Source organism: Bos mutus, chromosome 15, assembly GCF_027580195.1.
Source record: "Bos mutus isolate GX-2022 chromosome 15, NWIPB_WYAK_1.1, whole genome shotgun sequence".
NCBI lineage: Eukaryota > Metazoa > Chordata > Mammalia > Artiodactyla > Bovidae > Bos > Bos mutus.
In genome coordinates this window covers 874,194-1,015,630 of record NC_091631.1, presented here as the reverse complement: position 1 = coordinate 1,015,630, position 141,437 = coordinate 874,194, and the positions used below count along the sequence as shown (strand labels likewise).

General features: G+C 48.6%; 5 protein-coding genes across 8 annotated transcripts; 2 read left to right on the top strand and 3 right to left on the bottom strand.

The window, feature by feature from the left end:
* The first annotated feature begins 8,821 nt into the window (after window positions 1-8,821).
* Window positions 8,822-9,763, top strand: LOC102271851 (olfactory receptor 10V1). The gene has a single exon (XM_005906437.2). It carries the CDS (start codon window positions 8,822-8,824, stop codon window positions 9,761-9,763), a length of 942 nt encoding a protein of 313 aa, XP_005906499.2.
* A 16,358-nt stretch (window positions 9,764-26,121) lies between these two features.
* On the top strand, window positions 26,122-121,753 carry STX3 (syntaxin 3). Of its 4 annotated transcripts, none has more exons than XM_070383263.1 (11): window positions 26,122-26,279; window positions 44,425-44,508; window positions 60,491-60,590; window positions 61,331-61,405; window positions 62,427-62,494; window positions 65,299-65,407; window positions 66,467-66,540; window positions 66,645-66,779; window positions 68,456-68,566; window positions 119,930-119,992; window positions 121,404-121,753. In XM_070383263.1, exons 1-11 carry the CDS (start codon window positions 26,250-26,252, stop codon window positions 121,416-121,418), a joined length of 864 nt encoding a protein of 287 aa, XP_070239364.1. In that variant the 5' UTR covers window positions 26,122-26,249; the 3' UTR covers window positions 121,419-121,753. The 4 variants fall into 4 exon arrangements, with proteins under 4 accessions (XP_070239364.1, XP_070239363.1, XP_070239361.1 ...); XM_070383262.1 differs by lacking the exons at window positions 119,930-119,992; window positions 121,404-121,753 and adding exons at window positions 75,057-75,148; window positions 75,731-76,549; XM_070383260.1 differs by lacking the exons at window positions 119,930-119,992; window positions 121,404-121,753 and adding exons at window positions 70,045-70,146; window positions 72,720-74,544.
* Window positions 77,607-82,028, bottom strand: MRPL16 (mitochondrial ribosomal protein L16). The gene is made up of 4 exons (XM_005906425.3): window positions 81,743-82,028; window positions 81,352-81,417; window positions 79,452-79,600; window positions 77,607-78,272 (listed from the first exon to the last, which is right to left on the bottom strand). The coding sequence occupies exons 1-4, from the start codon at window positions 81,795-81,797 to the stop codon at window positions 77,787-77,789; spliced, it is 756 nt and encodes a 251-aa protein (XP_005906487.2). The 5' UTR covers window positions 81,798-82,028; the 3' UTR covers window positions 77,607-77,786.
* CBLIF (cobalamin binding intrinsic factor) lies at window positions 92,085-111,061 on the bottom strand. Its single transcript, XM_005906424.3, has 9 exons — window positions 110,787-111,061; window positions 109,720-109,896; window positions 108,743-108,856; window positions 108,173-108,313; window positions 105,781-105,962; window positions 99,182-99,359; window positions 97,456-97,657; window positions 94,963-95,081; window positions 92,085-92,146 (listed from the first exon to the last, which is right to left on the bottom strand). Exons 1-9 carry the CDS (start codon window positions 110,983-110,985, stop codon window positions 92,085-92,087), a joined length of 1,374 nt encoding a protein of 457 aa, XP_005906486.2. The 5' UTR covers window positions 110,986-111,061.
* Window positions 120,063-134,920, bottom strand: TCN1 (transcobalamin 1). The gene is made up of 9 exons (XM_005906423.3): window positions 134,771-134,920; window positions 132,149-132,328; window positions 131,035-131,175; window positions 128,966-129,121; window positions 127,574-127,752; window positions 124,415-124,598; window positions 122,339-122,522; window positions 120,616-120,734; window positions 120,063-120,311 (listed from the first exon to the last, which is right to left on the bottom strand). The coding sequence occupies exons 1-9, from the start codon at window positions 134,847-134,849 to the stop codon at window positions 120,250-120,252; spliced, it is 1,284 nt and encodes a 427-aa protein (XP_005906485.2). The 5' UTR covers window positions 134,850-134,920; the 3' UTR covers window positions 120,063-120,249.
* Between the last annotated feature and the right edge of the window lie 6,517 nt (window positions 134,921-141,437).

The following is a 141,437-nucleotide window of genomic DNA, read 5'->3' as shown; positions in this document are numbered from 1 at the left end:
CCAATCCCAAAGAAAGGCAATGCCAAAGAATGCTCAAACTACCACACAATTGCACTCATCTCACACGCTAGTAAAGTAATGCTCAAAATTCTCCAAGCCAGGCTTCAGCAATATGTGAACCATGAACTTCCAGATGTTCAAGCTGGTTTTAGAAAAGGCAGAGGAACCAGTGATTAAATTGCCAACATCTGCTGGATCATCAAAAAAGCAAGAGAGTTCCAGAAAAACATCTATTTCTGCTTTATTGACTATACCAAAGCCTTTGACTGTGTGGATCACAACAAAATGTGGAAAATTCTGGAAGAGATGGGAATACCAGACCACCTGACCTGCCCACCTTGAGAAATTTGCATGCAGGTCAGGAAGCAACAGGTAGAACTGGACATGGAACAACAGACTGGTTCCAAATAGGAAAAGGAGTACGTCAAGGCTGTATATTGTCACCTTGCTTATTTAACTTATATGCAGAGTACATCATCTGAAATGCTGGGCTGGAAGAAGCATAAGCTGGAATCAAGATTGCTGGGAGAAATATCGATAACCTCAGATATGCAGATGACACCACCCTTATGGCAGAAAGTGAAGAGGAACTAAAAAGCCTCTTGATGAAAGTTAAAGTGGAGAGTGAAAAAGTTGGCTTAAAGCTCAACATTTAGAAAATGAAGATCATGGCATCTGGTCCCATCACTTCATGGCAAATAGATGGGGAAACAATGGAAACAGTGTCAGACTTTATTTTGGGGGGCTGCAAAATCACTGCAGATGGTGACTGCAGCCATGAAATTAAAAGACGCTTACTCCTTGGAAGAAAAGCTATGACCAACCTAGACAGCATATTAAAAGCAGAGATATTACTTTGCCAACAAAGGTCCATCTACTCAAGGATATGGTTTTTCCAGTGGTCACGTATGGATGTGAGAGTTGGATTGTGAAGAAAGGTGAGTGCCAAAGAATTGATGCTTTTGAACTGTGGTGTTGGAGAAGACTCTTGAGAGTCCCTTGGACTGCAAGGAGATACATTCTGTCCATTCTGAAGGAGATCAGCCCTGGGATTTCTTTGGAAGGAATGATGCTGAAGCTGAAACTCCAGTACTTTGGCCACCTCATGAGAAGAGTTGACTCATTGGAAAAGACTGATGCTGGGAAAGATTGAGGGCAGGAGGAGAAGGGGACGACAGAGGATGAGATGGCTGGATGGCATCACTGGCTCGATGGACGTGAGTCTGAATGAACTCTGGGAGTTGGTGATGGACAGGGAGGCCTGGCGTGTTTCGACTCATGGGGTCGAAAAGAGTCGGACATGACTGAGCGACTGAAATGAACTGAACTGAACTGGATATGTTAAAACTGTATGTCTGCCTAAACTACCTCGACATGGGAGAATAAAAATCTAGGCAATAATTAAAATAGAGCTAAGTCTAGCAGCAATTAAACCAATTTAGAATATCATGTCCCTAAACAATTCCTGTTTGTGTTCAAACATTGACCTACAGGGGATGGTCAAGTTAAAAGGTGGGTTAGCCTCTTGGGGCTTGGTTGAACCAAAATTGGCAGGAAGATCTCCAGAAATGAGATGAGAAGGAGTGAGAGTAGAGAAGGAACCCAGGGTTCTGTTCCCACAGGTCCTGAAGTCCCACGTGATTACCCTGAGGAGAAGCAGCGGGAAGGATTGATGGTGTCTAGATGGGAGCTTCCCTCGCTCCGGACGGTTTCTCAGAGAGGCAGTCTTGGTGGCTTCCAAGGCATTAGGAGCAGGATTCTAGCTTGTGCTTCACCCAGCCTCAGGGAAGGCCGTGGCTGCCAGCTCTCGAGCAAGAAGGTAAAGAGGGTGGGGAAGGCCAGGCTGACTGAGTTGCTGCGTGGTCTAGACCATGCGGATGGGCCAACCAACCCTACTGACCTCGGGCTTTTCTCATCCTGTGCGGGGCCTCCCGTGTGGAGTTGCAAATGAACTGGAACGCTAGTTGACCCTCCCGGAGCTAATGCAGCGACACTATTGATGTCAAATATGCAACAGGGCTCCCCACTCCAGTGTTCCTGCCTGGAGAATCCCATGGCGGGCTGATACAGTCCCTGGGGTCACAAAGAGTCGGACACGACTGAGCGACTAACACTTTCACTTTACCTACTAAGCACAGGCAAGTCTTCAAAAGACACTCCACTGCTGAGCATGCAAGAAGGAAAGTCTGTTCCTCCCTAGAAATGTGACCCGTTTCCTAGGCTGTCTGAGAGGGTTGGGAGAGAGTTGTCTGCTCTCCCTTGTAGGAGGTCTACATGCTTTGTTGGGACACCCAGAAAACAGAGTGTGATCTACTCAGGTTTTCAAGTTACATTCGCAAAGCCTACAAGCCTCAATACATCCTTGTCAGATGACTGAATGCATGAACAGTCGTATGAGTTACAGTCTGTGAGGCGAGGAGGTAGAGGATGCGCCCGTGTGTTCACGGAGAAGGAAGATCTCTGCATGTGAAGAGCACCAAGTCTTGGGAGGCAGCGCTGGCGTCACAAAGTGAAGTGAACTCGCTCAGACGTGTCCGACTCTTTGCAACCCCGTGGACTTTAGCCGGCCAGACTCCTCTGTCCATGGGATTCTCCAGGCAAGAATACTGGAGTGGGTTGCCATTTCCTTCTCAAAAGAACTCATCAAAGAGGGTGCAACGTCACTGAGGGTTTATAGCTCCTGAGTGTGATGAGACCTGATCCAGGCGTTTCCTGATCCAGCCTTCAAGTAGCAAGGAATTGTGCAGAAGCAAGGGCAGAATAAAGCAGACAGCGGACAAGAACATCTAGCTACAACCGAAGCTTATAGTACTACTGTTTCTGTCTCACTGAGCAGACCCCAGAGGACAAGTAAATTTGAAAGTGGAGAGAAGAGGGATTTCTCGTTCGCTCCTCAGTGCCGTGGATGATGACACAAAAGGCAAGGATAATTCTTATTTGTATAAAATATTTATCCCCTAAAAACCCAGTGTCTTACAATAAAGCCCTTGACTGTAGCCTGCCAGGCCCCTCTGTCCATGGATTCTCCAGGCAGGAATACTGGAGTGGGTTAGCCATTCCCTTCTCCAGGGGATTGTCCCAATCCAGGAATCAAACATAGGTCTCCTGCCTGGTAGGTAGATTCTTTACCATCTGAGCCACCAGGGAAGCCCCATAAGAGAAGCCTAGCTTCAATAAGATGAAAATCAATCTGCACAGCATAAAAGGTAGAAGTTAGATATACATGAAGATATTGGGGCTGAGAAATGCTGAGCAACTGAGTATAAAATTTAGTTGCGGGCTTCCTAGCAGCTAAGGCAAACAGGGAAACATGAATTATGTAGCCCTGTGGACGAGTAGGATGGCATACATGTGTTCAGTAAGAGATAGGTGTGCGTGTCTGGGTGAGCATGTGCAGACTGCATTGAGAACTCAGGTGAGTCTTTATTCCCGGCAAGCTGAACATCTATTGTAAAGGCTATGCAATTGTTTATCACAATGTTCACTGCAGTTTTTAAGAGCTCCAAAGACATTCTACACAGTGAGCCTTGTATTTTTAAACTGATTTGAAAACTGACTGATATTCTGAAGTAAATTTTGAGGGATATTAAGGGCTATATGACTGAGGGTTGTAGCTTCCTTAAACTATGGTCCAATACCCAGTTATAACTTTAGGGAGCATGTTCATTCAATTTCTAGCTGACAATGGGGAGAAGTTGATTATTTACTGGAATAAAGAATTGTAATTCTCCACAAGATCTCGATAGGCCAGCATGATGAGCTCAATCTAAAGGGTTAACTTTAGAAAGAGATAAGAGTAGGGTCGGGATGGGAGGGGCTGGGAGGGAGGTTCAGGTGGGAGGGATCTATGTCACCCACGGCAGATTCTTGCTGAGGTGTGACGGAAAACAACACAATTCTGTAATGTAATTATCCTTCAATAAAAAAATTTTTAAAAAGTCCTTCACGTGGTCAGTCTGAGTAGCATTATTCTAAGGACAGGGCTGAAAGGAAATTAAAAAAGAGAGAGAGATGAGAGGAAAGAAAGAAAGAAGAGGGAAAGAAAGTAGGAAGAGAGGGAAGGGAAGGAAAAGAAAGGGAAGAAGGAAGGAAGGGAACCCACCTAACAACAAACTCAGCCCAGGTCAAGAGTGTGGTGTGTCTGGAAATGAAGGAGCACATAAGTAAACGCTAGCTAGATTTAGCACAGTCCTGGGCAACAGCATTGAGAAGCGTGCAGACTTAGCGGCCACACTTAGGTGTTAATCTCGGCTCTGACAATTATCGGTCGTATGACTAGGGGTGTGTTAAGTAATTTCAGTTGCCTTTCTCCCAAATGGGAATTTTAAAAATCAATAACATTTTTATACTTTAAAAATAAATGCAAATTCTTCACAGAAAGTTTGAAAAATGAAGAAAAGCGTGAAGAAAATAGTCATCTTCTGTTTTTCTCTTAAGACTCCACTGAGGATTCATGGTTTCCTGTTGAGACTGGTGGCATACGGGTGTTACGCTCCGAAGGCAATGTCGCCTCTTCATTTCCTTCATCTGCATGCGTGCGTGCTCACTCAGCCATGTCCGGCTCCCTGTGACCCCATGGACTGTAGCCCGCCAGGCTCCTCCGTCCATGGGATTCTCCAGGCAAGGATGCTGGAGTAGGTTGCCATGCCTCCTCCAGGGGATCTTCCCGACCCTGGGATCGAACCCTTCTCTCATGTCTCCTGCATCGGCAGGCAGGTTCTTTATCACTAATGCCGCGCGGAAGCCCTTTTCCTCAATTTAACATAATATGCACTTTCTCACTTTATTAAACCTTATAATTACAACAACTTTAATGTCAATAATACCACAGTCCATGGCATGAATATACCTCAAACGACCAGAATGTCACCTTTGGGTGAGTATTTGCTGTTTCCTTATAAGCATTATTGTCCAAGCACACTGCACGTATCTTTCTGTATTTGGCTCCATATTCCAGACTGTGCCTCAGGACAGATCCTTCAGTATGAGAGCAGTGATTCAATGCATAGATTTTATTGAAAATTGCTGACTTTCTTTCTAGAAAGGAGAGCTCTTTCAGCATCAGAGTTCTAAATTGAAGATTGTTATCTCTACTTCCAGAGTCCTGGGTAGCAGTCGCTGGCACTGATAGAAGCGTGGTAACTCTGCAGTATTCATGTCAGTACAGAGGTACATGGTTGCCTGACAGTGGGCTGGGTCCTGGGCCTCAGTGAAGAATGGAACCCAGCCAGTCCCTGGCCTCATGGAGCTTGAGGTCCATGGAGGGTTCAGAGACACACAAGCAAACACAGAGGCAAGCGCATCATGAAGGGAGTGGTGAGATCCCTGGTTACAGCTAACAGCTCTCGTTCTGGTGCTTGATGGCTCTGCTTGGTGTCTAATTCACAAAGATTAAACATTTGGGGTAGAGAGTGTTGTGGGTGTGTTTACTTGCTGTGCATAGAGACAGAGGCAGGCTGGTGTGTGCTCCAAAGCTACTTCCAGAAAAGGAATTAAAATTCTCAAGGAGCAAGAGCCTTAGGAACTTCCAGGTGAAAAATTCCTGACCACAATTCCACCCATCTTCCAACCCTCTTTGGTCAAAGGACCTCCGCCTGAGCTGAGAGTTGGAGACTGATCACCTCCTCTTGGCAGAGAACTTGAATCCTGGGCCTCCCTGATAGCTCAGTTGGTAAAGAATCCGCCTGTAATGCAGGATACCTTGGTTCCATTCCTGGGTCAGGAAGATCCCCTGGAGAAGGGATAGGCGACCAACTCCAGTGTTCTTGGGCTTCCCTGGTGGCTCAGCTGGTGAAGAATCTGCCTGCAATGCGGGCGACCTGGGTTCGATCCCTGGGTCAGGAAGATCCCCTGGAGAAGGGAAAGACTACCCACTCCAGTATTCTGGCCTGGAGAATTCCATGGACTGTACAGTCCATGGGGTCAAAAAGAGTCGGACACGACTGAGTGACTTTCACTTTCCAACCTTTTTACCCCACATAGGGCTGTGCCCAACAGATGACAGCACAGAGCAGAAGCCTTTAGAAAAGGGAAGAAAAACTTGCAAAGCAAGCAGGGAGCCAGACTTTAAAAGGGCTGGCCTACCAGAATAAAAAACACAACATATATTCAAAAGAAAAAAATCGCAAGTCAACAAGAATATTAAGGTTGCATTATTCTGTTTAGGGAAAACAGCAATGTCCTTACCTCATTTTCGTATTCTTAAAAGTTGTGATGTATCTGCAGGCATCTGCACAGCAGAAACAAGCAAAGATACATTCCTGGTGGGGGAGAGCAAGGCCAGTCAGGTGACTCTGCTAGTTTTGGTGTAAGTCAGGGTACCAAGTGTGCCCGCACCCCCATTCTGGGGCACGTGAGGTGGTCAGTCGCTGGAAGCAGGCCGAGCTCTGCTTCTACAGCAGGTATGACATGGGGGGTGTATAGTTGGCCTGTGTTGTTTTGGATACCGTGTAAACTTGCCCTGAAATTCTTTCCAGCTGATCAACAGCAGCAGAAAGAAAACTGGGTGAAGAGATTCTAAAATAAAATAATAAGGCTCTTTCCTTTTATACATTCAACAATCGTCTATTTAAATGTTCTCTGTGCTACTCATACGGACAGAACTTGGTGTTTAATTTGGCGACCATTTATAGACGCGAGGGCAGGATTAAGGGCACTTATTGTTACTCAGTCCAAGCTCAAACTATTCACTGAAAAGTCAAGTGACGAGCTGTTTGGGCATGGATGGAGACTTTATTCAGAAAACCAGCTGAGCAAGAAGATGGTGGACTAGTGTCCCAGAGAACAACCCAGTTGAACTGCTCTTGGATCGAGCAGTTTGGAAGCCACTGGAGGCCTTTGTTGGAGGGTCTCTGGGTGTAAGATGAAAAGCATCTGTGCTACAGGACGAATGGGAGATGGCTGATGTGGAAAGGAGACCGGGAGGCCTGAGAGGATGATGTAAGATTAAGGGGCTTCTTTTCCTTTTGACCATGGGAGGTAACGTTGCTGTAGAGGGGATCAAAGGGAGACATCAGAGACAGAGGGAATGACTTGTGCAAGATCCCAGAGGGAGCACAGGGGCTAAGATGGCCGCTTTTGCAGAGGAGAGGGGACACGTCTGGAAAGGCATGTGGAAACCTGCTGTGGCTCTAGGGCTGGGCAGAGAGTGTTCTGGGTCTGGAGCTGGTGAGGATGCTGAAAAGTTGCCTCCAAGTAGCTTCTGTTATTTATTTACTTTTTTTTCAGTGAAGTTGGAGGCTGGGTCATTACTGTGATGAGAGAGGAGAGAGCAGAAGAGAGGTCTTAAGGAGACCAGGGAAACTTGCTCTAGTCATCATGGGGACCAGAGGGAACAGCTGACTCAGAAGCCTGGGGACAGTACTAGGGTTCATAATGCCTTTTTACCTCTGCTGTGGCACCAGTCAGCAGAATTTTGTGATTTCCTGTAGTCATGGTCAGCTTGGAATGAAGATGCTGGGTATTACAGAAGGTAACAGGATTGGCAGAAGGTCAAGAAGTGAAAGCATCGGCAAAAGACCGATGGACGAGCTGGGCCAGCGGTCTTGGTCGGCTGGAGCAGGGAGGGAAGCTGAAAGGAGACGTCTCTGGGAGAGCCGGGGGCATCGAGGCGGGCTTACAAGGGGGAAGGACAGTCGTGTTAACGGCGTTTGCTCACAGTTACGGAGAATTTCCTAGGGATCAGACACACTTCCTTTTCAGAACAATCCTAAGTGCTGTGTCCTATTGCTATCTTCATAGATGAAGAAATTTTGAAGCAGAAACTTCAGCACTTTGCTCCAGATCATTCCACTGGTCATTGACAGATGAGCTTGTGCTCTTGACAACCAGGCAAGGGATTGAGAGAGTAGAGAGGTTTGTGCTCTGGGAATGGTATACTGTGCTTCCCTGGTGGCTCAGGGGTAAAAAATCCACCCGCCAATGCAGGAGACGCGGGTTCGATCCCTGGGTGGGAAATATCCCCCGGAGAAGGGAATGGCAACCCACTCCAGTATTCTTGCCTGGGAAATCCCATGGACAGAGGAGCCTGGCGGCGTACAGTCCACTGGGGCGCCAAACGTGACTTAGGGACTAAACGGTAGCAACATTGGTGTGCTGTGGTTAATATCCCACTGCTGACCTGAACAGCTGTTGCTCCACCAATGTTCATCACAGAGTTATTCACAATAGCGAGAAGGTGAAACAATCCAAGTGTCTGTGAACAGAGGAGTCGATACACACAACGGGCATACACACACACAGAGGAGTATTATTCAACCTTGAAGAGGAGCGTGATTTTCGCATAAGCTGCTACATGGATGGACCTTGAAAGCATTATGCTTAGTGGGGTTAGCCAGACACAGAAGGACAAATGGTGTATGAGACACCAAGAATGGGGAAGTCATACAGACAAAGTAGGACTGAGGTTGCTGGGAGCTGGGAGGAGATTGTGGGGAGTTTTAGTTTATGAAGTAGAACTTTTGCTGGGGATGATGAAAAGTTCTGGGTAGAGATAGAGGCGATGGTTATACAACATCGTGAGTGTATTCAGTGTCACTGAATTGTACACTGACACAGGCTTAAAATGATAAATATTACATAACATATATTTTACCACGACTTAAAAAAAAGGTTTCAGTGGGGAGCTACTTCTGGGTGATTACAACTAAAGCACTGTTGAAGAAGGGAGACGCTGAGTTTGGAGGGAACGACGGCTGGAGCTGAGGAAGGAAGGGAGAGAGGCAGAGCTGAACGGGTCGGCCAGCAGGACTCCTGCGTCCTGACGTTTGGCTATCCTCAGGGGCAGCGCCTGGACCGTTAGCAGGCCCGATGCGTGGACCACATGGAGGACGCGAACGGGACCGGGACGATGATTCACTTCCACTTCCGCCCCTTCTCCAAACTCCCTGAGGTTCAGACGCTGATTTTCGTGGCCTTCCTGATTATGTACCTGGTCAGCGTCAGCGGCAACATCTCCATTTTGCTCATTGTCTGGACCCACCGCTCTCTGCACACCCCCATGTACTTCTTCCTGGCCAACTTGGCGGCTCTGGAGACCTGCTACTCCTCCGCCATTGCCCCTCTGACACTGGCCAGCACCCTGTCCGCGGGGAGAACCCTCGTCTCCCTGGCTGGCTGCGGTGCCCAGATGTTCTTCTTCATCTTCCTGGGCAGCGCTGACTGCATCCTGCTGGCCGTCATGGCCTACGACAGGTTCGTGGCCATCTGCCACCCTCTGCGTTACAGCCTCATGATGAGCTGGCGGCTGTGTGCCCGACTGGCCCTGGGCTCCCTGGTGTTGGGGTTCATCTTGGCCATGCAGCTGACCGTGCTCATCTTCCGGCTCCCCTTCTGCAGCAGCAAGGAGATTGGCATGTTCTACTGTGACGTCCTGCCCGTCATGAGACTGGCCTGTGCGGACACCCGGGTCCACGAGGCCACGCTGTTCGTGGTTAGCGTCACTGTCCTTACCCTCCCCTTCCTGCTGATCACCTTGTCCTATGTCTTCATCGTGGCCGCCATCCTGAAGATCCACTCTGCAGAAGGGAGGCACAAGGCCTTCTCCACCTGCTCCTCCCACATGACTGTGGTTCTGCTCCAGTATGGAGGCACCAGCCTCATCTACCTGTGCCCCAGCTCCAGCTACTCTCCAGAGAGGGCCCAAGTAGTGTCTGTGGTCTACACCTTCATCACCCCCATGCTGAACCCCTTGATCTACAGTATGAGGAATCGAGAGCTCAAGCATGCTTTGAAGAGAGCAGTGATGCGGTTCCTCTCATCCTAAACACAACACCTGGATGCTCCTCTGTAGCACTGTGGGGTGGAGACAGAGGGGTGTCCTCTCTGAGACGGGAGACGGGGGTAAGCGGTCATAGGTTTGGTACTGCTACTTCTTCTTGTTATATTATTTTCAAGAAGTCATTTTTCCTTTGTCAGGAAGAGATGGAAACAGTGGAAACAGTGGCAGACTTTATTTTTCTGGGCTCCAAAATCACTGCAGATGGTGATTGCAGCCATGAAATTAAAAGACACTTATTCCTTGGAAGGAAAGCTATGACCAACCTAGACAGCATATTAAAAAGCAGAGACATTACTTTGCCAACATAAATCAGTTTAGTCAAAGCTGTGGTTTTTCCAGTAGTCATGTAGAGATGTGAGAGTTGGACTACAAAGAAAGCTGAGCACTGAAGAATTGATGCTTTTGAACTGTGGTGTTGGAGAAGACTCTTCAGAGTCCCTTGGACTGCAAGGAGATCCAACCAGTCCATTCTGAAGGAGATCAGTCCTGAATGTTCATTGGAAGGACTGATGCTGAAGCTGAAACTCCAATCCTTTGCCCACCTGATGCAAAGAACTGATTCATTTGAAAAGACCCTGATGCTGGGAAAGATTGAGGGCAGGACGAGAAAGCGACAACAGAGGATGAGATGGTTGGATGGCATCACCGACTCAATGGACATGAGTTTGAGTAAACTCCAGAAGTTGGTGAAGGACAGGGAGGCCTGGTGTGCTGCAGTCCATGGAGTTGCAGAGTCGGACATGACTGAGCGACTGAACTGAACTGAAGGAAGAGATGTTTTTAAGAGAACATCTTATCTGTTTGTTTTCTTTCCCATTATCTGTCCGTTTCTTCCTTCATACTCTCTCTATTGCTTGTACACACACACACACACACACACACACACGTTCACTTATCTCATATCATCCCTTTGTGCCTATCCATGTTGATATGGCCGGAATATTTGCATTTTTTTCCAAATTCACAGGTTCAAATACTAGTGCCCAGTGTGACGGCATTAAAGGATGGGACTTAGATGAGAGGTGCTTAAGTCACGAGGCCAGAGCCCTGGTGAGTGGAATCACTGCTTTTATGAAAGAGACTCCTCAGAGCTCCCTAGCACCTTCTGCTGTGTGAGGGTACAATGAGAAGTCTGTGACCTGGAAGAAGGCCTTTACCCAAACTCATTCTTAGATTCCTCATCCATAAAAAGGGGATTGAACTACCCACAAGACCTAAATTCTGGGGTAGTTATAAGATCAACAGATATAAGTGGATGTACTTTGTGACTTTTTTTTAACTGTTGTTGTTATTTTGCCATGCAGCACGTGAGATCTTAGTTCCCCAACCAGGGTCAAACCTGGGCCGCCTGCGGTGGAAGCACAGTCTCAGCCAGTGGACCCCCTGGGAAGTCCCTCCGCTGTGACTTTCAGAGGGAGACAGAGCGGCGGACATCAGGACCGCTGTCCTCAGCGCCACGCGCCGCGTTCCGTCTGTGTTCTTCCCTTTGAACTTCTCTCCAGATGTAGTTCTCCAGTTCTTAGCAGACTCAAACATCGCACATATGGGCAGGGGCAGAGCCAGGAATAAAACACACATCAAGCTAGGGCCGTCCCATATTATGATTCCCACAATGTAGATGCGGAGTTTGTGCATTTTTGAATGATTTGTCTTTAATTCTACATTGTCTTCTAGGGAAAAGTCATGGGGAAAGCCTTAGAATTTTAAAGTTTTGTTGGTTTCTCTTTAACTTTGTACCTGGAGCTAAACCACCTCCATCTCAGTCTCTGACTCTGTATTAGTCTGCTTCCCAATCACCCTTCGTTTGGACTTCCCTCGTGGTTAAGACTCCATGCTTTCACTACAGGAGCCGAGGTTTGATCCCCGGTTGGGGAAGTTCTGAATGCCACTTTCTGTCATCTCATCTGTTCGTTTTCTTCCCCATTCTCTGTGCATTTCTCCTCTCATTCTCTCTCTCTCTTGCTGTCTCTCACACACACATTCACTTATCTCATATTCTCTCTTGTCTAACCCTAGTTGATATGCGCTCTCTGATGGCTCAGACAATGAAGAGTCTGCCTGCAATGCAGGATACCTGGGATTGATCCCTGGGTTGGGAAGGTCCCCTGGAGAAGGGAAAGGCTACCCCACTCCAGTATTCTGGCCTGGAGAATTCCATGGACTGTATAGTCCATGGGGTTGCAAAGAGTTGGAGACGACTGAGCGACTTTCACTCACTCACTCACTGTGTACTATGCTCCCACCTGTGGTAGGTAGAGCAGGAAATAGAAAGGTAAGCAAGAGGAAGCTCCAACCTGGAAGGAAGCTAAGTCTAGCCATAGCTAGACTGGTGGTCCAGTGGCTAAGACTGTGAGCTCCCAACGCAGGGAGCATGGGTTCGATCCCTGGGGGATAAACTAGATCCCACTGCTCCAACTAAAGATCTCCGAGCAGCAGTGAAGGGCGAGGATGCCCCGTGCCACAGCTAAGACCTGGAGTAACAAACGAACAGAAGAACATAAACCGCAATTGCACCAAAGGCCAGGTGCTGCCAGCACAATGCTCTGAGCCACCGAGGTGGGGCCCGTGACGGGCGTCCGGGCTAGCTGGGAGGGGGAGGGCACCTGAGCTGCAGCGAGACAGGCTCGGTCCGCGTGTGCACAGAGGAGCGGGGAGGGCTCCTGGAGGGAACGGGCGCGCGGCACAGGGCGGCTCCGCGCCTCTGCTGCCCGTCTGCCGAAGCACGCAAGGGGCGCCGCATCAGCTTTCTCTGGTTTTTTCTGATGCGTATCACAGGCCTCAGGGGCAGAAACCATGACCAGAACTCACGAGACAGGAAACTGAAGGGCCATTTTATTCTTCTGAAAGACAAGAACCCGGAAGGGTCCTCTTTGGTTCACTTGCAGCCCCTCGTTCGTTGTCCTGCAATGCTCTACGAGGTCAGTGTCTGCAGGACCCAGTCTTGTCCAACACTAGGTGTTTGGGGGAGATAAACAAGATACGGTCAAACGAACGTGAAGAATACCGTACTGATCAAAATAAAACGAATTGTTTGCTGCGGGTTTGTCCGGCGCCTGCCATGTGCAAACTTGCAGCCGTGACTCTTCAAGGCGGGGATGCTGTGTTGCCGTATTTCTAAATTCTGTCACCACCAAACTCTTTTATTCCTTGGAATCTCTTAGGAAATGTTTTATCCTGCCGAACCCACTTGGGAAAATGCTGCCGTAGCTGATCCTGACTGAACACCGAAAGGGTGATTTCCCTACTGATTGAAATACTCCAGGCACTTTTCAGTTCCCCAGCCTCTGAGCAAATGGTGTGGTTGCGAGTGAGCAGCCTTTTCTAGTGACTGAATAAGGAGTTAATGATTGCCATATAGCAACGCATTCATTATCACAAGAACGCATGAGATGCGTGTTATTGTGATCTCTGTTTACACACCAGGAGACTCAGACAGGAGGGTAAGTATCTTGTTCAGGGTTACACAGCCAGTAAACGTGGAACTGAGCTTTGACCTAGGCCATGTGGTTTCAAACCCTGGGCACAAAAGCGCTGTCTCTCCCAGCATCTGTGACTCCCTGTAAGAGCTTGGAAAACTGCTTCATTTTCCTGCCATTCAGCTCATTTCAGTCTGGCAGTCGTGTCTGACTCCTTGCGACCTCATGGACTGCAGCGTGCCAGGCTGCCCTTTCCACCACCATCTCCCGGAGCCTGCTTGAACTCATGTCCATCGACTTGGTGATGCCATCCAATTCAATTGCCTAATAAAATGGGGACGACAATATTTACCCTGTCTCCCTAAGTTACTGTGAGGTCTCCAAGGAAAGAACTCCGAAACATAACAGGACGATAAAAGACGCAGCGCGGTCACGCAGACGTCCGCGCGGGGTAATATACTAGATGGCGTACTGTTTTGATTACAAAATGTTTAAAGACATAAGTGTTCAGTTGCGTCTCACCTGAGGTTTCCCTGTGCTTATCCTGTTAACTCTTGTCAGCTGTTTCCCAGAAAAGCAAGCCTGTCTTCTCTAGCTCAGGAGTAACAGGGCACTTCTCTGCAAGACGCTTCCTTACTAGTCTCACACAGGCTCTTCAGAGGAGAGCTGTGTGTCTAGGGGCTCCAGGGATTGAGGCATTCATATAAACATAAAAACCAATGAATATGGTACAAATTATTTATATTGCCAGATCATAGGCATAGTCTTGTGGTATAAGGAGATTGGTGGGTAGAAAAAACATCTGAACAACATGATGTAAAACACCCTATAAACAAGACACATTCTTTTTAAACAATTTATTTTATTGAAGTATAGTTGATTTACAATGTTGTGTTAATTTCTACGGTACAGTAAACTGATTCATTTATACATATATATGCATTCTTTTCCATATTCTTTTCCATTATGGCTAATTAGAGCATGTTGAATATGTTTCCTGTGCTATACGGTAGGACCTTGCTGCGTATCCATTCTATGTATAATAGTTTGCCTCTGCTAATTCCAAACTCCTAGTCCATTCCCCCTCATCTGACAAGTCTGTTCTCTATGTTTTTAAAATACATTGTCTTAGACGCAGTTCAGTGACACATAGTTCATCCTTCAGTGGAGCGTGGAGCAACAACTGCGTTTAATTTTAAGGTGCAGGAAAGTCCTTTAATTGTTTTTAGGGAGAGGAGAGGACAATCTGCAGGGAGTGTGTGTGTGTGTGTGTGTGCAGCCAATTATGCTTTGATTTAGCCTGCAAATAATTGCAGTGTGCCTACCTTGTGGTAGCCCTGGAAGATGAATAATACAAGACAGATTTTATTTTCTTGGGCTCTAAAATCATTGCGGACAGCGACTGCAACCATGAAATTAAAAAAATGATTGCTTCTTGGAAGGAAAGCTATGACCAACCTAGACAGCATATTAAAAAGCAGAGACATCACTTTGCCAACAAAGGTCCATCTAGTGAAAGCTATGGTTTTTCCAGTAGTCATGTATGGATGTGAGAGTTGGGCCATAATGAAGGCTGAGTGCTGAAGAATTGATGCTTTTGAACTGTGGTGTTGGAGAAGACTCTTGAGAGTCCCTTGGACAGCAAGGATATCAAACCAGTCAATCCTAAAGGAAATCAGTCCTGAATATTCATTGGAATATTGCTGAAGCTGAAGACCCAATACTTTGGCCACCTGATGTGAAGAGTCAACTCATTGGGAAAGACCCTGATGCTGGGAAAGATTGAAGGCAGGAGGAGAAGATGGATGAGATGGTTGGATGGCATCACCGACTCAATGGACATGAACCTGAGCAAATTCCGGGACATGGAGGAGAATGGAGGAGTCTAGTGTGCTGCAGTCCATGAGGTCACCAACAGCTGGACACGACTGAGTGGCTGAACAATAGCAACACTGCCATCAGCATAAATGTAAGCAACTGGGTACAAGACAACCCAGGATTTGCTTTTAAGAGATCTGAACAAGTACTCTCGAGGGCGGGAGGGCAGAGGATCATGGAGACCATCCAAGTGAGCTGGAGAAGGCCTCAGTCTTGAGGAGGAGTAGGGGCTTGCCGGACATGAAATGCAGAAAGGGCAGAGATAGGTGGGAATCACGGGCACAGTGGGTGCAGAGAAGAGGTGAGACTTTGGTGAGGCTGCTGGTGGGTGTGTGTGTGTGTGTATGTGTGTGTGTGTCTGTGTGTGTGTGTGAGGTAGTAACAGAGCATGGGGCTTGGAGCCAGACTGAGTAAAGGCTTGAACACTATTTGAAGAAGACTCTGGACCCTCTACTCTTATAATGAGAAGCCACTGATGAATTTCAATCAGAAGACAGACATGCTGCTGCTGCTGCTGCTGCTGCTAAGTTGCTTCAGTCGTGTCCGACTCTGTTCGACCCCAGAGACGGCAGCCCACCCGTCCCTGTGATTCTCCAGGCAAGAACACTGGAGGGGGTTGCCATTTCCTTCTCCAGTGCATGAAAGTGAAAAGTGAAAGTGAAGTCGCGCAGTCGTGTCTGACTCTTAGCGACCCCATGGACTGCAGCCTACCAGGCTCCTCCGTCCATGGGATTTTCCAGGCAGGAGTACTGGAGTGGGGTGCCATTGCCTTCTCCGAAGACAGACATAATGGAATCATATTACCAGAAGATTCATTTAGTAAATTTGGTATACAATGGCTGAGTGCCTGGGCTTCCCTGGTAGCTCAGATGGTAAAGAATCTGCCTGCAATGCAGGAGATCCGCATTCCATCCCTGCGTCAGGATCTCTGGGTTGGGAAGATCCCCTGGAGAAAGAAATGGCAACCCACTGCAGTATTCCTGCCTGGAGAACCCCATGGACAGAGGAGCCTGGAGGGCTGTGGCCCACAGGGTCGCAAAGAGTCAGACACGACTGGAGCGACTAGGCAAGCGTGCAGGCTGAGGGCCCCGCATGTCTCTGGCCTGACGGTCGGGGCTGGGCTCACATCCATGACGAGGAGGCGCAAGGCGGCCGGCCTCTCGAAGCTCATGGAAGGTGTGGGAGGCTGACCGGGTAACTGCACAGTGGCAGAGCTGTGATGAAGCCCAGTGTGTCACTGAAGCACGTTTGAGGGACACGGTCCTAGAATGGGCGGCATTGTCCAGTTCAGATACAGAGACGAGAGCTCTAAGGCAGTGAAATAGCACAGTGCTGGCATTCCTTTGGGATTTGAACTGTGTTCCTGGCAGCTACCAAGATGGTTCCTGGTCTTCATTCCCGTGTGTATCCCCTCACCTGGAGTGGGGGCTGAACTGAGTGATTCACTGTTTTTTTGTTTAGTTTTTTGAATGTTGAGTTTTTCTTTAATTAATTAATTTTTAAATTGAAGGATAATTGCTTTACAGAGTTTTGCTGTTTCTGTCAAACCTCAACATGAATCAGCCATCAGTTCAGTTCAGTTCAGTCGCTCAGTCGTGTCCGACTCTTTGCGACCCCATGAATCACAGCATGCCAGGCCTCCCTGTGAATCAGCCATAGATACACACATATCCCCCTCCCTTTTGAACCTCTCTCCCATCTCCCTCCCCATTCCACCCCTCTAGGTTGATACAGAGCCCTGTTTGAGTTTCCTGAGCCATATAGCAAATGCCCATTGGCTATCTATTTTACACACGCTAATGTAAGTTTCCAGGTTGCTCTTTCCATGCCTCCCCCTCTCCTCCCCCTCCCTCTTCCGTAAGTCTGCTCTCTTTGTCTGTTTCTCCATTGCTTCCCTGCAACTCAATTCTTTGGTACGATCCTTCTAGATTCCGTATACATGCATTAGTATACAATGTTTACCTTTCTCTTTCTGACTCACTTCACTCTGTATAATAGGTTCTAGATTGGTCCACTTCATCAGAACTGACTCAAATGCATTCCTTGTGATGGCTGAGTAATATTCCACTGTGTATATGTATCACAGCTTCTTTATCCATTCATCTGTGATGGGCATCTAGGTTGCTTCCAAGTTCTAGCTGTTGTAAATAGTGCTGCAATGAACAATGGGATACACGTGTCTTTTTCAATTTGGTTTCCTCAGGATAATCCCATGCCTCGGAATGGGACTGCTGGGTCATACGGTGGTTTTATTCCTGATTTTTTAAGGAATCTCCACACTGTCTTCCATACTGGCTGTATCAGTTTCCATTCCCACCAACAGTGAAGAGCGTTCCCTTTTCTCCACACCCTCTCCAGCATTTATTGTTTCTGAGCTTTTTGATGATGGCCATTCTGACCGGTGTGAGGTGATATCTCATTGTAGTTTCGATTTTTATTTCTCTAGTAATGAGCGATGTTGAGCATCTTTGCATGTGTTTGTTAGCCATCTGTATGTCTTCTTTGGGAAAATGTCTGTTTAGGTTTTTCCCCACCTTTTGATTGGGTTGTTGGTTTTTCTGGTATTGACTTATATGAGCTGCTTGTATATTTTGGAAATGTCTGTTTAGGTTTTTCCCCACCTTTTGATTGGGTTGTTTGTTTTTCTGGCATTGACTTATATGAGCTGCTTGTATATTTTGGAAATCAATCCTTTGTCAGTTGTTTCACTTGCTATTATTTTCTCCCATTCTGAGGGTTGTGTTTTTAACCCGTTATAGTTTCCTTTGCTGTGCAAAATCTTCTAAGTTTAATCAGGTCCCGCTTGTTTACTCTTGTCTTTATTTCCACCACTCTGGGAGGTGGGATGCACTTTTAATCAATAGAATACGGCTAAACTGATGTCACAGTGAGGTTAGGTTCTAAACACGTTTTGGCTTCTCTCTCTCCCTCTCACCTGCTTGGTCTGATGGACTTGAGCTGCCCTAGGAAGGGGCCCATGGGGTTAGGAACAGCCCTGATGAACTGAATCCTGCCGGCAACCATGTGAGTGACTTCAGAAGCAGGTTCTTTCCCAGACAAGCCCTGAGGCAAGGCATAGCCCCCAGGCAACACCCTAACTACAGTCTTGAGGCAGAGGCACCCCGCTAAACTGCACCCGGATTCCTGAATCACAGAAACCGTAAAGATAATGCTGTTTCATTCTGTTTTAGGGCAATTTGTTACGCGGCAATAGATAATTAATGCAAAGGGTAAGGGGGTGAAAAGCACGACTCAGGAAGTGTGTTCTCCGCCCTCCCTGCTGTGGGGAAGAGTTGCCATGGAGGAGCAGAGAGGATCTTCCCCTTCAGTTCTCTGGTTCCCATGTCTCCTCTGACCAAACGACACAGCCTGGCCGGGCTGCCTCCAGTACAAGAGTCATAGCAGCCCTGAGGGCCAGCACGGGCTAAGCCTCAGGTCTTTCCTCCTGTGGGGAAGAGACGGGCTTAGAGGGAAGAGAGAGGGAAGCAGAGGCCCAGACCCCAGGGTCCTCTTTTTGGTTTGTTTGCAAAAATGAAATTAACTATTGGTCATCTATAGCCAAAATGCAAACACTTCAATTAATCTTACTACAGTCGTTTGTGACCCGAGTCACAAACTGGACTGTAGCCCGCCAGGCTTCTCAGTTCATGGGATTTCCCAAGCAAGAACACTGGAGTGCTCACCACTTCCTCCTCCGTCCCTGACCCAGGGACCCAGCCTGCATCTCCTGCGTACCCCTGCACCGCCTGGGAAGGCCTCACAGTTGGAGTGAGTGAGTGAGCGTCAGTCGCTCAGGCGTGTCCGACTCTTTGAGGCCCCAGAGAGTAGAGAGCCTCATGACGACAGTGAAAGAGGAGAGTGGAAAGTTGGCTTAAAGCCCAGCATTCAGAAAACTAAGACCATGGCGTCCGGTCCCATCACTTCATGGCAAACAGATGAGGAAACAGTGGAAACTGTGGCTGACTTTATTTTTCTAGGCTCCAAAATCACTGCAGATGGTGATTGCAGCCACGAAATTAAAAGACGCTTACTCCTTGCAAGGAAAGTTATGACCAACTTAGACAGTATATTACAAAGCAGAGACATTACTTTGCCAACAAAGGTCCATCTAGTCAAGGCTATGGTTTTTCCAGTGGTCATGTATGGATGTGAGAGTTGGGCTATAATGAAAGCTGAGCACTGAAGAATTGATGCTTTTGAACTGTGGTGTTGGAGAAGACTCTTGAGAGTCCCTTGGACTTCAAGGAGATCCAACCAGTCCATCCTAAAGGAGATCAGGCCTGGGTGTTCACTGGAAGGACTGATGTTGAAACTGAAACTCCAATACTTTGGCCACCTGATGCAGAGAGTTGACTCACTGGAAAAGACCCTGATGCTTGGAAAGATTGAGGGCAGGAGGAGAAGGGGATGACAGAGGATGAGATGGTTGGATGACATCACCAACTCATTGGACATGGGTTTGGGTAAACTCCGGGAGTTGGTGATGGACAGGGAGGCCTGGCATGCTACTCTCCATGGGGTCACAAAGAGTTGGACATGACTGAGCAACTGAACTGAACTAGCCTGCGGGGCTCCTCTGTCCATGGGATTCTCCAGGCTAGAATATTGGAGTGGATTGCCATTCCTTTTTCCAGGCCATCTTCTCGGCCCACGGATTGAACCCGGGCCTCCCGCATTGCAGGTGGATTCTTTACCGCCTAAGCCACCAGGGAAACCAGACAGTAAATGAACCACACGCAGTGTTTTGAGGAAGGCACGGCAACCCACTCCAGTATTCTTGATGGGAAGATCCCACGGACAGAGGAGCCTAGTGGGCTATGGACCGTGGGGTCTCAAAGAGTCGGACACACTGAGTGAAACTGAGTAGTGCACTGCTTCTTTAGTGGGGAAGCAGCTACCCACCAGACACGGCGGGAAACCCAGCGCCAGGGCAGAGCAGGAAAATTAAGTACATCAGCGAGAAGGAGCGCCGGCAAAGTCTCAAGCCAAGGCTCTCTGCATCTACCTGGAGACGCTGCAGTCCACGTGGGCTGTGTTAGAGTCTTCCTCACCAGCCTTTGCACTCCCCTTGCCCGGGTCCCTTGTCCCTCCGTAACTTGCCTTTCTTCAGCTTATTTTACACAACTAGCTTCTGGAATCCAGACTTCCGCCTGTCATGGAAGAGCAAATATTAATAGAAGATGAACAAAATTGGGTTCACACCTCATAGGAGTTTTAAAAAAGGCTTGAAGTCTGTCATAACGACCTTTCAATAGAATGTCATAAGCTCTCTGATGATGCTTCCCTTCATGGCTTCCTGGGCTCCCAAGTGCAGTTAATAAGGTTTTAAAAAAAATTGTAATAAAAATTTTTAATAATTTTTTTTTGTTTTGGCCATGCTGTGCAGCGCATAGTTCCCAAACCAGGGATTGATTCTGTGCCCTGAATTGGGAGTGTGGAGTATTAACCACCAGGCCACCAGGGAAGTCTTAAGAGGGCACTTTATTCTGGTTTTCATGTGTTAAAAGTTTAAAGAAAATCAAATAGTCATTTCTGTTATGGCCTTATAGGATAACCAAAGGTCATTTTATTTTTCTTCACAGAAATATCCTTTCATAGGAAACCAGATTTCTTTCTGTTTCCTGGTTTTATTGAGATATAATTGACATATGACATTGCATGAGTTTAAGGGGCACCACGTGAGTTTAAAAAAAATTATTGGCGTAGAGTTCATTTACAATGTTGTGTTAATTTCAGGTGCAAAGGATTCAGTCATCCGAATACTCATTCTTTTTCGGATTCTTTTCCCATGTAGGTTACTACATAAATCTGAGTAGAGTTCCATACGCTATTCTTGTTGGTTACCTATTTTATATACAGTAGGGTGTGTATGTTAATCCCAAATTCCTAATTTATCTGTCCCTGCCATGTTTCCCCTTTGGTAACCATAAATTTGTTTTCAAAACCTGTTAGTGTTTCTTTTTTGGAAATAAGTTCATTTACATCAAACAACTGGATAAATTCATATTCTGCAAAATGATTGCCACAATATATCCATCACCTCACACAGTTACAATTTGATTTTTATTATGATGAGAACTTGTAAGATCTATTCTCTTAGCAACTCTAAATACATATACAGTATTCTTAACTACATGCAATGCTGTACATTGTGTCCCCGGGACTCACGCATTTTATAATGACCCACCTCACCCATCTTGCTCCCCAGCACCCACTCTGGCAATCATCTGTTCTCTGTATCTATCAGTTTGCAGAAATCAAATGTCTGATTATCTAGTAAATGTATTTTCTAAGTGTTATAGAATCATTCAAGCACAATATCCACAAATAAAAATAAAGAATGTGTGATGTTCTGGATCTTTGACTTAGTAAGAGTAGAATGCTAGATTTCTAATTAAAAAAAAAAAAGATATGCAACAAACAGCAAAGGTTTACTGTATAGCACAGGAAACTATAGTCAATATCTTATAATAACCCGTAATGGAAAATAATCTGAAAAAATAATATATGTTCAACCAAATCACGCCGCTGTGCACCTGAACCATTGTAAGTCAACTATACCTAAATAAAGTATATACATTAAGGAAAAAAGTAAAAAAAGAGAAAAGGTTGAGAAGCACCAGTTTTAATCAACTCCTTATCTCACAGATAAGAACACAGGTTGTGCGATGTCAGGTGGCAGCTGCTTTGTGGTGGAAACTGTCCAGAATGCAGTCCTCTTGGCCCTGTGTCAGCAATTGCTCCATGGCCCCAGAGCTGCGCTCCCTATGTGGAAAACCCATCTGGTGACAGGAAAATTCCTTAAGTATTCAGACAAAGGTAAGGAGCAAGAAAGAATGGTGGAAGTTATAGGGAGGGAAATTTTTTGTTCTGCATAACAAAAAACTTTTAAACAATAGGTGGAACTGTTCAACCAGAGAAAGTGTTTGGGACTGTTTAGAATAATCGTAAAAAAAAAAAAAAGAAAAATTACAGTACGTTGAGGCAGAGGCTGATGGCTACCCTTGATCATCTCCTAGGTCCTTTTCAGACTTCTAATGTAGAGGGCTGTTGACGTGTCTGTGTCCTCAGAAGACTGTTCTAGAGCGCTGAGCTTCGCCATCCTCATTAACAAACGTGTGTCAAGGAGAGAAGGTGGAACGCGATTTCTGACCTGTTCGCCTTTCCCACTGCTGACCACCTGGGGGCGCACGAGCCTTCCTCGGACCCGAGACAGGACTGCGACCCCGGATCGCCGGCTGCAGGGACGCGGACCGAGGCGAAGACCGGGTCGGGGCGAGGCGAGGCGAGGGTGCAAACCGTCCTCCCGCCGCAGACCGCCTCCACTGGAGGCCAGCACGCCAGCACGGAAGGCGCATCGAGATCGCACTGGAGGCAGAATTCTGCTAGGATTATGGAGAAAACCAATTTTTAAAATATGGATAATTTTAAAAGCCTTTACTGAACTTGTTATAATACTGTTCCTGTTTCATGTTTTGGTCGCTAGGTTCCTGAGCAGGGATGCACGCCTCAACCCCCATGGAAAGGGGAAGTCTTAACCACGGAAGGGAAACCACAGAGCCAGGAAAATATTCACAGCATTTAATCTGGGTATAGCGCAGATTCTTTCCCTGAATTGAGACTTGACCCTCACCACCGCCGGTCCCATTTTTTGAGCTCCACTCCTTATCTGCGGGACATTGAGTTGTTCCCGACCGGGAAGACTGACAGGGAAGAGGAAAGAAAGTGGAGGTGCGGGGGCGCGGGGCGGGGGCGTGGGGGGAGACGGAGGGCCAGGGGGAAAATACGCCCAGCTCTCGGAAGGGAACACCGGCTGGGCAAGACTGATGGCAGGAGGAGCCGGGAGCGACAGAGGACGAGACGGCTGGATGGCATCACCGACGCGATGTCAGGAGTTTGAGCAAGCTCTGGGAGTTGGTGATGGACAGGGAAGCCTGGCGTGCTGCAGTCCATGGGGTCGCAAAGAGTCGGACAGGACTGAGTGACTGAACTGAACTGACCCACCTGGGGAAATCAGATAGGAAATAACAGCTTAAGGTTTCCAGTACAAACATCTTCCTCTTATACCTCTGCCCCACAGGAGAGGAGTCAGCCGTTCCTCCTCTGGCAACAGGCCTCACAGCAAACTGGGAAGCTGTAATATCTCTGATTCACCCCCTAGTGAAGCAGTAGCTTTGCAAAGACGTCCACACGGTGAGTGGCAGGTGTTATGACTGCATCACTGAACTGCGTACATTTCTCTGACGGATCCCCATGGCCGACATCATAAAATCCAAATTCTTCGTCCCAGCCCACCCCACCCTGCCTCACCTCCAGTAATTTTCACGAAGAAGAGTCTTTCAGCTCCAACCCGCAGTTCCCGGACCTTACACATTCCTTTACTTGGAATGCCCTTCCTCCAGGCAGAATTAGTAGCTCTCTCTCCCATCTATTGGGAGGCTTCCCAGTTGGCGCTAGTGGTAAAGAACCCGCTTGCCGATGCAGAAAACACAAGAGACGCAGGTTCAATCTCTGTGTCAGGAAGATCTCCCAGAGGAGGGCATGGCAACCCACACCAGTATTCTTGCCTGGAGAATGCCAAGGACAGAGGAGCCTGGTGGGCTACAGTCCATGGGGCCGCAAAGAGTTGGACACGACTGAAGTGACTGGTTGGAAGAGGGGTGTTTGCTATGACCAGTGGGTTCTCTTGGCAAAACTCTATTAGCCTTTGCCCTACTTCATTCTGTACTCCAAGGGCAAATTTGCCTGTTACTGCAGATATTTCTTGATTTCCTATTTTTGCATTCCAGTCCCCTATAATGAAAAGGACATCTTTTTTGGGTGTTAGCTCTAGAAGGTCTTGTAGGTCTTCGTAGAACCGTTCAACTTCAGCTTCTTCAGCGTTACTGGTTGGGGCATAGGCTTGGATTACCGTGATATTGAATAGTTTGCCTTGGAAACGAACAGAGATCATTCTGTCATTTTTCAGATTGCATCCAAGTACTGCATTTTGGACTCTTTTGTGGACTATGATGGCCACTCCATTTCTTCTAAGGGATTCTTGCCCACTGTGGTAGATATAATGGTCGTCTGAGTTAAATTCACCCATTCCAGTCCATTTTAGTTCTCTGATTCCTAAAATGTCAATGTTCACTCCTGCCATCACCTGTCTGACCACTTCCAGTTTACCTTGATTCATGGACCTAACATTCCAGGTTCCTATGCAATATAGGTCTTTACAGCATCGGAATTTACTTCCTTCATCGGTCACATTCACAACTGGGTGTTGTTTTTGCTTTGGCTCCGTCTTTTCATTCTTTCTGGAGTTATTTCTCTGCTGATACGAACAAAGCTAGTGGATGTGATGGAATTCCAGTTAAGCTATTTCAAATCCTAAAAGATGATGCTGTGAAAGTGCTGCACTCAATATGCCAGCAAACTTGGAAAACCCAGCAGTGGCCACAGGACTGGAAAACATCAGTTTTCATTCCAATCCCAAAGAAAGGCAATGCCAAAGAATGCTCAAACTACCACACAATTGCACTTCCCTGGTGGCTCAGACGGTAAAGCGACTGCCTACAATGCGGGAGACCCGGGTTTGATCCCCGGGTTGGGAAGATCTCCTGGAGAAGGAAATGGCAACCCACTCCAGTATTCTCACCTGGAAAATCCCATGGACAGAGGAGCCTCTTAGGCTGCAATCCATGGGGTCGCAAAGAGTCAGACACGACTGAGCGACTTCACTTTCCTTTCAGTTTCACACGCGAGCAAAGTAATGCTCAAAATTCTCTGAGCCAGGCTTCAACAGTACGTGAACGGTGAACTTCCAGATGTTCAAGCTGGATTTAGAAAAGGCAGAGGAACCAGAGATCAAATTGCCAACATCCGTTGGATCATTGAGAAAGCAAGAGAGTTCCAGAAAAACACCTACTTCTGCTTTATTGACGACGCCAAAGACTTTCACTGTGTAGATCACAACAAAATGTGGAAAATTCTGAAAGAGATGGGAATACCAGACCACCTGACCTGTCTCTTGAGAAATCTGTGTGCAGGTCAGGAAGCAACAGTTAGAACTGGACATGAAAAAAATTGGGAAAGGAGTACGTCAAGGCTGTATATTGTCACCCTGCTTATTTAACTTCTATGCAGAGTACATTATGAGAAACGCCAGGCTGGATGAAGCACAAGCTGGAATCAAGGTTGCCAGGAGAAATATCAATCACCTCAGATATGCAGATGACATCACCCTATGGCAGAAAGTGAAGAATTAAAAAGCCTGTTGATGAAAGTGAAAGAGGAGAATGAAAAAGTTGGCTTAAAACTCAACATTCAGAAAACTAAGATCATGGCATCTGGTCCCATCACTTTATGGCAAATAGATGGGGAAACAGTGGAAATAGTGTCAGACTTTATTTTTGGGGCTCCAAAATCACTGCAGATGGTGACTGCAGCCATGAAATTAAAAGACGCTTACTCCTTGGAAGGAAAGTTATGACCAACCTAGACAGTATATCACAAAGCAGAGACATTACTTTGCCAACAAAGGTCCATCTAGTCAAGGCTATGGTTTTTCCAGTGGTCATGCATGGATGTGAGAGTTGGACTATAAAGAAAGCTGAGCACTGAAGGACTGATGCTTTTGAACTGTGGTGTTGGAGAAGGATCTTGAGAGTCCCTTGGGCTGCAAGGAGATCCAACCAGTCCATCCTAAAGGAAATCAGTCTTGAATATTCATTGGAAGGACTGATGTTGAAGCTGAAATTCCAGTACTTTGGCCACCTGACGCGAAGAGCTGACTCATTGGAAAAGACCCTGATGCTGTGAAGGATTGAAGCCGGGAGGCGAAGGGGCCAACAGAGGTTGAGATGGCTGGATGGCATCACCGACTTAATGGACATGAGTTTGAACAAGCTCTGGGAGTTGGTGATGGACAGGGAGGCCTGGCGTGCTGCAGTCCATGGGGTCGCAGAGAGTCGGATGCGACTGAGCGCCTGCACGCAGGCGGGACCGCCCCTCGGCCCCGGCGCGGTCCCTTTAAGGGCGGGGCGCGGCCCAGGTGAGGGCGGGCCGCCGGTCGGAGCCGCGCCCCCGGAGCCGCGTCGGGAGCGCGGGCGGGCCTCGCGGGGCCGCGGACGCTCCTTCTCGCCGGGCCGCCGCCTCTTCCGGCCGCTCACCTGGGCCCCGGCCCCGGCGCCAGGATGAAGGACCGGCTGGAGCAGCTGAAGGCCGTGAGTCCGGGGACGGACGGGCGGGCGAGCGGGCGGCTTCCTCCGATCCCGGGTCCAGGCCTGCTCTCCCTGAGCCGGACGCACGCAGCCCCCTCCCGGGTCGCCTGCCGCCGATGCGTCGCCGGGCTGCGCTCTCCCTGGACGCCCCCTGCCCCGCCCGGCTGGACGGCGTCTGTCCAGAGCTGGGGTCCGCGGGGGCGTCCAGAGGGGCTCCCCGTGAAGGTCGGGGCGCGCACCGCCTGCTCGCCGCTGCCGGGCGCTGCGCCCGGCCCCGCCTCCTCCGGGAGCCCCCTAGTCTCTCTCCCCTTGCGGGGCGCTGAGCCCGCTGCCCTCGCCCCCGAGAGAGCAGCTCCCGTGGGCGACCGCCTGACCGTGAGCTGATCTGGTCTAGCGGATGTTCAGCGCCTCGGCACCCCCAGCTGTCTGTAATTATTAATCCCCCCCGCCCGCGACCCCCATCCGTGGGACGGCTGTGATCAGGGCCAAGGATCTGAAGGGAGTCGGCTTCCAGCCCTGCTGCGTAAAAGCGGTGAAACCTTAGGCAACCTACTCTTTTGAACTTGTTTCCTTATCTGTCGAAGGAAGGTTAATGGTACCCTAGAGATTTGTGTTGAGATCGGATGATGTAATCGGGCTTAGTACAGAGAAGGGGTAAAGCATAGGTTTTTACGTGCAATATTCATTGACTCGTTGAATAATTACTGAGTGTTCTCTATGGGGCAAACCCAGTGTTAAGCCCTGGGGATTGGGTGACTCAGGCTCTATCTTAGGGGAATTTAAAATCTAGCCCTTGATGCAACGTCGTCCCATCTACTTGGGAGCTTGTGGGAGGCGCAGCCGCTTAGGCCTGCCTCCAGAGCGAGGGAATCAGAATCTGATTATCCATAAATCTCTCCAGGTGATCATGCGCACACTGAATCAAGTCTGAGCAACAGGGGTCTGGATAGAGGGTCTGCCTCCCCGCTCCACTGCCTACCAGCTCTGCCCATGACCTTGGAGCCTAAGTTTTGTCATCTGTGAAATGGGTATTCCTGAGGACTAAAACCGAAAGAGCTCGCACAGCCCTTTGTATGGTGCATGGCGCACCCAGGACTAAGCACTGGTGAATCTCACGCTAGTCACTGTAAAATCTCTTCGGAAAAATGAAGCCCTGGGCAAGCGTGAGGGAGTGCTGGGCTGATGTCACAGTTGTTTTCTTTCCCCGCCCTCGCCTGAGCTGAGACCTTCCTGACCCTTTCACCACTCCTAGTAGGACTGCGTTGGAGGCAGGGGAGGGGACGGTCACTGGTGGTGGGTGTCAGCCGCCTCGCCGCTTCCTTGCCCGTTGTCATCTGAGCCTCACAACATCCCTGAAATGACAGAGCAGAAGTGGCTGCCTCTGTTTGTAAAGAGCGGGAGACTAGAGCTCAGCCTGGGGAGGACGGATGCCCCGGGTTACGCAGCCCGATCCAGGGAGGAGCCAGGCTCTTGGCCTCTCCCTGAGCCTTTGCCCCGGAGGCAGAGAGCAAAGCAGAGCGTGGTGTTGAAGACCTGCCGGTCCAGCACAATCCTCAGTCATGGGGCAGTGCAGAGCTGGTCGGCAGGGAGGGGCAGTGCCCTTCCTTAAGTGAGGAAGTCCATTTCCAGGGCAAGATGCCCTTTCAACAGACAGTAGAGAGCCTCAGTTGAGCTCTGAGTCCCAAGTATAAATTCAGCTTGTTGGGAGGAACCCAAGCAAGTCCCTTTTCCTCTCCGAGCCTCAGTGTTATCATCTGTAAAATGGCGCCAATGCTGCGTCGTTCCCTTTTCCTCCCGGGAGCGTGGCGGGAGTGAGACTGTAGACGGAGCTGTGAGGCTGGGGGTGCGGCCTCGTGGAGCAGGGAGATGGATGACGGCGCCGTGCAAAGAGGACAGGCTCGGATTCAGGAGATTCCGACTGTGGCTTCGCCGCCGAGCGCCTGCTCCTCGGTGCCACTGCGCCTCACTGCTCCTCTCACGCCAGTATGTACCACAGGGAGTTCGGTGCATCTCCGAGTCCCTTCCAGCAACGTTAACGTTTTCCTTGAAGGCTAGTGTTAAGGTTTAGGTGGGTTTTGGCTTCTAGCTCACCTCCCCTAGCCAGCCCCTCCTTACTCCCGGAGAGAGCGCGCGCGCCCCTTCACGGCAACACTGTTACCATCTTCGCTCTCTGATTCCTTTTGTCAGGGTTTGCTAACCTGCCCAAAGCCGGTTTAACCCTGAGCGGCAGTGCCATCTCTGTCGGCGGGGATCTTTCTAAACCCTGGGGCCAGCGGAGCGTGACCTGCCCCCAGACAGCTGAAGAGCCGCCCTGTGCGGGGCGTTAGTGCTGCTCCATGTAGATAGGAGGAGAACAGTGAAGCCGGGAGGCTGCTGGGCAGACGTGATGACTCTAGAAAGGCTTTTTTTTTTAATTTAGTTGCTTCCTTACTGACTGTGCTGGGCCTTTGTTGCTGCCCAAGCTCTCTGGGAGCTGCCGTGAGCGGGGCCCCTCCTGCTGTGGTACGCGGGCTTCTGTCTTGCAGACCGTGGGCTCCAGTATCTGAAGCGTGTGGGTTCAGTATCGCGACTTCCCGGCTTCTAGAGCACAGGCTCAGTAATGCGGTGCACGGGCTTCATTGCTCTGAGGCCTGTGGGATCTTCCTGGGTCAGGGATCGAACCTGTGTCTCCTGCATTGGCAGGTGGATTCTTTACCCTGGAGCCACTCAGGGAAGCCCTGTGGAAGGCATTTGTGATACTCAGAGCTGCCCAAGGCGGGGCCAGGCTGGTGGGACCTGGGAGGGAGGCTTGGTGGCATGTTGACTGTTGTAGGAATTTGAGCCTTCTTGGAAAGGGGGGCAGCCCATGAGGAGGTTCAAAGTCTCCATCAACCCTGAGGGTGTGTGTTTCTAGAAGGGCTTCACTGGGAGCCTGTCTCAAGCACTCAGAGGCCACCAGAAAGTGGATCACCGCACCCTCCCCTCAGGGTCACCGAGGGTGAAATGAGATAATCCCTGATAATCACCCACTGCAGTCAACTCAAGTTCCCCAAACAGACGGGCTGGGAGCAGCACCTTCCCTGAAGGGCGCCCCTTCCTGCTGCTGCGGTCACCGGTCACCGGCTGAGACTCATCCGTCTCTTGCCCTTCCCCTGGCGGGGCCGGCCCAGAACCCTGCCTTTGGTGACGTCAGGCTGGCAGGGAGCTGTGGTGCCCACGCCCAGCCTGCCTCACCAGGCGGTTCCTGCCGAGGTCTCAGGCGCTGAACTTTGGATCCGCTGAGTCCAGACCCTTCCCGTCCCGGAGCTGGAGCCTCTTGCCTGGCTCTGGTTTCATTCAGCCAGTGTTCAGCCAGCATCTTCTATGTCCCCACCCTCCCAGAGGCGCCGGGGCGGGGTGGGAATTGATGCAGAGGGACACGAGTTGCTGGGCCTTGGGGATCACAGTCAGCGAGGGAGGCACACGAGGAACAGACCGATGATCCCGTCCTTGAGACGGAAACAACTCCTTGAAGACCCCGTGGACCAGTCCCTGGTGCTGGGGCTTTAGGGCCCGGGGGCTGTTCCCAGAAGTGATGCTTCCGCTTGAGTCCCTGTTGAGACTGAAATCTACTCTGTTCAGAGGCTGGAGAGGCTCCTTAGAAGAAGCGCAAAGATCCTGAAACTCCACCCATTCTCCCTTTGGGCTTCAGGGAGACACCGTTCTTGGTGCTTTTTAACCTCTGCCTGCCGCTGCTGGGCATCCTGATATGCAGAGTTTTTTTTTTATTTTTGGCCATTCTACAAGGTGTGTGGGATCTTATTAATAATTGTTCCCCAACCAGGGATTGAACCCAGGTCACAGCAGTGAAAGCCCTGGGTCTTAACCCCTGGACTGCCAGGGAATTCTAGGCAGAGTTCTTATACAAAGCCCTGGTCTGAAAGAACACGTGGTCGTATAGGGAAAACAAAGGGATGTGGTCCCTGAAAAGCAGACCCCCCATCAAATGGAAACAGTGACAGACTTTATTTTCTTGGGCTCCGAAATCACCACGGACAGTGACTGCAGCCATGAACTTTGAAGACGCTCACTCCTTGGGAGAAAAGTTATGACCAAACTAGACAGCATATTAAAAAGCAGACATCACTTTGCCGACAAAGGTTCTTCTAGTCAAAGCTATGGTTTTTCCAGTAGTCATGTATGGATGTGAGAGCTGGACCATAAAGAAAGCTGAGGGCCGAAGAATTGATGCTTTTGAACCGTGGTGTTGGAGAAGACTCTTGAGAGTCCCTAGGACTGCAAGGAGATCAAACCTGTCAATGCTAAAGGAAATCAACCCTGAATATTCATTGGAAGGACTGATGCTGAAGCTGAAACTCCAGTACTCTGTCCACCTGCCGCGAGGAGCCGACTCATTGGAAAAGACCCTGATGCTGGGAAAGATTGAAGGCAGGAGGAGAAGGGGATGACAGAGGATGAGATGGTTGGGTGGCATCACCGACTGGATGGGCAGGACTTCGGGTAAACTGCGGGAGTTGGTGATGGACAGGGAGGCCTGGCGTGCTGCAGTCCATGGGGTCACAAAGAGCTGGACACGACTGAGCGACTGAACAACAGCAACATCAAAGTTGATCATGCTCACAGAGAGGCAGCAATGTGTCAAATGGAGGTCACGGACTTTGGATGTGTGTCCAGAGAGCTGGAAACATCTTGGGGTTTACTGGCTCCTCCACAGAGAGCCAATAAGGATGCGCTAATCGACAGAGAAGGCAATGGCACCCCACTGCAGTACTCTTGCCTAGAAAATCCCATGGATGGAGGAGCCTGGTGGGCTGCAGTCCATGGGGTCGCTAAGAGTTGGACACGACTGAGCGACTTCACTTTCACTTTTCACTTTCATGCACTGGAGAAGGAAATGGCAACCCACTCCAGTGTTCTTGCCTGGAGAGTCCCAGGGACGGGATGCCGGGTTGGCTGCCGTCTATGGGGTCGCGCAGAGTCGGACACGACGGACGAGACGCAGCAGCAGCAGCAGCAGTGAAATCGACACCTGAGGCGCTGAAGGCCAGACCGACTTATTCACTCTTTGTCCCGTCTTGTGTCCTGCAGGGCTCGTCCCTGGCCTCCTTCCGCATTTTGAAGTTCCCCATGTGAGTGCCCCAGGAGCACAGTCACATTGGTTGTACAACCACCAGAACAGGGGGCCGTGCTTCCCCTTTGAAGGTTTCTAATCGTCGTGGTTCCTTCCTCCCTCCCCTGTCTCCCTGGGGGAGCTGCCCCGGGTGAGCAGACGTCAGTGGAGCTGAGACGGGAGTGACAGGGATTGCGAGGGATTACAGGCCCAGCAGCCAGAGGTCAGAGAGAGAATGCAGGGCTGGGGGAAGGCGATTAGTTCTATTTTTACTCCCGTGGTGGTTGGGGGGGACATGCTCGAGCGTGCTGTCTTCCCTCCCTTCAGGGTCCCTTCCCCGTTTGGCAGAATTCCTGCCTGTCTTCCCAGGCTTGCTCCTTACAGGTAACGCTCCTGAAACACAGCCTGGGAGCTGCCCCCCAGCCTGCCAGCAGCCCTGGTGGGCTGCACGTTGCTTCAGAGCGAAATACTTCTCTTCTATTGTCAGTGGGTTTTTTCTTTTCTTTTTTTTTTTCTTACCGTGGCGTGGGCTTGAAAGCACCTTCCATCTGTCTTTTATGAGTTGGACTCTTCAGTCTCCTAAGTCCTGTTGTCTCTCAGCTCCACGGGTCTGTGACTTGCTGGCGTCAGTGGTAACAGTGGTCACTGACTGAGCTGCCGATTCCTGTTGGAAAGGGCGCGTGTGTGTCTAATCCTCTCCACCCTGCAAGGCAAGGCGGTGTTATAGCATTCCCATCTTACAGGTGAGGGAACTGAGGCTCAGATGGGCCTGAGGTTCGAGTGGGGAGACCAGGAGCTGAGTGAGCCCGTCTTGCTCATCTGTCACCGTCGCTGGTGGCCTCCCCAGCTGCCCTCTGTGCCCCTTGTCACGGTGGCAGACGGGACCCTCACCCTTCCGCATGGTAAACTCTTGTCTGTCGACTGATCACTAACATCTTGGCCCTTACACACGTTATTCTTCACTGCAACTTATCCTTCTGGCTCCATCCCCTCTGGGTTAGTGAAACTTGACCTGCTTGAAGTGCAGCATTTACTCTGGGACCCGTAGATTTGCTAATGGAGCCAGAGGTCAATGGTTCCACCTTTAAGGATGAGGATGGGTGAGTTCCAAGGCTCCTACCTGTACCTGAAACTTCCACCTCTACTCCTCATGGAGGGTTGTCCCCTTGCAGGAAGACCACAGAGGAGAACGTATGGGTATCACAGTGAGAATCCTGCTACCTCGTTGCTCCCCTGGAAAATCTCATGCATCCCTGAAGGCTCACTTCCAGTGTCATCGCTGCAGGGAAGGTTCCAGATCTGAGCTGACAGCATTCAGCAGGCCTTCCTGGAGCCTCCACAAACTCTTTATTTTTATCGATATGTAAAAGCAGCCATGTAATGTTACGGTTTTAGAAGCTGCCTGCCAGTGAAGTCCTGTGTGAGAGTCCAGACCACACTCCCACAGCTCAGGAAGCTGTAAACCTATGGTTTTTCCAGTGGTCATGTACGAATATGAGAGTTAGACCATAAGGAAGGCTGAGCATCGAAGAATTGATGCTTTCAAACTGTTCTGCTGGATGAGACTCTTGAGAGTCACTTGGACAGCAAGAAGATCCAACCAGTCCATCCTAAAGGAAATCAACCCTGAATATTCACTGGAAGGACTGATGCTGAAGCTGAAACTCTAATACTTTGGCCACCTGATGCGAAGAACTGACTTATTGGAAAAGACCCTGATGCTGGGAAAGATTGAAGGTGGGAGGAGAAGGGGACGACAGAGGATGAGATGGTTGGATGGCATCACTGACTCGATGGACATGAGTTTGAGTAAACTCCGGGAGTCGGTGGTGGACAGGAGGCCTGGCGTGCTGCAGTCCATGGGGTCACAAAGAGTCGGACACGACTGAGCAACTGAGCTGCAACAACGGATGAACTTGCTGGGCGGTTCGGCAGTCCCGAGGGGGCCTTATCTCCAGCGTTTTATATCAGGCCACTTTGCAACTTCCTCCCCTCTCTGCTGTTGGGTCAGCCTGTTTCCTGGCTGGGCCATTTCCATGGCAACGTTCCCCTGTCTGCATGTGGAAACTTGAGTGAGGCTCACCCCCCACCTAGAGAGATCAGTGGAGCGTATGCTGTCTGGGTTTGTTTGGCTGCCTGGGTCAGGGAACCCGCAGGACGGCAGCGGGATTGCTTTTTGTAGAAATATGTGTTTGTGGTGGACTAATTTTAGACCGACAGAGGGTCACAAAGATAGTAGAGGGAGTCCCGTCTAAAGTTTCCTCCACTGTTAACGTCTTATGTGCGACGGGACACGTGTCTAAACTGAGAAACCGACCTTGGTACATCACGCGTCACTGAACTCCAGACTTTTTGTGGATTCCACTCGTTTTCCCACGGGTGGTCCTCCCTCTGGTCTAGGATCCCACCCAGGGTAACACACTGAGTTGAGTTCCCGCAGCGTCCTCTGAGCTGTGACAGTTTCTCAGCTTTCTATTCATCACGACCTCTTTGGTACAGCCTCTGTGTGTTAGCTCTTTGCATGTGTATTTCTTGGGGACCAGGGCTGTGGTTGGGCGGCGGCAGGTGCTGTTAAGACACGTCTCTCCAGGGTGATGGACCTCAGGGATCCATCCAGTGACCCGCTCTCCTCCTGGCTCTGGCACTCAGTTTTCAGGGTCTGGGGAAGTTGCTTGGCGCCTTTATGCTTTGGTTTTCTCAACTGTAAGGCGGGGAGGGTCCCCAGAAGATTCTTGCAGAGATTAAACGCCTTGGTAAATTTAAAACCCATGTCTTAGGCTCTGGTCTTATTTTTAGTTATTTTTTGACCACACATTGGCATGCGGGATCTTACTTCCCTGACCAGGGATCAGACCTGAAGCCCCTGCGCTGGAAAAGCGGAGTCTTGTCTACTGGACCGCCAGGGAAGTTCCAGGCCCGAGTCTTAGAGTCCTCCTCTCAGGTGGGCTGCTCGGTAATTGCCAGCATTCCTGGGCTTCCCTGGTGGCTCAGCCTGCAATGCGGGAGACCTGGGTTTGACCCCTGGGTAGGGAGACCCCCTGGAGAAGAGATAGGCTAGGCACTCCAGCATTCTGGCCTGGAGAATTCCATGGACTGTATGGTCCATGGGGTCTCAAAGAGTCAGCTGTAACTGAGGGACTTTCACTTTCACAACCATTAGTGTGCCGTCCTCTAGGAGCATCCAGGGAGGGGGGTGCTTGGGGGACAGAGGCTGAAAGCAAGTTGGGGAGGAGGCTGAGGATGAGGGAGGCAGACAGTGTAAGTTCCTTCCTCTCTCCTGTATCCTTGGCAGCTGGATGCTGAGGGGTGTAGGGTGTTGATGGGGTTGGGGGAGGGGAGGAAGCCTGGGAAGTGTGGAGAAGCCTAGGGTAGGGGAGAGGAAGCAGAGGGTTCATCTTTGAGTCTCCCTGAATGCTCCTGGGGTGAGAGGGACAGCAGGAAGAGGGTGTGGCCTTCCCACCCAGATGCCTTCCTGCAGGCATCCTTTGCCGTTTCCCCAGGAGTCACCTAGCCATCCGTTCTCTAATGCCCTGTCCTCGCCTGGGCGTCGGTCCCTTGGACTGAGAGCTGTCATCTCCCCCCATGTGGTGACAGAATGGCCTGGGTCCCTCCCATCTGAGACCGCGAGGCTCCAGGGAGAGCAGGGTGCCCAGTCTGGTCTGTGCTATTGGAGATGAGAGATGTTCAATCAGTGCCACTGGCTGAGTGAGTGGACAGATGGATCTGTGACTCCAGATGGGACCTTGTGTTGAATGAGAAGAACGTTGTGGGCGAGGCCCTTGGTTTTGAGACCCCAGATCTGTGTCTGAAATAATCCACTGTGACCCAGGGGTTGGACCACGCAGGGGTCCATTTATTCCTTATTGGCCGTGTGGTTCTGGGTGAATGAACTTCCCTGGTCACAGATTTCTCGTCAATGTAGATGACGTCTACCCGCACGGTGCTTTTGCTTTTTCCTCCTTCCTCTCTTTAGATGAACTTCCATCTCTCTTCACTACTCCTGCTCTGTATCTTGCTTAGGGCCTGCCCAACAAAAGCAGAGGCGTGAACGTGGCATGAAGCTTCGATGAGTCTTGTGTCCAGCAAATGGAGTGCAGGATCTTTTCAAGCTTCACAGACGATTAAAAAATGCTGACCATGTGCTAACACACAAATAAAATGCTAAATTCCACAAAATATTAAGTCATATAGGACTTGTTCCCTGATGACGATAATAATAAAGTTAGAAATTAACTATGCAGTAATAGCTCTCCTTAGGTTTACCCACTTTGAAGGTTTAAATTCTTAATGTATTTAGAAAGAACTGACTCATTGGAAAAGACCCTGATGCTGGGAAAGATTGAAGGCGGGAGGAGAAGGGGACGACAGAGGGTGAGATGGTAGGATGGCATCACCGACTCTAGGGACGTGAGTTTGGGTGAACTCCAGGAGTCGGTGATGGACAGGGAGGCCTGGTGTGCTGCAGTCCACGGGGCCGCAGAGAGTCAGACACGACTGAGCGACTGAACTGCACTGAACTGAGCTGATTTAGAAAGTTTGCCTACTTTTCTAAATAACTCGTGGGCTCAGAAGAAGCCAAAATGGAAATGACAAACTGTTTAGAAATGAACGATGAGTAGTAAAGGTCAACATTTTTGAGAATTAGCAGAAGCAAAATTTACAGAGAGCTCTATTTCTTTAAATGCATATGTAGAGAGATGAATAAGTGAACCACATGTCAGTCCAGTCTAAGGGACCCGCTGTCACCTTCTGAGAATTGGCATTAGAGTTGCGTCTTTAGCAGAAACTCAGTTTAGTGAAACCTGATAGCATGGCATGGCCTTGGGAGTTTACTCTGTACCCGCGTCGCTCTAAACTCTTCATACACATTCACTAATTTAATCCTCACAGCAGCTCCAGGGGCAGATTACTCCTGCTGCACTCAGGGAGCTGAGTCTCAGAGAGGTCAAGTCACTCGCTTAAGGTCACACAGCTGCTCAGGTGGCAGAGCTGGGTCTTCGGCGCAGGCAGTCATGGGTATCTCTACAAACCTACACATCTGTGGGCTTATGTACACTGGTATTTTCTTTAAAAAATTAAAAATACTACTTGTTTGGCTGCCCCAGGCCTTGGTTGCGGCAGGTGGGATCTTTTAACGTGGCCTGCGAATTCTCAGTTGCAGCTCGTGGAGACTGGCTCCCTGACCGGGAATCGAACCCGAGCCCCCCGCGTTGGGAGCTGAAACTCTTAGCCGGTGGACCACCGGGGAAGTCCCTACACTGGTATCTTTTTCATTCCTGCACGTAGACGAGTCCAGTTCAGTTTCCCCGACGTTGCAGCGTCCCTGAAATATGTGCGGACGTGGTTCTGAGCTGGCCTGGGGAGGGCGTCTTCAGGCAGAGTGTGGAGGGTAAGAGCCGGGAGACCCGGCTTCCACAGCCCTGCCTTCGGGCCCTGATGCTGCTCCTGTTAGCGGGGTCACCCGGGATGAGCCATTTAACCAAGTGAAGTAGTCGTCTCAGCTGCCAGTGGGGTGTCATGCGTGTCCCTCCTGGGGTTGCCGTGAGAAGCAAATATTGCGTTTGGAACCACAAAGTGCCTGCAACAAAATACCCTTATTATCGTCGTGATGGTGGAACGCCTGGGGCTCGGTCAGCTGGGACTTTGGCTCTTGTCCAGTTGTCCAGGGACTCAGTGGCCTTGGGCTAATCTGGTAATGAGTTTATTCCTCAGCGTCTTCATCTTCAAACGGGGCCAGTTCTTGGCTCAGACTGTTCAGCCAGAACCACATCTTGAAGGCGAGCGCATGAGGCTCACCCAGGAAGCCACTCTCCCGTGGTTTCCTCTTGGTTCAGCGGAGGGGGGGTGTCAGGAAGAGGCAGAAAGGGGAACATCTCGTCCGGGAGGGTTTCGGTTTAGGAGGGCGAAGGGGCGTTAACGGAGGTCTCGCAGACCCTGAGGTGGGGAACAGAGAGCCCTGAGTGCCTGCTGAGAGCTGACACTTACTCAGACTTTCTGGCTCTCTTCATTGGAGGAGAGAGACTGGAAAAACCAGACGCTGGGCTCAGGCAGGGGTGTGTGTGTGTGTTTGGAGTCCTTGGATGTGCTGGTGTTTGTCCTTGGGAATCCACAACCCCTCATCCTGGAAAGGAGGCTCGGGGGGTGGGGGAGGTAGGCAGTAAGGACGAGGAGAATCACACGTCCTTGTCTCTTTGAACCAGATTTAATGGGTGAAGATCTGGGTCTGTAAACAGGAGTCTCCCAAGCACAGAGCTCTTTCCATGTGGAGAGGAGGAAGCAACTGGAGGGCCCGACCCGCCGACCACGGTCCTTCCCCAGCGGGGACATCGGGACCAGACGCGCCTCCCCAGGCCGGACTGCTGGTTCCCCGTTCTGTTATCATCTCCTTCACCCCGAAACTTTCCCGAGCACTCCTGAGTCTCCCTCGGTCTGACACCCACTGCGGGAGGGTCATCGGAGGGCCTGTAAACAGAGACCTCTGCATTTAGGGTGGCCTTCTCCCGTCCTTTTCTTTGTCCCTTCCACCTTGACGCTCTGATTTGTAAAGGTCCTTCAGGAGTTGCTGATGATTTGGATGAACACTGAGCCATGCTTTACCTTGGAAAGGAGGGAGGGACTCCGTCTTCTTCCCTTTTCTTTAGAAAGCTCCGTTCATGTGCTCTGGTGCAGTTCCTGCTGGCTAAGCGTGCCTCTCTTTCTTTCTCTTGTTCTCTCTCTCTCTCCTTCCTTTTTCTCTCTTGGCAAGAGGCCTGATTCTGAAAGTGAAGTCGTGTATTCGACCTCAGTGTGAGAAGCAGATGAAGGTGGAGCTCTGCAGGTGGAAGAGGGGATGCAGGCTTGACTGCCACCCAAATTCCCTGGAGGGTTTCTGAGGTGTCCCTGAAGTCTCCTGGGGGTGCGCAGAGTCGCATTGGAAAGCTAGCCCCGTACTTGGTCAGAAGACCGAGGCTTAGTGGGGACCAGCGCCGGCCTGAGGCCCCCGCAGCCCCTGTCCAGCCCGCTTTCAGCCGGAGGGTGGTGGCCCCCTAGCACCTCCCAGGGGCTCCTCAGGCGGGCGAGCAGGAGACGATCCCTGGGTCGGGAAGAGGGGCAGGCGTGGGTTCCAGTATCCCTGAGAACCCCATGGACGAGGAGCCCGGCGGGCTACGGTCCAGTCCACAGGGTGGCAGGCGGACATGAGAACCCCTCTCCAGAGCCCCTTGCCTACGGTCCAGTCCACAGGGTGGCAGAGAGTCGGACATGAGAATCCCATGGACGAGGAGCCCGGCGGGCTACGGTCCAGTCCACAGGGTGGCAGAGAGTCGGACATGAACGACTGAAATGACAGAGGCTCTGCGGGTGGGAAATGTTCTATGAGAGGAGCCCACGAAGGGGCCCACAGGCTGAGGCCGACAGAGAAGGGGCTGGGGCGCGGTCAGGCTGGGCGGCGGGATCGCGGGTGGCGCCGAGTCCTGGGTCTGCGCCCTCCTCCCACTGTTGCCAGAGAGGGTGGCACGGGCCCGCCGTCCTCAGGGCCCGGGGCCCGGGCGGGGGCCGCAGGGGTCGGGGACAGAGGTGAGCTCAGTGCGGCTGAGTCACGGCCGTGTCTCCTGGCAGGCGAGGAGCAGGAGTCAGGGGAGAGGAAGCGGGTGGCGGGCGCGTGGTGCTGGCCGGCGGTGTCAGCTGCGGCCGCTGCTGCAACGTTCCTGTTGCCACACGCCTTGATAAAGATGCCCCAGTGCCCTCCAGGCAGTGGGCAGTCCCGCTGCCCGAGATAAGGCGCGTCACCTGCTTTGCTGGCCCTGGGGCTCCCGAGGCCCCGTGGCCCCCGTGAGAGCATGGGTGTGTCCAAAGGGAAGGACCCCCGCCCAGGGTCCGGCGGGTCTGTTCTCAGGGAAGCCCTGACCCAGTCTCACGTGGTTCAGATGACCTGGGCTTCGGCCGCTTCCGGGAATTGTCTCATCTGGACTGAAGTTTGTTGCTATTGTTGTTGATCGTGGGGGCAGCTCACTGCAGTGGGAAAAACTGTAGGAGAAACTTCCCATCCTGGGAAGATGGGAGTCAAGGAACCTGGGTTCTATTCCTGGCTCTTCCGATAACTCATGATTTGGTCTTGGGCTTTGGTTTGCCCATCTCTTAAGTGAGAGAATCTGATGATAGAATCTGTAGGGTTACTTTCAGCTCTAACGTTCTGTATCTTTTTTTTTTTTTTTTGGTTCTTTCCTGTTTAAGAGTACTTAGATCCAGATAAAAGCAGTGGAGATGACTTTCTAGATCTTGTTATAGTTGTTTTATTGAGATGTTACCTGTGCCAGTATTTTGGTCATCTGATGCACAGCTGACTCATTGGAAAAGAACCTGATGCTGGGAAAGATTGAGGACAGAAGGAGAAGAGGGCATCAGGTTGAGATGGCTGGATGGCATCACCGATGCAAGGGACATGAACTTGGGCAAACTTCGGGAGATGGTGAGGGACGGGAGGCCTGGCGTGCTGCAGTCCATGGGGTCGCAAAGAGCCGGACACGACTGAGTGATGATCAACAGCAGCAACCATGTGCTGTTCATCGTGTAAGGAACGCAAAGCGATTATCTTATTCAGTCCTCACAAAAGCCCTGGTGGACACTGTCGCTCCTGTTTTGTAGGTAAGGAAATTGAGGCTCAGAGATGCTGAGCCACGTGAGTGAACAGTCATTGAGCCTCAGTGACCAGCATGGGGGGCGGTGGTTTCCCAGGTGGCTCAGTGGCTAAGATGCCAAGCCGGCCAGTGCAGGAGAGGCAGGTGGACCCCTGGGTCGGGAGGTCGCTTGGAGGAGAGCACTGCAACCCACTCCAGTCTTCTTGCCTGGGAAATCCTGTGGACACAGGAGCCTGGAGGGCTGCAGTCCATGGGGTCGCAGAGTCAGACACGACTGAGCACGCATGCACGACGAACACGAGATGGAGTCACTTACAAAGCCCAGGTGGTCCTGCTGCTGCAGAGCTGATCTTGACTGAGCCTTTACGTGAGCGCTTCCGTACGTTTAGGCTGCACACCCTTACAATTACGTGGTGGGGAAGCAGACACTTATTAGGCACTGCTGTTGCTGTGTGAAGCTTCCCACAGGTGAGCCTGTTAAGAGTCACAGGGTCTGTGGTGTTGTGACCACTTAGCAGTAGAAAAACTCAGAGCAGTCAGAGAACTTGTTGCAGGCCTCACAGCAGGTCAGTGATAACGAAAGGCCTTGAACCCCAGCTCTGGGTGACCCAAGGCTGCTTTTTTCCCCAAATTCGGGCATCCTCTCATTGGAGGTGCCTGCTCAAAGCCGGCAGGTGGGGAGTCCCTGTCCGAAGGGCATGGCTCTCGTGCGTATCATGACAGAGGGCTCAGGCTGCCTCCAGTGCTCCGGGACGAAGTCATTCCCAGCTTCCAGAAACTTCTCTGAGTCCATCCCATGATGCAGCCTCACCTCACTTCCTTAGCACATTTGCCTGTTTGAATGAAACTGAGTGGGCACACCCGTGTGTCTTGTGTGTGAGTTACGTGTGTATTCACAGACCTGAGCTGTTTCCCCCCAGTGGGGGTCTCTATCAGACTCTCAACAGGGGTGTGCTGAGTCACGTTCCTGCGGGAAGGTCGGGTTCCTGTTTTTCTAGCGAGGGTCTTGGCGATCCTTCTTGGGAGACAGAGCCCTCTGGAGTCCGCTGAGATCCCCGGGTATTGATGATAGTTGGTAAAAGCAGCATTTTATCTCAAGCTTTAGAAACTGCTGGGTGGATCCAGGCCACTGGCCTCAGTGGGAGTTAGTTATTAAACTAAGTTGATTTTAGTTTTCATTACATCTACAGCATATGGTGTGCGCTCAGTATACATTCGAATAGGTTAATTAATGACAAGCGCAAGTAGTTTCAGGGCTTCCCTGGTGGCTCAGCGGTCAAGAATCTGCCTGCAACGCAGGAGCCAAGGGGTTGATCCCTGGGTTGGGCAGATCCCCTGGAGGAGGCAATGGCAACGGGCTCCAGTATACTTGCCTGGAGAACCCCATGGACAGAGGAGCCTGGTGGGCCCCAGTCCATGGGGTTGCAAGAGTTGGACACGACTTAGCATTAAGCCACTACCACCGCAGGTAATTTCATTTCATTTCATACTTTTTTTCTCTTTGGCCTTGCCATGTGGTCTGCAAGATCTTCTCTGACCAGGGACTGAACTCGTGCCCGCTGTGTTGGGAGCACAGAGTCTTAACCACTGGACACCAGAAGTCCAAGAGATTTTAATTGCGAGTGACAGAAGCTTCTGGCTAAACAAGTAAAAAGCAGTATTACAAGAATACTGTTGGAAGAAGACCGCGGAAGATCTGTAGAGCTTGCTCTGAGCCGAGGAGTGGGTTTGGGAAGGTGGAGATGAGGGTAGTGTCTCTGTTGCGTGTTGCTAGAGGGCGATTTGGTTCTGTTCATTTCATGATTCAGAATCCTCAGGGAGCCTAGGTGGGCACCGATAACTTTCCCATCATATGGGGAAGGTGGAGGAGGTTAGGTACCTTCCTGAAGGAAGGTGTTCTGGGCAGGCACATACTCCAAGTCTCCAGGTGAAGCCCAAGGCAGCCCTGACCCTCCGGGAGTTCAGGTCAGTGGGGAAGGATCGGTAGGTGAAGGGGTGATTAATATGGGCGGGGTGGGACTGAAGAGGGTTTGCACAGAATGGATTGGGAGCTCAGGGAGGTTTTAAATGTTGCAGGGGGTTGGGGTCGGGGAGTGTCAGATCAGGCAGACAGAGAAGTTTGTTCGAGATTGAATTTTAAAGGCTCAATGAAATTTTGCCAGCTGGACAAATGCATTTCAGGAAGAAGTTCTTGGATGACAGTTCGGCAAAGTGAAAGCATGGTGTGTCCAGAAACATGTTAGGGGTTCCAAGCGCCTGGCCCAGACGCATCATAGAGAAGATAGACATGTGCGCCTGTGGCTGGCTGATGCAGAGGGTTCACAGAAAACAAGAAAATTCTGTAAAACAATTGTCCTTCAATTAAACAAACAAAAAAAAGAGTTGTGAGTGGGAGCCAGATCTTAGGGGCCCGTGTGCTCTCTTAGGCTTCGGGACGTTTTTTTTCCCCGTAGACCATTTTGGGGGCTTTTCCCCCTCTTTTATTTTCCTTTTCTTGAACACAAAATCTTAAAGAATACTGAGGAGGTGACAGTACCTGATCAAACAATATCTAAGTACCTAACAGTACTTAACTGAGTTCTTAAGGAATGAATTTGGTTTCAGGAAAGGGCCTGGGATTTCTAGGTAGGAAACATCCTTCCTGGGCACAGGGCCACTAGGCTTTGGGACTTTTAATCCTGGGAAATGTTAGGAAGGTGCTCGCGGGGCCGGAGTGGCGTCCTCGACGTCCAAGTCCTTGCACGAGGCTGTGACCCTTGGGTTGCTGAGGGCTGCAGCCACGCCAGAGAACGAGGTGGGGGGCGCTCAGTCCTCACCTGTGTCTGCCTCTCTGCGACCCCAGGGACTGCAGCCCACCAGGCTCCTCTGTCCACAGGGTTTTTCAGCCAGGAATACTGGACTGGGTTGCTGTTTCCTCCTCCAGGGGATCTTCCCCACCCAGGGATAGAACCCAGGTCTCTTTCATTGCAGGCGGATTCTTTACCCACCGAGCTCTCGGGGAAGCCTGAGATGATGGGGGCGGTAGTCAAAGGCGGCTCCCCAGAGGACTGGAGAGCCCCACATTTCAGGGGCAGTTCCAGGAACTCCATCAGGACTAGACCATTCCCGGGATGGTAGCTGGGGAGGGAACGGGGGCCCTGGTGGCCTTGCTTGCTCCTGGAGTCCTGTGTTGAGTGGCATGTCTTGGCTTAGGAGGCCACGGGCCCCTGAAGTGCGTGGAGAGCCGGTATCGAGGTTCATCCCCCTCGCCGCCTCCACCCCCTGCAACCCCTTCTCCCCCGTGCCTAGGGATGGGGTGCTGTGTGGACTGCAGCAGTCGGGGGACGTCTGGGAAGAACGCAGAAGCAGCTCGGGCCCTTTGGTGGGTGGGAATGGGGGCACTTCCTCTCGCTGCCGCTTCGTGGTCCTGCAGCGGTGGTTGAATGAGATTCAGAAAGCCGGCGTCGCGGGGGTGCTGGAGCCTGCGGGAGGGCTTCCTGTTTGCTATGAACACGAGCTCTGACCCGGAGCTCTCGCGGTGCCGTTCCCTTTACAACGGGTGGTTGCTGAAAACGGGAAAAGGTTTGCTCCCACCGTGAGGATTTGAAGCTGGTGCTTTGGAGGAATCGGGACTGTCCTAATACATATATCCCTGGTGGGGTAGGTCATAAGCCTGAACATTGTTAGAAACACGGGATCCAGACCCGAAGGACGACGGGCTGGAATCTCGTCTCCAGCACTAGCTGTGTGGTCTTGGCCTCTCTGTTCTCGGGTCTCCAACTGGAATAAGTTACAATAACAGCACCAATACCATCATCACCACCCCCGAACACGATGCTCACTGCGCACTTGCAGCCTGCCGGGCCCTGTGCAAGTGTTTCCTAGCCATCATGTCACTCATTTTGTAAACAAACCTGTGATTCAAGTGGTGTTATGATTAGCACTTTATGGATGAGGAAAGCTGGGGTCGGTCGATTGATTGGTGTTTTTCTTTTTTTCTCTCTCTGTGTTTAACTGGAAGTCGCTCAGGCATGTCTGACTTTCTGTGATACAGTCCATGGAATTCTCCAGGCCGCAACATTGGAGTGGGTAGCCTTTCCCTTCTCCAGCGGATCGTCCCGACCCCGGAATCGAACCAGGGTCTCCTGCAGTGCAGGTGGATTCTTCACCAGCTGAGCTCCCTGTAGTTGATTTACAATGTTGCATTAATGTCTGGTGTGATTGAGCCATGTATACATTCTTTGGGGAGCTAGGACTTGAACTCAGAGTGTATGAGAGGTTGCTGCGGCTCCCGGTGCTTGATGCGTGTTCAGTGCTCTCGGGTTGCTGCATCGCGAGCCGTTCCGAGACCTGCAGGTCTCGTGTGAGACGCGCACGGGTGCGGCTCCCGCTGCTTGGTGCGTGCTCAGCGCTCTCGGGTTTCCTGGGGCTTTTGGTCTCACCTCGTCCTTTTCGTCCCTCACAGAAGCAGCTGACGCAGGATGACGACACCGACGAGGTCGAGATCGCTGTTGACAACACAGCTTTCATGGACGAGTTCTTCTCCGAGGTGGGTGCCTTCCGTGTGTTTCTTCTGAATGGACGTAAGGAACCATAGCTTCCTTAGGCAACGGTAAAGCCCGTAGGTCTTTTGGGGGCAGCAGAGGAAAGCCAGTCTTCTGCTGGGGGGGAGCCAGGCCGAGAGGCTGCGAGGAGAGTCCCCGTTACTGGGGAGGACGTGGGCTTCTACTCTCACTGAGAAACCCAGCAGGAGGTAAACCATGCACATCAAAGAGACGCTGTTAAAGTCTTACGCTGGTGATGACGTTTTCATGGTATCCTTTCTTGCCTACAAGAGAATTTAAATAGGGAACCACGCCAGGGGACCCAGCCATGAACGTAAGGGAAGAAAAAGCGTTTCATGGCATTTTTAGGCCTGTAATTGGGATAGATCTGAATTGTTGTTACCAAAAATTCAATCTCTTTGACTTAATTCTGGTAACAACTCACAAACCAAGAAACCGCCAGTTTATGTTTTTTTTTTTTTTTTAATTTGTAAACTTTACAATATTGTATTAGTTTTGCCAAATATCGAAATGAATCCGCCACAAGTATACATGTGTTCCCCATCCTGTGCCCTCCTCCCTCCTCCCTCCCCATACCCTCCCTCTGGGTCGTTCCAGTGCACCAGCCCCAAGCATCCAGTACCGTGCATTGAACCTGGACTGGCGACTCGTTTCATACATGATATTATACATGTCTCAATGCCATTCTCCCAAATCTCCCCATCCTCTCCCTCTCCCACAGAGTCCATAAGATTGATCTATACATCACTGTCTCTTTTGCTGTCTTGTACACAGGGTTATTGTTACCATCTTTCTAAATTCCATATATATGTGTTAGTATACTGTATTGGTGTTTTTCTTTCTGGCTTACTTCACTCTGTATAATAGGTTCCAGTTTCATCCATCTCATTACAACTGATTCAAATGTATTCTTTTTAATGGCTGAGTAATACTCCATTGTGTATATGTACCACTGCTTTCTTATCCATTCATCTGCTGATGGGCATCTAGGTTGCTTCCATGTCCTGGCTATTATAAACAGTGCTGCGATGAACATCGGGGTACACGTGTCTCTTTCCTTTCTGGTTTCCTCAGTGTGTATGCCCAGCAGTGGGATTGCTGGATCATAAGGCAAAGCTTCTGCACAACAAAGGAAACTATTAGCAAGGTGAAAAGGCAGCCTTCAGAATGGGAGAAAATAATAGCAAATGAAGCAACGGACAAACAACTAATCTCAAAAATATACAAGCAACTCCTACAGTTCAACTCCAGAAAAATAAATGACCCAATCAAAAAATGGGCCAAAGAACTAAATAGACATTTCTCCAAAGAAGACACACAGACAAACAGTTAATGTCTTTTGAAGTTCAGCAGAGGCAGAAATGGGTGGCCCGTGTGAACAGATTCGCATGGCCTTTGAGGTGGAGGGTCCTGCTGGGAGGTGCTGTGGGAGACGTGAGTGATGGAGAGCTTGGGGAAGGGGCGCGTGTGTCACGGACAGAAACGCAGGCGCTGGAGCCAGGGGAGCTCGGGTTCGCCTCTCAGCCCGGGGCCTTCCCTGGCGGTGGTGCTTAAGACTTTACCTTCCGGCGCAGTGGAGATGGGTTCGCTCCCCAGTCGGGGGGGACCTAAGATCCCACATGCCCCATGACTAAAAACCCAAAACATGAAACAGAAGCAATATTGGAACAAATTCAATAAAGGCTTTAAAAATGAATGACCCATATAAAAAAAAATCTCAGCCCTGCTTCTGACAGCTGCCATTCTTATGAACATTCCTTCACAGTCTTGTTTTCTTTATCTGTACGTTGGGACCGATAATATTATTCCCCAAAGGACTATTAGGAGGATTAAGCGGCTCCTGTTTCTGAAACGTTCATGTAGCGCCTGCCATATAAGCACGTGTTTATACGTGTTGCACCCAGACCAAACCAAAGCGCTCCAGCTCCAGCTCCAGCTGCACCGCCGCCATCCCGTGGCTTCCTTATTTAGGCTTTTAATTGCTGTATCTAAAGAGGTGTCCTGCTCTCTCTGCACGCAGGTGTGGGTTCCTCTCGGCCTCCAGGCTGTGGGTGTGGGGAAGCACCCTCTGGCTCCTCTCTCAGTGGAGCGGGGCGCGATGGCCCGGCCACCCATCTGTGAGGGTCAGAGCGGGTTCAGGGTGAGCGTGAGCGTGTGCAAAACCTGACTGGGAAGTTGGCCCGGACTGCGCCCCACCCTTCCCGTGGGTGGGCCCGTCCCTTTGCTGCAGGAGTCGTAATGAGATCAGACGATGCTCGAGTTATTTACGAGTCCAGTGTTCTCTGTGTGGACCCTGGAAGGAAGAGCTCTTCCAGTTCAGCGCTGGGCGTGGGCGTGAGGAGCTGGGTGACGTCACTGCAGCTCATCGCCCTGGTCTTGCCTCAGAGAACCAGTTACACTGACTTCTTTCCTAAGATCAGGACTTTCTACAATAACGGTGTCCTCCCTTTTCTCTGAACCCAGTAAGAGGGGACCTGAGAGGCAGTGTTCCTTGGGAGGTGGGCAGATGGTTGGGCCTTGGTTTCCACGACCAGGTCTGAGTGTACCCTCAAGCCTTTAAATAGCAGTTAACCTTGGGCCGGTTCCTGAACCCAGCTGGGCTTTAATTCCTGCTCTGGAAATCAGGAACAGCAGAACTTACCTTTCAAGCCTGGCCCGAGGATCCCTTGAGATCACGTGAGGATCGTACATCTGGAAAGCATTATCTGAGCCGGAAAGTGCCAGATGGAGGGTAGTTATTTTTGGAGACTTAACAAGGTCTCTGGGGCTGCTGCTTTTCTTCTTGCTTTCTTTTTGTTGAATGCTTTTCTATCATTAAAAAAAAAAAAGGCCCCATCATATTTAAGGTAGAGAAGAGGACAGCGTGCTTGGCTGGGAAGAGCATGATTCTTTTGGACTTAATTCCTTATCTGCCACTGTGTGATCTTGGGCATGTGTCTTTTTTTCAACATTTTGTTTTGTATTGGGGTATAGCTAATTAATGGGCTTCCCTGGTGGCTCAGAGGGTGAAGAATCTGCCTGCAGTGTGGGAGACTTGGGTTCGATCCCTGGGTTGGGAAGATTCCCTGGAGAAGGGAATGGGTACCCACTCCAGTATTCTGGCCTGCAAATTCTGTGGACAGAGGCTGCAGTCCATGGGGTCACAAAGAGTTGGGCACGACTAACTTTCACTTCACTTTCATAGCTGATTAACAATGTTGTGATGGTTTTGGGGGAATAACGAAGGGACTCAACCACGCATATACGTGTAACCATTCTCCCCCAAACTGCCCTCCGATCCAGGCCTCCACGTAACATTGAGCGGAGTTTTATGTGCTGCGCAGTAGGTCCTTGTTGGTTATCGTTTTAAATCTGTACACCAGGGTATACACGGCCATCCCAAACTCCCTAAGTACCCCTTCCCCCCATTCTCCCGACAACCATAAGCTGGGTCCAAAGTCTGTGAATCTCTTTCTGTTTTGTGAGTCAATTCATTTGTATCATTTCCTTTTAGATTCCACATATAAGGGATGTCATACGATATTTCTCCTCCTCTGTATGACTTTCTTCACTCAGTGTGACACTCTCCAGGTCCATCCATGTGGCTGCAGAGTCTTTCATTCTTTTTCATGGCTGAGTAATATTCCGTCATGTACACGTACCACGTCTTTTTTATCCATTCCTCTGGTGATGGACGTCTAGGTTGCTTCTGCGTCTTGCCTGCTGTAAACAGTGCTGCTGTGGACACTGGGGTACATGTATCCTTTCGAATCGTCTTCTCCACATGTATGTCCAGCAGTGGGATTGCAGGGTCATACGTTAGCTCTATTTTTAGTTTTTTAAGGAACTTCCATACTGTCCTCCATAGCGGCTTTACCAATTTGTATTCCCACCAGCAGTGTAGGAGGCTTCCCTTCCCTCCACATCCTTACCAGCATTTATTTGTGGGCTTTTGGTGACAGCCGTTCTGGCTGCTATGAGATGATATTTCGTTGTGGTTTTGATTGCACGTCTCTGGTCACTAGCGATGGTGCAGATCTCTGCATCTGCCTCGTTGGCCATCTGTCTGTCTTCTTTGGAGAAACGTCTGTTTAGATGCTCTGCTATCGGCACGTGTCTTAACCTCTCTAAGTTTCTGTGGGTTTAGCTGTGAAGTGGGGAGAAAAATATTCATCTCCTGATAAGTTGGGGGTGAAAGGAGCCAAGACTCAGGAAGTGCTCACAAGGGAGCTCGGTAAAGGTTAATTCCATCCCTTCACATCTAATAGGGCGCAGAGAGGGTCCGTGTTGGAGGCTGTGTCTCTGGGCAGAGACAGGAGGGAGCCGGTGCACAGGTCTTGGTCTGCATCTCAGCTCTGCTCATGACAGTGGTGTAGCTTTGGAAAAGTTGTGTGACTGCTCTCAATCCCGCTTTCCTCTGGAACAGGCCTAGCAGTGTTGCTCTTGGGTCACTAAGTGCTATCTGACCCTGTGACCCCAAGGACCGCAGCACGCCAGCTCTTCTGTCCTCCACTGCTCTCTGAGTTTGCTCAGACTCATGTCCGCTGAGTTGGTGATGCCATCCAACCATCTCATCCTCTATTGTCCCCTTTTCCTCCCGCCTTCAATCTTTCCCAGCATCAGGTCTTTTCCAGTGAGTCAGTTCTTCGCATCAGATGGCCAAAGTTTTGGAGCTTCAGCTTCAGCATCAGTCCTTCCAATGAATATTCAGGACTGATTTCCATTAGGATGGACCGGTTGGATCTCCTTGCAGTCCAAGGGACTCTGAAGAGTCTTCTCCAACACCACAATGCAAATGCATCAATTCTTCAGCGCTTAGCTTTCTTTGTAGTCCAACTCTCACATCTGTACATGACTACTGGAAAAACCATAGCTTCGACTAAACTGATCTATGTTGGCAAAGTAACGTCTCTGCTTTTTAATATGCTGTCTAGGTTGGTCATAGCTTTCCTTCCAAGGAGCAAGCATCTTCATGGCTGCAGTCACCATCCACAGTGATTTTGATTTTTATAGTAACTTTGATTTTGACTGTATAATAATCAAAGGTTTTTGATTATTATATTCATAATAACCAGCAGTATTTCCTGCTGGTTGTTATAAAATGAGAAAGTAATGGATATTCCTGCACAGTTTGTGACCTACGGTAAGTTTGTCTTCAGTAAATTTAAGTTTTCTCACCATTCTGTTCCCCAGTATATTTGTTAATGTGTATATATATACACACGTTATATATGTAGGAAGGAAATGGCCACCCACTCCAGTATTCTTGCCTAGAGAATCCTGTGGACAGAGGAGCCTGGTGGGCTGCTGTCCATAGGGTCGCACAGAGTTGGACAAGACTGAAGCGACTTAGCATGCATGCATATATATATATCACAAAGTCTACTTTAGAGAACGTGGTCTGGAAATATCCTCGAAGGTGGATTAAAGTGCATTCCAGATAATGGGGGTTTGGGGAAATGAAAAGGTTTCCCTCTTCGCGTGTCTGAGGAACACACCCAGTGCCTTCTGCAGGATGGAGCAGAGTAGCTTGCTTGTGAGTGTGCTCTTGTGATAAAAAGTACACAAGACTTTTATCTTTTGGACTTTTGGACTGCTTCCAGCAAATAAGTCACCCGTGGTTATTTGCAAGGCCTGACGGTGTGAATCACAGATGGTCAGGGAGGCACTTGCAAGGTACAGATGCTGTCACAAGACCAGGAGGTTTTCAAAATGTACTTTGCCCTGTGAAACTCAAATGATTTCTCTCGCCTCCCAGTTACTACAGAAAAGAATTGACCCCTGGGTGTTGAGGCCTCACAGGCTGATTAAGCCAGGGTCTAGCAAATGATAAACCTCAGATTTTTGTCTAATTTGCAGTTGTCTGCATATTTGCCTTCGTCTTTTTGTTCAGCTGGCAGAGAGTACAAAGTTTTAGAGAAAACAGGACCTACCTGAGAGATGGTGTCTGTTCTGATTGTATCTGCTTATATAATAAATAACTCTAGCAGTTAGTGGGGTAGAGTAACCTTTCTGTAATACTGATGGATTCTGTGGATTAGGGATTTAGGGTTCAGACAAGGGCCCACTGGAGGTTTTTGTTTTTTTTTTCTCTTTGGCCCTGCTGTGTGGCTTATGGATCTCGGTTCCCTGACCAGGGATTGAACCTGGGCCCCGGCAGTGAAAGCACTGAGCCTCAACCACTAGACCACCGGGAACTCCCAGAGGTGGCGTATTTCTGCTGCACAGTTTCTGGGGTCTTGACTAGCCAGAGTCTGGAATCTCAGAGGCTTTTAACTCAGGCGTCTGGTGCCTGAAGGAGACACCAGGGTGTCTCAGAGGAGACCTGTATTTCACCTCTTTCTGTGGCTTGGGCTTCTCAGCACGATGGACTCAGGGTCATTGGTTTGGGGGGCGGCTCAGGGCTCCAAGGCAGGCCTGGCAGCTGTGGAAGTCACACCGCCCATCATTTGTACTGTGCGCTGATGCTGAAGCAGTCATAAGCCTGCCTGACTCAAGAGAGGACTACACAGATAGCCCTCTCAATGAGGAGATGGAAGGGTTTGTGCCATGACCATGTGGTCCACCACTTATTATTCTCTTTATTTGGCTGCACTGTGTCTTCGCTGCTGCGCACAGAGCCCTTCACTGCAGTGTGTGGGCTCTTCATTATTATTCTCTTTATTTGGCTGCACTGGGTCTTCGCTGCCGCACGCAGAGCCCTTCACTGCAGCGCGTGGGCTCTTCGTCATGATGTGCAGACTTCTCAGTAGTTGTAGCACAATAGGCTGAGTTTCCTTGTGGCATGTGGGATCTTAGTTCCCCGACCAGGGATCAAACCCATGTCCTCAGCGTTAGAAGGCAGATCCTTAACCACCATGTTTCAAAACCACCAGAGTCACAGCTCCATGTGGCATCACCCTACACCAGCATCTCTTCACAGGAGGCTGGGATTGATCGCTGGGTCGGGAAGATGCCCTGGAGGAGGACATGGCGACCCCCTCCAGCACTGTTGCCTGGGGACCCCCACGAACGGAGGAACCTGGTGGGCTACAGTCTATAGGGTTGCAAAGAGTCGAACACGACCGAGTGACTGAACACACACACCAGGCCGTGAGAACAGCTCGGAAATCCTCTTCTCAGGGAGGAAAACTACCCAGATCCTTCATGCTGCCCTTCCTTGTGGCCCTTTGGCTGGCGACGGATCCCATGGTCACGGCCACCCTTCGCTTAGAGTGGAGATCAGAAAAGTGAGAGACGGCTAAGGGGCAGGATTGTCCGGATTACCACTGGATTACCACAGAACCAGTCACGATCCAGCCTCTAGACCTGGCAACCCCTCTGCCCAAAGAAAATCAGTTCTGTTAACACGGGAGGGCGGGGCCAGGTGGGGAATGAGTTCTGTTAACACGGGAGGGCGGGGCCAGGTGGGGATGCCTGTTGGATTGCGGTGTGAGATGCCCAAAGACTTCAATTAGGTTTGAGAAACACATCATACTCTTTTCCTCCCATGGAGACTGGAAATGACATGAACTTGTTAGAGGTTCTGAGGAGCCCTACAGTGAAGAAACCTGGTTAAGTTGCCTGTCTTAACAGTTATTTTTTCATGGAACCCTTTCTGACGTGTAACTTCTGCTAACGAGAGGAATGAACTTATTGCCGAGAATGCTGTCATAAACTTTTCTTTCTTGGATGTGCTTAAAAAGGGGGGTGTCAGTTTCGCAGTGGCTTATGGAGCAAGCTTGTCTCCAGAGTTACATGTATTCATTTCTTTATTCATTGAACAAACTTCTACCGAGGGCCACCACGTGCTTAGCGCAGTGATGCGGATCCATGTGGACTAGGGAACAAGACCAGTGGAGCTGTGGCCGGTTAGAGAAGCTAGGAGGCGTGCAGTCTTGTGACTTTTGTTAAAACGAAGATCCTCAAAGTGGGTGTAACTTGGAAATCTAGGTGTTAAGTCAGATCTAGGAGGCTAAACACTCTTCACCTCATGCCTGAAGTAGCACCTTCAGATGCCTAGTTGGGCTGGAAGGTTCTGTGTTTCTGGGCTCGATACGCAGGCAGGAAGCCCTTTTTGGTCATTTGCCTGTTTGCTCCTGGCTTCATTTATCGCCCTTCCCGTGCTCTGCTCTGTATTGCAAGGGACCCCTTGCCCCAGGTCCCTTACTGGATTTTGCTGTGTCTGACCCAGGGGAGGCACCTCAGAAGATTAAAGGTGGTGGGAATGAGGCCATGGTTTTCCTCCCAGACATATCTCCTCCGTGACCTCAGCTTTCACTCCATCAGCCCTGCCTCTGTGGTCCCCGTTCTGCTGGTCGGCCACCAAGGCCTGGCTCCACCAGAGGGGCCCTGGGGACCATGCCTGCCTTCTTTGTCCCTGCAACCGGCTGGTGCCTGTTTCCAGGATGCCTCGCTGTCCTCTGGCTTCTCAGCTCTTGCACCTCTCTCTCTCTGGCTGCCCTGGGTCTTTGATGCGGGCATGGGCTTTCTCTGGTTGTGTTGCGTGGGCTTCTCTTGCGGTGTGAGGACTCCAGAGCACACGGGCTCAGGAGTTGTAGTGTGCGGGCTTACTTGCCTTGTGGCCTGTGGGACCTCACTTCTCTGACCAGGGATCAAACCCATGTCCTCTGCATTGGTGGTGGAGTCTTAAACACTGGCCCCCAGGCACATCCCTCAGCTCATTTCTGTCAAGAATTCCCTGTATTTTGATACTTCAGTTAAAATAACTCGATAGATTTCTATTTTCTTGACCATGTTTTGGGCAGCACAAAGCCCAAATACACTTAACTGATTTGACCGAGAATACTAGTTGTCACAGGTCAGCATAGCTCTGAGATCATGCGTCTCTTTTCATTCATAAACGGAGAGTTGAAACACCACTCACAGTCTTGGTAAAACCCCCTGAGGGACTTGACTTCTGATGCTTGGCTGACTGAGACCTTTCTCTGTCCTTCCCTGTCAATGCTTGTTTGCTTCCCAAAGCAAAGAAGCAAACAAATCAGAGGACTTGCCTTCTAATACAAAGACTTTTGGGGATTATATGATTTTTGAAGAAAGGTGTATGCATTGACAGAGGAAGAATAATTATTTGACCCTTACAATCCTATTACTTTTGTTGCCTTAAAAAGGTGGCATGTAATAAATTTCAGTAAATAAATATGAAAGATTTAACACCTAACTTAGCAGTATGATGGGTGGTGGTGGTAGTTTACTCGTGTCTGATTCTTTGCAGCCTCATGGACTGTAGCCTTCCAGGCTCCTCTGTCCATGGGATTTCCTAGGCAAGAACACTGGAGTGGATTGCCATTCCCTTCTCCAGGGAAATATTCCTGATCCAGGGTTTGAACCCAGGTCTCCTGCATTGCAGGTGGATTCTTTACTGTCCGAGTCCCCTAGGTAAGACAAAGCCTTACACCCTACCCCGCAGTATCTGCCAGTCTCCAGAGTAGTCCTTTCTCTGCTTTTAGATTAGAGTCCACTGGCTAATTAGATCTACTGGGAAGAGGCCATCCATGTCGTGAAAATAGCTCCCTCCTTTTAGTCAGATGGTGGTGATTAGTACAGTCCTTCTGGGTAGAGAGGGGTTGGGTCCAGGACCCCGCTGGATACCAAACCCCTGGGTGCTCAAGTCTCTTACATAAAGTGGTGTAGTATTTGCATATAATCTACACATAGCTGACTACCTTAAATCACTTTAAATCATCTCTAGATTACTTATGATGCCTCAGTTCAATTCAGTCCAGTTGCTCAGTTGTGTCCGACTCTTTGCGACCCCATGAATCGCTGCACGCCAGGCCTCCCTGTCCATCACCAACTCCCGGAGTTCACTCAAACCCATGTCCATCGAGTTGGTGATGCCATCCAACCATCTCATCCTCTGTCGTCCCCTTCTCCTCCTGCCCCTAATACCTCCTAGCATCAGAGTCTTTTCAAATGAGTCACCTCTTCCCATGAGGTGGCCAAAGTACTGGAGTTTCAGCTTTAGCATCAGTCCTTTCAATGAACACCCAGGACTGATCTCCTTTAGGATGGACTGGTTGGATCTCCTTGCAGTCCAAGGGACTCTCAAGAGTCTTCTCCAACACCATAGTTCAAAAGCATCAATTCTTTGGTGCTCAGCTTTCTTCATAGTCCAGCTCTCACATCCATACATGACCACAGGAAAAACCATAGCCTTGACTAGACAGACCTTTGTTGGCAAAGTAATGTCTCTGCTTTTGAATATGCTATCTAGGTTGGTCATAACTTTCCTTCCAAGGAGTAAGCATCTTTTAATTTCATGGCTGCAATCACCATCTGCAGTGATTTTGGAGCCCCCAAAAATAAAGTCTGACACTGTTTCCACTGTTTCCCCATCTATTTCCCATGAAGTGATGGGACCAGATGCCATGATCTTAGTTTTCTGAATGCCTGGTACCATGTAAATGCTATGTAAATAGTTGTCAAATAGTTGGCAAATTTGAGTTTTGCTTTTTGGAACTTTCTGGAATAGTTTTTCCCCTTGAGTATTTTTGCGTTGAATCCATACACACAGAACCTGAGGATACAGACAGCGGCCCGTATACTGTGGTTATTACGGTTAGTTCCGTGAGCAGATACCCAATGTGAAGAGCAGTTAACTTGCTGTCCTTTGTGGACATCACAGAGCATTTTGTTAACGTCGGGATTGCCGTGAGGCTTGGAGACCTGCTTGGAAAGGCTCAGCGGAGTGCCTGGCAGGCAGTACCAGTGCAGTGACTGCTGGCTGCCCTCGTCTTTGTCGGCAGCACCGCCCGGTGTTTCTGAGCACGTAGTGCGCCATGTCTTACCTCGCGTAACGCTCACACCAACTCCGGGAGGTGGGAAATAGGATAATCCTTGTTCACAGGTGAGAGGACTGGGGCTCGGAGGGTAAGCGGCTTGTTCACGGTCACTGACTGCTAAGGGTGGAGCCAGAATGTGCACCTGGTCTGATCCTAACTTATGTCTTAAACTGTGCTATCCACATCGCCCCATTCCTGACAAATCATTGAAAAGCGCATTTAAAACAGTATTTATTTTTATTTATTTGGCCATGCCAGGTCTTAGCTGTGGCACGTGAACTCTTGTTTGTGGCATGTGCAATCTGGGTCCCCAAGCAGGGGTCGAACCTGGGTCCCCTGCATTGGGAGTCTTACCAGAGTCTTACCAATACAATAAATAGGCATTGAGGATGTTTTAGCTGCAAATTTAGCATGGTGATTAAAAAAAGAAAAACGTTTGGATTGGTTCCTTCAGTCAGCAGCATTTCTTGAGCACTCCTTGGAGAAAAGGTCCTTCCAGGGAGTTTTGGTTAGAGAAAAGAGGGCCCATGACACCAGTCAGAGGTCCCTGAGCCGGTCTCACGGAATGGTGAGTGGATTCCACCCCTCCACCTGACACAGGCTGGACGCACATGGACCTGGGAGAAGGTGAGCCAGGGAGGCGGTTCTTGCGCCTTCACCCGGTCCAGGAGATGGGGTTTGGATCTAAGAGATGCGGGTTCAGACCTCGCTTTTACCTCTTCCTGCCGTTACGGCCTTGACTGACATCCTCGGTTGCGTTGAGCTGCAGTGTTCTTGTGCATAAAAAGGGTAGCGATGGTGACGTCACAGCCATCCAGCAAAGAGCCTTGTTTATGGGACAGGTGTGAGTTAAATCAGGTTTAGTTCTTAAATACATTATTGTGCGGGGTAATGTCAGTCTCTTTAAAACAACCTGAACACACAGATAAACAGCACTGAATGCTTCGATTCAGCACTTAGATTTCCTGCTCGCCCTGCCCTTCCCAGTCTTTGGTTATCTGGCAAACGCACAAAAAGGAAGTTAACGGCATGTACCTGCTACCCTGAAGTACTCAGAAAGTCACCTTTGAGAAGAAGTAACGCTTCCAGGAAAACACAGACACAAAGTTAGAAGGAACAAAAAAGCTCTGTGATTGGCCAGTTGCCCATCCTGAAGTCCTGAAGGTGTTCTGCAGTTCCTTGGTGAGCTGACTAAATCGCTGGATTACTCAGTCAGAGTCCCTGAAGCAGCTCCAGATGGGCAGGCTATGAGGACAGAGGGAGGGGCAGCTTCTGTGGGTGCAGGATGAGGGGAGGCAGCAGTGGAGGCCCCTGACCTGGAAAGCTCTGCAGACAGGCTGGGGACGGAGCCTGGGTCCAGTTCTCCCGTCCGCTGGGCCGTCTAGTCATGTCTAGAGCGACTCTGGGCTTGGGGTCCAACGGTCTCACCCTACCAGCAACTTCCTACCTTGTCTTCCTACCACTGAGCAGACTTTGAGTCAGGATGCTCTTCACGTTATGGAGTAATAATATTCCAGGAGGTACTTTTCGAGTCATCCAATCCTTAGGAGTCATCAAAACGTTAGGCTTTTGACTTCTTTTCTAAAAGTCGGAGTGTAATTGCTTTATGATGTTGTGTTAGTTCCTGCTGTACACACAGTGACCAGCTATCTGGGTCCGCATGGCCCCGCCTGCTGGACCTCCCTCCCACCCACGCCTCAGCCCAGCCCTCTCGGCCGTCACGGAGCATCGGGCTGGCCCCGTGCGGTGCAGCAGGTTCCCACCCGCTGTCCGCGTCACACGTGTCGTGCATCCTCGTCAGTGCTGCTTTCCCAGTTCATCTCGCCCTCTCCGACCCCGCTGTGTCCACCTGTCCATTCTGTGTCTGTCTCTGTTCCTGCCCTGCAAATAGTTTCATCTATACCAGTTTTTAGATTGCACATACGGGCATAGGCTTGGGTTACCGAGATATTGAATGGTTTGCCTTGGAAATGAACAGAGATCATTCTGTCGTTTTTGAGATTGCATCCAAGTGCTGCGTATCGGACTCTTTTGTTGACCACGATGGCTACTCCATTTCTTCTAAGGGATTCCTGCCCACAGTAGTAGATATAATGGTCGTCTGAGTTAAATTCACCCATTCCAGTCCATCTTAGTTCGCTGATTCTTAAAATGTCAGTGTTCACTCTTGCCATCTCCTGCTTGACCACTTCAATTTACCTTGATTCATGGACCTAACATTCCAGGTTCCTATGCAATATTGCTCTTTACAGCATCGGGCTTTGCTTCCATCACCCGTCACATCCACAACTGGATATTGTTTTTGCTTTGGCTCCATCCCTTCACTCTTTCTGGAGTTATTTCTCCACTGATCTCCAGTAGCATATTGGGCACCTACCGACCTGGGGAGTTCCTCTTTCAGTGTCCTATCTTTTTGCCTTTTCACACTGTTCATGGGGTTCTCAAGGCAAGAATACTGAAGTGGTTTGCCATTCCCTTCTCCAGTGGACCACATCCTGTCAGACCTCTCCACCATGACACGGCCGTCTTGGGTGGCCCTACATGCCATGGCTCATAGTTTCATTGAGTTAGACAAGGCTGTGGTCCGTGTGATCAGATTGGTCAGTTTTCTGTGATTATGGTTTTCATTCTGTCTGCCCTCTGATGGAGAAGGATAAGAGGCTTATAGAAGCTTCCTGATGGGAGAAGACCAGGGGGAAACTGGGTCTTGTTCTGATGGGCGGGGCCGTGCTCAGTAAATCTTTAACCCAATTTTCTGTTGATGGGCGAGGCTGTTTCCCTCCCTGTTATCTGACCTGGGGCCAAGCTATGTTGGAGGTAATGAGGACAGTGGGGACCTCTGTCAAAAGGTCCCATGCATGCACTGCTACACTCAGTGCCCCCAACCCTGTAGCAGGCCACCGCCGACCCACGCCTCCCCAGAGCCTCCTGGACACTCACAGGCAAGTCTGGGTCAGTCTCTTGTGGGGTCACTGCTCCTTTCACCTGGGTCCTGGTCGCACAAGTTTCTGTTTGTGCTGGACTGGATGAAGCACAAGCTGGAATCAAGATTGCAGGGAGAAATATCGATAACCTCAGGAGTGCAGATGACACCACCCTTATGGCACCCTTATGGTGAAGAACAACTGAAGAGCCTCTTGATGAAAGTGAAAGAGGAGAGAGAAAAGTTGGCTTAAAGCTCAACATTCAGAAAACGAAGACCATGGCAGCTGGTCCCATCACTTCATGGCAAATAGATGGGGAAATAGTGGAAACAGTGTCAGGCTTTATTTTGGGGGGCTCCAAAATCACTGCAGATGGTGACTGCAGCCATGAAATTAAAAGACACTTGCTCCTTGGAAGAAAAGCTATGACCAACCTAGACAGCATATTAAAAAGCAGAGACATTACTTTTCCAACAAAGGTCCGTCTTGTCAAGGCTATGGTTTTTCCTGTGGTCATGTATGGATGTGAGAGTTGGACTGTGAAGAAAGCTGAGCACCAAAGAATTGATGCTTTTGAACTGTGGTGTTGGAGAAGACTCTTGAGAGTCCCTTGGACTGCAAGGATATCAAACCAGCCCATCCTAAAGGAGAACAGTCCTGGGTGTTCATTGGAAGGACTGATGCTGAAGCTGAAACTCCAATACTTTGGCCACCTGATGGGAAAAACTGACTCATTGGAAAAGACCCTGATGCTGGGAAAGATTGAAGGCAGGAGGAGAAGGGGACGACAGAGGATGAGATGGTTGGACACCGGCTTGACCCCTGGTCTGGGAGACCCCACGTGCTGCGGCACAGCTGACCCGTGCGCCACGACTCCTGAGCCTGCGCCTCGCACCCAGCGCCGCAATTGCTGAGCCCCACGCACAGCTGCTAACGCCCCTGCGTCTGGAGCCGGTGCGCCACAGCAAGAGACGCCACCGCCGTGTGAAGCATGCACACCACAACAGAGACCCAGTGCAACCAGAAATATGAGTAAATATAAAAAAGAGAACTCAAGTTTCTTTCCCCTGCTTTCTTCACCAGTTGCAGAGCTGTGATCAGGTTTTCTTTTTTTTTTTTTTTAAGAAGTGGGTTATTCACTGGAGGAAAGGGCTGCTGGAAGCTGCATCGTGAGTTGTCTTTCCGTTGCATTGCAGGGGCTAAGACCCTCCTGTGTGGTATGTTATGAGGTTTCTGTTTGTTGACTGTGGCCGTGTTGGCGTGCCCCTTGCTGTGGAGGGCAGGCAGGTGGATGTGGAGGCTTCGAGACCTCTTCCAACGAGCCGTGCCCCGCACGTTGCAGCCACCCCCGGAGGGGCACCTGGTGCCTGTGAGGATGGAGCTGAGGCTGAACTTCACATCTGGGTGGCGGAATCCATGTGGGTCAAGGCACGCCTCCAAGTGCTTTCTTCTTATTCATTTGGCTACACCGGGTCTTAGCCGCAGCGTGCGGGAGCTTCTTCAGCTGTGGCGTGGAGACTCTTAGTTTCAGGCCGTGGGCTCTAGTTCCCTGACCAGGGGTTGAACCCAGGCCCCCCGCACCGGGAGCAGGGAGTCATAGCCGCTGGACCTCCAGGGAGGCCCCCGGGACTTTCCCATACACGCCTGGCACAGTCAGGAGCACCAGAACAGAGCGGACACGCTCCCGGCTTCAGCTCCTGGGTCCTGGTGGTCTGTGGCGGTCCTGGTAGGAGGCGTGTCCAGGGCACTGGGCGCTGGGCGGCTCGGGCCCCAGCGCGGCCGTCGCTTCGGGCTCCTCGCCTCTCCTCTCCTTTCTCTCCCTCCGCCCCCCCCTCCCGTTTCTCACTCTCCGGGTTCGTTCTCTCCCTTTCGCTGTTTGCCTCTTTCCTTTCTCCCTGCCTCTCCTCCTCACTCACTGTGGCTCCCGCTTCCGGAGCAGCTGAGGACCTGCCCGGTGTCCTGACCCTTCCCGCTGACGCTTCCTGGGCTTTTCCTGGCTCTTCTTGACTCCAGCCGGGACCCCCGTCCGAGGTGGGCAAGTGTCTTCTCCTCGCGGAGCAGTGAAGACGGAGCCTCGTGGATGGCTGTCGGCGCCCTTCTCTGACTGCGGATGGTGGACGGGCGCTCCCTGGGGCCGCTGGGCCTCAGAAGGCTTGCCCAGAGTCACCACCTCCCTGCACGAGCCCCGACGCTGGGCGGGGAGCTCTGCTGAGCGTTTCCCCTCGTTTGCGGCCAGGCTCTCCCTCCTGACGCCAAGGCTGTGGTCTCTCTACTTACAGATCGAGGAGACGCGCGTCAACATTGACAAGATCTCCGAGCACGTGGAGGAAGCGAAGAGGCTCTACAGTGTCATCCTGTCTGCGCCCATCCCCGAGCCAAGTGAGTGCCACGCGGGGCTCAGACACCCGCTGGGCCCGGCTGGGCCTCGGGTCCCCCTCAGAGCAGCAGCGGAGGGCGTGTTCCCTCACACTCGCGTGCCTGCCGGGTCAGCGCCCGCCCTCCTCACCCTCTCCTGCTCACACTGCCCTGTTAACGTCTGTTTATTAGGCTGCGCCAGCTCTCTGACGCAGCACGCGGGATCTTCCCTCTGTGTTGCAGCATGCAGACTCTTTAGTTGGGGCCTGTAGGATGTGGTTCCCTGACCAGGGGTGGAACCCGGGCCCCTGTATTGGGAACGCAGAGTCTTAGCCACTGGACCCCAGGGATGCCCCCATCACCTCTGCTTTTTGTGGCTCCACTTGGCCAGACTCTCGTCTCCTTCCCAACGAGCCCCTCTCGTGGCTGGCGGGGACTCTTGCTGCTGCTGGCATGCCTCACCTCCGCCCCCGCTTTGGGTTTCTGGAAGGCGCACCTGTGCTGTTTTCTCTGCTTGAAACGCTTCCCCAGTCCCTCCTTTTTTCCACGAGGTGTTTTTACACTGTAGGTCGAGGGCAGGGTGCCTGGAAAAATGCCTTTAAAAACTAAGCTCCCTGCGTTCTGATGACGGGTGTCTGGGGAGCCCCTGGGAACACGTACTGCCCTGGACGCCTGAGAAAGCACCACACCTCCTCCGTTGATTGTTGTCGCTGACAAAGCGTTCAGTCTCTTCTAACTGATGCTGCTGGCCTTTGTTTACCCAGAAACCAAGGACGACCTGGAGCAGCTCACGACCGAGATCAAGAAGAGGGCCAACAATGTCCGGAACAAACTGAAGAGTAAGGGGCTAAGGGAGCAGCCAGCCCCCCAGCCGTCCCACGTCTGGGGTCCACCCCTCCTGGAGCAGAGCGCTTCCTCAGGGGGGTGACGTCGCGCGTGGCGTCTTTGCTCGTGATCTGGGCTCTGTCTCTGGCATGACGGATGATACCCCAGAACTGTGTCTGATTGAGTGAGGCGAGAATTGGAGTTTGTGGGCGGGCGCGGAAGCCTGCTGTCAGCCGGTGGCTGGTGGCTCGGGCCCCTTAGCTCAGCCCCTCGCCTTGTCCTGGTCCCGCTTCCTCCCGCAGCACCTGCGTGCGTGTGAACAGTGACGTTAGTGATGTGAGGATGCCAGATAGACTCGTCTGCAGGCATCTCCTGGGGACCACGTGTACCACCTCCCTCACGCCCCCCCCCTCAGTTAGGGCAGTGTTCTGGGAAGCCATTGTCATAGATTCAGTTCGGCTGGGAGCCCAGAAGCTTCCTTAGGTCGGTGGCTGTCATCTGCATCCTTGCCCCACTTACTGTCTTTGGTAATGAGTGCATGCCGTTGGTCAGGGAGAGAAAGCGGCGTTGCTGAGCCTGAGGTATCATTTCTTTGCCCGCTTCGGACCGTACTGCCTGTTTTCATGGGGGTGGAGTGGAGGTTTTCGGTGGCCGCTTCCAGTCCGGCAGTGAGCCTGTGCCCGCCGTCTGCATGTTTGTGTTTGATTTTCATGTTGGCGTTGCGAGGGGGGCCCTGCAGTGCACCCATTTTACAGAGCGGAGAACAGGAGCGCTGAGGGCATGTGGCTTTTCCAGGGAGACACGTCGGGGCGTGGCAGGGCAGGGATTTGTACTGCCGCGCTGAGACGTGGCTGAGGGAGAGCCTGGAGTGAAGTGTTCTGGGGCTCCGACATGAGCCGGCTTTTGAGACGGGACCTGCCTGCTGTTCGTCTCCGGGGCTGGTGTGTGTGTCTGCGAGAGGAGGCTGCATTGCACAGTGAGCTTCTGGAGGGGAGCAGGGGCTGCGTTGCTGGAATAACCTTCTCCCCCATCCAGGCATGGAGAGGCACATTGAGGAAGACGAGGTGCAGTCGTCGGCAGACCTTCGGATTCGGAAATCCCAGGTGAGATTCTTGGCCTAACAACCATCTATCCCAATCCTTTAGTTTTTTTTCCCCTTAGCTGTGGAGTCTTGTTAATTTTTTAAAAGTATTTATCGAAGTAGAATTGATTTACAATATGGTGTTAGTTTCAGATATATAGCAAAGTGATTCAGTTATGACATATACACACACGCATATGTATGTTGCTTTTTCAGATCCTTTTGCATTGTAAGTTATCACTAAATACTGAATATCGTTCCTTGTGCTATACAGTAAACCCTGTTTTATATATAGCAGTGTGTGTCTGTTAACCCCGTACTCGTAGTTTATTCCCCCACCTCCTCTTTGGTAACTATAAGTTTGTTGTCTCTCTGTTTTGTAAATAGATTCATTTGTATTAGTTTTTAGATTCCACATACTTAATACCAGTGATGTTATATGACGTTTGTCTTTGACTTACTGCGTGTAAGTGAGATGCTCTCTGGGTACATCCGTGTTGTGTGAGTGGCCGTGTTTCATTTATTCCATTGCATACATGTGTCACGTCTTCTTTATCCAGTCATCTGTTGATGGACACAGATTGCTTCCATCTCTTGGCTCTTATGAGTAGTACTGCGGTGAACACTGGGGTCTGTGTATCTTTTCTAATTAGAGTTTTCATCTTTTCTGGATCTGTGGAGGGGGATTGCCGGATCATATGGTAGCTCTATTTTTAGTTTTTTAAGGAACCTCCCTCCTGTTCTCCATAATGACACCAATTTACATTCCCACCAACAGTGTAGGAGAGTTCCCTTTTCTAGCTGTGGATCTTTAAAAACAAACAGACCTTACTTGGAACTCAATGTGAAGAACTGGTAGAGGGGAGCTGCCCAGGTCGAAGTCGGGGCCAGGGCTGGTCCCTCTCACACCGTCCTCTCAGGAGGCGCCTGAGGTTCCCAGAGCACAGGCGAAGGTGTAGTGAGCCTCCCTGGTTTACAGGAGAGGAAACCGAAGTCTTCTCTCTGGAGACTGTTGGGCGTCAGTTGTCCAGCTTGGAGTCAGGCTGTTTGGCGGTCGTCAAAGATATGACCCTTGTCACTGAAGAGCAGGCGTGACGTGCCAGTGTCACAAGGAGGCTGTGACACTTGACCCGCAGGAGAGCGGGCAGGAGGACGGGACCAGATCCTTGTGCTCCCAGCATTGGAGGAGCCTGGAAGGACTGAGGTGCCCAGAGGAGGCTGGGCCCTGGACGGGCAGGATGTCGGCATGGGCAGGCTCAGGGAGAGTTGCCCTTGGAGGCCTGCGGGCAGGAGTGGTGTGTGTAGAGTAGGGCGGTGTGGGGTGGGTAGGGGCAGACATGAAGAGAACAGTCTGTCTAGAGACAAAAGTTTGTCACAGGATAGTGGGCGTTGAGTTTTTGGTAGAGAGCCCAGTGCCATGTTCCAGGGGCCTGTGACTGCGGTCTCAGGAATTTGGATCTGATCAGCTAGCTGGTGTGCACTTACTTTGGTTGCAGTCTGTTAGGAAGGTAATCTGGTAGCCATTTGAAAACTGGCTCAGCGTGGGGCACGTGGGTCTCCCATTGGGTTTTTGCAATGATTTTGGTCTGAATTTGCCTGGTGATGGTGGGTTTAAAAAAAGTGTAGATATTGGTGATTTGGCAAAGGAAAAACCTTTGTTGGGTCTTGATGCTGAGAAGTGGGCAAGGAATAAAAACGATGATTGATTTGAGTTTAGGCACCAGGGCTGTTGATGGAATGCATTGAGTCAGAAGCAAGATTGGAAGCAGGAAAAGCTGGGCGATCAGTTTGGGTAAGAACACAAGGGTCTTGGGATGTGGAGGGGAGTTGGGCAAGGCCTCTGGGATTCCCAGAGTATCTCCTTTGGCCTCAATTACTCTGTGAGTTCAGCAAGACAGGTTAACAGATAAGTGAAAACATGCTTTGAAAAGGTGAGCTGACTTTCCCCGTGGTGTAAAGTTAGGAAGCCAAAAACACGGAGTCTTGTACCTGGTCTTTGGGTTTGTTTGTTTTTTTTAATTTCTTTACAATTTTGAAAGGTTACTTTCCAGTTACAGTTACTACACAATCTTGGCTATATTCCCCCTGTTGTAAAATGCATCCTCGAACCTTTCTGACCCCAGGCCTTTGTACCTCCCTCTCCCTGACCCCCACCCGTCTGTCCCCTCTCCACCTTCCCATTGGTCACCACTGGTTTATTCTCTGTATCTGTGAGTCTGCTTCCTCTCTGTTATGTTCATAGTTTGTTGTAGTTTTTAGATTCCATATATAAGGTGATGTTATACAGTATTTGTCTTTCTCTGACTTATTTCACTTAGCATAATATCGTCTGTGCCCATCTAGGTTGTCACAGATGGCAAGATTTCACTCTTTAATTGCTGGGTAGTATTTCATTGTGCACGCATGTGTACGTGTGTGTTTCGCATCGTCTTTATCCAGTCCTCTGTTGATGGACGCTTGGCGGGCTTCCGTCTCGCGGCAGCTGTGAATAATGCTGCTGTGAACACTGGGGTGCGTGTGTCATTCTGAATTAGTATTTTTTTATACATATATATATATATGTACACATATTTTATACACACATACACACACACATACACGCACACCCAGGATTGGAAATGTTGGGTCAAATTGTAGCTCTATTTTTAGTTTTTTTTTGCGAAATCTCCAGTTTCCCAGTGGCTGCACAAGTCTGCCTTCCCACCAAGAGCTGCCCTTGGCCTCGCGGTCCCGGGTCCGGGGCTGCCGTGGGCGAGGCTGGGGCCGGGGCACTGAGCCTGTGCCCCTCGCTCCTGGGGGCTCACGGCCTTGACCTTGTCCCCGCAGCACTCCGTCCTGTCCCGGAAGTTTGTGGAGGTGATGACCAAGTACAACGAGGCCCAGGTGGACTTTCGTGAGCGCAGCAAAGGGCGGATCCAGCGGCAGCTCGAGATCAGTGCGTGTTTGCAGCGCGTTCTGTGCCCCACTCCTGGCCTGTCGGGCGGTGGTCTGTCCGGTCGTCAAGCCCAGGGAGACGGGGCCTCCGGGTGGCTTCTGCCTTCCCTTTTGCGCCCCAGCCGAGGACGGGGCTCACGGCACTGCCGCCGCCTGGATGTCGTGTCTTAGGCTGAAAAGGGTGGCTCTGTGCTACCAGGTCCAAGCGTTGGTTGCCATGGGAACCAGCATTTCCGCATCCATGGAGGGAAATACCTGCTACACAGCCCTGCTTCCTGGGGCTCATGGCATCTTTGCTGCCTGTTTGACAGCAGAGAATGGTGCAGGTTGCCCCGTTTGTGTAAAGGAGTTAATACAGCCTCGCCCTTTAGGAATCAGTAACTTTAGGAGTCAGTAACTTTAGGAATCAGTAGCAATCAGGGCCCCGCAGCGCGGAACATGCTCTGAGAACTGAATGAACTCGGTCACAGGCAGGGAGGGCAGGCCGGCCAGGGCCTGGGGACAGGGCGCGCTTGGGCGGAGCAGGGTGGGGGTAAGACGGTTGGAGGGAGGGCTCACCTGGGAACTGGCCCGTTGTCCTGAGGACTTTGGACCCCATGGCAGACTGAAGGGGGCCGGGAGACGTTCCGAGCTGGAAAGGAATATAATCAGACGTGGACTTCAGGAGGGTAATTGCTGATAACGTTGAGGCTGGATTGGGTTAGGGGAGACATCGGAGAAAGGCGAGCAGACTTATAAAGGCCACGGCTTTAGAGTGAAACTTACTGTGCTCCCACTGGGATTTCCAGATGGTTCAGTGATAAAGAATTGTCTGCCAATGCAGGAAACACAGGAGGCGTGGGTTCGATCCCTGGGTTGGGGAGACCCACTGGAGGAGGAAATGGAAACCCACTCCAATATTTTTGCCTGGAAAGTCCCACGGGCAGAAGCCTGGTGGGCTACAGTCCACAGGGTTGCAAAGAGTTGGACACAACTGAGCGACTGAACACGGCCGTTTTCAGGAAACTTTTGAAATGATGAGCTTTGATCTTGTATCTGACGCTCTCCTTTTGTTATAAAGCCGGCAAAAAGACCACCGACGAGGAGCTGGAGGAGATGCTGGAGAGTGGGAACCCTGCCATCTTCACCTCTGGGGTGAGTGATGGTGTGGGGTTGGGGGGTGGGAGTCCTGCAGGGGTCCCCGGGGGGCTGTGGTGGGCCTGGGGGCCGATGGTCCATTTCTCTGCGGCCCGCCATAGATCATCGACTCTCAGATTTCCAAGCAAGCCCTCAGTGAGATCGAGGGCCGGCACAAGGACATCGTGAGGCTGGAGAGCAGCATCAAGGAGCTTCACGACATGTTCATGGACATCGCCATGTTGGTGGAGAACCAGGTGAGGCACTGGGTACTGTGGGGGCAGGGAGGGGGCTTCCTGAGGAGGGCGGGGGGGCTCTGAGAAAGCCGCGGGGGTTGAGTGGGGAGGGAGAAGCATCGGGAATTGGCGTAGTGGAGTCCCAGACTCCCAGTATCCCGATCGCGGAAGGCACCGGGATGCTGACACTTGGGGCGGTTGCAGCCTCGTTACTCCCACTGGTTACTCTGGCCTGGAAGTCATGTCCAAGTAACGTGAGGTTTGAAGTGCTCTGTAACGTACCTGCTCCCTCCGGCCTTGGGATCATCATCGTTATTTTTCATTAGTGACACGGGTTCTTAATGGTGATGCCTTAAAACACTCTTCTGATAGAAACTATCGGTGTTTCACTGGTGACACTGAAAACATGGGGTCTTTCCCCCAGTTTATGGCGAAAATTTAGGTATAACGGAGATTTTTGTGTTTTCCCATTTTTGCTTTTTCTTCTGTGTGAGTTTTTCCAAAAATGTTGACTTTTTTTTTTTGCTGAGGAACAACAAAAGCAATGAAGGGACAGCAAAAATAATACCAGCAGGAAAACTCGAGTCCCTCACGGCGCTGAGCTTGACAGCCTGTTTTGTTCTGGGCCAGCTTGCCCAGGGACGGACGGCTCTGTTCCCTGCCTGTGGGGTCAGTGTCACGTATCTCGTGGCTCCCGCTTCTTAGGATGCAGTTAAATTCACCGACGTGTAACGGTTTGGAGCCACTCTCACCATGAGCTCGCAGTGGCTCTGCCACCTGGAAAGGATCGGAACCTGCTTCCCGTGTAGCAGGAATCCTAATGGAGCCCGAGCGCCGCGTGGCTGGTTTTGACACGTTTCCTGCTCTGGGCCCGGGCACCTCTGCTCCATCCCCTTCCGCCCTTGGAAACTGTTCCTCCTGTCCCTCCATCTGCGCTCTTGTTTTTTCTCCCCACACTGCCTTGCCGAGGAACTGGTTTGAGATTCAAGTGATGGTAAGTGCCGTTCTCTCTGCAGAAAGCCAGGGGTTGTATGGAATGAAGGTCTAGGTGGGTGGAGGGAATTCCCATCTTAAGATGCACAGAAATCAATTGGAAAGACCGAATTCCGGTCAGGAAGTAGCAGCTGGGGAGGGTCGGGAATCTTGCGAAGATACCATGATCTCTTAACCAGATAACTCAGGTAAAACCAACATCTTGTTACTTACAGGGCCTGGGGATCCCTTAGAGAAAGCAAGCATCCCCACCTCAGCTGTTTACTGAGCACCCACCGTGCGCCAGGCACTTTCTGTAGTAGTGGGCACTCGGTTCAGGCTGAATGAACTTGGTTCAGATCTGAGTGACCAGGAAGAGGCCAGCCTCCTGGCAACATGAGAGAGATGTATTCTGGCTTCTCTTCTCACATGTTTCATTTTTAAAAAAAGGGGCTGGGGACCCTTCAGGATATTCCAGGCATCTAGACCACATGCTCCTGGCGTGCAGACGCTGTCTCGCACGGAGAAGTAACTGACTGAATATTTCGGGGCCGGTGACCGCCGCCTCGGCCTGGGAAAGCACTGGCAATCACGGGGAGGTGTGCGGGGTTACCCCGTGGAAGGCTGCACGGGCAGGTTTCCAGGTGTCCCTGTGGCCTCTGCACGCGAGCTGGGACCGTCCCGGGGTGTGTGTCCAGGGTGTGACCGGAGTCTGTCCTCCGCAGGGGGAGATGTTAGATAACATAGAGCTGAATGTCATGCACACGGTGGACCACGTGGAGAAGGCTCGGGAGGAGACCAAGAGAGCCGTCAAGTACCAGGGTCAGGCCCGGAAGGTGAGCCCCCGCCGCCCCCGGAGGACAGGGTCCATCGTGTGCGCTCTCTTGCTGTCTCCTCCCTCTCCCTGTGTCTGTCTCTGCTGCCACCACCTCTTGCATCCGGGGAAAGGGCGCCATGATTGACCGTATTGAGAACAACATGGACCAGTCCGTGGGCTTCGTGGAGCGGGCCGTGGCAGACACCAAAAAGGCGGTCAAGTATCAGAGTGAAGCTCGCAGGGTGAGCCCCGCGTCTCGGAGGGACCGGCCAGCTTCTCCTCTCCCTGGTCGCCCCCATCCATGTCCCTGAGATCTCCCTGCCTTCCTCTGTCTGGCCTCCTCCAAGAGCCTTCGTCAGCTCTCCCTGGAGAATAGCTCCCCTTCCCTCCCCAGCATGTCCCGCATGGATCTGGCTCCCACCATCTCCACCCAAGAGCCCACACTGGCAGGCAGCTCTGCAGGGTGGACCCGTCACTGCCCAGTGTTCCTGCTGGTCCGCTGGACAGAGCTATTGGTCTGTCCGGTGTTACACGTGGCTCCTCTGCCCTTCGGAAACTTCCTCTGCACTGCCTTCCATTCTGAAAGCCCACACCTGTCCTCTTTGATCTCTTTTCCCCACCGTGAACCCAGCTATGTGCTGATGGCTATGTGAACGCTCTCTCTCAGGGCACACCTGTGCTTTCTACTTGTAGATCAAACAGCTGGGAATCACTGAAGTCCCTGGCCACCTAGGAAGCGTAGGAACTTGGGATTCAAGTTCGGGTTCCAGCCCAGCTCTTCCCGTCACCTCACCCTGCTCCAGTGCCCGCCCCCACCTCTAGTTCTGGTGCCCTTGTTGCTTGGAGCATCTCTGCTCAGTCACTGCAGTAGCCAGCTGTGGTGGGGTTTGCTTTTTAGCCTGCTCTTTTCTGACTTTGTGCTCTGATATTTTCATTCTTCAGTTCTTTTTCTTCCAACTTTACCTGTTGCTTGGGCAGGTGTCTAGGGAGCTGGGAAGTTATTTCACATGATGAATCCTGTCCTGTTCACAATAGGACCTGTACTTTCAGACCCTCAGTCACTGTCCTGGGTTTGACAGGTGGGAGTGTTCTTTGGGGGAGAGATGGATGGCAGTTTGCATTTAGGAGGACTGTGTCAAATATGTCTTCATATTCCCCCCTGAAAAGGAAAATCTCAGTCACGTTGTATCTTGGTTTACTGCTGCTTAGACACCCCGTGACGGTTGTGGCCACGTCTGCCCACACGTGAGGGCTGCAGCGTGAGCTCGGAGCTGATGGAGGCTCCGTGTTTGCACCTGCTGGCACTGCTAGTGCAGAGGCAACTTAAACACGAGAGCCCAGTGGGACGTCTTTATGTAGCGATGTCAGCTGTTCATTTCACTCTGTCTGGGGCCGTAAGAGGCTTCCGGTGCAGAGGTGGGTTTTGGATGGCTGACTCCGGCTTTTTGGTGGTTTGTAATGATGACTTGTTTTTATTTCTCTTATCCCTCTCTCCAGAAATTGGTAATTATCATTGTGATAGTGGTTGTGTTGCTGGGCATTTTAGCGTTGATTATCGGACTTTCCGTTGGGCTGAAGTAAGGGCGGCCGCGCTGACATGTAAGTAAAGGGGAGGCTCTCGGGACTCTGGACCGGCTCGCTCTTGAGAACCTAGCCTGGGATTTCCGGTCGCGTCTCCTCTCACGGCGTTCTGCGGACGCGCCGAGCGCTCCGCACTGTCAGTCCCGTGCCTGCTCTCACCTCCGTCTCGTCCTCTTCTTGGGTCCTGGCTGCAGCCGGCCTTGGTCTCTCTTTGCTTTGTACCCGAGGGGTCTGGGCCTGCTCTCGCTCCTGTGTCAATGTGTTCTTCATTTCCCGAGCACCTCATCTTCACTCCCCATCCCAAGCAAGCCTGCTCCTCAGCTGGGTGTGGTCTCCAGCCGGGATCTGGGGTATGTCGTCTGAGTTCTCGCTGTCTTTCAAGGGCTGATGGGCTTTGCCTTCCCTTTCCTTTCCTTGTAAATGGAGCTTTGAATCGGGATTCATGGCTGTAGGGTTTTGTGAGTGGCTGACTGGCTAGATCTCGAATGATACGATCGCTAAGGTTTTTTGAGTGTGCAGTTGTGCCAACACCTAGTACAGGCATCACTGGCTCCTTCACACCGCCTTCAGGAGACAGGCGCTGTTATCATCTCTGTTTTATAGGTGAAGATGCTCAGGCTTAGAGAAGTTAAGTAACAGGGCCAAGTGTGAGCACACAGCTAACAGTGGACCTAGGGGAATTCTATGTCTGAGCTACTCCTCATAAAACAAGGTGGGCATTTATCATCGTCTGTAAAGTCTAGAGAGCCTCAGAGGATGGTGACTTTAAAATTTAGGATATTGATTTGTAAAAAAAGCTGGTAAAAACAATAGAGCTGACCACTGACTCAGGGTTCCATGTACGTAGCAGGAGCATGGCGAGAGAGACCTGTTACTGGGACTGTGAAGACATCTGTGACTTCTTAAGTACTTCTCTGACTAAAACACAGCATTATGTATGGTTAAAAACAGGCTGGTAAACACTGAAAAGGTGAACAGAATTAACTTTTAATATTATTGCTGATAATCGTATGGCACGTTCACACACTCGGATGTGGTTTTACATCATTCAGACTGTGTTATCAACAGTTTGGTACCCAGTTACAAGGTCACAAGCATCATTTCACAACACTCAAATCTCTTTGGGACTCTCAAGTTCAACAAGATTGTGAATATACCCTCAATTACTCAACATGTTCCCAGCGTTGGAGGTTTGCTGTTATTCTTTTGCTGTGACTAAGAGTATGGTGAACTTGCGTGTTTTCCCCTTTCTCACACGTTCACAGAAGGCGGGTCCCTGAGGTGACAGACACATGGATGTGACGCCAGAGCTGGCCTTTGCTTTTTGCCTTTTGCCTTTTCTTCCTCCTCCTCCTCCCATGTGACTAGAGGATCTCAAAGTCAGATTATTGGTTTTAACCCTAACCATTCAACTTCTTGAGACATACAGGTGACTGATCTCTCATAAATAATTGATTTGCTTTTTCCCCCTCCTGGTACTTGGACTCTAGTCCTTGACATTTTTTTGTTTGTAGAATTTTGTTCTGACTCTTCACAATCCCCCTGGAAAGGATATTAACATTAAGAAAAGGCATAATAGTCAGTATCTCTCCAAATCCACGGATGAGAGATGTCTTCCAAATTCACAGGGCCTCTCACCATTCCTAATTCCAGGAATTCAGAATGTAAATCATTTTGTAAAATGAGGAGGCAGATCAATCCATTGTTTTTAGCTGACTTACCCGACTTCTAAGACGCTAAGTTGCTGAGCCCTTGCTGCGTTGCTTCCCTGTTCCCTGACCGAGTCCAGGCCAACTGGCACACAGGCCTGGACTCGGGAGTCAGAACTCGTAACAGAAGACACCCTATGTCTGTGCTCCCCAGTTGTGCTCAGGGATAATGGCATCACCCCCATTTTCATCGGGGAATCTCGGTGGAGCTCAGGGAAGTTAGGAACTTGCCCAAAGCCTGCTCAGCTCGCAAGGTAGAGCAGCCGAAACAGGCCTCCAGGACTTTTCCGTGTCCTGTTCGCTGTGCCTTTCTGCTTCTAAGACAGGCTGGGTGGGCAGAGGGCGTAGGAGACTCCAGTACCAGCAAGCCTCTGAGCTGCATTCGGGAGCTGATGGGGGCCCTGCACACAGCACGGGTGTCTTTCTCCAGCGACCGTGCCTCTCTACCCACACGTCCATCTACGGAGCCGACACCCCTGGGAAGGGTTCTAAGAGGCCCAGGGGTTTCCCTTTTTTCCCCTCTCTCTCTTGTAACAGGGCTTTTGGATCTTCCCAGGTGGCTCAGGGGTGAGGAATCCGCCTGCCAAGCAGGAGATGTGGGTTCAATCCCTGGGTCGGGAGGATCCCCTGGAGAAGGAAATGGCAACTCACTCCAGCATTCTAGCCTGGGAAACCCCATGGACAGAGGAGCCTGGCGGGCTGTAGTTCGTGGGGTCACAAAGAGTTGGATACAACCGAGCGACTCAATAAGACCAGAACGTCTGGGCTCTGGCATGCTGGGCGCTTACCTCGGGCCCCGTCGCGGATGCCTGTCGGCTGTCGGGTGGGTGTTGACTCTTCCGCGATTCTGTCTGCAGCTCACCTCTCCTCTCCGCCTTCCAGGTGTGTGGCTGAGTCTTACTGTCGCTCTTTGCCGTCGCCCGGGGCGCTGACCCGACCAGCATCTCCCCCCCAACCTGTTGTAGAGCCTGGTTTCACCCCAGCCTGGTGTGGCCGCCACCCCTGCCTTCAGATGGGAGCAGTGTGAATGGCCTTCCTGAGAGAGTGAGCCCCGTTCCTTTGTTTCCCTGTAACCACCCCTGGACCCGACCCGCAAACGGTCTCGCCCGGGAGGAGCCTGAGCTCCCTCACCGCCTTTCCTGCCCCACCGGCCCTGAAGCGCCTTCTCCTGGACTGTAGGAACCAAGCCAGCTTCTGTCTCCGCTCCGATGTGTCAAACTGTCCTGTGCCTTGGAGAGCCTACCTGAGACCTCCCCAAGGTGCTGTACTGTCTACCTCATGGAGTGTTCTCCCCAGAATTGTAACAGTTTGTTTTAAAGTGGGATATCTTTAACAAAACAAGGGGATTCTTCCAAGTTTGGCAACATAAGACTCGGGCCTGAGTCTCCTGCCTGGCAGGATCCCAGTCCCCCCAGCTTATTGTCCTTGTCTGAAAGCAGGAGGCATGGGCAGAGGTCGCTGTGGTCTCGGAAGCTGCCTTCTCTGAAGCGTAGCCTTGAAATGAAGCTCTCGGTGTGCTGAGCTCCGTGGCGACCTTCCACCTCTGTCTCTGCTGTACTTCCTCACGTGGACTCAGGGGCGCACTGCCTCAGACCGTCATCTGAGGTCTGTGCAGGCTGGGCTGTGGGGTCACCGTTCTCATGTCTGGGTCTGGGGAGCTGGCTGTTTACTGTTAGAGCAATGGCTGAGAAGCCACTGCGGGGAGGCCCAGAGTAACCAGGCCTGTAAAATCAGCCGGTGCTGAGGTGCTTGAGGCTCAGGCTCTGGGGAGCTTTCAGATGGGAGCAGCTGTGAGTATTCAGGCATTTCATGTGTCCAGATGTATTTTTATAATCCTGTGTATGACATGTATGTGCATATATGCATGGGTCTCTCAGGAAGTAGGGAACTGGAAATGAGGATTTTCTAACTTCAAAAGAATAACTTGAGCTAGGCTAAAAATCAGGAATCATAGTAGAAACGTGATCTTCTCATGTCACTGGGAAACTTGCTGTCTTCTGCACAAGCATTCAGACCACCCAGAGGGCTGGGGTGGGCACCAGGCGGGTCCCGCTAGCAGACAGGAGGAGGGACGAGCTCGCCACTCCTCCCTGCTTGCTGCCGGGGCTGGGCTTGTCCTGAGAACACCACGTTGCAGCCTGGTTTCGTTCGCGCGACCGTGGGGCTGTCCTGTGTCCAGGACTAAGCCAGCTCGGGAAGCCAAGATCCACTCAGCAGTTCTTCCCGCTCCCAGGTTAGTGGACTTGATAGATTCCTTGTCGCCCCCACTCGTCATGGAGGAAACAACAGCCAGGAAATTTCTAAGCGTAGTTTCTGTGCTGAGCCAGTGTGAGCCCCCGAGACTCCCGGCTGGTCCCGGCCAGCTCCCGATTCGTATTTCAGCTTTGACTTTAGTGCTTTCTAGGAGAGGGGAGCAGCCTGACCCAGGCACCCCGCCTTCCTGTGCCAGGGCCACTCACTCAGCCAGCACCCAGCACTCGGACGGAGCCGAGGGGCCCCCGTCGCCTGTGGCTGTGATGTCCGACTCAGGCCTGGCTCCAGCAATGCAGGCAGCCAAGCTCCAATCAGACCTTTGCTCTCCTGAGACTAGGGCCTGGGGCTTATCATTTGGATACAAGTGAAGGGTTTTTTTGTTTTGTTTTTTTTTTTAATGTAAACTGGATAATTTTAATTGCTAATTTAAAAATAAATGACTCTATATACTGACTGTGAAGAGTTCTGGCTCCAGGTCCCTGTGAAACACTTGCTGATGGGCTGCCCCAGGTGGTGACTTGTGTTTGTTTTGGAAAGGGGTGAAAAAAATTTTTAACCGCGTGCTAGAGCAGGTGGATCCAAAGTTCTAATGTTTGAAAATGGTTTAACTCCCAAAGAATGCACTGTAAAGTTCCATGTATTTGGATCTTAGATTTCAAGGGATTCCCCCCAACAGACTTTGGCTTACTCACTGAGAATATCCGTGGCTCTGGGGTAAGTGGGGTGAGCCTGATGTGATGTAGCCGTAAAGCAGAACGATCCTCTGAGCTTGCTGTTCAGATCTGTGACTCTCTCACTGAGAGGTGATGTCTCTTAGCATCCTGGGTTCTAGAAGCCAGATCCATCTTCCTTTCCCTTCACATCCACTTCCACGCCCAGACCCATCCCCGTCTGCCTTCCTCTGCAACCCTCTGGGCAGTGACGTCATTTCTCACGTGCTTTTTCTTTCCTCGTCGGGAAGAACAGAAGAAGATCATGATCATGATCTGCTGTGTTATCCTTGCGATCATCTTAGCTTCTACTATTGGGGGCATATTTGCCTGAAAAGAACCAAAAAGGTGAGCCATCTCTGGGGGCCAGCGGTGGGGAGGGGGTCAGGCTTTTCACCTGAGATGCTTGTGTCCTGAAGGCTTGTCACCCGGTGCCTTAATCTGCGTGGGATTGGGTGCTGGTTAACGGTTGGAGAAAACCGAGAAACAGGGACACGAGTGAAGAGGGAGCTGGGAGAGCATGGGTGGACGAGGAGGCAGAAAGAGGCGGTCTGTCCCGTAAGCAGGTCTGGCAGCAGAGGGTTTTGCTGGGAATCCTTTGCCTAAGGGTGTTGGCTTCCTGTAGCGAAGGCCCTCCCGCAGCGAAGGCCCTCCCGCAGCAAAGGTCCTCCTGGAGCGAAGGCTCTCCTTTAGAGAAGGCTTTGGCACATGGAATGGTAGAGAACAAATTCGTTATTGACTAGAAGCACCCTGAAACTCTGGAAGAGGGCCACAGGGTGAACCCAGAGTAACGTTCTTCCCTTCCGAGGTGAGGAAGGTTTTTGCAGCCCTGAGTCGTCCTTCACGCCTGTAGACGGGAGTGGTGCCCCTGGCCGCGGCCACCCTACCGTGTGATCTATGATCTCCCCTCCGTTTCTGTCGTCCTTTCAGCCCTCACAGATGGACCCTCACCTGCTTTCTCAGTCCTTCTTCCACCTCTGTGGGGCCGCTGCAGACTCCTCCCGAGTTCTTTCCATTGTGAAACCTCGTATGACACAGCACCTCAACCATCTCCCCATTCAAACTGACGCAAAGGGAGACTTAGGAGAATATGGCCTTGGGCGGCAGGCAGGGCGACTGGGCAGGGAGTACGGCACTTTGCGGTGGGTTAGGAAGGCGGTTCGAGGAGGAGAACGCATAGGAAGGAGACCGGTTAGGAAATGGACTCGGAGCTGGAGCCCCCTGACGTCAGCTGTTGGGGGCAGGGCTTCACCGCGGGGGGTCACTAGATCTGGGCGCTGCTGCTTCTGCACTTCCGGTTCCGGGTCCCACCTTTGACCCACCCTGCGTCCCCGTCCTTCTTCAGAGCCTCCGTCCCTGAGGCTATTGTCCAGTGATAGGCCCTGAGCATGGCTCCTCACTGCTGTGTCCACAGTGCTTAGCACAGCGCCTGCCACTTACAGCTGCTGTCTGTCCACTTTACTATGCTGATTTCTGCTATGGATGAATCCTTGGATTTGATTCTTCAACACTTTAAGGCATCAGTGGGAAATGATCTATATCACAAGTCTATGAAAATGCCCCAGAGTGGGTTGATCCACTTACACAAAAGTATAGGAGCGCCCCCTCACCCCCCATTTCTACAACATACACCTTAAAGTCCTTTATCTACGGGAGGTGGGGATAGGAGAGTTGTCAATAGGCTGTTACTTTGCGGAGATGGCTGGCCCCAGGATTGTGGTTCTGTAATTAAATGTGGACCCTGAAAGAAACAGGTTTATGCTGTGACTGAATGCCCCACAGTCATCACCACCACTGCTCCGTGAGCCCTAACAAAGAGATGACGATGTTAGGTCAGAAGGCCAAATGAACCCGTCGCTATTCCTTCTGATTCATGCTGCCAGCTGACACGGGCAGCACTGGCCAGCAACGTGTGTACAACAAACGGGTCCAAACACTGTCCTCTGTTCACGGTTCAGGTGTGTTCCTGTGCAGCTCAGTGATTAGTTACTGTACAAGAGATTCACTAAAAATACATTAAAAATCACAGTAGGCGATTCTTGAGGACCACTCAACTGCTTAGACGAGTCTGTACTTTGGAAAGTAAATTATTCTGCCATCAAGTCTAACTTTTTAAGAAAGTGGGGTGAAAAAATGGACACTTTAGTCACTGTGCTGTTTTCTGCCCACTTTCAAAGCAAACGGTTTAATATCTCTATTAATCTGTATCTCCTTTGGTTTGCATACAGGATAACCACCACTGCTAGCTAGCTCTGAAAAACAGATGAACTTTGTTCAAGGCAAACACGGAGCTGGGCCCATGGGCCTTTGAATGACCCAGGCCCTCGCTCATTCAGCAGTAGGGATCTACCGGGCGGCCCCTGCACTGTGCTAGGACCTGTAGGGACACAGACGCAGAGCCAAACACCCTCCATCCGCAGAGGGTTTCCCGCCTAGCAAAGACCACAGCGTTCAGCTTTTCTATCAGTTCCTTTCGCTAAAAGGCAAGGGCATGTCTCTTGCCACATTGTCCAACATCCCCCCTTCCGTGACTGAGAAGATGGGTAGCTGGGCATAAATAAATGTTGTCAATTACTCTGTGCACTGCTGTTTTCTCTGTTTTTCCAGAAACAGTAAAAGTTTGTAACTAGGCAAGTGGCATAAAAACTAGCTCCTGAAGTGTGTGTATGTAAAAGGCTGACTTGTATCAGAGGTGGAAAAGGAAACGTGATTTAGCCTTGAAGACATTCCTCTTCCCGCTGAGAACCAGTCCGTCAGGTCTGGTTCTTAATCCTTTAAGGGACTGAGTGACCAATGAGAAGTTACATCATTTTGAGCTAACGCTCAAACTTTAATATAATGTACTTAAAAGAATCCGACAGGTGACGTACAGTTTTTCAGAGCATCTGTTCATATGCTGCTCCTCGGTTAGGACATCAGAGGTACCCAAAGGCCCGAAGGACTGGCTCAGGGGCACGAAGGCGCGGATTCCTGCTCCTGAGCCTCACTACACGCGCTCAGGCATGTAGAACTTGCCCCAGTACCGCCCCCGGTGGGTCAGGTCGTAGGGGCTCAGCACCTTCCGTATCCCCAGCATGTTGGCGGTGGCTATGCGCTCAAAGGTCCAGGGGTTCTGGTTGTTCCGTTCTCGCTCCTCTTGGTCCTTCTGTATCTTCTCTAGAGTCTCACGGCTCACGGCCTTGGCAGGGAAAGGCAACTTGTGGGCAACTCGGTTAAGGATGCCTTGTACCTCCTGGAATTCGCAGCGCCCGCCCACCTCAACTATGAGGCGGCCCGCCTTCACAGGAGTCACGTAGTGGTCGATGGCACCCTTGCCGCCCCCCATGCGCTGCCCCATACCCTTGCGGGTGATGGCCTTGAATGGGGCTGGTACTCGCCATAAGGCAAACATGTTCTTGGGGTCTATGAAGCGGTTGATTGTCAGGCGCATCATTTCAAAATGCCCCCAGTGGAGGTAACCGCCACCCAGTGCCTAGAAGTGAATGGAAGCATTAGAAACACATGGAAATTTAGATACCCTTCATTTGTGTTTTAATAGGTGGCATTAGTGGTAAAGAACACTCCTGCCAATACAGGGGACATAACAGAGACAGGTTCGATCCCTGGGTTGGGAAGATCCCCTGGGGGAGGCCATGGCAACCCACTCCAATATTCTTGCCTTGAGAATCCCATGGACAGAGGAGCCTGGCAGGTTAGAGACCATAGTATCGCAAAGAATTGGACACAACTGAAGCGACTTAGCACGCCTGGGTGCTATTCTTATGTCTCTTATGGAAACTGTGGCTTCAATGATGCATAAGAAAGTAAAAATATACATTCTAATCAGTACGGTGGAGGAAAAGCCTAGGGTATGATAATAATGGAGAACAAGTGTGGACCCACTTCAATGGACAGCCAGGGAAGACCTCTTTGAGGAGGTGACGTTTATAGCTAACGCCAGAAGTGAACGAACCAGCCAAGGGAAACAGATGAGCATTCCAGGCAGAGGAATGGCACATGCGAAGCCCACAGTGAGCCTGAGCAGAAGCCAGTGTGGCTGGGCAGAGAGAGGACCGCAGAGCAGACCGAGGTGCTGAAAGGCTGGCAGGCGCTGGCTGGACAGGCTTTGGGAAGCGGACTTGAAAACCTCTGGCTGCCTGGTGGGAACTAAACCGGCGTCCACAGCCATCGTGTAGGTAACGACGTCAAGTTTTCACAGACGCTACCTGATGAGTAGGATATGTCTAGACATCCCACATACTTGGGAGAAGGCAATGGCACCCCACTCTACTACTTTTGCCTGGAGAATCCCAGGGATGGCGGGGCCTGGTGGGCTGCCATCCATGGGGCTGCACAGAGTCGGACATGACTGAAGTGACTTAGCAGCCCACATACTAAATCATGGATAATCTTGATCAGAGGTTTGAGGAGATCTCACAGTCTGACTATGGGATAAATGAGATAACCTCTTCCGTCTCCTGCTTTTACATTATTTTCACTCATAAATGTTAAAAACATTTATGACTCAATGCTTACTGGGTGCTGCACATCAGTTTAAAGAGCTGCTGGTGGCAGTTCTAGTGAAAGCTGTGGAGGAAGAGACCAGAAGGAACCCAAGGAGTCTGTCTTGGTCCCTGGCTTCCGTCCTGTAGCCGTGTGACGCTGAACTCACCAAGATGGCAAAAGTGCCTTCTGTGAACTCAGTGGCTTCAGTGGAAGGACCTCGTATGTCACGCAGGTTTTTAGGCTCTCTTCTCACTTTTGGCACAAGTGGTGCCCTTTCGACAAATCTCAGCTTGGGCTTTTCAGGAATGGAGACACCTACACGGAGCACAGACAACCAAGAGTAAGTCAAACCAAAGGATTTGACTTCGGTCAATGTTGAAGGATTCATTTTTTTCCTAGAAAGATTCATAACCACCAGGTCAAAGCCTTAAAGTTACCACTCAACAACAATTCCAAAAGTGTGTTAGATTTACCTTGTGGGTGCTTTCATTGACACTGGAATTTTCTGACTATGACAGCTGTTGATAGAAATGTTTTTGAACCTTTTAAGATAGCAAAGTTTTAAATTGACAACCAAAATGCCTTTTTAAAATGCCTACCCTAAAGGGACTGTTAGGGAAGGTATAGAGATATGAGACAGTCACAAAATAACCCGAGGTAACATCTTTTTGTGTATGTGAATGTTTTGTGTGCTGGAATTAAGCTGAATTCTTTACATGCATTATCTCATTTAATCTTCAAAACAACTTTACAGCCCTGTTTTTTTTTAAGGCTTCCTTCTTAAATTTTTTAAACTTTTAAAAGTTTAACACACGTATATTAAAGGGTCCAATAAAAAATGTGAATTATCACAAAGCGAACACACAAACATACACACATAACTATAATCCAGATAAAGAAATGGAAGGTAGTGCTTTTAATCTCCATTTTATAGAAGAGGAACTTCAGGCCTGGAGACATTTTATAATTTGATCTGGGCCATCCAGTTAAAACAGCAAAGCCAGACAGTATGATACTATATTGTACATAAAAGTAGCCAAGTTCTCCTGCTTGCCACATTTTTACTGGGAGACTTACAACCTAGTACTCCTTTGATCAATGCTCTTTGCTCTTTCTATTCAAGGGCATTTCATGTTGAGAGCTGTATATATCCTACCATGTGCTTGCCCGGTGAAGGTAGGTGGGCTGAAACCCAGGCCACACACAGTACACCTGATAAAGACACATATTGCCACTTTGACAATATGGAAAAAATTAACTTGTAAGTCATTTACAGTTATTTCCACAGTAAAATAAGCATGGGTCTGTGATGGAGTCAAATATAAAACAGGAGACTTTAAGGACTACAAAAACTGCCCCCTGCCATTTCTATGTGTCTTGGGCTTCCCTGGCAGCTCAGTGGTTAAGAATCTGCCTGCCAATGCAGGAGATGTGTGTTTGATCCCTGGGTCAAGAAGATCCCCTGGGGAAGGAAATGGCAAAAATCCCATTGTCAGAGGAGCCTGGTGGGCTACAGTCCAAGGGGTTGCAGAAGAGTCAGACAGGGCTGAGCACACAACAGAGAAACTTTGTAACATTTTCTCCCCTCTCCAAGGCTGTATGCACTCCAGGGGTGCAGTAGTTTCACAGTTATGTGTCCAAGATGAGGCCTTCAGAGGTCCAGGCATCTATTTTTGAGATTTCCAATATATTTTAAAAAGTGTAAGATTTATCAAATTGTGGCTTACCTTGACTTTATATTAATAAATTAATGCTTCTCACACAATAGGTACATGCACATATGTGACCTCATTTGGAGCAAACATCAGAAGTCTAAATTGGAGGCCGATTAGGTGCAGCTGAGAAGGGGGCTGCGGGTCTCGCACCAGTGGTAGGCCATAGGGGAGATAATCCATTAACGATTTTAGCATTTAGAACACTGCCTGGCATAGAGTGTGCCTTCAACACATGACTACTGAATGGATGAATGGGAATGGGGGCACAAGGAAACGCCGGCTCTTGACCCACCCCCCGCTAGGTTCCATCACAGGAAAGGCTTATAAACCAAAAGCCAGATAAGCTCTCACCTTCAAACGTTGGCACCGGGAGCAGCGTCTTCAGGCCGGCACGCGCGGGCGGCGCTGCCCACGAATCTACAAAGAAAGGTCAGATTAAACCCCGAAGGCGACAGGCCCAGGGCCTGACGCGCTCTGCGCCTTGACGCTCCTGACAGAGCTGTCCTGTGGGCCGCGAGCTCCACTCTGGGAGACCCGAGGCTCTCGGCCCCCGAGAAGGACCGGCAGGGGACTCGGGGGCGACCCCACGTCGCGCAGACGCTTCTGCACGAGTCTCTCCGCGTGAGGGGCGAAGGGCGCTGCAGGCCCGCTTGCGGTTCAGCACCCGCGAGGGGGCCTCAGGCGATGCGAGACACACGACGGGGGGGTGGGGGTGAAGCCTGGGGGACAGGGGACAGCTGACCTGAAAAGGTCGCTCGCAGGACGGGGGCGCGGGCGCCACTCAGCAGCCGCCACATGGTCCGCGCGCGGGGCCGCCAAAGGCGACGCCCGGGAGCCTAGTCCAAAGCTGCTCCAGCCGCCACGCCGTCGGGCCGGAAGTTGCATTCGCGCCGGTCCAGGCCGCAGAGAGTCCCGGGTGGAAGTGAAGGAAACCGGAGGCTCGGCACCTGGATTCCGGCCTGGCGCCCGCGGGGGCTGGCAGTCCGTCCCGATATAGGTCCGGCGGGGACGGACGCTGTCTCCGCGGACTGCGTAGAGAGAGCCGGGCGCGCGTGGCCAGGTGATGCCGTGCGGTTCACTGCAACCCACCGCCTCTCGTCCCTCCTCCCTCCCGGGACAGTGGGAAAAAGCGACGGAGGCATGATTACCTTAACGTTTCCCGGGAAACTGAATGCGCCTCGTCCTGGCTTTGCTGCTGCTGCTGCTGCTAAGTCGCGTCGGTCGTGTCCGACTCTGCGCGATCCCATAGACGGCAGCCCACCAGGCTCCCCTGTCCCTGGGATTCTCCAGGCAAGAACAGTGGAGTGGGTTGCCATTTCCTTCTCCAATGCATGAAAGTGGAAAGTGAAAGTGAACTCACTCAGTCGTGTCTGACTCTTCGCGACCCCGTGGACTGCAGCCTACCAGGCTCCTCCATCCATGGGATTTTCCAGGCAACAGTACTGGAGTGGGGTGCCATTGCCTTCTCCCAATATGCTATCTAGGTTGGTCATAACTTTCCTTCCAAGTCTACTGTACTTAAGTCCTGCTAAATCCGCGCGTGGTCTTTCTCCAAGGATTAATTTCGTAAATGGCAACAGTAAAACCTGTAATCTCGCAGAGCTGTTGGGAGAACCCTCCCTTCCCACAGTTTTATATACTTCTTGACTGCACGCTGAATCTGTATCAGATGAGTTAGTGGGTTTTATTGCAGCCACTCATTTCTGTCCCAAGAACAGCTCTGAAAGGGTTAAACTGCCCCCCACCCCCAGCTGCCCGGCCTGGGTCAGATTTTGGGCAGCTCTTCTGTGCTCTCCTTGCCTCTCCACAAAACTCAGGCGATTCCCACGTGCTCAGGCATTTAAAAGTCTCAAGCTGAATGCTGTATAATATTGTTTTGGGTGGAGAATAAACCTGCAGTGCAGGCACTCGTTGATTGGACTCTTAAGTCTTTTGGTGCCCTGAAACGTCTACCTCATTACTTATTTTAAAAGAACTAAACATTAACTCATATTTCTGCATTTAAGTAGTAACTATAATATCTATTTTTTCTTTGTAAGAGTTAAGTACAATGGAGGCTACAAATATGAAAATCCAGTGATCCTATCTTTATGAATTTATGTACAGAGGATATGATGGGAATATAAACAGCTAACATGGAGATATGAGAAGAATAAATAAAGGGTGTGAAAAATGGAATCATGGACCTGAGGTCTTCCTGGATCACAGAAAATTATTTTTCCCCTCAAATTTTTCACAGCTGTTTATTTACACTTCTCTTCTGATAGTTCAGGGCTAGTTGTTTGTAGGAAAATGAGGTTCAGGGATTAAATGATTTACTATACAGTATGGTGCAAAATAGGGAATCTTGACAGACTTAGTTTTGTTGGAATGTTTGCTAGCATCTCCCAAAAGTTGGTTTTCAGACTTTCCTCAGGCCTTCGTTAAACATGTAAATATCTGGTTCCTACTTATAAAGAAACTCTAAAGATGAGGTTCAGGAATTCCTGTCATGAACTGGCCCTCCCAGTGATTCTAACACCTAATCAAGTTTGGGGATCTGTGCTCTGCGAGCACTTCGAAATTTTAAAGAGTAGAGTACAGGCACAAGGCATTGTTTCTGGATTCTCCAGGCCAGTACGCACTGAGATTTATAATTTTCCGATCTGTATAAAAATTATCTAACACCTCAGTTTTTAATTTCTTAAACTCCAGAGATGAAGATGACAAATCTGCAGCCCAGTCCCAGGTCCAGGTGTTGACTGAACACAACACTCATGGCGCACGGAACATGCACACACACACGTGTGCACACACATGTGCATGCTCTCATTTTAATAAAAATACTGGATTTTTGCTTATCAGACTCTAATCAGAATATCATAATGCAATAAACAACCATGCAGTCTCCACTTCAGGAAGCCCACAGAACCTTCTCGAGGGGCTAGTTAATATCAGCTTTTTTTTTTTTAATAAACCCATTTAGTTTCCATACGGTGTAGAGCATTTCCACAAGGGCAGTGGTACCCTAGTTTTTTCCACAACAAAAACAATGCACTGGCGACTTCCCTGGTGATCCAGTAGTTAAAAATCCGCCTGCCGATGCAGGGGACACAGGTTTGATCCCTGGCCTGGGAGAATCCCACACGCCTCGGAGCAGCTGGGCCCGTTCGCCACAACTATTGAGTCTGTGCTCTAGAGCCCGAGAGCTGCAGCTGCGCCGTCACACCCCAGCTGCTACAGCCCGAACTTCTAGAGCCCGTGCTCTGCAACGAGAGGACCACGGCAGTGAGAAGCCTGCGCACACGACCAGGAGCAGCCCCTGCTCCCCACTAGCAGAGAAAGCCCGTGTGCGGCAAGGAAGACCCAGCACAGCCAAAAACAAGTAGGTAGATTAAAGACATGCTGTGCTCTAACACAGTATTAATAATGAACATACGGAGAGATCTGCTGTCTACCAAGCGCTCTCACACACACACACACAGGTTATCGTATTGGAGTCCCTTTTTTCTGTAGATGATGGTGGAAACAAGGCTCAGAGAAGTCTCCCTTCATTGCACGTGTATCTGCTGAGTATCTCCCTTACTGCCCTGAGAGGCACGAGAGTGTCTCCACATGTCCCAGAGCTCTCCAGCTAAATTAGAGTCAGTCAGACTCCTGGGGGGTTATTAGAGTTTTACAAAGGAGTTATTTCCAGCATTTCTCATGGAGTGAGTCAACAGGCACGAAGAATGGATCAACTTCTAATTGTTTGACCAAGAGGGAACCATGACAACTACTGTTCTTGCTTTTGTCTTGGAATTTACAGACGAGATCCATGGTATGTCTATGAATGGTTTCAACATAGTAAATGAATCCCTACTGCGGCTTAGTCAAGTTATTTACAAGTCTGTTATTATAGACCATGCTATAAGAAACATCCTTATTCATACCATTTTGGTACTGTTTTGGTATTTCTATTGGGCAAATTCCGAAGAAAAATCACTGGATCAAAGGGATATTTATTTAAAATCGCCTTGCCTCATAAAATTGCATAAACTAGCCTTCACCAACAATGTATGGGCATGACTGTCACACACACCCTTTCTGGGAAAGGCTGTGAAAGTTCTTTTAGAGCTTTGCCAATGTGACAGGTGGAAAACCACATCCAGTGTTATCTTTATAACAGGACTTTAACACAGAATTGCTTCTGACTCAGTTTGGCCTGAGGCCCCAAGGTATGTGATAATTCCTGTAATTCAGATGGAGGAGTTGAGCTTCCTAATCTGGATTTAGTAATATAAAGGAGCTGATAGGGATTGGCTTTGCTATTCTTAGCTACTCACTCTCCTCTAGTGTGTAGTTCGTTACTCAGTCATGTCCAGCTCTTTGGGACCCCATGGACTGTAGTCCGCCAGGCTCCTCTGTCCATGGGATTCTTCAGGCAAGAACACTGGAATGGGTTGCCCTTTTCTTCTCCAGGGGATCTCCGCAACCCAGGGATCAAACCCTGGTCTCTCGCATTGCAGGCAGGGAGGGTCTTTACCATTTGAGCCACCAGGGAAGCCCCAGTCTGTAAGAAGCACTGGAAAAATAAAAAAAAGACAGGGGAAACTGGTGATGACAAGAAGGGTTTCTTTGGACAGAGTTGATATTCTGTGAGTTTCACTTCCCTCCGGGCTGGTCAGGGATGAAGTGCTCCGTGAGGCTCAGTGAGAGGCAGTTCAAGATCATCTCGTTGACACAAGACTGGGGAAGTTTGTGTTTGGAGGCTGACCAAAGCAGCCTGCAGCTTCAGAGTAGAAGGAAGTAGCCGAGTTTGCACTGATGTCAAGTCAAAGGTGTGACTATGCGGGTGACCGGAAGGGGGCCCCCGTGCAGGGCACAGTTTTCTTGTGTCCCGGCCAGCAGGACCCCTTGGAGAGGCGACGAGAAAGAAGCCAGAGGAGTTGTACCGATGGATGGCCAGGGCCAGCGAGAAGAGTTACAGGCAACAGTCAACTGTTCAGCAGAGATGGATGTGCCCGCATCAAGGCACCTGCGATGTCCTCTGTAGTGAGGAGTGTGCCCTCTGAAAACCCCATGAAACTCCCCGAGGAGAAAGAGTATACTTTATTTATTTGTTTATTTTTTAAATTTAATTTTATTTTTTAACTTTACAATATTGTATTGCTTTTGCCATACTTTAAAGTGTACCCTGGGTGACTTCCCTGGTGGCCCAGTGGTTAAGACTTTGCCTTCCAACGCCAGGGGTGTGGGTTTGATCCCTGGTCGGGGGCGAAGATCCCACATGTGACCTGGGCCAAAGGAAGTAATATTGTAACAAATTCAGTAAAGACTTTGAAAATGATCCACATTAAAAAAAAAAAAAAATCTTGAAACAACTGTCTCAGACCCAGTGGGATGCCGTAACAAAGTATCCCAGATGGTGGCAGAAACAATAGAAGGTTACTGCCCGGCTGTTCTGGGGGCCCAAGTGTGAAGTCAAGGTGTCAGCGCATGGGTTTCTCCCGAGCTGTGGGGAAGGGTCTGCTCTAAGCATCTCTGCTGGCTGGTAGATGGCCGTCTTCTCCCTGTGTCTCCTCATACCGTTTTCCCTCCACGTTGCTCTGTCACGTGTCCAAACCCCCACCTTTTATAAGGACTCTAATCTTATTGGATTGGGGCATAACCTTGGTTACCTCACTTTAACTTGATTTCCTCTGTGAAGACCCTCGCTCCAAATAAGGCATTTTTAGGTATTGCTGGTTAGGACTCCAGCTTACCTTTACTAGGGGGAGAGGAGGGTACAGGTCAACTCCTAGCAGGTGCCATGACTGTAAGCCATCCCAAAGGGGTCAGAGGTGAGGGGTCAGGGGCAGGAAAGGTCTTCAGTGTTGGGAAATGTGCAGAAATGAGAACTAAAGACCCCTCCCCTTGCCTCCATTTCTGTTTTCACCGCTCTCTCTCTGGCTGAAACTGGAAGAGGGGAGCAGCCTTACTTTTAAATGCAATTCCAAGTTTCAATTATTACACAGTTTTGGACATTTTAGTTACTGAAGTCAGTATGTTTTCTGGGACTGGAAGTGACAACACAACTTTTTTTTTTTAATCAAGGAGTGAGGAGAAAATGCAACAAAACGGCCTTCCAGACTGAGTCTGGATCAGCAGTAGCAGGCTACGCTGTAGCTGATTTCCCATAGCGTTCTCTGAGCTCTGCGTAGTGGCCTTGCTTGCATCCTGGTTACACACTTTGCATATTATTTTTGGCTGCACCCTGCTGCGTTCGGGGGTTCCCTGACCAGGGATTGAACCTGGGCCCCCTGCCTTGGGAGCGCAGAGTCTTAAACACTCAACCACCAGGGAAGTCCCTAGTTTGCAATTTAAAAAAATTACTAGAGATGATGAACTTTTCTCATCTTCTTGGTTTCATATCTTTTTGTCTGTTTTTCTGTATGTGTGATTCGCTTCTTGTGTGTTTTGAGTTTCAATCACACTGTGCATTTTTTTCCTCCCAGATTCAAAGCTGCTTGTCGTGTATATTAACTCCTGTTCAGGTGTATGAGTTTTGATTTTTTTCATCTTTCAGTACATCCTTTAATTTTTTTGAGGCATGATGATTATAATTTTTTAAGCAGTAAAATCTACCAGTAATTTTAAGAGTTTTTGAGACTGATCATATGATTATAAGGGACAGAGGTAAGGCTCTAACATAATTCTTTTCCAAGTTGAAAAATCCTCATTTAATATGTGACTTTATAATGTACTAAATTCCCACATTTTAATTTTTTTGAGTTCCTTCTGATATTTCACTCCACTCCCATAGTCTCTCTGTTCTGAAACCAGTGCCACAGTTTTAATTATTGTTACTTTATTACACATTTTTACATACACCTGGTCAAGTTCTTCACTTTTGCATTTTACTCTGCAAAAAAATATTATGGCACATTTTGCATGCTTGGTCTTCAAGATAAAATTTAAAACTGTTCTTTTCTTTTTTTATTTCACATTTGTTTTATTCCTCCAGGTATATTGTTAGGTCCTTCGAAAATATGAGAGGGTAGGTTTTTTATTTCATTTATTTTTCTTTTTAAAAATAGTTTATTTATTTTTAACTGGAGGGTAATTGGTTTACAATGTTGCTCTGGCTAGAGATTCCAATACTACATTGAAAGGGACAAGAATGGGCATCCTTGTCTTTCTGAGCTTGGAGGAAATGCTTTTAGCTTTTCATGGTTGAGTAAGATGTTGGCTGTAGGACTGTCGTATATAGCCTTCATCATATTGAGGTATATTCCCTTATTTCCACTTTGTTGATTCCATATTATTTTTAAATGGGGGATAGTATTTGGCTCTAATCTTCCTTCTTCTTTCCCTTGCATCTTCACAAAAGTAGTTAGGCACAGCTGACCCCTTCCTGACTACTTTTGAACTGTGGTGTTGGAGAAGACCCTTGAGAGTCCCTTGGACAGCAAGGAGATTAAACCAGTTAACCCTAAAATAAATCAACTCTGAATATTCATTGGAAGTACTGATGCTGAAGCTGAAGCTCCAATATTTTGGCCACCTGATGCGAAGAGCTGACTCATTTGAAAAGACCCTGATGCTGGGAAAGATTGAAGGCAGGAGGAGAAGGGGACAACAGAGGATGAGATGGTTGGATGGCATCACCAACTTGATGGACATAAGTTTGAGTAAACTCTTGGAGTTGGTGATAGACAGGGAAACCTAGCGTGCTGCAGTCCATGGAATCGCAAAGAGTTGGACATGACTGAGCAACTGAACTGAACTGACCACTTCCTGTGGGAAGCAAGCTCAGCCTTTACCAGCCATGACCACTAGAGGTCACAAAAGCACTTAATATAGTCACTGAAACACCGGAATGCAGTCTGGAGCATTAGCGGTTATGCAAAAATAAACCCATACAGATTGCATTTAATTAAGGTACTTTCTCAAAGTGGAATTGTGATTCCTCATAGCAGACCCATCGTCAACCTCACTCCCCTGTCCCCTACCCCTGCCAATACAGATGAACACAGTTAATCACTAGTGTGCTGAGAAGCATCAGTCACGTCAACTCTTTGTGACTATATGGACTGTAGCCGACCAAGCTCCTCTGTCCATGGGATTCTCCAGGCAAGAATATTGGAGTGGGTCGCCATGCCCTCCTGCAGGGGGTCTTCCCAACCCAGGGATCGAACCCACATCTTTTATGTGTCCTGCATTGGCAGGCGGGCACTTTACCGCTAGTGCCACCTAGGAAGCCCACTCAGTTACTAGGCAGGTAGTTAAAATGAGATTTTCGTACATGAAACCAGCCTAGGACCCCTGCTTTTTGCCTTCCATGCCCCTCTTTTTCCTTTAATGTCAATCATTAGAGCAAATGTTGGGTGCGGGACTCACACACACACACACACACACTTTCCTTTGTGTGTGTGTGCAATTGTTGAGAAAAAGTTGTCTTGGTCTGACTTTTATTTTTTGGCTGTGCCATGCAACATGTGGTATCTTGCTAACAGTTCTTCGACCAGGGACTGAGCCTGTGGTCCCGGCATTGGCGGTGTGCAGTCTTAGCCGCGGAACCACCAGGGGAGTGCCAAAGTCACCTTTGTCTACAATTTTCCCCCATTTTTCACTGCTCAGCTATGATGTGTTGAATGCGGAAAACTTAGAAAACAGAAACAAATAGACAAAAATTGATCACTAATCATTCTATCATGCAGAGGTGACCACTGTCACACCCTGGGATGGATGATATTGGGGTGTTGTGTAGTCTAATTTCTTCCCTTGGCTATGCATGGATGTCTTTTCATGTTATCAAGCATTTACCTTCAACGTGAACTTTAGTGACTTTTAGAATCCCATCATATAGATCCACAGGGTTTGCCTATTTTGCTCTGTTGTTGGACACACAGAGGGCTTCCACTTCCCCACGCTACAAATGCTATGATATGTCGTGTGTGTGGGCGCACTCAGTCGTATCCGACTCTGAGACCCCATCGTCTGCCAGGCTTCTCTGTCCATGGAATTTTCTAGGCAAGAACACGGGTGGGTTGCCGTTTCCTACTCCAGGGGATCTTCCCGACATAAGGATCGAACTCGTAAAAACTCTCAGCAAATTAAGTGTAGAAGAAACGTGCGTGCGCGTTAGGTCCTGTCAGTTGTCTGACTCTCCGCAACCCCATGGACTGTAGCCCAACGGGCTCCTCTGTCATGCGGTTCTCCAGGCAAGAATACTGGAGAAGGTTGCCGTTTCCTACTCCAGGGGATTTTCGGGGTCCTTTACCACCAGCGCCACCTGGGAAGTGCATTTTTTCGCCACTCCCTGAAGGCTTCTTCCATGACGGTGACGGTCCTGGCCGCCGTCTGGGATCCTGTGACTTACCTTACAGCTGTGAGGGGGTGGGACCTCGGCCTGTGGGCCACATTTCTCTCCTGGGGGCCAGACTGTTCCCAGAGGGCAGGTGCTTGCTCTGAGATGCCAGGAGGGGTGGCCTGTGATGCGGCAGTTAAGTCTGTCCACGTCTGGGTTCAGTCTTAGGAAGTCTATTGAGGGTGCACATCTAAGGCTTATTCTCTAATTGTCCCAGCTGCCTTTTTTAAAAGTTTATTTTTAAATTGAAGGATAATTGCTTTCCAGAATTGTGTTGGTTTCTGCCAAACATCAAGATGAATCAGCCATAGGTATACACCTGTCCCCTTCCTCTTGAACGTCCCACCTCTCTCCTCATTCCACCCCCTAGGTTGTTACAGAATTGGGTTTGAGTTCCCTGAGTCACACCCAGCTGACGTTTTGATTCTTATATATCTGTGTTCTCTTATGCTTTTCCCCTTCCTATAAATTTCAGAATTGGGCATTTTTGGGGTCAAAGTTGAGTATATCTTAGGTCTTCTGATACACATTTTCATATTCTTCTCTAGAAAGTTTGACCAATATTGACTCCAACAAACAGAGTTTAGAGTTTCATTGCCTTAAATTTTCCTCCCAAAGATCTGTAACTACTCCAGTGTCCTGGCCTGGAGAATTCCATGGACTGTATAGCCCACGGGGTTGCAAAGAGTCAGACACGACTGAGCGACTTTCACTTTCACTTTTCATGTGTGCGTGTGTGTGTATACATATATATATATATATGTAGAATAGGGTGAGGTTATCGATATATACCTATATTTTACATCCAAAATATTATATGTATTATTTATGGAGCACGGTTACAGATATATATCTACCTTTAATATATGAAACATATTATATGCTAAATTTATATTAATATTAAATATAATTATGCATAAATATAAATTATATCAAATATATATGAAATGTGATTTACCCAGAATAAATATTGGAAATGGAAGGGGAGAGTTGTGATATAACATCATTGATCTAGTTCTGAACCTTCTGGGAGCTTCATATGGAATAATTTTTGTCACATGTATGGATGAATGTATTTGTGTGTGTGTGTGTATGTTTATCGGAGAAGGCACTGGCAACCCACTCCAGTACTCTTGCCTGGAAAATCCCATGGATGGAGGAGCCTGGTGGGCTGCAGTCCATGGGGTCGCTAAGAGTTGGACGTGACTGAGCAACTTCACTTTCACTTTTCACTTTCATGCACTGGAGAAGGAAATGGCAACCCACTCCAGTGTTCTTGCCTGGAGAATCCCAGGGATGGGGAAGCCTGGTGGGCTGTCATCTATGGGGTCGCACTGAGTTGGACACGACTGAAGCGACTTAGCAGCAGCAGTGTTTATAATAGGTGATTTGAAAAGGAGTACTTGGTATAAGATATAAAAAGTTTTTTTTAAGATTTCCCTTATAGAATAAAAGACTGTGTCAGTTAAACAATCAAAAAAAGATCAGAATGACCTTCCAATATATCAGCCAGGGGCCCCTTTTCCCTCACCCTACATTTAAATGCTGTCTCACCATCATGGTCATGAAAAACCAGATTTCTTTCATGGGTCACAGACGTTGAGACTCCAGCGATATGCATCATTTATTTTACATTGTGGTTTCCATATTTTAACCAGTAATATGGTAGGGTCGAAAATACCCACTTTTTTTTGGCATAGATTTCAAACGATGTGAAAAAAACAATTCCAGCCATCCTTTGGGGACGTTTGATAGAAGCTCAGTCCACCTTCTCTTAGTACTGTGTGAAGTTGGCTGTGATGTGCTCATGGTTGAAGGGTATGTAGTCAGCGACTCCTGGAAACAGGCAGAGAACAACCGGAAGTGACCGCGGTGCCCGTGGCCACGCCCCCTCCCGCAGGGTCCACCCGTTACATTGGTTGCCAGTGGGCTGCTGAGTCGCTTCAGTCGTGTCCGACTCTTTGTGACCCCATGGACTGTATGTAGCCCACCAGGCTCCTTGGTCCATGGATTCTCCAGGCAAGAACACTGGAGTGGGTTGCCATTTCCTTCTCCAGGGGACCTTCCCCACCCAGGGACGGGCCGGAAACTGTCTCTTACGTCTCCTGCATTGGCAGGCGGGTTCTTTACCACTAGCGGCACCTGGGAAGCCCGTTAAATTGGTTAGGGTTAGGGGAAGCTGAGCGCCGAAGAACTGATGCTTTTGAACTGTGGTGTTGGAGAAGACTCTTGAGAGTCCCTTGGACTGCAGGGAGATCCAACCAGTCCATTCTGAAGGAGATCAGTCCTGGGATTTCTTTGGAGGCAATGATGCTAAAGCTGAAACTCCAGTACTTTGGCCACCTCATGCGAAGAGTTGACTCATTGGAAAAGACTCTGATGCTGGGAGGGATTGGGGGCAGGAGGAGAAGGGGACGACAGAGGATGAGATGGCTGGATGGCATCACCGACTCGATGGACATGAGTTTGAGTGAACTCCGGGAGATGGTGATGGACAGGGAGGCCTGGCGTGCTGCGATTCATGGGGTCACAAAGAGTCGGACACGACTGAGTGACTGAACTGAACTGAACTGAGGGGAACAAGATCGAGTTGACTAGTATGAAGGAAGCATGGAGTTGAGACTTTGAGGTCTTTTTCTCAGGCTCTCAGCTGCCATGTGGAGCAAATCTTTGGCCAAGCCCTTAGACTGTGCCAGCCTCCTTCCCTCCTATACACAATTGGACTACTAGTATTTATGCTGAAGAATTATTTCCAGGATTAGAAATAATGACTGCCAAGTGCCTAATACAATATCTAACACATAATAAATGTGCAGGAAAGTTGTTACTATTAAAATGGCGTACATAAGCCAAATTTAGAGCATTCAAGTTGGGAACTCATACATTTTGGAGGACTTAAGGAAGGGCCGTTGGTTGAGAATTTTGTCTTTCTGGGCAGGGAACACACAGATTATGACATAATTGATGATTAAGTTTGAAGTAACCAGGTGTCAGAAAGCTTGACAATTCCAGGCCCAAATCGTTTTGGATCTCAGAGGACATTTTTCCTCCCAAGAGAAGAAAAGTAACTAGCAGACAGGAGAACAAGCCTGACTTAAGTTTTGAGGGCAATTAATGAGATGAAAATTGTAAGAGAAATAACGACAATAGTGATATGCATTTTTGAACAAATGCCATTGAACTTATTCATTTCTAATCCTCACAATAACCTAAAGGGTAGTGCTATTTCCAATTGACAGCTGTGGACACTGTGGCTCAGAGAAGAGTCATTATCCGCCTAGAGTAGCTAGAAAATAAGAAAAGGGGCTTTAGGAATTGCCTGGTGGCCCCATGGTTAGGACTCAGTGCTCTGCCAGGGCCCAGGTTTGATCCCTGGTCAGGAAACTAAAATCCCACAAGCTGGGCTACGTGGCTAAAAGAGAGAGAGAGAAGGGGTTTCAAACCAAGGCTTACGTGACTCTAAAATCTTTCTTATATGCATGGCTGCAATTCCACAAATTCTGACGGGCCAGATTTTGTTAAATTCATGACAGGTGCTAGGAAAGACATCTCTCTCGTTGTTATCTTGGACAATGAAGCATCTTGACAAAGCTTCAGTCTGACTCTGCTATGACTCTACTCACGAAGGGATGGTCACGTCTCTGTGAACATCGGGTTAACTTAACATCATCCTTAGACAAAGTAGACGAATGTTCTTTGGGGCAGATAACATTTTAGCATTTGTGCAAACACTTTGGAGATAGTTAAGGTTTTTGCTGAGTCTGAGTTTCATTCTTTGCAATTTCTCCAAGCAAGCATCCTTCATTTTGGCGATTTTAAAAAACACCACTATGAAAGAAGGTGAAAAATGGACCCTGAGGGAAGCTGTGGACTTGATTCCTGCTCCATCACATACTACGTATGTGCCTGGGGGAAGTCTCTCTTTCTTTCTGAGATAGTTTTTTCTGCTTAAAAGGAGAGTCACTAATACCTACAGAGTTGATGTGAACAGGAAATAAAATAATGTCAGGACATTGATAGCTGTTATTTTTATCCCCCTCATCGATCTGCTCTGGCTGTGAGTTTGCTGTTCTTTCGTTTCACGCGTACGTGTCTTTTAACCCCGAAGTGGCCATCTTCTTAGATCACACACTTGTTTTTTTTGTTCTTTTTTGTTTAACTCTTTCTCACATCTGCTTTTTCTTCCTTTAGCTCTTATTACTTTAGGTCAATCCACTTTCCTTCACTGAATATTTTTTTCCACTAGCTCAGAGTGGTGTTAGAATTCTTGATTTGTTTTTGTTTTTGTTTTTTCTGAGCCACATAGCATATGGGATCTTAGTTCACTGATCAGGGATCAAACTCTCGCCCCCTGTAGTGCAAATGTGGAGTCTTAACTGCTGGACCACCAGAGACGTCCCAGGATTCTTGATTTTTTAAAAACTATTTTAAATAACTACTCATTTGTTACCTATTTGTCTATCTAACATCAATGTATATCCATGATATACGTGCATATGTACATACAAAGCTGTTATATATACAACTGTTGTATACACACGTACTCTCACAATCATTTATTGACTAAATAAATGAATGAATTAAATATGGAAATGAAAGAATTTAGACTTCACACAGTGGAAAAAGTGCCTACATTCCTTTTCTTCACTCACCTTCTATTAAAGGTGTTTTGCCACTCAGGAATTGCCAATATGTCTTGTCATTAACATTTCCAGCGATATTGTTAATTGAAGAGACCTCAAGTCCCCAGGATGTCATTCTGGTTTCAAACCTGTGAGAATAATATCATACGTGATTAATGCCTCGCTCCAAGTCAGGCAATAAGAAAAGATGAAGGGCCAGAGACCTTCTAAATGCCTCAGAGATCAGAAAAAGATGGCTAAAAGATAAAGTGCAAATGGCTAATGAACGAATCTTTTACTTCACTTGGAATTAAATAAAAATATGAATGGGTTTTAAAAAACTTATCAATAAGCAAATTAAACAATGCTGATGTCCAACAATGGGCCAAAACATCAGGTGCGTGAGGGATAAATATCCAAGGTTGACCCTGGCAGTTATAAAATTCGTATTTTTCAATACTTTTCAGTGACATGGAAAAATGCTTATGCAACAATATTAAGTGAAAATGTGGGTGCACATTGGATGAGAAATATTTATCTATCTCATGTATATATGGATCACAACTACTTGTAATACATGTGGAGAAAATACCTGTAAAATTATAAAAAATATCAACAGTGATTATGTTCTGGATAGACTATGGATGTTTTGTCTTCTTCTTTATGCTTTCCCCCCCTCAAAATTTCTCCTATGTATATTTACTAATTATAGTTAGAAAAATAAAATTCAGGCAAAATTAAAGCTAAGATTGGAGAGGAAGTAAAGTATATTCAGAAGATCATTGGCAAGTTAAGTATTCTAGAAATGCAATCTTTATCCCGACCTGTTCTACAGAAGTTGGAGAAGTTCTGGAGCTGGTCTGCGGGCCGCAGACACGTGTACTTATCCTAACCTTGGTTCCCCATCCTGAACCCTCCTCCCTCCTCCCTCCCCATACCATCCCTCTGGGTCGTCCCAGTGCACCAGCCCCAAGCATCCAGTATCGTGCATCGAACCTGGACTGCTGACTCGTTTCATACATGATATTATACATGTTTCAATGCCATTCTCCTAAATCTTCCCACCCTCTCCCTCTCCCACAGAGTCCAAAAGACTGTTCTATACATCAGTGTCTCTTTTGCTGTCTCGTATACAGGGTTATTGTTACCATCTTTCTAAATTCCATATATATGCATTAGTATACGGTATTGATGTTTTCCTTTCTGTCTTACTTCACTCTGTATAATAGGCTCCAGTTTCATCCACCTCATTAGAACTGATTCAAATGTATTCTTTTTAATGGCTGAGTAATACTCCATTGTGTATATGTACCACAGCTTTCTTATCCATTCATCTGCTGATGGACATCTAGGTTGCTTCCATGTCCTGGCTATTATAAACAGTGCTGCGATGAACATTGGGGTACATGTGTCTCTTTCCCTTCTGGTTTCCTCAGTGTGTATGCCTAGCAGTGGGATTGCTGGATCATAAGGCAGTTCTATTTCCAGTTTTTTAAGGAATCTTCACACTGTTCTCCATAGTGGCTGTACTAGTTTGCATTCCCACCAACAGTGTAAGAGGGTTCCCTTTTCTCCACACCCTCTCCAGCATTTATTCCTGCCCTCTTTTTCTAGGACTTCTTTTATACCTCCAAAAGCTTCCTGATGATTCCGTTTCAAACTCAGACAACTGAACTTGTCTAAAGGGATTGTTTTTCTCTGAAGGATATTCTTTGTTCCTGACAGTCCCATCAACAGTTCTGAAGCTTCTTTCTCTTGCCCCTCCACGTCCAGTCCCTCACAAGCCCTGCGGCATCTTCCTTGGCCTGAGTGCGTTTCTCCTAGATAAAGTCCTCCTCACTTTGTATAACAGCTCCGTTTCTGTGGTCACGCCCTAGCTTTCCTCCTAGTCATTCATTCTCCATCCCAATTTACATTTTGCAACACTTTTCTTTCTCAAAAACTTGCAATGCTTCACCGCAAGCTGAAGTCCCATTTCCTCAGCCTGGGACTTCAGGCTGTCTGTGTATCACTCAGTCTATCCCTTCAGGACACCGTTCACTTAGTTCAGTCCTGTATTCTGTCCCTAGTCAAGCTGGTTTATTCATTGACCCTAAATTCCTTGCTCAGTTCTCTCTCAAATGCTTTGTCCTCCTCTAAGAGTTAGAGGAATTTATACCCAACACTTGTTAACTCTGGGCTGATAAAATCCCCTCTTCTTGGAATACCATCCTTTCATATCTTGCTGTATGAGGCCTCTTCTTTGAGGCAATCCAAAAGCCACGAGACTTCCTTGACCCTTCTAATCCACTCTGTGCTCTCTCTCCTTTGAATTCCTGTTTTGAAAACTCCATCATCATCTATTTAATTTTTATGAGGGCCTTGCCTCCTTACCAGATCGCAGGCACCTCGAGGGGCTATTCGATAAAGATGGGTTACTTTATAAGAAGGGAAAAAAGCAAGAACACGAAGGAAGGAGAGAGAGAGAGAATGGGAATTCAGACTGAACTTGGAAGGAGCGGCGAACGTCACTGGAGCACTCACTTGAACTTGGGGTTTCGGCGCTGTGCTTCCTCTAGGACAACAAGCAGCACGGATCCTTTCTTCACACTAACACTGATGGTCACGTTGAAGAGCAGCTCCACGCCCCTCAGCTGGTTACTTATGGTGTAGACGACAGTGATGTTGGAGGCTGAGGTGGGAACAGGGCTGGGAAAGTTGGGCTGAGTTGGTTGTACCTCTTGATCTGCAAAGACCACAGGGGTCAAACTCATTGAAGATTATGGAGTTCACAGTCTAGGTGCAAAATCTCTCTTATCGGCAGAGCATCCCAGAAAGGCTTTCAAAAAATAACAATGATTCTGTGCCCTTTGTGGAATGTTCTGAGAAACTGGTGTGATCTATGAAGCTGTTTCCCATCCGAGAGAAATGGCCACAGCTGAAGAACCAACAGCTCCCTTAATAAAGAACATTTCTTTTGTTAAAAGGATTTTTAAGCTAAAGGGAGGATTGTGAGCCCTAAGTCACATATTGTACCTGGCACTCCATGTTCACTTGGGGCTTTTTGTTAACCCGAAGAATCTGGAAGCAAAGGTAATATGTTTCAGACCATTTAACAGAATACCTGGGTAACCAGTGTGGAGTCCTAGGAAGGACTCTCTGGCCACCTTGTTCAAGTTGGGAAATCTTCGGTAAGCAGCCTAAGGAGTTAGGTGAGTGTGGCTGTGTTTGGTACGATTGGGACTGGATTGCTTAACTGTGGTCTCTGTAGATTCTGTAATTAGGCTGACAAGGAGCTTGCTAATCACTGTTGTACCAGGAAGTCCATGCAATGTAAGAAGAACCATATTTTATGTTAGTATGTGATTAGAAAGAAATATATAATATCTCTGGGTCAGGTTTTCACCCCATTCCTGTGGTGCGCTGTGAGCATATTTTTATATCTCTAAGCCTTGACTGTAAAGTCAACTTTGTTCTTCTCCTGAGCTTCCCAGGCAAACTCAATGATTGATCAGACTTTCTTTGCTTTTGCACCGTGTGGCGCTTCTATTTCTACTCAATACTTCTTTCTTTTTAAAGATTTTTTTTTTATGTGGACCATTGTTTAAAGGTTTTGCTGAATTTGTTACAATTTTGCTTTCATTTTATGTTTTTTTGGCTGCTAGGTGTGAAGGACAGGGAAGCCTGGCATGCTACAGCCCATAGGGTTGCAAAGAATTGGACAGACTGAGTGACTGAACACATATGGGGTCTTAGTCCCTTAATCAGAGATTGACCCTTCACGCCCTTCATTGGAAGATGGAATCATAACCACTGGAGTGCCAGGAAGTCCCTACTTAATATTTATTTCACTCTCCCAAGTACTGTAGTTATGTCTACATTTTATCTCCTGGCTTTGTAAAGAGCAGATATGATAAGATGTTGCATCGTGTTTGGTGCACTTGTCAAATGGATGAAGGAAGTCATGTTACTTTGTTAGGACCACGCACCTTCTCTCCACCAGCCATCCCACAAAATGCCTTCCTGTAGCAGGTGCTCAGTAAACCGGTGCTGAATGAAGCGGACATGGGCCTGAATTCCAAGGCAGGACGGCATGGCTGCATGCTGACACAGCTCTGGGGGACTGGACGTCAGCTGTGGCTCTGCCCGCCTGGAAGTCACAGGTGTAACAAGCCCTTATGCCATTCACAATTGGTCCACATAGGTCCACCTGTCATTCCTGGCATAAGACACCACTTTATAGGGAGAGACAGATGTTCAGAGTCCTTACCAGGGCTGCAAGACACTTGGGGCACATCTAGGTAGGTCTTGCCTTTCAGTGAAGGGAGGATTTGGGCAATGGACATGGAGTTTTGGAATTTCCCCTCCTTGATCTCGTCCAGTACAGTATCCATGGTCTGCTGGCAATCCCACTGCTTGTTAGGTCTCTCAGGTGTCACGGAGAGAGCCTGGGGCCAGGGGGAAGAGACACACACACACACACACAGGTTAGGCGTAGCTGAGAGTTGGCCGTTTTAAGTCCTGTAAGAGTTAGACTCGATCACTAATCTTTGTGATCAACCAGAGGTTCCAGACAACGTCTGTCTCATTCACAGCTATGTCCCCACTGCTTAGTGCAGTGTCTGTCACATAGCAGTCGCTCAATAAATATCTGAGCTACACTAAGACTGAGGCTTCCCAGGTGGCTCAAAGGTAAAAAAATCTGCCTGCCTATGCAGGAGAGGTAGGAGACACAGGTTCAGTTCCTGGGTCGGGAAGATCCCCTGGAGGAGGACATGGCAACCCACTCCAGTATGGAGAATCCCATGGACAGAAGAGCCTGGTGGGCTGTCGTCCATGGGGTCGCACTGAGCTGGACACGACTTCCAGGGAGTCCTTATCCAGGGAGTGCTATCAGGGCGGCTGTACTTGCTCACAGTTCTTAGATGTAGAAGTGCGAGGAGAGCTGGCAAAGCAAGCCTCTGGGGAGCTGTTGTCTAGGACAACCTGGCTGTCTCACCGTGGGAGACCTCTTCCGCTCTCTGCTCTGCACACCCTTCGGGGGACTGGCCCCTCATTTAATCACACAAGACTGCCAGCCAGAGGTTCCGTAGCCCGGGCCACAACAGAGGATGCATGGGTAGGGTTAATCGCCGCGTGCGTCCTCTTGGTGACGGTGATTGGTGGACGCACGCGCCAATCAGAGTCCTTCCCTGACATACAGACACCCGGAGGGAGAAGCCTCTTCTCTTCCCCTTCCGGGTTAGTAATCACTAAGGCGCTAGTGAAAGAGGAGACCGAGAAAGCTGGCCTAAAACTCAGCATTCAGAAAACTAAGATCACGGCATCCAGTCCCATCACTTCATGGCAAATAGATGGAGAGACAGTGGAAACAGTGACAGACTTTACTTTTTTGGTCTCCAAAATCACTGCAGATGGTGACGGCAGCTATGAAATTAAAAGACGCTTACTCCTTGGAAGGAAAGTTATGACCAACCTAGACAGCATATCAAAACACAGAGACATTACCAACCTTTGCCAACAAAGGTCTGTCTAGTCAAAGATATGGTTTTTCCAGTTGTCAGGTATGGATGTGAGAGTTGGACCATAAAGAAAGCTGAGGGCCGAAGAATTGATGCTTTTGAACTGTGGTGTTGGAGAAGACTCTTGAGAGTCCCCTGGACTTCAAGGAGATCCAAACAGTCCATCCTAAAGGAGATCAGTCCTGAATATTCACTGGAAGGACTGATGCTGAAGCTGAAACTCCAATACTTTAGCCACCTGATAAGAAGCAACTCATTGGAAAAGACCCTGATGCTGGGAAAGATTGAAGGCAGGAGGAGAAGGGGACAACAGAAGATGAGATGGTTGGATGGCATCACCAACTTGATGGACATGAGTTTGAGTAAGCTCTGGGAGTTGGTGATGGACAGGGAGGCCTGGCGTGCTGCAGTCCATGGGGTCACAAAGAGTCAGACACGACTGAGTGAGCACCTGAACTGAACTGAACTGAAGGCTCTGGTGACCATCTTTCTCAGACATTTTGAAGAAGCAGGAGAGAAGCAGAAAAATCAAGACTGAGAGATGATGATAGAGTGATCCCTGATATCTTATTTGAGACCTTTATTTTGATTAATTCTGAAATCACCTGGATCCTCTAGTTTATGTGAAATAGTAAATCTCAGTTTTGTCTTGTTTTTTTTTTTTCCTTAAGCAAAAACTGTTGGAGTTTCTGTTATTTGCATAATGATCCTTGATGAATACACTGTGCAAGTCACACTACTGAGTTTTCTATCTTATGGGTAAAATAGAAACCATAGCTCCTGCCCTACCTTTGGAGTGGTCATTGGAGGTTCAGTTGGGATGCTATGCAAAAGCATTTTTTTAATAAAAAAATTTTTTTTTTACCAAGTCTCCTGGGATCTTTGGAGAAGGCAATGGCACCCCACTCCAGTACTCTTGCCTGGAAAATCCCACGGATGCAGGAGCCTGGTAGGCTGCAGTCCATGGGGTCGCTAAGAGTCCGACAGGACTGAGCGACTTCACTTTCACTTTTCACTTTCATGCATTGGAGAAGGAAATGGCAACCCACTCCAGTGTTCTTGCCTTGAGAATCCCAGGGATAGGGGAGCCTGGTGGGCTGCCATCTATGGGGTTGCTAAGAGTCAGACACGGCTGAGTGACTTCACTTTCACTTTTCACTTTCATGCATTGGAGGAGGAAATGGCAGCCCACTCCAGTACTATTGCCTGGAGAATCCCAGGGATGGGGGAGCCTGGTTGGCTTCCATCTATGGCATCACACAGAGTCGGACACGACTGAAGTGACTTAGCAGCAGCAGCAACCTGGGATCTTAGTTCCCCAACCAGGATGGGATCGGTGCCCCTGCAGTGGAAGTGCAGAGTTTTAACCTCAGGCCTGTCAAGGAAGTCCCTGCAATAGCATTTTGTAATGTATGATGTGGAAGCTGTCCTTCCATCTCCCTCTCTTTAGGGTTGTACTGACCTCAGCCACCAGAGCGTGTTAATGTGCTGGGGTTGCTGACAACTGATTCACCTGAGCTTCAAATGAAAAATGGGAGATGGGAGAGGGGAGCCAGACATGGATGTGAGCTGGAGAGAACAGTGTGAGCAAACAGGCAGTTCTGACAGGCACTGTTGACCTCCGCAACCATGACAGTGGCTCTTCCCAGAGTCCACTTTACTGGGCTCTTTGGTTAAAGGCCATCAGTTAGGTTTTCCCAGCAACCACATCTTGTCCACTAGCCATGTTCCCCTCCCAGACCCCGCTAAGCAATCTGTATCCCTTTGGGATAAAACATCGCAAACACCAACTCTTTAGAAAGGAGTGATGCATTAAGCAAAAAGAGAAGGGGGTGGCAGAGGATGAGATGGTGAGATAACATCACTGACTCAGTGGACACGAATTTGAACAATCTCAGGAAGATAGTGGAGGACAGAGGAGCCTGCTGCATTGCATGGTGCTGCAGTCCGTGGGGTTGCAGAGTCCGACAGGACTCAGTGACCCAACAGCAACATGGATCCGTTAATTGTTAGAAGTCAGTAATAGCTTGGCAGGAGAAGTTTACCTCTCCAAGTTAAGTTCTTGCCAGAGGAACCTTGAAAGCATTGGCATGTTGATGGAAGAAAGATCAGGGATTCAGAAACAGAGGGAAGGCCCCATGAGTGCCCCTGGGAAGCAATGTGAGTGGCCTAGGTCACTTGAAGGGCAATGATAGCAAGCAGAGGTGAGTGAAGGCTGCAGAGGAAGCTTAATTCACCTTATTCCCTTGGGAGAGACCACAATTATTAAAATCCACCTTTATCTGTGATTCTTTTATATGTTTGCTATGATAGGGAAAATGAAATCCCAAGAGAGTCATTTTCACATATTTGCCCAAGATTGTGGTCAACCTGGGATTCAAGCTCAAGTTGTTAGAGCTTAGAAACCTTGATGCTGAAGCTCCAATACTTTGGCCACCTGAAGCGCAGAACTGACTCATTGGAAAAGACCCTGATGCTGGGAAAGACTGAAGCCAGGAGGAGAAGGGGGCAACAGAAGATGAGGATGGTTGGATGGCATCACCAACTCAACGGACATGAGTTTGAGCAAGCTCCGGGAGTTGGTGAAGGACAGGGAGGCCTGGCGTGCTGCAGTCCATGGTGTTGGACACGACTGAGAGACTGAACAGCAACAGAAACACTTGGCTTTCGACAGCAGAATATTTTAGATTAGGACAAGTTTATATAGTAGATACCTGGTGATTTCAGACTTCAGATTGCCTGGGTAAGAAACTCTGGCATGATTGGATTAGGGAGAGGCGAGAAATCCACCTGGCCTTTGATATTTGGATATGAATGAGGCCCTGCCTTTTTCCAAGGAAAACTTTAATTCTTAGGTACAGCTTATCACAGTGTACCTTGCAGAACCGACAAACCAAATAAGCAAAAGCAAACACCTCTCTCTCTGGCACTAAGGACAGCAAGGTTATTTTCAGTGAGTCATGAACAAAACAGCGTGGATTTCTTCCGGACTTCCTTTGTTCCACTACAAAGCTTTCTAGACCAGAGCCCTGGGAATACTCTTGTTGATTCAGCCAGTAAAACAGTGTTGTGTTTTTACAGTAAAACAAAGTTCTCTGGCAAAATTCCACTGATCGCAACATGATGTAGAAACTGATTTTATTTTCATTTTATTCCATGGCACACTGGGGATTTTTATCCACTCTTATGTGTAACATGAAAGAACTTCTAGTCTATTTATGCCCTTTGCTGATTTTTTTAATCTTATTTTAAAAAATATTTTAAAAATTGAGATGTAACTGACATGGAACATTATATCGTTTCAGGTGTACTGTTAATTTTATGTCTGTGTATACTGTCAAATGACTGCAATCTAGTCTAGCCACCCACTGCCACACATAGTTTCACAGTTTTTATACTGTGATGAAAAGTTAAGATTCCCTCTCTTAGTAACTTTTCAATATATAATATAGTATTGTTAACTGTAGTCACCATGCGGTACACTGCATTGCTAATTTAGCACACAGAACACCAAACCATTCTGTACATCCTCCTGCACTAATCCAGAACTAAATTAGATTTAGGGCTGGCATCGTAACACCATGATTCTGTTTATTTATTTTTTACTGATGTATAGTTGATTTATGGGCTGTCCAGATGGCCCAGCTGTTAAGGAATCTGCCTGCAATGTGGGAGACCTGGGTTAGATCCCTGGGTTGGAAAGATCCCCTGGGGAAGGGAAAGGCTACCCACTCCCGTATTATGGCCTGGAGAATTCCATGGACTGGATAGTATTATTTTAGTTTCAGGCATATAGGATAGTGCTTCAGTGTTTTTGCAGATTGTACTCCACGATAGGTTATTACCAGATAAAGGCTATAAAGCCCTGTGGACACAGCACACCCTGTTGCTTATCTGTTTTATGCCTAGTAGTTTGTATCTGCTGACCCCATGCCCCTAATTTGTCCTCCCACTTCTCTCTCCCTTTTGGTAACCACAAGTTTGCTTTCTATATCTACGAGAATGTTTCTGTTTTGCATATACATTCATTGTATTATTTTTTAGATTCTACATGTAAGTGATATCGTATAGCATTTGTTTTTTTCTGCCTGTTTAATTTCACTAAGCATAGTATTATGATTCTCTGGTTCTTGGCCGTTCCGTGTTGGCAAGGTCATGATGTAGGTTTTCTATTACTCCTATAGGGCTCAGATGGTAAGGAATCTGCCTGCAATGCGGGAGAACCAGGTTTGATCCCTGGGTTGGGACGATCCCCTGGAGAAGGAAATGGCTAGCCACTTCGGTTTTTTGCCTGGAGAATCCCATGGACAGAGGAGCCTGGCAGGGGGCTCCATGGGATCCATGGGGTCACAAAGAGTCAGCCACAACTGAAGCAACTTCACTTCACTTTATAGGGCATTTTGAGATGATTTGGCTGCAGATGACCCTTTAATTTCGATTCTAGTTGGTTCTCTCTCTCCCTGCTATTTTATTGGTGTGTTTTCTATAGGAGGCTGCTGCCCTAATCAACGGAGGGAGGTGTGTGTATGTGTGTGTGTGTGGTTGTATTTGGAGCTATATCAAGCAGCATCTTACAGCATCCGAGCCTGAGACTCTACCCAGGGGAACACTGCACAGACTATAGACTGGATGACCAGATGCATCTGGCATTGCCATGTAGTAGGGATCTTTGTGAGGCTGAATTGACATCGAGAGAGTGAAACAGCTTGACAAAGATTAGATGTCTAGGCAGCTTTGACTTATTTTCATTAATCCTTTTGAATATGATCCCACATTTTTTTTGGATCACGATCCAAGGCTGATAAAAGAACATTTGATTGGCAAGATGGAATCAGAAAAGTCAATGTTACTTGAGGACTTACTCGAATAATCTTATTTTAAAAAATATACCAAACTCCTGTGCGAAGTCACTTCAGTTTTGTCCGAGACACTTGTCGACCCTATGGACCGGAGCCTGCCAGGCTCCTCTGTCCATGGGATTCTCCAGGCAAGAATACTGGAGTGGGCTGCTATGCCCTCCTCCAGGGGATCTTCCCAAGCCAGGGATCGAACCTGGGTCTCCTATGTCTCCTGCATTAGCAGGTGGGTTCTTTACCACTAGGTTCCACCTGGGAATTTTTATGAACAAACTGATCATTATTAATAGTAAATGAATACATTTCTTGGATTTATTATTTTTCCCCAAGGAAGCAAAGAGAGTTCATGTACATTTGTTTTTCTACTTTACCTGTGAAGTAGAGGGGAGTTAAGGCTTACCTGCATTTTGGGGGGGAACAGGCTGTGCGGCATGCGGGGTCTATCTTCCTGACCAGGGACTGAGCCCGCCTGTCCTGCAGGACGCATTTACCTGCATCGCGAGGCCAGTGCTGTAGACGTCTCCGATGAGGCCATTGTCTCGGACCCTCGTGCTGATATCCTCCACGATCTTCTTTAGCAACTGAGCGAACAGGGCGCGGTACCCTTCCTCCGAACCTACGGGGATCCTGTTGTACATACAGGTCAGAGCCAAGGTCGCCACTGCTCCTGCGTCTGTGAATCACAGCAGAGGGTAAGACCACCCCCTCCACAGTATGAACAACCAGCATTTTACTGTTGCATTGCTGCGTTCAGTGGGGGCTTTCCTAGTGGCTCAGTTGGTAAAGAATCTGCCTGCAGTGCAGGAGACCCGGGCTTGAGTCCCTGGTCAGGGAGGTCCCCTGGAGAAGGACATGGCAACCCACTCTGGCAATCTTGGAAGTCCATGGACAGAGGAGAGGGACAGGCTGCAGTCCATGGAATCGCAGAGTCGGGCACGATGGTGGGGCTGACTTCGGTTTTTCACTTTACTGCGTTCAGTAACCTCCCTGACCCTTCAGGACAGCCTGTGAGACAGGACCTCTGATTGTGTCCATTTCAGGGATGAGGGTATGGAGACTCAGAGAACTGCCCAGGGAGGCATCGCTAGTAAGGAGCAAGGACCTGAGAGTGGCTCCGCAGGACGCCAAGGCTCACGCCTCGAATGAAAGCTGACTGGCAGTGGTTTCAACCCCATTTCGCATGTCCCAGCATTTATCTGTCAAAAAGTCAGTGCTTCGTGAAGTCCCAGCTGTCGTCACTTCTCAGCGAAGCCTCCTCTGTCATCCCACCCAACAGGCGCAGTCTCTTTTCTGAACTCCTCCAGCATCCGTTCTTTGTACCTGCTTTGCCCTCTCTGCCCTCTCTTCTGTTACCCTGCCAGGGAGCTCTTGGATGAGGGGGTGGGTGGGGCCTGCCTCCTCCAGGGTACCCGTACAGGGGTCCTCCGCGGGGAGCTCTCAGATGAGGGGGAAGAGGAGCCTGCCTCCTCCAGGGTACCTGGTTCAGGGATCCTTGGTGGGGAGCTCTCGGATGAGGGGGTGGGTGGGGCCTGCCTCCTCCAGAGTACCTGGTACAGGGGTCCTCCGCGGGGAGCTCTCGGATGAGGGGGAAGAGGAGCCTGCCTCCTCCAGGGTACCTGGTTCAGGGATCCTTGGTGGGGAGCTCTCGGATGAGGGGGTGGGTGGGGCCTGCCTCCTCCAGGGTACCTGGTACAGGGGTCCTCCGCGGGGAGCTCTCGGATGAGGGGGCAGATGAGGCCTGCCTCCTCCGGGGTACCCCGTACAGGGGTCCTCAGCCCTTTCCTTCTTATTATGTGTGAACTAAATGGGCAAACTCTGGCATAGTGAGACCAGAACAAACCAGAGACTCACCAGATGGCATTTTTTTTTTTCTCACTAATCTTTTCCTCTCCACCCTAATCTCCACCCCAAAGTTGCATCATCTCGCTGAGGATGACAGTGTTGGCCAAGAAGTCCCAATTTCCTGAACTGGCAGAGACGCCCCAGCCATGAGAAGGTCCCTGATGAGAAGCAGAGGCCAGTCTGTGTTTGACCCACAGGGAAGATACCTGAGCAAATATTGACCTGAGTGTTGGTCTAGTAGGGACTAAAATGAGAGAGGTCGCTGAAGTTGCATATTTAAGGGGTGAAAATGTGAGCTGATGCTGTTGCTTAGACAGTGGCAGAGGAGAAAAGGTGACCACAAATGAGGGACCTCACAGAGGGCATCATGCCGAGAAGGGGTCATTATGTGTGATGGGGTGGAGGAGAGAGTGTCCATTCACAGATAGCCTCGCAGGATGCAGGAAGAAGAAGGTTCCGGTGCCTCCTTGCAAGAGAGCATCATGGCTTTAAAGCTCAGAGAGGAGCTGTATAATATCAAGAGAATGTTTGGACGTTGTGAGGAGAAGCACTGGGAAGAATAGAGTGTGGACGCATCAGTTTAGTTCAGTTCAGTCGCTCAGTCGTGTCCAGCTCTCTGCGACTCCATAAACCTCAGCACGCCAGGACTCCCTGTCCAGCAACTCCTGGAGTTCAGTAGGGATTAAAGAGGAGGCTCAGGGTGGGGCTGAGTCTAGACGTTGGTTTAATAATTTAACTGCTGTTTGGGAACGACTCGTGACTTGGATGACATGCTTATTGGTTCCAGTGGAGATTCTGGAACTGCCAGGCACGTCAGGTTTGTCCTGGTTTTCTGTTTTCCTTTTCTCTTTCATGCGTACCTTACGTTTCATTTATCCCTTGCACATCCACCAAATGTCTGCCCAGCATCTCTCCCTGCTGACATCTTCCTGGCCCTCCCCTCCTCCGTGGAAAGCACCCCCTGCCACGGTCCCCCCAGCTCTACCCGTCAGTGACCTTGGTGTTCCAGGCTCAGGGCAGCGTTTGAAACCAGTGACTTACCCACGTCAAAGGGAGAGGAGCTGGCCAGCAGGGTCTTGGCGAAGCGGGCTGCTATGGGTAAGGTCATCTCTGGGTTGTTCTGGCACAGCGCCAGGATGGCCAGACTGGGCCCATAGAAGGTGGAAGCGTAGGAACCGAGGCCTTGAGAGGGACAGGAGCCTGCGTAAGACTAACGTTCACCGTAAGAAAGACATTTGTGAAAAAGGAAAAGCCAGACCTTGGAAATGGACATGGCTAGAAATCCTGTCCAAAAAGAAAGATACTGTATTGGCAAGAGACAACTTCCTGCCTCTCAGAACAAGAATGGCATCTGGCAGGGGAACGGAATCAAAGGGAGGCTGCTGTCTCCAGGGGAAGGCGTGCAGTCGTGTCCTCCCGGGAGGGCGGTCTTTTCCAGTTTGTTGGACCAGAAGTGGAGATCTCATGTGGGGATTATCAGAGTGACCTGAGTGGAGGAACACCGGCTCTTTTCCCTCCACATCCACCCTCCCCTCCTTCTCTTTACAGATTTAGAATTCTCAGGAAGGGCCATTTGCCTCACTTCCCCACTCCCTTCTGATGAGGTCTTACTGGAAGGTGTCCAGTTCTCCATTTGGGTCCGCAGAGTTGACACTTTGTCCCCAGGGTCTCGGCAGGAGGAGGTGAGGGCCATGATGGTGAGGGCGAGCTGACCAGCAGTCAGGTCTGTGGAGGAGAGAACAGTACTGTTAAACAAAGGCATTCTCAGAGCGGAGAGCTCCAGCGGTCAGGCTGAGCTCTCTGCTTCTTTCCAGATCATTTTGATTTTTTTAAAATAATGTGATCAGATAGTTTTTTGACCTTTCTTAAGGAAAGAAGTGTGGGAAGACACTGCAGAAATGTTTAACCTGGTGACCTCTATGTGGTTTGACCACCTCTTTCGGATTTCCTGGTATCTGTTTAGAAAAGCAGCAAGAATACCCCTGCAAGTTCGTATGGAAACATGTCTAGTTACAAGACACTTTTAACTCTACTCAAGTTTCTCTAACTTGGACCTCAGGCAACTCCTGTGAGGTAGGCAGAACAGAGATTTTATTGCTTTTGTTACTATTGCTGTTCCTGTTTAACGTATCTATTCTTTCTGGTCATGCCATATGGAATATGGGGTCTTCAGTTCTTCCCCAACTGGGGATTGAACTTGCATCATCTTGCATTGGAAGTGTGGAGTCTTAACCACTGGACCGTCAAGGAAATCCTGCTATTAGTGTTATTGTTACTCGAGTGACCTGCATTTTGTGAATGACAGAGGTGAGGTTGGTGGGAATCTGTGAGCCCATCAGGGTCACAGAGTTAGTAGGTGGCGGAGTCAGACCTGGAAGCCTGCTCATTTACATTTAATCTAGAGCTGTTTCTGCTTTACTGCCCTCCTATGTGAATGCACCGACCCGAGGTTCCGTCCTTCCAGTGATGCAGGGAAAGGTGTTTGGTGACTCAGGCACCATCACAGGTAGCGCTGGGGTGGAGGGACTTGGGGAGGGGGTCTGGGAGTGGAGACTCAGGGAGCCCGCTGAGGGGCTCTGGTTTCTCACCGGCTGTGTCACTGGCCATGAGATCGAAAGTCAGGAGCTTCTGGGCCTCCACGTTGTAGGCTCCTGCTAGGTTCATGGCGATCAGGACACTGGGATTTGGGAAGGTGGAGTTGATCACCGAGTTCTCCATGATCACTTGGATGCCATCGACCCAGGGCTGCTCTGCTGAGGGAACAGCTGCGAAGGGCAAAGCCATTTACTAAACCCTTCATCCTCACTCTCTCTTCTCAGAAATGTTTGCATCTCTTAGCTTTGGTATCCTTGGGGATGCCCCCGTTAGGGGTGATTATTAAAGAGAAATGGAGAAAACGCTCAGGTTTCCTTTTGAGGCCAGTTAGTCACTGCACGCATGCTCAGTCACGCAGTCGTGTCTGACTCTTGTGACCCCATGGCCTGTAGCCCGCCAGGCTCCTCTGTCCATGGGATTCTCTAGGCAAGAAGACTGGGGTGGGCAGCCATGTCCTCCTCCAGGGGATCTTCCCGACCCAGGGATCGAACCTGGGTTTCTTGCATTGCAGGCGGATTCTTTACCATCTGAGCCCCCGGGGAACCCCAGTTAGTCCCTACATCTTTCCAAAGAACTCTGATCTTTAAGAAAGTGATTTTTTACTTAGCAACATCAAACAATGCGGCTCACAGACATTTCATGCTAGTTCTAGCATGTTCCCAGAGATCACTGATTGCCCTGCATCCATCTTTTTCTCACTTTTGCATGAGATGTAAGAAGGATCTGGGCTACGACCTATCCTCAGCAGGTACCCAACCTTCTCCCCACCAGGGGCACATGGTCAGCACAGTCACTGAGGGTCTCCCCCCGAATCATCAACCATCATTCCCGCAACAGTATTTCAATCTCTCTTAATGTAAAGTGCGGAGACTTGCCTCTCCAAGAACTCGCGCCGTTAAGTCAGGAGCGATGAGCCGTCCAGACTCGCGCCCTGTAAGGGACCCCGTCACGGCTGCCACTCTCAGGCCCTCTCTCGTCATTAGACGCCAGCGTCTGAGCTTTCTGCCTGGCCCCAGGGTAACCGCTTCCTTGACCTCCTTGGAAAAAATGCCCTACTCACAGCATGAGCTTCGGGTCTGGGTGCTGGTCCTCGTCGCAGCCCAGAGAAGGGTCAGGAGCTGGAGGGCAGCCCGGGCCATGCCTCTGTCTCCTGGTGTGTCCCGTCCCCTGTTCCCGAGTCCCGACGTGTGCAGGCTTCGTGTTTCCCTGCTTCCCCTTATATATGCGGCTCTTTGTAAAGCAGTCTGCCTGCTCCCCATCCCAGCCACTCCTAAGCGCTTATCCTGATTTCCATTTGCTCACGCAAGCTTGCCTACTCCCAAGCCTCCAAGGCATCTGAAGGTCATGTCTCGGCAGCACGGTCAGAGGAGACACTCGGGACTTCGTATGCGATGAAGGCCAAGTGTCCTTTACTAAAGTCCCGGGAGGCTGGCTAGTGTGCGAGTCTTAAGGGGACTTTCTCCTAAGCCTTTTCTTACCCAGAAACCTCTTGGCTATTTTTCAGCAACCACGTCATTGAGGTTGGGGTGGTTCCTAAGGCCCCACCTCACAGTTCATGGGGTTCTCACGGCAAGAACACTGGAGTGGTTAGACATTCCCTCCTCCAGTGGATCAGATTTTGTCAGAACTCTCCTCTATCACCCGTCCGTCTTGGGTGGCCCTGCACAGCGTGGCTTCATTGAGTTACGCAAGCCCCTTCTTCACAAGGGGGCAGTAATCCACGGAGGGGAAACCTGGGCAAACTCCGGGAGGTGGTGAGGGACAGGAGGCCTGGTGCGCTGCAGTCCATGGGGTTGCAGAGTCGGACACGACTTGGTGATGAACAGCAACACCCCACTTACGGTCGGAGGCGCTTGTTTTACAAGAAGTGCTCTGAGGCTCTCAGGTAGCATCGGCCAGGTGCAGGCTGGCTTTATGCAGTGAACTAAGCCGTCACGACTTGGGTTCCAGCCCATGGGCAAACAACAGACTGCAGTTCCCCAGAATTTTTTATTTTTTAATTTCTCTTTCCTACCGAGGGAAGAAAGCAGTTTCAAACACCCAAGGATTTCAGATATTGTCTTTTAAAGTAATTGGAAAATGTGGGATCAGTGAACTATATTAAGCAATATGTATATATTAACTTTTTTAGGATTGTGGCTGTATAATAAAGCAAAGTAAGCCCCCCTATCATGGAGAACTGAAAATGATGAGATTATGAAGGAGGGAGCTGCCTTTTTTCTTTTCTAACGACCTATTTTTAAGTAGCTTCTTTTAGGAGGCCATTCTCCAGTGACTCCCAACTTAAAATAAGATTCAAAGGCCTTAAACAACCTCCGGCCCTGTGAGATCTGCCCCCTGGCTTCCTTCTGGACCTCACCTCCATCCACTGTCCCCCTTGCCCTGGCAGCTTCTGCAGCACTTCCTGTTCCTCGAACCTGTCGGTCCCCGCAGCTCTTGCTGTCCCCTCTGCCCGGGACATCTTTTCTCCAAATACTGGCACGATGGCTCCTCACTTCTTTCGTTACTCTGCTCAGAGGTCAGGTTGTTTTGGTTTTAATTTCGTTTATTCTTTTACTTTTGACGGTGCTGGACCTTCGTTGCCGTGCGGGCTTTTCTCTTGTTGCGTCAGGTGGGGTGCTCGCTGCTGTGGCGTGTGGACCCCTCACTGGCGGGTCGTCTTGTGGAGGGCGGGCTCTGGGGCGCGGGCTCAGTACTTGTGGGCTTAGTTGCTCTGTGACGTGTGCGATCTTCCCGGATCAGGAATTGAACCGTGTCCCCTGCGTTGGCAGGCGAACTCTATACCACTGAGCCACCAGGGAAGCCCGAAGGCCAGCTTTGTTTGTTTTCCTGTTTCCGTTTCATTTTTCATCTTTCAGTGTTAAACTTTCAATTGGAGCATAGTGGCGTTACAAGGCGCTCGTTCCTGCCGTACTGCAAAGCGAATCAGCCACGTGTGCGCGCACATCCCACCCTGGGTCTCCTTCCACAGGTCACCACGGAGCTCTGAGTGGAGTTCCCTGTCAAAGGTCAGCTCTCAGAGACGCCGGCCCAGACCCCTGCGTGAGAGACGGCCCCCCGACGCCCGCTGCCCCGGCCGCGCAGGTCCCACCCTCCCTCCCACTGTGCGCCTCGTTCCTGTCTGCCCCTTCCCCACGGCAGCGTCGGCTCCGTAGTGCCAGGGGCTTCCTCCGTTCTGTCCACTGCTGTGTCGCAGGTACGTGAGATGCTACCTAGCTCCTAGTCGGAATCAAAGGGATCCTTTACAATTCTTTAATTTTGTCTTTTTGTTGAAATGTAGTTGATTTACAATATCGTGTTAGTTCCTGGCGCACAGCAGAGCCATCCAGTTAGACATATGTGTGTTCTTTTTCGTATTCTTTTCCATTCTGATTTGTTACGGGATGTTGAGTACAGCTCCCTGGGCTGTACAATAGGGCCTTTATCTGTCCTATCTGTAGCAGTGTGTATCTGCTAATCCCAGACTCCTAAGTTATCCCTCCCCTACCCCTTATCCCCCTTTGGTAATAGTACATTTGTTCCCTAAGGCAGTGAATCTGTTAATGTTTTGTAAATAAGTTTATTTGTGTCACATTTTAGATTCACACGTAAGTGATCTCATGAGCTCTTTGTCTTTGTGACTTCGTGTGATCATCTCTAGGTGTCTCCATGTTGCTACCAACTTATCAAATGAACACTTTCTGAATGAGTGAATCAATGAACAAATATATAGCCTGGGTGATAAAGCATTTTCTTTCTTTCTTGGAGAATGTCGGTGGTGGTGTGGGGCGAGAACACAGGACACGTATTAGGGTGTGATACACGTCTAACATCTTCTTATGTTTCCACCTCCTGGCATTCACGCCCTTATATAATCAGTCCTCTTGAGATGGTTGGATGGTTTCACCGACTCAATGGACATGAGTTTGGGTAAACTCCGGGAGTCGGTGATGGACAGGGAGGTCTGGTGTGCTGCAGTCCATGGGGTCGCAAAGAGTCAGATACGACTGAGCGACTGAACAGAACTGAACTTCTCTAGCATATGAGTTGACCTTGCTTCTGATAATTATAATACAGCAGAAGTGATGCGATGAGGTTGCAGAAGACCAGCTCCGTCTGGCTTGCAGTCCCTGGCTCTTCTTGCTTCTAGCTCTGATGAACCAGCTGCTGTGTTGTGAGCTTCCTTGTGGAAGAGCCTGTGTGGGGAAGAGCTGAGAGCATCTCCAGCCCACAGCCAGGCAGGGCGACAGGCACACGAAAGAGCTTGAAAGCAGATCCTCCCAGCTGAGCTTTGAGATGAAGGCAGACCTAGCCAGTATGTTTTTAATTTTATTTTTTTAGTTTATTTTTTAAGTTGATATGTTATATTTTCATTTTTATTCAGTTCATTTTTTCCCCTGCCTCGCAGCATGCTAAAGCCCAGTTCCCTAATCAGGGGCCAAAACCGTGGCCCCCGCAGTGGAAGCTCGGAGACCCAGCCACTGGGCCTCGCGGGAAGTCCTCCAGCTGACGTCTCGATGCAGGGTCATGAAAGCCGGAGGACCCAGGCAACCTGTCCCTCCACTCCTCACCCAGACAAACTGTGAGATAACGTGTTGTTGTTTTAAGCCATTAAGTTTTAGGGTGACTTGTCATACAGTGATATATAACTAATGCACAGCATTTGGCGGGTGATGAAGCAGTTTTGGGCTGCGTGGTGGAGAGCCTTGTCCACCGTGAAGGAGTAGAGTCATCCTCACACCTTTAAGATGTGTCCGTCCTAATCCTGGAATCTGTGAATGCATTAGGTCAGGTGGTAAAGGTGAGACAGCCTGGGCCCTGGGACCCTTTGCTGCAATGTCTGAGCCTGGACAAAGTCTCCTCAAGCCACAAAATACAAAGAAACTATAAAGGACTGAAAATAGCTGTGTGCACACACAACTGGGACAAATTCTGGACGAAAGATACATAAAGATCAAAAAAGCTCAGCTTGCACTTCTAAAGAGCTGGGAGCAAAAGCAGGGCGCTGTGTAGGCCCCTCTGTGCCCCTCCACAAGGAGGTGGGCTGAACACCTGCGCTACCCCTCCTGCCTGACCTGTGGGCACACACCACCACTTCACCCCCACGTAAGGAACCAGCTCGCCTCTGCTGGGGGCGCCAGCTGGCAGGGGACTCTGTTCTTTGTTCCCGCTGCCCCCTGCTGTTGTAGGAGTCCCAGTAAAGCCTTGTCTGAATTTCTTTTCTGGCCTCTGATCAACTTCTTTTGATTAAAGAGACCAAGAACCCTGGTTAGTAATTATTTATATTTTCTTTGTATTTTTCGCTTGAGCTTCCTTATTTTTATTGTGGACTATCTTGATGGGCGCAGTGTCATCACAGGGGTCCTTGTAAGCGGAAGAGGGAGGCAGGAGACTTAGAGTTGGAGGAGAAGTGATGAAGGACGCAGAGGTCAGCATGATACGATTGCTGACTTTGAAGATGGTGGGGCTGAGAGCCTAGGAACACAGGATTCCTGTGGGAGCTGGAACATGCAGGGAAAGTGATTCCCCCCCTAGAAGCTCTAGAAGAACGCAGCCCTTTTTTGACACTTAGATTTCAGCTCAGAGAGTCCCAGTTCATACTTCTGACCTCCAGAATTGTGAGAATAATACTGTCTTAAGCCAGTACTCTTGCCTGGAAAATCCCATGGATGGAGGAGCCTGGTAGGCTGCAGTCCATGGGGTCGCAAAGAGTCGGACACGACTGGGCGACTTTACTTTCACTTTTCACTTTCATGCATTGGAGAAGGAGATGGCAGCCCACTCCAGTGTTCTTGCCTGGAGAATCCCAGGGACAGGGGAGCCTGGTGGGCTGCTGTCTATGGGGTCGCACAGAGTCGGGCACGACTGAAGCGACTCAGCAGCAGCAGCAGAAGCAAGCCAGTACAGTTGTAGTTTGTTACAGCAGCAGTAAGAATCTCATACAGGATTGGGAGCCAGCAAGATGCTGACCTCGGGTTCCACAGCCTGCCATAACCATCCTGAGATAACCCATGCACCCTTGATGCATCTTCTCTTTGAACATCCACTTTCTTGTACATTACCTCTTACAGCCATGGTTGCTTCATGTTGACACAACTGTTTCCATTTGCAAATAACTTCCAGAACAGGAACCACAGAGTCTACAGTTTCTTCAGCAGCATGTTTTGACAGTCTTTGGCTAACTCTTGACTGGACTTCTTTCTTTCTTTGTTTTTTCCTGTGCCTCATTTTTTGGTATCAAAGTACCCAGAGTCTCTCTGGATATCTGAAAGGTTTATTTGTGTTAATTACTTCTTTGCAGGCATAAATTTCTGCCTTCAGACTCAATCTAGGTTCTGATATAATCCCAAACTATAAGAGCTTCTCAGAATGCAAGTGTGGCCAGAACTAAGTTTCACTTACCAATATTAGTGAAATCCTAAAGGAATGTTATTCCATTGACCTTCTTGTCTGTTTCTGAGATTGAGGCCATTTCTATTAGACAGCAGTGTTACTGCCTTCTACTTAGAGACCACTGACTGGAAGAAACTCATCTGTATCTGCCAGAAATTGAGGCTCGCTGTGCTGCAGGGAAGTGCTGGAAAGCACAGTGCATGAAGTGAGGTTTGATACTTTACCCACTCAGAATCAAAAGAGAATCGCAAAGAAAGTGACTTTCGTGCTGTGATGGCATAGTGTTTGATTCCATGTTGATATACTGAGGAGATTAATTTCTTATACCACTTTTGGGAAAAATCAGTCTAAAGAAATTGGGTAACAGGAAAACTTGGCCGTGGAGTACAAAATGAAGCAGGGCAAAGGCTAACAGAGTTTTGTCAAGAGAATACACTGGTCATAGCAAACACCCTCTTCCAACAACCCAAGGGAAGACTCTACACATGGACATCACCAGATGGTCAGTACTGAAATCAGATTGATTATATTCTTTGCAGCCAAAGATGGAGAAGCTCTATACAGTCAGTAAAAACAATACTGGGAGCTGACTGTGGCTCAGATCATGAATTCCGTATTGCTAAATTCAAACTTACATTGAAGAAAGTAGGAAAAACCACTAGACCATTCAGGTATAACCTCAGTCAAATCCCTTATGATTATACAGTGGAAGTGAGAAATAGATTCGAGGGTTTAGATCTGATAGACAGAGTGCCTGAAGAACTATGGACAGAGGTTTGTGACATTGTACAGGAGGCAGTGATCAAGACCATCCCCAAGAAAAAGAAATGCAAAAAGGCAAAATGGTTGTCTGATGAGGCCTTACAAATAGTTGAGGAAGGAAGAGAAGTGAAAGGCAAAGGAGGAAAGGAAAGATATACCATTTGAATACTGAGTTCCAAAGAATAGCAAGGAGAGAGAAGAAAGCTTTCCTCAGTGATCAATGCAAAGAAATAGAGGAAAACAATAGAATGGGAAAGACTAGAGATCTCTTCAAGAAAATTAGAGATACCAAGGGAACATATCATGCAAAGATGGGCTCAATAAAGGATGGAAATGGTAGGGACCTAATAGAAGCAGATGATCTTAAGAAGAGGTGGCAAGAATACATAGAAGAACTATATAAAAAAGATCTTCATGACTCACATAACCATGATGGTGTGATCACTCACCTAGAGCCAGACATCCTGGAATTCGAAGTTAAGTGGGCCTTAGGAAGCATAACTGCAAACAAAGCTAGTGGAGGTGATGGAATTCCAGTTGAGCTATTCCAAATCCTAAAAGATGATGCTGTGAAAGTACTGCACTCAATATGCTAGCAAATTTGGAAAACTCAGTAGTGGCCACAGGACTGGAAAAGGTCAGTTTTCATTCCAGTCCCAAAGAAAGGCAATGTCAAATAATGTTCAAACTACCTCACAATTGCACTCATCTCACAAGCTAGCAAAGTAATGCTCAAAATTTTCCAAACCAGGCTTCAACAGTACGTGAACCATGTAGTTCCAGATGTTCAAGCTGGTTTTAGAAAAGGCAGAGGAACCAGAGATCCAATTGCCAACATCCGATGGATCATTGAGAAAGCAAGAGAGTTCCAGAAAACATCTACTTCTGCTTTATTGACTACGCCAAAGCATTTGACTGTGTGGATTACAACAAACTGGAAAATTATTCAAGAGATGGGAATACCAGACTACCTGACCTGCCTCTTGAGAAAATTTGTATGCAGGTCAGGAAGCAACAGTTGGAACTGGACATGGAACAACAGACTGGTTCCAAATAGGAAAAGGAGTACGTCAAGGCTATATATTGTCACCCTGCTTATTTAACTCATATGCAGAGTACATCATGAGAAACTCTGGGCTGGAAGAAGCACAAGCTGGAATCAAGATTGCCGGGAGAAACATCAATAACCTCAGATATGCAGATGACACCACCCTTATGGCAGAAAGTGAAGAGGAACTAAAAAGCCTCTTGATGAAAGTGAAAGAGGAGAGTGAAAAAGTTGGCTTAAAGTTCAACATTCAGAAAACGAAGATCATGGCATCGGGTCCCATCACTTCATGGCAAATAGATGGGGAAACAGTGGAAACAGTGTCAGACTTTATTTTTCTGGGCTCCAAAATCACTGCAGATGGTGACTGCAGCCATGAAATTAAAAGATGCTTGCTCCTTGGAAGAAAAGCTATGACCAACCTAGATAGCATATTGAAAAACAGAGACATTACTTTGCCAACAAAGGTCCATCTAGTCAAAGCTATGTTTTTTCCAGTAGTCATGTATGGATGTGCGAGTTGGACTATAAAGAAAGCTGAGCGCCAAAGAATTGATGCTTTTGAACTGTGGTGTTGGAGAAGACTCTTGAGAGTCCCTTGAACTGCAAGGAGATCAAACCAATCAGTTCTGGGAGATCAGTCCTGAATATTCATTGGAAGGACTGATGCTGAAGCTAAAGCTCCAGTACTTTGGCCACCTGATTCGAAGAACTGACTCATCAGAAAAGACCCTGATCCTGGGGAAAGTTTGAAGGCAGGAGGATAAGGGGATGACAGAGGATGAGATGGTTCAACAGAGATGAGTTTGAGCAAGCTCAGGGAGGGAGTGAAGGACAGGGAAGCCTGGTGTGCTGCAGCCTGTGGGGTTGCAAAGAGTCAGACACGACTGAGCCACCGAACAACAACAATCTTAAGCCATTATTCTCCAATTTCACGTAGACTGTGTAGTCTATAAAGATATCTGACAGTGGGCACCCCGTGCTCACAGAACCGTGGAAGTCCCCCTGCGTCTAACTGAGTTTTCAGGATGTCACGCAGACCCCAGAGGATGGAATCCATTGCTGTCCAGCTGAGAAGAACTCTTTCACATCTGGTTCGTGAAGACCAGGGCAAGGTTGGACCTGAGAGTGGACGATCAGTGCCCACAAGCAGTGAGCAGGAGGAGCGTTCAGCCCCTGACCGTGAAGCAGGGTTGCCGGTCGAGGGGAGGAAAGAAGAGAATCTTGAAAACACAAGGAGAAATGAGGGAGATGTTGCCGCACCGAGTTCACATTTCGACCTGCAGGCCTCTTCCTTTTGGAGGCTATTATCAAATTTTTTTAAAGATTTTGTTTTGATGTGGGCCATTTGTAAGGTCTTTATTAAATGTGTTATAATGCCGCTCCTGTTTTCGCTGTCTGGCCGTGAGACGCGGGCGGCCTTAGGTCCCACCCAGAGATCGAGTGTGCGCCGCGGCGCTGGGGGTGGCGTCTCAGCCTCGGCCCGCCGGGGCGTCCCGTGCAGGCGACTTTGTGGGTTGCTTTGTGCTTCATCTGAAGAACCTTTGGCGTCTCGAAGGCGTCTGGTTCGTGCCCGGATGTGCCCGTAGCTCAGGTACTCAGTATACGGTGTAACCCAGTTCACGCTCAGACGTGATTCAACTGTTTTTTTTTTAGGTGAGCTCTGCTGAACTGAACATTGGAGTCATTTCTGTTTTTGCATGTGGATTTGGTGATGTGCCTATGAGAGTGATTTTCATGGTGAAATAAGAGAGGTGGGACCTCTGGGAGGCAGCTGGCGATGGGGATGAAACGCTTCCTCAGACCTTGTGCGCTGACTTTTATGGATAGGCCTCCCATTTTACTTCATCTAGGGCAGTATTTTTCTCTACCCACCCGCTGCCTATATGAGGCCAATGTGCCTCCTCAGTTCCTCCCTTGCCCTGGGTCTCAGAGAGCTCAGTCTCCCCAGAGACGCCTGCTGGACCTCACTGGTTGCTGCTGCAGCATTTGACTTAGAACCTTCTCTCCATCTCCCCCAGTTGCCCAACGTCACCCAGAGAGCGAGCAGGGGAACCGTGAGCAGAACTCAACTTCTCAGACAGGTGGGTCTAATCTTTTTCACTTCGCTTCTTCCTGAGGTAGTCTTCCCTCTAACAGTAATTCCCTTTGGTGTTAAATGATTAGAACATGCTCTTTTTGTATAGCTGTTGGTCTTTTATTGGACACTCAAAGAGAGAAGTAGAGGTTATTGATGTGCTGTGAGGATTGAGATATAAATGAAAAGGAACATGTAAGATCAATTTCCACATAGAACTGTACCACAAAAGGCTCAGACCCAGCTGAGGAAGGTTTGAATTTATTAGTATTTGCTCCAACGAACCTCCAAATTGTCTCCATTTTGGACAACATGACTCCCAGCTCCTGAAAAGGAAGAAGGAGATGTGGGTCCAATGATTTGATCATCAAATCATCAAATAATGGATCTGGCTCTCCCAGACCCTTGGAGAAGGAAACGGCGACCCCCTCCACCACGTGTTCTTGCCTGGGAGGTCCCACGGACAGAGGAGCCTGGCGGACTGCAGTCCATGGGGCCACAGAGAGTCAGACATGACTGCGAGACTGAGTATACTCTCATACCCTTGGCGCGTCCCCCCGAAGCGCACACTCACACGTGATCGCTCCGGGCACCTCACTCTGCAAGGCCATTTCTCGTCCTCCTCCTTACCTTGGCTCAGTGGCTGGCCATTGCTCAGAAGCTTCCAGTAGGTCCTGTCATTACTGTTGGCCTTTATGCCCTGAACAGAGGTGATGTAGGGGCCCCACGAGGTCTCCTCCACTGTGAAGCTGTGGGGAACAGCGAGTTGGTACATGGATTCAGGATGTTCAAAGGCAACTCTCCCGCGGGCACTTCTTCTATGCACCTAAGAATCACTGGAAGACATTACACAGACCGCCTGGCCTTCTTCCCAGATTCCTTGATTCTGGAGATCTGGGCCGGAACCAGGAATCTGCATGTTTTATCAGCATTCTAGGTCATTCTGAGGCAGGCAGTCTACAATCCATGCAAATTATAGAAACACTGCCCGTGGTTTCTGCCCCTGTCTCCTGCCATAGTAGACACTTCGCCATCAACGGTTCCCAATCTTCTACCCAAGACAGTAACAGTTTGAAGATGCTAACAGTACTAGAAAGTGTTAACCGGTTGTCCTAGAGGTTCTCAGAAAAAAGGAAAGGATAATTTAATGGTTCATGTTTACTGATTAAGAAGTGACATAATTGATATTTGTTTCATATTCATTAGTCAGATTTTTCTACCTTCCTGGAAACACTTGAAAACAGGCTTTATAATGATATATACACACAGATACATATTTTCTTGTATATGATTTTCTCTGTTGCATCTTAGAGCATGTTATTAGACACAAGAAATGCCAGTTAGGCTTAAGGATCCATTTAAGCCATATTTTTCAGAGGTGAAGTCAATATCTTCATTTTAATATTTAACCTCTCTAGGCCAGGGAGCCTTGACTGAGTCCCTGAATCTCCTCTAAGGTGGAAGCGGCCTGGAGAAGCTCCCCAGTCTCTGTGAAACCTCAGATTTAAATGACAAGTCTTGCACTCACAGATTTAGAGAATGAACTCATGGTTACCAGGGGGAAATGGTGGCTGGTGGAGGTGGGCGGCATAGACTGAGAGTTTGCAATCGACAAGTACACGCTGCTGTATGTAAAACAGAGAACCAACAGGGACCTGCTGTACAGCAGAGGGAACTCTGCTCAACAGTCTGTAAGAGCCTAAATGGGAGAAGAATTTGAAAAAAAGTAGATAATTTTATGGGTATCTGAATCACTTTGCTGTATACCTGTAACTAACACATCACTGTTAATCAACTATATGCCAATATAAAATAAAAAAAAAAACAAATGACACATTTTATGCATTTGTTCATTTTCTGGGATGAGAATTCCACTCATCTGACTTTCAAAGGGGTCAGTGATTAAAAACCAATTAAAACCCACTATTCTGGACACAAAATGTCTGACTTAGATTCTGTTAATTGAAGGAGTTCTGCTGACAGAAGAGAGATCCCTGGTACTTACTGTCTGTCTATTAATACCTGCTATGTGCTGGGAGAGGAAGCATTTCACCTCCCTTTTTAAACTCCATGCTGTGCCATGAGGATGAGCAGCACAGCTACTAACTGAGAAGTGTTTTAAAGGTACATTGCACTCTGGTGCGGATGTGTTCCTGCTGAGTCATAATCACATTAAATTCCTTAACCTTAGGTTAGCTATTGGGCTTCCCTCATAGCTCAGGTGGTAAAGAACCTGCCTGCAATGCAGGAGACCTGGGTTCGATTCCTGGGTTGGGAAGATGCCCTGGAGAAGGGAAAGGCTCCCCACTCCAGTGTTCTGGCCTGGAGAATTCCGTGGACTATATAGACATACCGAAATAGGGTCTCATTTTTCTCCTGAGCAGCCTTCATCACGTCGAGGAAGACAGAACCCTTTCTCACAGTGACTTCAGTGTGACTTGTCTTGTTGATTCGCACAGAGTATTTGACTAAGATATTCAAGGGTGCGGTTGTAGGTGTCACAGTACCAGGCTTTTCAGTGGAGGTGTTGAATTTGACTGGCAGAGATAGAAAAGTAGAGGAGAAATATTATTCAGAAGAATAAAAACTATGTCAGAGTCTGCACACCTCTCCAAGGCTATGCAACAACTCTTTCCCCGTCAATGCGGAAGAGGGTTTATACCAGAAGCCCGGATCAGCAATCGGGGGGTGGGGGTGAGTGGGTATCTCGCAGACGACTAAAGCACAAATTAAAACCGGATACTCACCGGCTTGTGAAGGCTTGTGTTTGCCTCAACTTTCAGCTGTTGCAGCAAATCAGTTGCCCCATTTCCCATTTCTCACAGAGGCTCCTGATTGTTCTTTTTTTTTTTTTTGCATTGGTGCAGCATACAATAATGCTTCCCCCCTTTCTTTTCTTTTTTTTTGTGTGCTTTTTGATTTTTTTCCTTTTTGTGATTTTAAAAACTAAGTCATTTATTAATGTGTTTGTTTTTGGCTGTGCTGGGTCTTTGCTACTGCAGGCCTTCCTCTAGATGCGGTGAGTGGGGTGGCTGCCTCTAGTCACAGGTGAGAACGCTCCCTGCTCCTTGCTGTGGCTTCTCTGGTTGAGGACACAGGCTCCAGGGCGCGCGGGCTCCGGGAGTTGCGGCTTCCAGGCTCTAGAGCGCAGGCTCAGGAGTCGCGGTACGTGGGTGCCCCTCAGCACGTGGGGTCGTCCCAGGTCAGGGATTGAACCCATGTCTCCTGCACTGGCAGGTGGATCCCATATGACTGAGCCACCAGGGAAGCCCCTGGGCCTTTTAACTTTTTATTGAAGTATTGACACACAACCTTATGTTAGTTTCACATGTAAAACACGATTCAACATTTATCTACACGAGGAAATGATCAGCACTGTGACTCCAGTAACCATCTGTCACCATACAAAGTTACGACAACATTGTTGACTATGTTCTGGATGCTGTACACTATATTGCCATGAAGTATTTATTTTATGACAGGAAGTCTGTCTCTCTTAGCATCCTTCCCCTATTTTTCCCAACCCCTGCCTTTTTATTTATTAACATTTATAGAGAACATTACATGCCAGGCACTGTGTGCTAACTATTTTGCATGAATTATCTTCTTCAGTCCTTATTAGTGCCTGCTACATACTATTATCATTGGCATTTCTTATAGTAGAAAACTTTTAAACTTAGGGTTTTGTCCAAGTTCCCTAAACCTATATGTGGCTGAACCAGAAATGACCAAGACAGAAGGAAAAGTCTCCTCTCTTTATACCTGTTGCAAAATTAGTGGTTTGATTAATGGTTCAAGCTGTAATTTTCTTATAACACTGCCACATTCTTTCCCCATTAACGTCATGTCTCTGGGTGCTCATGCATCGAGCCTAATGAAAAGCCAGAGACGTTATACTTTTTGGGTTGGGAATGATGCTCAGAAAATCTCTCTGCATCCAGCAATTAGAAAGCACCGCTTGAGAGACGGACACCCTTTAGTCACTTTCCAGCTGGCTTCGTGGCAAAGAATCCACCTGCCAATGCAGGAGACGCAGGAGACGCTGGTTTAATCCCTGGGCAGGGAAGATCCCCTGGAGCAGGAAATGGCAACTCACTCCAGCATTCTTGCCTGGGAAATGACATGAACAGAGGAGCCTGCTGGGACAGTCCAGGGGGTCCCAAAGAGTGGGACACGACTCAGCAAGCACGCTTATCCGTTAATCAACACTGCCTTGTTGTCAGTGTTTGAACCAAGAACAGCGTCTGCTACCCTAATAAGGACAAATCCTCTGGCAGTTACGGTCCCTGATGGCGTGGAGGACTGAGTTCTGTCTGGGACCTGTTATACTGTTCCCAGACAGGTCTAACTGGTTCCTGAGGCCATCTCAGTCTTACACATTTTGAGTGTTACACTGAAAGGCAAAACAGTTTGTTCATTAGTGCTATACCTGGATTGAGGCCACAAGAAGGGTTGGTGACATCCAGATAGGTCTTTCCCATCAAGGCAGGTAAGATCTGGGCTGCAGTAATCGGCAAGTAAAATGCTCCCCGAGAAATGTTGTCAAATACTGCACGTAGAGTTTCTCTGCAATTTGCTTCATTTTTGTAATAGTCCGATGAGACAAAGAGAGCCTAGTGTGTGTGTGTGTGTGTGTGTGTATGAGAGAGAGAGAGAGAGAGAAGGGGAGAAAATGAGAATGAATGGGAGAGACTTCACATCATGGGAAAGCTTGAATCTAATTTAGTAAACATGGGAACCACCTTAGACCACTAAGGTACCTTTTAAGAAGCTTATACGCTAGTTTGGGTGGGGAGGTGGGGATTGTTTAATCACTCAAGCTTTCACAGCGCCAATGAGAACAGTCTTTCTCTACCGTATTTACTCTTTATCTTATTGCTGACACTGAAACCATATGAGATAGTCTTAACTATGACATAGTGTTAACCAAATAGTGTTAACAGATTCTTGTAAAGGAGTCCCTAAGATGAAGGCCCTAAGACCAGTGTCTCCAACCCCCAGTCCCACCCTGAGGACTACACAGCAGGGGGTGAGCAGCAGGCAAATCAGGGAAGCTTCCTTTACCCCTCCCCATCACCCACCTTACCTCCTGAACCTCCACTTGGGTTACTGTCTGAACTGTCCCCCCACCCTCTTCCATGGAAAAATGGAATTGTCTTTCATGAAACTGGCTCCTGGTGCCAAAAAGGTTGGGGACCTCTGCCCTAAGAGAAGGGCTTCCCTGATAGCTCAGCTGGTAAAAAATCTGCCTGCAATGCAGGAGACCCTGGTTCAATTCCTGGGTTGGGAAGATCCCCTGGCGAAGGGATAGGCGACCCACTCCAGTATTCTTGGGCTTCCCTGGTGGCTCAGCTGGTAAAGAATCTGCCCGCAATGCGGGAGACCTGGGTTTGATCCCTGGGTCGGGAAGATCCCCTGGAGGAGGGCATGGCAACCCACTCCAGTGTTCTGGCCTGGAGAATTCCATGGACAGAGGAGCCTGGCAGGCTACCGTCCACGGGGTTGCAGAGTCAGACACGACTGAGCGACTAAGCACAGCACAAGCCTATGAGAAGCGTCTAGCAGCACGGTCTTTCTGAAGGGGAAGAGCTCTTAAACATTAGTGAGACAGACGAAGCTTCGGCAGAGAAGGCGATAGGTAAACAGGGCTCGGAGCTACGATGGCGTCTCAGCAGGAACATGCGGAGGTGAGCATGTGACTGAAGGGGACAACGTAGGAACGGCCAGGGCCAGGCCTCTTTGCGGTGAGAGTGTCTGAGTTTCAGTAAGACCCACAGAGGATGCCTCTTGGCTTCGGAGGACCGGTGTAGAGAGGACATGCAGAGCATGGCGGGAGCCAGCCTGGAGAAGAGGGCTGGAGCCGGGTCGGCAGCCCCTGAAGGTCCTGGGTGGTTTCTGGACAGTGGGAAGTCTCAGAGGTTCTTGAACAGAAACGCTCCAGGCAGCAGGTGTGAACTGGACTCAAGGGGCAGCATTACAGGGCAGGAACATTTAAGAGGGTATTAATTAATTTTCTGGGAAATCCCATGGACGGAGGAGCCTGGGGGCTACAGTCCATGGGGTCGAAAAACAGTTGGACAGGATTCAATGACTAGACAACAACAACAGGAGTAAGACCAGGACTCAGATGGACTGAACTTGAAGATCTTGTTCTGTAGTTTCTCGAGGAAGGACAGTTCCCCTTTCCATCTTTTCTTGAAGACTCTTAAAGGTAACCAAGTGGTCAATCAGGTTTATTTATTTATTTTTTTGGTGAGTTATTAAAAACAACACAAAAAGAAAACTCACTAGGGGCTTCTCTGGTGGTCCAGGGGTTAAAACTCCGTGGGGTGGAGTGGTTGAACTTCCATGCTCTCAATGCATGGGGCACAGGTTTGATCCCTGGTCTGGGAATTAAGATCCCACATACTTTAGGACATGGCCAAAAAATAAATAAAAATTAAAAAGGTCATCCTAAGAAAACTCATCACATTATATCTTTTTATAAACAATGTGGTGGGGAAGCAGCTCTTGATCCTGCCATGAATGAATACCACCTGTAGGCTGACCAAGCCCATGCCCCACACCTGAACTGTATACTAACCAGTTGGTGTGGGACGTAAATATTAGCATTTTCTAAAAGCTCCTCCCCTCTAGGTAAATCAGATGTGCACCCAGAACAGGAAACCACTGCTTTATATTAACGTCTAGCATAGCAAGTGCAAAGAGGAACAATACGGACAGTCTTTAAGACTGGACCCTTATTTACATCGCCATCATCTTGTCGTTTTCCGCAGGAGCCCTGTGCCGGCTGGGCTGAACACTCTGATCTTCCTGAATTACGGGATGCACCTCTGCGCTTTTGTCCTTGCTTCTTCTCTCCCTATGAAAATCCTCTCATCCCGGGTCAGCCTGGCAGACCCCAGTTCATACCAAAGACTTGGTGAAATCCCTTCTTCCCCCATGTGCTTTTCCTCATCTCTTCTTGTATCTACCCCTTAGAGTTGAGCTGAACAGTGACTAAACTCAGGAATAAATTCTTGGTCTTCAAAGAGCATATACAGGACAGTGCCAGCACTGAGTGTGAGTTCTGACACCAACTATTCTGGTCCCATCGCCTCTCCATCACTCTTTGGCTTTGTTCTATTAGGCGATTGACTGGAACTCTGTGATTCATGCTCTTATTCCAGGAAATGGAGGTAATAATTATTTCTCCACTGGGTGGTTGTGCTTTAGTGCCTTAATGTCAATAACTATCAGCTGCTTTACTGCTGCTGCCACTTCTTATTTCCATAGCAACGACCTACTTTGGGAGGTTAGATGAAACACTGAACAGTGGTATGTGGTAAAGCGGGAAATGACATGTTGAAAAACAACAAAATAGATTGCAGTAGGCAGCAGCATTTCTTAATGCAGGCAGGAAAAGCCGCACAGAAACACTGGATGCGGAGGTAAAGCAGAGGGGGTACATTGCAGGCAGGGAGGGAATCACGTGATTAAAACAAAGTCAGGTGGATCGTAAGTCCTCAGGAGACCAAGAGGGAAGGCGGAAGATGCTGCTTTCTGCCGTGACCCCGTTCTCTGTCTCCTGGTTTGCCTTCTGACTTACCTGCATAGCTTCTCCCGTGCTAAATATGTTTCCAAAGAGACCCTGTTTTCTCTCAGCCTGGATCTTGTTTGCCAGTGACTCCACGTAATTACTGATTTTACCCTCTGCGTTCATGTCCATCTTCTTTTGTGTATTCTTCTGCACACATGTTAAAGCAAGAACAGCCATCGCTCCAGTATCTGTCAGGAAGCAAAACACTGGTGACCGAGTGACTAAGCCTCCTGGGTTCCCCCTGGACTGAGTGGTTTCCTGGTATGTGGGACTTTCAAAATTAACAATAGGAGGACTCCAGGCAGAACGGGGTGCTTGGTCATGTTAGTTAATGATGCAAGAGAAGAATTTCCAGATACAGTAGCCATCCTCTTGCCCTGACCTCTCAAGTATGTTGAGATTCCTTCCTATGTGATAACCACGAGCTTTGCAAGAACTCACATCTTAGTCATAGAAACACATATCGATTTGTCGGTGCAAACACACAAACAGTCTGCTTTTACGTCGTGGGTGTTCTCATCTTTTTTGTCTTTCAGCCACGTTGGCAAAGAAATTGAGAAAACCGAGGATGATACACCAAACAAAAATGTCTCTAAATTTCCAAGTTCTTCATTAGACTGATTAGAAAATAGCACTTAGGAGAACTGTTTATTCAATAAACACCCTTGATGGGGGGGCGGATATGGCGAGAGATTAGAAGAATGAGGATAAGACCTGTTTTTCTGGCTCATTTCTTGGTTCCTTCTGTTTTCTTTAGGTCTGGTGCCTTCCCTCTCATAGGAAGAGAAATACAAGAAATTCACATTCTCCTTTTTACTCTGAGACACTGGATGGTGACTTTCTTAGAGCTTCTTGGAGAAAAATGAGTTTGTGGATCTGTCTAAAAGGGCCTTCTTTTTGGATGTGTAAGCTAATCCAGTGGGAAATTTCTGGTCCTTTTCCATGATGGATACACACTTTATTGATCAAAATATTGCATCTTACCACATGTAAGCCCACACATCCAAATGATCCCAATGGGTTAGAGAAAGATGCAGGGTTGAGATAGGTGAATTCCACCGCATTCCTTTTCTGTAACATTTATGCTTCCTAAGATGTCTTATCTGATAATCCTCATGATCTATCCTCATTTTACAAGTGGGAAAATTAAACTTGAGAGCTAACATCCATTGGCTACTCAGAGAAAAGGGGGAGGAGGAACTGGGCCCTTTTACTGTACTGCACATCTACAAAGATGCTTAGAAACCATCCCATATCCATTCTTCTAAAAAATCCTCTTCTGAGAAGACTAGGGTAGTGAGGAAAGAAAAACTCATGCACTTATTGGTAGAAAAATATAAAAGACAAGGCCTCCTGGTGCCCATGTCCTTGAAACCAAGGGAATTGGGTTTAATGACTTACCTACTGAGAACTGGTCCCCAAAATAATAGTTCTTATTTTCAGGAGTGAAGTAACAGGTAACACTGGTGACTGAATAGCTGCCGTTGAACAGACACAAGGCCAGCAGGGCCAGGCTGAGCTGGTAGTAGTTGGTCAGTGGGTTGCCGTCATGTGCCTCTGTCAGGGAGAGAAGCAACACCTTACTGACGCAGGTGGTCCTGGAACAGTACATTTTAAGCTTATTTCTACTTACTCTATCTCCATTTCTTTACATTTAAAGAGAGGTGAGTAAGAGAGGGGAGAGATTGCTCAGAGAAACCGCAAACTTGAGGCACTTAAAGGCTTTTAAGGTCCACCAAGGGGCTCCCTGGTGGCTCAGACAGTACAGAATCTGCCTGCAACGCAAGAGACCCGAGTTCGATCCCTGGGTCAGGAAGATCCCCTGGAGAAGGGAACAGCTACCCACTCAAGTATTCTGGCCTGGAGAATCCCATGGACAGAGGAGCCTGGCAGGCTACAGTCCACGGGGTCGCAGTGTCAGACATGACTGAACAGCTAACACTTTCACTTTCAAGGGCCACCAAATTCAACTCAACTCCTTTTATTTTATGCCAGAGGCAATTCAGCATTAAAGAGATAAAAATCCTGTTCTCCCAGCAATCCCACTCCTGGGCATGTATCCTGAGAAAACGCTGATTCAAAAAGATCTGTGCATCCCAGTGTTCATTGCAGCATGATTTACAACAGCCAGGACATAGAAGCAAGCTGACAGAGGAGTGTATAATGAAGATGTGGCACATATATACGATAGAATATTACTAAGCCATCAGAAAGAGCGGAATAATGCCATCTGCAACAACATGGATGGGTGCAGAGATTCTCATACTGAGTTAAGTCAGACACAGAGAGACAAACAGCATATCATATCACTTATGTGTGGAATCTGAGGAAAGGTACAAATGAGCCTATTTACAGAGCAGAAGTAGAGTCATAGATGTAGAAAACAAACTTATGGCTATACCAAGGGATAAGTGCGTGGGGAGGGATAAATTGGAGACTGGGATTGACATATGGACAGTCACGTCCAACTCCTTGCAACCCCGTGGACTGTAGCCTCTGTCCGTGGAATTCTCCAGGCAAGCGTACTGGAGCAGCCGCGCAAGGCTGCACCCGGGCCTGGCACATGGTGTGTGCCCAGTCGCTCAGTCATGTCTGACTCTTCCTGACCCCCTGGACTGTAGCCCTCCAGGCTCCTCTGTCCTTGGGATTTTCTAGGCAAGAATACTGGAGTGGGTTGCCATTTCCTTCTCCAAGATTAAGCTGGGTCTCCTGCATTGCAGGCAGATTCTTTGCCATATGAGCTACCAGGGCAGCCCATATACACACTCCTGTATATAAAATAGATAACTAATGAGGACCTGCTGTAGAGCACGGGAAAGCCTACTCAACACTCGGTAATGGCCTCTAGAGGAAAAGAATCTAAAAAAAGAGTGGCAGACGGCTACTAACGTATAATCGACTCACTTTGCTGTACACCAGAACTAATACAATGTTATAAGTCAACCACACTCCAGTAAAAATGAAACAAATACTATCCTGATGCTCAGATGGTTACAGAGCTAGAACTAGAACCCAGAAATGTATCTCACTAGGAGCCCTGACGATCAACCTGATCAACCTATGTTTCAGCGCTTTTGCCCTCTTCGTTCTTGTGCTACAATCATTAGGTGTACACTTTGGTGCTTATGACACAGTGTCTCATCTTGATCAGCTGTTTCTGGTGTGATTTGTCCAAAAGCCAAGCTTCTGAAGGACTAGAGACCTGTGGCCTGTGTGTTTGCGCATGGGTGCGTGTATTTATCACCCAGTGCAAGGCAAGCTGGACGTAGGGTCAATGCTTAATTGAACATATTGGAAAAGAAAACTCTAGACACATCTGAAAGAAAGAAGAAGGGAAAGTGGTCTTCAAAGGTACAGTGAGATGAGTGGAGTGAAAAAGAGAAGGAGCGAGTAGGTAGAAACTCGATACGGTTCCGAATCAGTGGAGGAGAGACAAAGACATCGGGGGCCTCTGAGCACGTGATTCTCACCCATGTTCTGAATTTCTGCTTGGAATTTGGCTTCAAGTTTGCTAACCAGACGAGCACCACGTATAAACTCTTCATCCTGATTTTCACATGCTCCCAAACCCAGAATACCCAAGGCAAGCTCTCCCGAGGTTAACTCCATCTCTGAAAAGAAAAGTATTCAAGTTAAACAAGGTACATGCGTAGGATTTTTTTGCCTCCTGTCTCCCTTGCGATTTATATTGCTGTCACTTTGTTGTCCTGTTCTACTCTTTATTAATGTTTTATTGTCCTCTTCTTCATCCCCGGAAACAGAGCCTTTTCCAGCAGTGCTGTATAAGTGCAACCTAGACCTTGGTCTTTCCCATGAAGCTGCAGGCTCTTTCTGGAATCAAGAAATCCTTAAACAAAGAATAGAGATAGGTAAATAATAAATCCCTGGGATCTTCCTCCTTGAGGGCGCCATCTCACCAGGATAGGAATAATCGACCTGTATTTAAAATATCCAAATTCTCAGGCTCCTCCGATCCTCACAATAATATTGTTGGGTAGGTAGGGGTGGCTGTATTTTCCGCTTATGCTCATTAGAAAGCTCAGTGTTGAAATGAAAGTTTCAATGTGGACTCTGGTCTCGATTCCAGTCCACATCTCCACAACTCTATGGTCACCTCTCTGCCGTCAGCTTTCTTGGTTGTGGCCCACGCTCTTGTCTGGTCATGAACTCAACTCAATGATGTAAATCTTAAAGGATGAGAGTGTATGATTCCTTTTGCTCTTCCTATTTTCAGGGCCCAAAGAAGGAAAGCTTCACTCTACAGTAAGCGGCAGGGGGTTGAGGATTTGAGGTACCTTTTTGTCACCTCTATTAAAAAAATTTTATGTGAACTTTATTTTTAAAAAAACACCACTACATACTTGAACTAGATTAAAAAAAAATTTAGGTAACATTGGTTTATAACATTATATAAGTTTCATGTGTACAATATTTTATTTCTACTTCTGTTCATCTCAAGTTTTCTACAGCTGAGATGGATGTACCAGGGATGACTTGGACACACAATTTCTAGGACTCACTGGAGATCATCTTTATAGATGGGTAAGTCTTTCCCTAAATATTCCGGGGAACACAGGCACTCACCTCCGCTGTTTATGTCTTCTTTGATTTGTTGACTCAGCTGTTGTTCTAGGCTTTGATTCTTAATCCCAACAAGTCTCAAGGTCAACAGGACATTGAGACCTAGGGTCCCTTTGGTGTAGTTTGCATTTAGCATCGTGTTTATCAGAGGTTCTAGACGCCAGAAGTTCGTTTCATTTACCACTGTGGAAGGGAGAGAGGACATAAGAAGCGCATAGAATATTAGGGCTAAGAACAGGAATGATGTTAAAATATTTAGTAACAGATATGGCACAGACACAGGCCCACTTGGTAGCCACTGGCAATGTTGCTGGAATGATACAAGGGAGGTCTGGAGCCCCACTCTGCCATGTATTATTCTTTTGCCAGCCAGCATGGAAGTGTTAAATATTTAAACAACTGGATCAGCCTTACCATTGCGTCCTGCCTGGTAGCTCTAGTGTGTGTGTGCGAGTGCGTGTGTGCGTGTGTGCATGTGTGTTAGCCACTAAGGCCCAGAGGGTGTCCTTAAGGGGCCTTGGTAATTGGAGCTTTAACTGAGACTGCAATGCACATCTTCCAAGTCTCCACCTATAACCTAGTCTGCTTTCTGGATTCAGTCATTTTCTCCTCCATCTTCTTCTTATTCAGCTGGGTTAATCCTGACAAGAAGGAGAGAGAAGAGGAAGAAGGCAAAAGTTCTATGTGTCATTAGTGATTGACCCAGAGCTGCATTGCCTGATTGCCCAACTGGCCGGGCATCAAGATCAAGGCATTATTCAGCAGGGAGGATCCTTTGAAAAACCTTCCAGTTTTAGCCTACTGTGTGTCCAAGTCCCAGGGGCAAGGATGGAGGGGTCCTTCTATACTATGGAATTAAAAAGAGAATCCAGAGCTCCCAAGAAACCTGGAGGAGAAGAAGAGTTAACCATCACTGAAAATATTTCTCAGCATACTTTGACCATCACCTAAGAAAATCCTTCCCATCTCCAAATTGTCTCATGGGCTTGGGGAATAGTGGAAAGAATGTGAACCTTGGGCTCAGGAAGATCTTTCCTGGGGTCTTCATTCCTTAACTTACAACTGGGGGTAAGTTATGTAACTTTCCTGACTTCAAGAAGTCAAGAAATAGCCAAAGATAATGGACAAGAAACCACCAAATAAGCTCTAAGATACTGTTTGTATTATTACTTCTAGCTCAACTCGAATTTCTGTCACTATCCTTAGCGAGTCCAGGAAATGTTGTTTTTCTTGCCCACCTGCCTTTAATAGAGTCAGGAAGATCTGAACGGCATGATTGAGAAAGGTCAAGGTTTGTGACGGGCATAATTGGACAATCGTGAGTCACCTCTGAGATTCGGCTCAGCAGATTTTTTGGCACTGAAATAGACTTCTTTAGTTCCTGGTAAAGGAACAACTGAGGTCAACTTCCTTAACTACTAAAAGCAAAGTTACTTATTTTGCACTGGGAATGAAACCTCAAAAGCTCGATGGAGAACCCCTGTTCTTATGCCACAACCGAGGAAATGACAGGCCAGGAGAAAGAATTAAGAGTTGGCAGGTTCTAAGCTTTCATCTTTCCGCTGTGGGATGGACTTCTTCTTGTAGGCTAGAGAGACCAGGGAGACGTAGCCGCAGCTGGTACCACACGGTAGCATCACCTTAGGCCTGGCTCGAAGCTCAGTTCCATGGTAAAGAATTCCAAGAGAAAAATCATGAACCTGTGAGCCATATAATACTTTAAGAAATCACCCGTTTCAACAACCTTCTCTGGTTATTCTTCATTTATGGATGAAGCTAAAATGATTCATGGGACTCCCCTGTTGGTCCAGTGGTTAAAGTTCTGTGCTTCCAAAGCAGGGGTCCAGGTTCGATTCCTGGCCAGGGAACTAGATCCCACATGCCACAGCTAAGACCCAGCACAGCCAAATAAACAAATAAATAAACGTTAAAAAAGCACTGGTTCATTCAGTTACTAAGGGGTCACACTGGACCTGAGACCAGCTTTTCCTTTTCTCACTTAGCATTTTTTAATAGAATCGCACACTCTCTGGAGCCTCTACCCAAAGGAGAGATGATGGGTTTTTACCCATGTCCCATGGGGAAGAGTTGAAAAGAGGAAGATGTACAGCATAGAATATCTAAACTCAGTAAGGACAAGAGAGCAATCTTCATTATGTGAAAGGCGTTATTAACATTACTTTTTTCTGTGTAGTTACAAGGAGTTAACCCAAAACCTCTGGGTTGAAGTTCCTAAAAATAGATTGTATCTCAAAGTCACAAGGTATCTTTCCATGACCTGAAAACTTTTCTGAGATCATGAATTTTTTGTTCTTAAAAATGAACGAGAAAAGACAGTTCCTTGACAGGGCTGTTGTGGTAGAAAGGATCTCAGCCTAGGAAGAAGAGTAAACAAGTTAATACTGAATCTCTGAGCCCTCTTAGAACAACATGCATCGTAGAACTGTCCTCCGCATCTCCCGCCACCCTGTAGGTTACTCACAGAGTCCAACGACATCCAGCATTGGAACCGGGCCTTTTTCTCAGGTAACTACACGGTAGCCTCCGGGAGACTGCCATGCTGTGTTTAGCTCATAGCTCAAAATGCTCAAAGTTTAGAGCAATTTTAGCTCAAAGCATACTCACCACAGATCTGGCATAGTTGACTTGGAATAAGAGAAAAGAATAGCAGCCCCGTTAGGGGGAGCTGGCCTGATGGTCTCATCTCTTCAGCCGTGCTCAGGAATGGTGAGGTTGGGCTGGCTCTTTATGGGTGATGGACAGAGGGTACTGGGAGCTCCTCCTTCCGTTTGCCTCAGTCTCTTTTACTCAAACAAATATTGAGTAATGTCAGGAGGTGTGGTCAGGTGTATTTGCCCAAATAAAGTAATAAACAAGGAAGACTTGAAAGATACGGCTAGGGAGAATGAGGAAATAATATTTCTTTGTTCCCATCTTAAACCATTAGGGTTCAAATTCCCTTCAGTCCAATGAGAATAAATTATGTGAATGACTCTTAATGTTCCCTCTTTCCCATTTCACTCTAGATGTGTGAGCAAATTATGTTTCCTAGGAGATTAAATGTGATGGGGGCAGGACTCACAACATATACAAATGGAAACAGAAGTTGTAATTCTGAAGTTGGAGCAGGCAGGATGGGGAGCTTGGCACATGTTGTAATTCTGAAGTTGGAGCAGGCAGGATGGGGAGCTTGGCACATGTTGTAATTCTGAAGTTGGAGCAGGCAGGATGGGGAGCTTGGCACATGTTGTAATTCTGAAGTTGGAGCAGGCAGGATGGGGAGCTTGGCACATGTTGTAATTCTGAAGTTGGAGCAGGCAGGATGGGGAGCTTGGCACATGGGAAGGTCTTTGGCATAGTTTTTTTTTAAATTGTAGGCATAGTGGTTTTTGACCGAAGGTTTCTTTTTTTCCCAAGAGTTTTCCCTGAGAGTTTTCTGGCCCAGGAGGAAACACTGAGACATACATCAGATGTGGAATTTGAGTGTGCCAGGAAGGGCGCTACATGCTACGTGCAGGAAACGTCCAAAACTATTAACGAACACTCTGGCTTTAAAACGTTTGCTCAGGGTCAGCAAGGTGCTGGAATACAAGGTCTCTGATATATCCGCCCACAGAAATAGTGATCTTAGCAGTCATTCATGGACAAAAGTTCCCACCTGAAAACTTTAGGTTTCAGGTAGGATGTTGTAAAACCCCAGTGGAGTCCCTGAGGAGGGCTGTGTTGAGAAAGCAAACCAAAGGAAACGGACTTGAGTTTCCAAAGAAGCCGGCGAACATGACAGCACCAAATGAAACCAGTAAACAGGCCTGACAGATGCACACGAAACACAGGGAGGAAGAAGCTCCTTGACATTTGTCTTGGCAATGACCTTTTTGGATATGACACCAAGAGCATAAATAGTAAAAAGAAAAATAAACAAGCAGGACTATATCAAACTGAAAAGCTTCTGCATAGCAGAGGAAATCATCAGCAAAATAAGGAGGCAGCCTAGAGAATGGGAGAAAAATATTCATTAGATACTTTCTATCTGATAGGTTGTTGTTGCCCTTCAGTCGCTATGCTGTGTCGGACTCTTTGCGACCCCATGGAGTATAGCGCGCCAGGCTCCTCTGTCCTCCACAATCTCCAGGAGTTTGCTCAAATTCATGTCCACTGAGTCAGTGATGCTATCTAATCATCTCATCCTCTGCTGCCACCTTCTCCTTTTGCCTTCAATCTTTCTCAGCATCAGCCTTTTCCAATAAGTCAGCTCTTTGCATCAGGTGGCCAAAGTATTATAGCTTCAACTTCAGCAATAGTCCTTTCAATGAATATTCAGTGTTGATTTCCTTTAGGATTGACTAGTTGGAGCTCCTTTGCAGTCCAAGGGACTCTCAAGAGTCTTCTCCAACACCACAGTTCGAAAGCATCAGTTTTTTGGCACTCAGCCTTCTTTATGGTCCAATTCTCACATCTGTATGTGACTACTGGAAAAACCATAGCTTTGACTAGACAGATCTTTGTCAGCAATGTAATGTCTCTGCTTTTTAAACTTAAACGCTGTCTGGGTTTGTCATAGCTTTTTGTTATGAAAAACAGTATGGCATTTTCTTAAGAAATCAAAGATAGAACTATTGTCTGATTCAGCAATCTCAGTTTTGGGTATACATCCAAAGGAAGTGAAATCAGGCTCTCAGGCTCTGTTGCTTGTTGCTCAAGAAACCTTACTGAGAGACAAGTGTTGGGTAAAGGAAAAGTAGCTTTATCTTAAGGAAGTTTGCAACCTGGGGAGATGGTGGACTTCTGTCCGAAAGAACCAACTCCCAACCCGCCAGGTGTTATCCGGGATTTACAGAAGAAGGGAAGCAGGAAACGGCTGCAGGCCGTGTGCTGGGGCTGCGCTGCTCTTCTCATCACGAGAAGCCCTGCTGATGTTGGAACCGAGTATGGTCTTTACACTGTCCAGATCCGCACATTTGTTCTATGGGCCAGTGGTCATATGTTTCCCGAAAAACAGGAGCAAAGGCAGAAAGAGAGCAAAAAGGTCTAAGAGAAACAGGAACCAGTCCAGCAAACCCCTGAGCTTTAACTATTAGCAATTCTTTGGTTGTGAAACAAGCATGATTACAGCACCTCAAAGTGGTATCTGTATCCCCATGTTCTTTGCAGCATTGTGGACAATAGCCAGGATTGTGGCATCAACCTAAGTGTCTGTCAACTGATGAATGAATAAAACAAACACACACACACACACACACACACACACTGGGATATTTTTCAGCCATGAGGAAGAGGGAAATTCTGCCATTTGTAACAAAATGAATGGATCTTGAGGGCATTATGCTAAGTGAAATAAGTTAGAGAAAAACAAGCACTGTGTGATATCAGTTAAATGTGGCATCTAAAGAGTCAGACTCGTAGAAGTGGATGGTAGAATGGTAGTTACCAGGGGCTGTGGCTTGGGGGAAACAGGAAAATGTTGGACAAAGGGACAGGCGTCCAGCTATCAGATGAATCCACTCTGGGGATCTAATGTACGCAGAGTGCCTATAGTTAGTGTTATATTGTAAGCTTGAAATGTGGCTAAGAGTAGATCTTACGTGTTCTCCCCTCACATACGAAAAGATGGTAGCCATATGAGACGATGGATATGTTAATTACTTGGTTATGGTGATCATTTAATAATACACATGTATATCAAGTCATCTTGTTGGTCACCTAAATATATATACACAACTTTTGTCAATAAAGTTGGGAGAAATAGAATCCATCAGCTTAGCTAAGGACTTAATTATGACACCTTTTCCTCCATTTTCTCCCTCTGCTAGTGCTCATGTGTTGCTCGTCCCTGGGTGTGCCTCAGTTGTCCGTTCTCAATAGACAGATTCACTTACTGGGCCTACCCTACCACCTCTGTTTCATTTTGTCTGTATTACTTGCACAGTTCTCCGGCCTCTTCAAAATACGATTTTAAGAATGCGTCCTGCTTTCCTAGTTACTATATCAGGAACGATGAATCCTCATTTACCTCACCTGACAATTGATGACTCTTTTTCTCCTTAAATACTCACTCTAATAGTCTGGAGCACCATCCTTTTATGGAGTTTCCCCTAACTTTCTGACTGGTCCTTTTTGGTTTTCTCACACTGGTGTACCCTAGGGTGCCTGATTTTCTAAAAGCTGTAATATTCTAGGGTTCAGTTCCTAGAATTCTTTTTCCTTTAGGATTCTCATTAAATATCAAGGCTTTTTCTTTTTTTTGATGTGGACTATTTTTAAAGTCTTTATTGAACTTGTTACAATATTGCTTCTGTTTTATGTTTTGGTGATTTGGTCACGAGGCATGTGGGAATCTCACTTCCCCGAATAGGAATCGAATCTGCACACCTTCTGCATTGGAAGGTGAAGTCTTAACCACTGGACCGCCAGGGAAGTCCCTAAATCTCAAGGCTTTAAGCAACACCTGGATATGAATGTTTGTAAAATTTATATCTTCATACCAGAGACCTGCTTAATTCTAGACTTGAATTTGAGCTTGGTCATGTGAATTACTTGGGTCCAGAGGAAGTCAAAGCTATGGTTTTTCCAGTAGTCATGTACAGATGTGAGAGTTGGACCATAAAGAAGGCCGAAAGTCAAAGAATTGATACTTTTGAACTGTGGTGTTGGAGAAGACTCTTGAGAGTCTCTTGTACAACAAGGAGATCAAACCAGTCAATGCTAAATGAAATCAACCCTGAATATTCATTGGAAGGAATGATGCTGAAGCTGAAACTCCAATACTTTGGCCACCTGATGAGATGAGTGCACAGTTGCACTCATCTCACATGCTAGCAAAGTAATGCCCAAAATTCTCCAAGCCCAGCTTCAACAGTATGTGAACTGTGAACTTCCAGATGTTCAAGCTCGATTTAGAAAAGGCAGAGGAACCAGAGATCAAATTGGCAACATCCATTGGATTATCAAGAAAGCAAAAGAGTTCCAGAAAAACATATACTTCTGCTTTATTAACTACGCCAAAGCCTTTGACTGTGTGGGTCACAACAAACTGGAAAATTCTTAGAGAGATGGGAATACCAGACCACATGACCCACCTCCTGAGAAATCTGTATGCAGGTCAAGAAGCAACAGTTGGAACTGGACATGGAACAACAGACTGGTTCAAAATTGGAAAAGGAGTTCGTCAAGGCTGTATATTGTCACCCTGCTTATTTAACTTATATGCAGAGCACATCATGAGAAATGCTGGGCTGGATGGAGCACAAGCTGGAATCAAGATTGCCAGGAGAAATATCAATAACCTCAGATATGCAGATGACACCACCCTTATGGCAGAAAGTGAAGAACAACTAAAGAACCTCTTGATGAAAGTGAAAGAGGAGAGTGAAAAAGTTGGCTTAAAACTCAACATTCAGAAAACTAAGATCGTGGCATCCAGTCCCATCACTTTATGGCAAATAGATGGGGAAACAGTGGAAATAGCGGCTGACTTTATTTTTGGGGGCTCCCAAATCAGTGCAGATAGTGACTGCAGCCATGACGTTAAAAGACACTTGCTCCTTGGAAGAAAAGCTATGACCAACCTAGACAGCATATTAAAAAAAAGAGATGTTACTTCGCTGACAAAGGTCCATCTAGTCAAAGCTATGGTTTCTCCAGTAGTCATGTATGGATGTGAGATTTGGACTATGAAGAAAGCTGAGTGCAGAAGAATTGATGCTTTTGAACTGTGGTGTTGGAGAAGACTCTTAAGGGTCCCTTGGACTGCAAGGAGATCCAACCAGTCCATCCTAAAAGAAATCAGTCCTGAATATTCTTTGGAAGGACTGATGTTGAAGCTGAAACTCCAATACTTTGGCCACCTGATATGAAGAACTGACTCATTGGAAAAGACCCTGATGCCAGGAAAGATTGAGGGCAGGAGGAGATGGGGATGTGAGAGAGGATGAGCTGGCTTGAGGGCATCATCAACTCAATGGACATGAATTTGGGCAGACTCTGGGAGATAGTGGAGGACAGAGGAGCCTGGTGTGCTGTGGTCCATGGGGTTGTAAAGAGTCAGACATGACTGAGTGAACACCAACAAATTCTGAAGTCTTTATTGAACTTGTTACGAAAGTGCTTCTATTTCGTGTTCGGTATTTTGGCCTCAAGGCATATGGGAGCTTACCTCTCGGAGCAGGAATTGAACCCACACCCTCTGCACTGGAAGGCAGAGTGTTAGCCACTGAACTGTCAGCAAAGTCCCCAAATCTCAAGGCTTTAAGTGACACCTGGACATGAATGTTTGTAAAGTGTATGTCTCCATACAGGAGATCTGCTTAATTCTAGGCTTCAATTTGAGCTTGCTAATGTGAATTACTTGGGTCCACAGGAAGTTAGAAAATGTGATGTAAGAGGAAGGTTGAAAAATTGCTTTTGCACTGAGTTCTACTATGTTCTACTTCAGTTCTATTGAAGACCTACTATGTGTGGATAAAGCTGGCCTACTGGAAGGACCATATAGTGAAGAACTGAGACAGTCTGGCTGTCTGTCTGCCAACTCATGACTTGGAGAGAGGTGATTTTAGATCATTTCACATCAGCTGAGCCACCAAATGAATAAAATAACATGAATAACTATTTAGCTAAACCCAGAGCAAATTGCTGACCCGTACATTTAAGAAAATGATTGTTAATACACTAGATTTTGGAGTAGTTACCTATGCCACAGTATATAACCAGTACGATGCTTAGAATTTTTTCCAGTTACATAGTTCAAGCAATACATTTCTAAGCTGACCATCCATTTCATTTCTAGCCACTTCATCATTCATTAAATAGTGTCTATTAGGCAAAACACTCTCATTGTCGCTCTGGTTCTGTTACTAATTATAGTAATTGCTCCAATCTTGTCTTTGATGGTTCAGATCAGATCAGATCAGTCGCTCAGTCGTGTCTGACTCTTTGCGACCCCATGAATTGCAGCATGCCAGGCCTCCCTGTCCATCACCAACTTCCGGAGTTCACTCAAACTCTCGTCCATCGAGTCGGTGACGCCATCCAGCCATCTCATCCTCTGTCGCCCCCTTCTCCTCCTGCCCCCAATCCCTCCCAGCATCAGAGTCTTTTCCAATGAGTCAGCTCTTCCCATGAGGTGGCCAAAGTACTGGAGTCTCAGCTTTAGCATCATTCCTTCCAAAGAAATCCCAGGGCTGATATCCTTCAGAATGGACTGGTTAAGTACTGTCATCTAATCTTGGCTAATTTAGGATCCGCTAAAGCTTTCAGTTTTCCCCGAACTTGACCACATTTGTAAAAAACAGGTTTT

Coding starts and splice junctions, on each gene's coding strand:
- TCN1 (XM_005906423.3), bottom strand. CDS start 134,849: ATGAGACCATCAGGCCAGCTCCCCCTAACGGGGCTGCTATTCTTTTCT. Junction 131,176..132,148: donor AGAAGACATAAACAGCGGAG/GTGAGTGCCTGT, acceptor TTTTCTTTTCAG/AGATGGAGTTAACCTCGGGA. Junction 120,735..122,338: donor AAAAATGAGACCCTATTTCG/GTATGTCTATAT, acceptor TGTTCCCCACAG/CTTCACAGTGGAGGAGACCT.
- MRPL16 (XM_005906425.3), bottom strand. CDS start 81,797: ATGTGGCGGCTGCTGAGTGGCGCCCGCGCCCCCGTCCTGCGAGCGACC. Junction 81,418..81,742: donor CCTGCGAGCGACCTTTTCAG/GTCAGCTGTCCC, acceptor CTTTCTTTGTAG/ATTCGTGGGCAGCGCCGCCC. Junction 79,601..81,351: donor CCCGGTGCCAACGTTTGAAG/GTGAGAGCTTAT, acceptor TGCTCCGTGTAG/GTGTCTCCATTCCTGAAAAG.
- LOC102271851 (XM_005906437.2), top strand. CDS start 8,822: ATGGAGGACGCGAACGGGACCGGGACGATGATTCACTTCCACTTCCGC.
- STX3 (XM_070383260.1), top strand. CDS start 26,250: ATGAAGGACCGGCTGGAGCAGCTGAAGGCC. Junction 62,495..65,298: donor TTCGGATTCGGAAATCCCAG/GTGAGATTCTTG, acceptor TTGTCCCCGCAG/CACTCCGTCCTGTCCCGGAA. Junction 66,780..68,455: donor CCATGTTGGTGGAGAACCAG/GTGAGGCACTGG, acceptor TGTCCTCCGCAG/GGGGAGATGTTAGATAACAT.
- CBLIF (XM_005906424.3), bottom strand. CDS start 110,985: ATGGGGAGCAGGCAGACTGCTTTACAAAGAGCCGCATATATAAGGGGA. Junction 108,314..108,742: donor GGAGAACTGGACACCTTCCA/GTAAGACCTCAT, acceptor GTCCCTCTCAAG/GCCTCGGTTCCTACGCTTCC. Junction 97,658..99,181: donor CCAAGTGTCTTGCAGCCCTG/GTAAGGACTCTG, acceptor TGGTCTTTGCAG/ATCAAGAGGTACAACCAACT.